Raw genomic sequence first — 122,005 nt, forward strand, 5'->3', positions numbered from 1 at the left:
TGCCCTTCAGCAAGGCGGTCCCCCAACTTGACCACGTCACTTTAACTTTTTCACTTTAAATTTGATCAAGTAGCATAATCTTCAACTGTCTTCAACAGCATTCAAAATAAATGTCTGCCTTTTAAATTATTTATAATAAATTATTTAAGATTATTATTATTATTTTAATAGCATTTTACAATATTTTCATCATGATACCTATTCTAAAATCTGAAGGTATATGTTAAAAATTGTCATCATTAACAGCAATAAAACTAAATACATTTCGCTGCTTTATCACACTGAAACAATTCCTATTGGTTGTTTTACTTTATTGCTTTGATCATGATTGGTTAATCTGGCTGTCGGAAACTGGACAATGAAACGGTTCGCGCCTTTCTATATTTGAAAATGTGACCGTTATTATCGTCTTTCTGTGAGTGAGGCGGCAGACTGTGAGCTGCTGCTCGTTGTAACTGCTCGGTTGGTACCGAATTATTTTATATTTGCCTGTTATTTTTTTATTTATTTTATTTTTTGAGCGAATTTGAGTCATGACATGTCAATGGAGAACAAAACTGTAATGTAAACGCAAGAAGGGTCAGATGTGTTCTGCGAGGTCCTGGTAAAATGAGGTAAGAAATTCGCTATCTTATTATCTTTTGAAAATAGTAAAGTATAACGTTACCAGAGTTTACAAATGGGTAAATGACATGTAATCTGCGGAAGATAAATACCTGTGTGTGTATTTTTGTATTGCTTTATCACAGATGCTCAAGTTAGATGCTCTGATGTTGATGAGTGTTGCTGGTAAGTTATGTTAATGTATGTCTTTTAGAGATTTTTCCACAATTTCCTGAAATGACTCCCATGCATTAGGTGCCTTTAAATATTATTGTATTTGGATTGTTCTTCTACAGATTTTTAACAATACATCCACGCACAAACACTGCAAGCTAAAGTTTGGGATTGTTTTCATCTGTTTTATACAGTATGTTTCCAAAATAAAACTATTGTACAATTTTGAGCCATTCCTGCCAGTCGAATCTATATTTTATTTATCATTTATTTGTGCAGATCGGCTTTTTTTCCCAAAGGAAACAAATCTCCTCGTATTATTTTCACCCTCTCGTCGCTCCATACTCCAGTCCAGCGGGTGGCGCTAAACACATACGTTTGTTTGACAAACACCATTAAACCTCAGAGCAAGAAGATTAGTTTCACCGCGCTCTCTGTTGTTTTGTCGCGATGCTGGTTTAATACAAACTGTTAGAAATGTTTCTGTAAATATAGAAATACAGTTTTTGAATCAGGTCAGTAAATACCTTTAATATTCTCCTCCTCACGTCGTGACTAAGTTTTGAAGCAAGCAGGAATATCTGGAGGAGTATCATCTGAACTGAGATCTGCTGCTGTGAAGATGGAGTTTGTTAAAGAAGAGAGTGAAGAGAAGACGAGTGAACCAGAAACCTGGAGAATAAAACACGAGGAACCAGAAACCCGGAGAATAAAACACGAGAAACCAGAAACCTGGAGAATAAAACACGAGGAACCAGAAACCTGGAGAATAAAACACGAGGAACCAGCACCCCGGAGAATAAAACACGAGGAACCAGCACCCCGGAGAATAAAACACGAGGAACCAGAAACACGGAGAATAAAACACGAGGAACAAGGAGGTTGGTGTTTATTCTTCGAACAGTCATTAAAGACAAACGTGGTACATTCACAGATCCTTTATGTAAAAATAAATACTAAATAATAAATAAAAGTAAATAATTTCTTAAATCCATGTTTCAAAGTTCTTATGTAAATGTGACTGAACTGACGATGAGGAAATTTAATTATCTTTAATTAGAATTTATTTTTTGCTTTTTGGAATCGTACTTGATGGTAAGGGTACATAAAACTGTTGAACTTGGACTGAATTTGTTTTTACGCTAGTATAAAACACATTTTAAGTCGCTATAGGACTGTAGTTATTTTAAATCATGTGAATGTCTCAGTAGAACATTACTTGCTTGTTTGTTACATTTCACTGTAAATCAGTAACAGTTTTGCAGCAGGCTTTGCAAATGTCAATGTAAGTATGTTTACTGTAAGATATATGTGACTCTGTATCACAAAACCAATCGTAAGTAGCACAGGTATATTTGTGACAATAACCAAAAAGTACATTGTATTGATCAAAATAATCAATTTGCCCTTATGTAAAAAAACAAAAAAAAACCACAAAAACCTTTAATTAGGACATTAAGTAAAGATCGTGTTCCATGAAGATATTTTGTAAATATCCTACCATAAAAATATCAAAACATAATTTTTGATTAGTAATATGCAGTGCTAAGAACTTAATTTTGACAACTTTAAAGGAGATTTTCTCAATATTTTGACTTTTTTGCACCCTTATATTCCAAAAATTTTCCAAATAGCAGTACCTCGGCCAAATATTGTTATATCCGAACAAGCTTATTTATTCAGCTTTCTGATTATGCAGCATAGACGTAAACTTGTTTGTTCTAATGTCTGATCCAGGCATGGCTCGTCTATACGGACAGGTAGCAGCATTCAAGCATTGTCTTATACAACTGTAAGTGCCCAGCGAAGTGGACTTGAAATTCCGTTATGATTCCAGTTCAAAGGGAACTTGTAGGTTACATTCAAAGGGCATTAAAGTGTGCAAGACTTGATCTTATATTATATTTATTAGTGATTGACCGATATTGATTTTTTTTTTTTTTATAACCGATACCAATTATTTGCATGTTTATGTGCCCGATAACCAATATACAAAACCGATATTTATTAACTGTTATAAAGTAAATAAATGACTGAGTGAAGAAAGAACATACTTCACTTTGGCTTTTCCTCTTTTCAGTGATCTTTTGTTTAAAAAATTGTTGAAAATTAGTCTCATGTTAAATGTAATCATTATATTATAACACTAAAAAAAAACATTTTATTTATTAAAAGCATCAACAGCAACAACACTAATATTAACAATAAGCAAAATAAATGTAGAATGTCTAATGTTTTCAAATGAAGAAAATAAAGGACAGGAGTCATATCAACTTTTTTGTACCGTTTTAGTAGGTTTATAAGCTGTTTAATAGCTACAGAGTCGATAATAATTCACTGGATAATGTTAATTCACTGAATATTATTCTCTGGAATATTGGAATATAACAAACAAAACATTGTATTTTATTGCATTTCTCAACTGGAATGTTATATCAAAATTATTAATAATGTTTTGTCCTTCTAGGTTATGAAATGCCTGCTGACAGCACGGTTTAACAGAACTATACTCAAACTGTGATCGCTCGCGGCGATAATAAATAATTAATTTCCATAGAATTGTATTTATTTAGATGTTTACTAGCAAAATAACGGTTATATAGTAAATGTTAATACAATTTAGGGTGTTTTAAAGTGGTGGCCGTGCTGGAGCATTTCCTGAGCATCAACATGAAAGCGGCTTCACGAGACAGAGCACAGACAACAGAGAGAGAATTAAATTCAGAGCTTTTTTCACACATTCGCTCATTCATGGCTTATTTAACTCAGCGGTTCTCAATTCCAGTCCTTGCGCCCCCTGCTCTTCACATTTTTTACGTTTCTCTTATCGCTTCAGACTTTTGTTCTATTCGAATGTAAGTGCCCTGCGAAGTGGATATCACAGGATATTCTGCCATGATTCCGAAGCGAACGTATATGTTCCATTCAAAGTGCATTGAAGTGAGCAAGACGTGAATTTAAATTGTATTTATTTACAGAGGTATATGATGTAAGATTTGTCCGTGTGTGAAGACATTGCGCAGCGCAAATCCGTGATTGAATGTTCCGAAGTGAGGTAAACTTCAACCGATTTCCCCTGCTCAGGGAGTAGAGATCATGTCAATGGGAACTCTGTTCATGCACGGAGCTCACTTCTAATGAGCTGATGATCTGAATCAGGTGTTAACAAAGAGAGATGTGCAAAATATGCAGAGCTGGGGGGCACGAGGTCTGGAATTGAGAACCGCTGATTTAACTCATGCAAGGTTACGTCTTTATTGGGAGAGGATATTGACGGATTATTTGCGTGACTTCGACTTCATGAGACTAACGATGAGCATAGACAACAGAGAGAGAATTTAATTCAGCGCTTTTATTTCCAACATGAGCTCATTCATGGCTGCATATTAATACAGGCAAAGTTAGGTCTTTATTGGGACAGGACTTGATGGATTATGTAACATGACTCCGTGAGTTAGTCTCTATTTCTTAGAGCCAAGCTGCATAAACTATATATCAGGCATTTATGTAATGCATCTAATTTGTGCATAACTGGGTGTTATGTTAAATAAAGTATTAGTAACTCCAGCAAATCAATTACCTGCATGCCGTTGTTGTTGTCTCGTCTCCCCTCAGACTCGCTGCAATGGCGATCCTGCGCGCAATTCTCAAAACACCTACAAGATGGCGGCGTTTATTGGTGAATCCGATATTACAAAACCGATATCCAATCACGATAAAATGCTGAAATATCGGGGAAAATATCGGTAAATCGATATATCGGTCATTCTATAGTATTTATTATGGGTGCTCCGATCAGGATTTTTGAGGGCGATCGCTGATCACAGAAAGCAGTATCTGCGGATCCAATCACTGATACCAATCTTTTTTTTTAAAGACTACTTTTTATCATGTAGAATTATTTATGGTTATGATCCAATCAAGATTTTTAGACATTTATTTAAGAACCTGAATTTCATTTTTGAAAATTATTTCCTCTCTTAGATGACTCTTGTGACAGGATTTTATTTATTTATTTATTTTTTCATTTAAGGGGTGGACGGGGCCATTTTTTTCAAAAATATATATTTATCTCACCTAAATGTTTGATCATGCACTGTGTTTTTGTTTTTACAATCATGTAATTGTTGCACAATAGCTTACACAGCGCAAGCCTGATTTTGTGAGCTGTATGTGAGGTTCACACATACTCTGTTTGCAGTGCATATGTAGTCCATTTGTGCTACAGAAGCAGCACAGACTGTGCTTCCACACAAGAGTCTGCACCTGATCCATGGCTACCACAAACACAAAATGTATCCATTATTTTGATTTTAAATTGGGGATGTCAAATTTCGATCAATTCCATGATCGATCATCGTTTAAATTAATGATCAATTAATCGATTAATTGTTAACCTCAGTGTTGCAAAATGCATCTATTGCAGCCACGCAGTCACCAGCATGACAGGATGTGCAAAAGCCACACACACACAAAACGCTTTCTCACTTAAATTAAAGGGGTTTTAGTTTGAATAAAATGCTAGTAGCAGGATTATAAAGTGAATAGATGTGATTATGATCATTTGATAAAATGAAGAGAGCGCACCATACGTTTGAGATCATTTTACTTTGTTGACTGTTTCCTATCCCGCACGGAGACCGCTGAACGTTCCTGTTTTAGTGGTTTATTGGTGCTCGTTGTATTTTAAAACACAACTGCAATGTTTTCAACTGACATTATGGCATTTAAAATAAAATTATCCTAAGCGTAACTGTGGCGCGTGTGGCTGTGCTGCGCAGTCAGTGAACAGCTTTCATCGGCACTGCTGCAGCAAAACGCACTGTTGCTCACATTAATTTGATCCTGCTGGAGTCTGTTCTGGAAAATGTCAGATTTGGAATTTTTGCGTTCCGGAAGGGCTCTTTAAAAAAATAATAATAATAATCCGGCATACAGTGCATTAGATCGTGACAGAGCATGAGTGCATACGAGGACAAGCTAGCGCGGCTTTGGCTAGATTTATTTTGAGGTTATTGTTCATGTCTCATTCGGCAAAAATCCAAATGTTTCCATATTCGCAATGTATTTAAATGTTAAACTATTATTTATAATGTAAACTAGGCTTGTACTTTACACGCATTCGCATATAGCCTAGACGGAAAAGATCATAACAGCAGAGTGAACCGGTATACTACGGTCTATTTAAACTGACTAGTGTAACCTTTTATATGTTTAGTTGACTATTTTATTTTGATAATGAACAGACTGAGATGTAAGTTTGAATTGCTGGAATACTTGTGCGCCAGGCTTGGCACGATCGAAACAGCTGAGACATAAAAAAACAAAAAAAAAAAAAAAAAAACATAATGCACGTTGTCATCCTTTTCTTTCCGTAAACTTATGGAGCGCCGCACCACCCTTCTGTTTTAAATCTGTTATTTTAATTAAGTCAGATATATTTAGCATATTTTTTTTTTTTTTTAAATATGAAAACAGTTTGTTATTTTTATGTTAGGCCTACTTATATAGGCTATACATTTTCCTTAAAGCATCCCATTTTGTCCCAAGGCTTGAGAACCTGTGCCCTAGTCAGGTCCATGCAGAAACCTGTGAATGATGCTCGTTGTGGCGTCACTGTTTAGTGACATCATTAAATGCTCCGGGAAAACGAACGTATGCTATTGTCAGTGTCGGTCACAGTGCCTATTAATTGCTGTTTTGAATCTAGCAATTATTTATTTACAAATTATAAGCTCGGATTATGACAAGTGTGGTATAAAAGCTTTGTTTATTAGTGGAATAATAGGTTAACTGGGAAATGTTGGATCGCGACCATGCCTATGGAGGCTGTTCCAGCCCACAGCCTTCATTTACGCGGCTTTGTTCTGGTTTGCCGGTTGGTTGCGAATTTTCACAAATTCAATAACATTTAGGCATTGTTCCTTTTCCTAAATATTCAGTCTAACCCTCTTATTTTGCAGGTTTATTTTATTATTTTTCACTTTTAATCACTGTTTTCGCATCTCTTACTGTGGTAAACACACACACACACACACACACACACAACATAATATATATATATATATGTGTGTGTGTGTGTGTGTGTGTGTGTGTTTGTAAAATGGCACAGTTTTATAAATATTGAAAGTACACTCTTAACATTAGCCAGTCAAGCATTATAATATAATTAATATTATTTAATGATGGAACTTTAGTCAGTCGAATTAAAACTTGATAACCATTTATGAATGCATATTACTAATTTTAACTTCACTTTAGGATTAGTGGTGGTGCTTTTTTTGGTCATTTAGTGTTTCTGTAAAAAAAAAAATCAGAAATACTGATAAGATAATGATACGAATTAATAAGAACAATATAAAACGCACAAAGGAGTGTGCGTTCGCACGAACTGATTCGCTGAAATCAAAACAGGGACCATAATAGGTGAGTGCCAGCCAATGAGATTGCCATTTGTGCATTAGTTCCGCCCACTACCGGAGAAAGCGGCAGTTCTTGAAAGCTGAAGAATTCGTTATTTTGACAACAAAATACAAAAGTAGAATTTCCATGTAGCACGTCAATTCTCTTGCTCTCCTTCTCTCTCTGCGTTTGTGTGAAACAAAGGGACAGCAAGTCATGCGCCTTCATACTAGAGTTAACAGTACGTCAAATACAGGTGCATTGCACATCTATTCAGATGAACTGAAAAATAGCACAGATTGCTTTACGGAGAGTAAAACTCTGAAGCGCTCAGTCAGAGTGTTCTGTGAGTGAAAATATATCTGTGCTAAACTTATACTTAAGGCTGATTTTTACTTCTGTATCGCACATACGCCATAGCCTTTACGCCGTAGGGTATGCGTCAGTTTTCATTTATACTTCTGTGTCTTTGTCCACGTCAACGTCCAGTACACATGCAAACTGGTAGTCTGCAGTGTCCATGGGCAAGTTGCTGGTGTAACCCGCAGTACCACGACAAAAGCAGAAGAAGAAGCGGTTCGTTGGCGAAGCATTATATGAGGATAGGAGGACAGTCACAAACTTGAGAAATAAGCTGGAACAACTCACCGAAAAAATGGACATTGAAGATAGGACGAGGAGAAATAATGTTTGACTGTTGGGGTTGCCAGAAGGGGCGGAGGCCTTCCTCAGAGCGAATTTTTCCAAGTGGATCTCCTCACTGAAAGGCCGTGACATCGAGATTGACCAGGCACATCGCATGTAAGATGGAAGGACTAACTCTGATCGGCCGCGTACAGGTCGGCGTGACAGGTCGGCAATCCTGAAAGGTGCTCGGCAGGTGAAATATTCGCAGGACAATGTCACGTTACTATTTTTTCCTGACTTTAGTCCAGCCACAACTACCAAGTGAAAGAGCTTTAATCAGTCTTGAAGATGACAGCACTCGGTCTCCAGCCCTTCCTCACATATCTGGTGGTAATTAAACTAAGGCACAAAGGCGAGCAGATGACACCATCCAAGGGCACTAGGTAATATCTTTTTTTTTTTTTTTTTTTTTTTTTTTTGGAATCCTGCCCTTGTCCTGTATGCTCGTCCACAGACTGGTAAATAATAATTATTTATTTTATTTATTTTTATTTCCTATTACTATTTTTTGGACTAATGGAGTGCAGGTTCAATCTCTAAGCTTTTGGCTCAGTGGGCCTTTTTGGGGGCATGTCTTGCGTTGAAGTGTACTGCTCACGCATCAACACGTGGTTCTTTTGTTTATGCAGACCTACACTCTCTGTAATGTGCGGTCTGCTTTGGCTTATTTGTACATAGTTGTTTGTCTTTACTTTTTCTTGTTTTTTTTTTTCTATGCCCTTCAACAGACATCAATACTCTTATTTATTTTCCTTTTCTTGTAAAAGGATTATGCATCAAGGTGGATTGGTATCTAGGATACATACTAACGTTTACATGTCATTGGCAGTGTGGCATTGATTGTATTTCTCTTCAGGTAGACATAATCTTGACATTGCGAGCACACAATGGAGGTTCTGAATATTTTATCATTGAATGTGAATGGCCTAAATTCTCACATTAAGCGTACCCGTATATTAAAATATTAGCACCGTAAATCGATCTCCTGAGCCCTGATACAAGAAACCCATTTAAAACGATGTGGCATGTTTTCAGATATTACAAACTGGCAGCTTTCTCTTGAGCTCGTAATAAAACTAAGGGGGTGCTTATCTTAGTCCATAGGAGGTTACATTTAACTATTGAACATACCGGGAATGATCATGAGGGTAGATTTGTTTTCATGCGCTGTAAAATACATAATGACAGGTTAGCATTCATCTCCATTTACTGTCTGAATGAGGCAGATTTTTTTCACAAATATTTCAAATATATTACTTGAGCAGATTGATTGTCCTTTAGTGATGGGTGATGATTTTAATGCAGTCTTAAATCCTGCACTGGATAAATTCAAAAGTTATTGAATAAATTTATCTCAGAAATGAATGTAATCTATCTTTGGATAATCCAGAATACTACATCTAAGGAGTTCACTTTTTCTTTTTTCTAATAGATTTAAGATTTTCTCTAGGATAGATTACATATTTCTCAGCCCATCTCTAATTTCATCTAACTCTTCCATCTCTATATTACCAATTTTATTGTCTGATCACTCTGCAGTGTTATGTAATGTTCACCTTTCCAACATTAAGACCAAGGCCCCTAGATAGCATCTTAACACATCATTACTAAACAATCAGACATTCATTAATTCGCTAAAAGATCATATAAAGGATTTTTTTTTAAATTAATGTATCTTGTGATGTAGACCCTCAAATATTGTGTGAAAAAAAAACTAAATGTCCAATACAAGGATTCTGTATATCTTTTTCTTCTGCCCTTGCCAAAGTGAAAACCCGCCAATTTTCACAATTAGAAAATAAGATCAAAGTATTACAAAACTTACAAAAATATATTTTTTTTCTGATCAACAGGCTATACGGCTGTCCTCCTTGAAAGAGGAATATGACTTACTTTCACAATCAGAGGCAAAGTTAATTTTACATAGGACGAGGCAAAAAATATTATTTCGAATTGGAGAGACCTAGCCAATTATTGGCCCTCAGGCTGAGGGAATGTGAGTCTAAGGCATACATCAGTGCAATAAAATCTTCGGATGACCAGGTAACCATATATCCTATGTTAATTAACAATGTATTTAATGGGTTTTACACAAATTTGTACAAAACCGCAACCGATTTTGTTGAGTCCATTTGTAAAGAGTACTTGGATAAATGCCTCAGATCACGCAGATGGATAAAGACTCTTTGGAGGCCCCGTTAAGTTTGGAGGAACTCCATGTAGCACTAAAACGCCTTCGGAAGGGCAAGTCACCAGGCTTAGATGGCCTTCCTCCTGAATTATATTTAGAAATATGGGATGTGTTAGGGACTCTCATGCTTGATTCATTTAATTTTGCAATCGAGCATGGTACATTTCATAGAGACCAAAAAACATCTTTGATATCATTGCTTCTTAAAAAGGGTAAAGATCCATTGGATTGCTCTAACTACAGACCAGTATCACTCATCCCATGCGATCTAAAAGTTTATGCTAAACCTCTTGCCTCTCGCATGGAGAAAGTAATTCATAGCTTAATCAAAGAGGACCAAACCGGTTTTATTAATGGGCGTCCCGCGTCCGATAATATGCGTCGACTGTTTCATGTACTCTATTTTGCAGACTCTCTTCCGAGTCCTTGTGCGTTTTTTTTTTTTTTTTTTTTTTTTTTTTTTTTTCGCTTGATGCAGAAAAAGCCTTTGACAGGCTTAAGTGGACCTATATTTGGGTAGTTGTGCAATGTTTTGGTTTCGGTGAACATTACATTTCTATGATTAAGACACTCTACCAATTACCTGAGGCATCAGTCTTAACTGGTAATATTATCTCACCTCTGTTCCCTTTTCAACGAAGAACAAGGCAGGGATGTCCACTTTCCCCTTTACTGTTGTTTATCCCTTGAACCACTAGAACAAGCAATCAGGAAATCGGACATTCCACAGATTAAGACTCATGACGATAATCATATTATTTCAAAGATGGAATAATCTTAAAGTCTCTGTCCTATGCAAAATCTTCACCGTCAAAATGAATGTCACCTCGGCTAATAAAAATGATTTGGCCCAAATTGGCCCAGGTTGTGGACAAATCTATTAGGATCTGGAAAAGGGTGGAATTCCTGATGGGAGGACCTTTTATGTAGAAATCTGCTATTTGTCCAGCCCTCCTGGTCTAAATTGGGCATTAACAAATGTGGTGACTTATATGATAACCAATAACTCTGCTCATTTCAAGAACTAAGTTTTGTTTACCATCATCATCATAATTTGTCTTTTTCCAGTTACGCTCTGCTCTCAAGGTCTATTGAGTTCCCTGGGCATCCCCCATTTCCTCTCATCCTATGTGGGATTGGATCGCACCATCCTCTAGTCCAGGGGTGGGCAACAGTTTTAGTCTGAGGGCCACAGTTACTTTGGCAAAGTAAACAGAGGGCCACACTTTGGACAATTGCAATTAAACATAGTTACATGATTAAATGGTACAAATTAATGCAATGCAAATATGTATAAGGCTACTCTACTTTGACAGCCTATTTCAAGGCCTGATACTTATTTTTGCTAGGCCTGTCTGACCTAGGCTACTCTAAGGTTACAATAACTGGATTTACTTTCAAGGATTCATTTCCTACACTACCCTGCATATTGTTCAACTGTCATTCATACCAGCTGTAGCTTTTCAAGATAGAAAACTATTAACAAAATTGAATTCAATTGAAATTACATTAACATACAGACTTCAGGCAATCTGGCTTGGAATTATCAAATTTAATTGAGGCTATATATCAGAGGGAGACCTTCATCACTGAATGAAAAACATTCAGTTTTCAGTTGTGATTATTATTTTTTTTTTTTGTAATTTCTTTCACATATTTTGTTAAAATCCTTTATAAAATAGAACACAATTTAAGTGCAGATCAACTTCATCACACGTATGTTTGCTTGAAAGATATAAAGGGCCTATATTAGAATATGGATCTCACAAAATTTAAATTTGATTTAGCTGTATCATTACTATCTACGGGACATGCATAAGAACAACATGGCAACATGAAACTGAACAATGTTGTAAAAATAACATCATCAATCAAGGGTAACTTAATGGAACTTTGGCTAGGCCTATGCAACTGAGATGAAGAGCTTTTTGCCGGTGTTCTGTAACTCAATGTGAACAATTGAGACGGTCGCCTTTCTTTACTAAGTCACCGAAATCTGGGGTTGTGTTCGACGTTGAGATGCGCAACACGGACGACAGGTGTTTGTCGGTTAGTCGTGATCTGTAGCGTGACTTGTTAAAGTTCATTACAGAGAAAGTCTGCTCGCATACATGCGTGGACCCGAATAAAACGAGCATCCTTTGCGCATGCCTCCTCATGTTAGGAAACTTGCCCTCGTTCAATGCACCGTAAAACCTGGTTTAAGACTCCAGCTTCGATATTTGACCACTGTTTATGATTAAACTGGTTTGCAGTGACATTAATTTCTTAATTTATGCTAGGAGTGCAAAATAATTAATCTGTAACGATCGTTATTTTGAATAGAAATCATTATACTCACACAACATTTATTCTCGTCTTCTCCGGTTTTATTTGTGTTCAAATACATAAAAAATACAGCATCCGCCAGGCCTATTAGTCCAATGATGCGCATATTTGGAGAAATAATGATTAGTTATCATGTTAGTAAAATATTCTCGTCATACAGAAAAACATTTTTATTCATTTTTCACTGAATTATGCGATCTGAAGAGCTCAAACAGCGAACGCAGCCAGATGTGTCTCCTCTTCCTGATTTGCGTCAGACCTGTCAATCATCTCACGTCACGTGGTTCATCATGCGTGATAACTAAGCTAAAGTGACATTTCTTCACTGAAACAAGAAGCTATTAAATGCACAATTTAAGTATTTGTACGATTATGTGTTTTGTGTGTGATTTTCGTGCGATTTGGGGTTTTCATATAAATAATGAATGTCCAAATTGCGAGTGCATCGAGCGCATCGCGGGGGCCGGATTGAAGCAATATGCGTGCCGGATCCGGCCCCCGGGCCGTATATTGCCCATGTATGCTCTAGTCGGCCATCTGTTTCTTTAATATATAGTAAACTTAATGATCATACTGCAAAACCTCTCTCTATTAAACATATATGGAATCGTGAATAAACAGATTTTGATTTATTGGTCGACTAGGAGAGGGTGTGGTGAAACTGATCTCAACTTCTAAAAACTTGGCTCATCGTCCTATCCATTTCAAAGTCATCCATAGAGCATACAGGTGCTGGTCATATAATTAGAATATCATCAAAAAAGTTGAATTATTTCACTAATTCCATTCAAAAAGTGAAACTTGTATATTATATTCATTCATTACACACAGAACGATATATTTCAAATGTTTATTTCTTTTAATTTTGATGATTATAACTGACAACTAAGGAAAATCCCAAATTCAGAATCTCAGAAAAATTTGAATATTGCTTAAGACCAATACAAAGAAAGGATTTTTATAAATCTTGGCCAACTGAAAAGTATGAACATGAAAAGTATGAGCATGTACAACACTCAATACTTAGTTGGGGCTTCTTTTGCCTGAATTACTGCAGCAATGCGGCGTGGCATGGAGTCGATCAGACTGTGGCACTGCTCAGGTGTTATGAGAGCCCAGGTTGCTCTGATAGTGGCCTTCAGCTCTTCTGCATTCTTGGGTCTGGCATATCGCATCTTCCTCTTCACAGTACCCCATAGATTTTCTATGGGGTTAAGGTCAGGCGAGTTTGCGGGCCAATTAAGAACAGGGATACCATGGTCCTTAAACCAGGTACTGGAAGCTTTGGCACTGTGTGCAGGTGCCAAGTCCTTTTGGAAAATGAAATCTGCATCTCCATAAAGTTGGTCAGCAGCAGGAAGCTGGTATACGGCTGCGTTGACCTTGGACCTCAGAAAACACAGTGGACCAACACCAGCAGATGACATGGCACCCCAAACCATCACTGACTGTGGAAACTTTACACTGGACCTCAAGCAACATGGATTATGTGCCTCTCCTCTCTTCCTCCAGACTCTGGGATCCTGATTTCCAAAGGAAATGCAAAATTTACTTTCATCAGAGAACATAACTTTGGACTACTCAGCAGCAGTCCAGTACTTTTTGAAGCAAGACGCTTCTGACGCTGTCTGTTGTTAAAGAGTGTTGACACAAGGAATGCGACAGCTGAAACCCATGTCTTGCATATATCTTTGTGTAGTGGTTCTTGAAGCACTGACTCCAGCTGCAGTCCACTCTTTGTGAATCTCACCAACATTTTTGAATGGGTTTTGTTTCACAATCCTCTCCAGGGTGCGGTTATCCCTATTGCTTGTACACTTTTTTTCTACCACATCTTTTGCTTCCCTTCGCCTCTCTATTAATTTGCTTGGACACAGAGCTCTGTGAACAGCCAGCCTCTTTTGCAATGACCTTTTGTGTCTTGCCCTCCTTGTACGGGGTGTCAATTGTCATCTTTTGGACAACTGTCAAGTCAGCAGTCTTCCCCATGATTGTGTAGCCTACAGAACTAGATGGAGAGACCATTTAAAGGCCTTTGCAGGTGTTTTGAGTTAATTAGCTGATTAGAGTGTGGCACCAGGTGTCTTCAATATTGAACCTTTTCACAATATTCTAGTTTTCTGAGATACTGAATTTGGGATTTTCCTTAGTTATAAACGTCAAAATTAAAAGAGATAAACATTTGAAATATATCAGTCTGTGCGTAATGAATGAATATAATATACAAGTTTCACTTTTTGAATGGAATTAGTGAAATCAACTTTTTGATGATATTCTAATTATATGACCAGCACCTGTACATAACTCCTTAAAAAAGGTTTCAAATGAAACCGCAATCGACCTATAACTGCCATATCTGTAACGCTGTATTATCTGTAACACTGTATCATCAGGAACTTTTCTCCACATGTTTTGGGAATGTCCAATTGTTGTCAACCTATGGACACATGAATTCAGTTTTATCCTTTACTACAACTTAATTACATGTCTAATCCATGTTTATGTCTTGATTCTAACTCTCATATAAGTTAATTAAAGAAGAGAATGTTTGCTGGTTTTACATCTGCAAAAACGACAATAATGCAAAACTGGTTTACTTCTCACATGTGTGCAAAAGATTTTGTATTCACATCCTCCTTAAAAAAGTTACTTGTGAATATACAACTGTTTCAATTAGTTGTTTCAGTCCTAGTTAAATTACAGAAAATGATCAAAGAACAAACCCTCTTTGCTGGAGCTGTCACTCTGTTGTTTTTTTACAAAATGATAATGACATCATCTACTGGCCTGGCAGCATAATGCAGTGTTTTGAGATATTTTCATGGATCTGTGTTAAAAAGCGACAGTTTTGACAGTTTTTGTCTGTACTCAAATATTTTATCCTTTTTATATTTTAAATGTTTCAATTAATTTTCATCTTTATAATGATTTCATTTTAGGACTTATGAAAATGAAAGAAGAAAGACGAGATCTGAAAGAGGTGGATGAGAAATATCCCGATCAGAAAGCTCTTGATGTCAATGAAGAAAAATCAACGAGTTGCAGCATTAAAAAAACAGTAGTCAAGAGGCCTTTCAGCTGCTCTCAGTGTGGAAACACTTTCACATGTAACAGAAATCTTAAGGATCACATGTTAGCTCATGCTGGAATAAAGCCTTTCAGCTGCTCTCAGTGTGGAAAGAATTATACGAAGAAATCAAACCTTAATAGGCACATGTTACTTCATACTGGGAAAAAGTCTTTCAGCTGCTCTCAATGTGAAAAGAGTTTTACACGGAAAGAAAACCTTAAGAATCATTTGGTAATGCACTCATCAGAGAAACTTTTCAGCTGCTCTCAGTGTGGAAACAGTTTCACGTGTAAAGCAAGCCTTGAGGATCACATGTTAATTCATGCTGGGTTAAAGCCTTTCTCCTGCTCTCAGTGTGGAAAGTGTTTTACAAAGAAATCAAGTCTCAATAGGCACATGTTAAGTCATACTAAGATAAAATCTTTCAGCTGCTCTCAGTGTGGAAAGAGTTTTACAATGGAAAACTACCTTAAGAAACATTTGGTAACACACTCATCAGAAAAACCTTTCAGCTGCTCTCAGTGTGGAAAAGCTTACAGGTGTAAAGCAAGCCTTGAGAAGCACATGTTAATTCATGCTGGGTTAAAGCCTTTCTCCTGCTCTCAGTGTGGAAAGGGTTTTACAAAGAAAACAAGCCTTAATGTGCATATGTTAATTCATGCTGGGATAAAGCCTTTCTCCTGCTCTCAGTGTGGAAAGGGTTTTACAAAGAATTCAAGACTTAATAGACATATGTTAAGTCATACTGGGATAAAGACTTTTAGCTGCTCTCAGTGTGGAAAGAGTCTTACAAATAAATCAAGCCTTAATAGGCACATGGTAGTTCATACTGGGAAAAAGCCTTTCCCCTGCTCTCAGTGTGGAAAGAGTTTTACCCAGAAATCAAGCCTTAAGGATCACATGTTAATTCATGCTGGGAAAAAGCCTTTCTCCTGCTCTCAGTGTGGAAACACTTTCAGACATAAAGCAAGCCTTGAGAAGCACATGTTATTTCATGCTGGGATAAAGCCTTTCTCCTGCTCTCAATGTGGAAGGAGTTTTACACAGAAATCAAGCCTTAAGGATCACATGTTAATTCATGCTGGGAAAAAGCCTTTCTCCTGCTCTCAGTGTGGAAAGACTTTTAGATGTAAATCACACCTTAAGCTTCACATGTTAACTCATACTGGGAAAAAGCCTTTCTCCTGCTCTCAGTGTGAAAAGACTTTTACGTGGAAAGGACAACTTAAGACTCATTTGGTAACTCACACTTCATAAAAGTCTAAGCATAAGAGTGTTACAAGCTCTGGGTGCATAAAGAAGATCTGTAAAGTTGCAAAGACTAATGTCTTAAATCCAAAGAGATATCCTTTATAAAAGTTAAGGGTCAACCACACCCTCTAAAACGTCTCGTTCTACACATCTCGATGTCACTGTGTGGGAAGAATTGCATAACACCGCCCAAATGTTCACACAAAGAAAGAAGGCATAACTTCTATTCTCTCTGTTGCTGCAGCTGCAATGTTTTGGAGTCGATGTGTTTCGTTGAAGTGAAACTTTGTTTGGCCTTCCGAAAGAGGACATGACTAGAAATCAGTGTTTAAGTTGTATTTCAACACTGTTCCAGAACAGTCCAACCCAAATATTCAGATGTATGCTGCGCATTTTATGGAGGATGAGGACTGTTTCCTGAACTAGTAGCCTGCAGTGCGTCTGTGGCACAACAGCTGTTTCTATAAAGTTGGGCAGTTCAAACTTTGCAAGACAGTCAGGCGCTTCTGACTCACAGCCTGTAGGTACGGTTTTTTATATTTAAATAATTTGCCACTGTCGATTCAAACGCGAGTTTGAGCAGAGTAGGCTTGTTGTTTTTCAGATCACAAATGCAGACATGGTTTGATGTTTACGAAGTGTGATATGCAACGCGTAAAAAGACAGTATAAGTCATTATAATTAGTAATTATATCCCGCTGGATGTAACACTTGCCTTGTTTGTAATGGGTTTTATTTGTTTGTCTTGTCTAGTGATGTCCGGATTGCGAACAAATCTTTCTATTTGACCGGATCTTCTTAGTGAACCGGTCAAACCAGTTCATCTAATCTATCTGAATCATTTGAAACGGTTTGCGTCTCCAGTACACACTAATCTGCAAATAACTTAAGTTATTTGGTTTATAAACATGCCTTTAGGGGGTCACACACTGGACGTGAAGTGCAGCGCCGTGCCGTGCCACATCTAGGACAACTCGAGGTACCGCACACCGGACGCGCACATTCTATACGCTGGAGCTCAATATCGAATCAAGTTCTGAGCAGCAAGATGAATGAGTTATAATTCATTTATTATTATTATTTTAAATATATTATTTTAATTGATAATAGCTGAGTTCTGAATGGTTATTAATGAAAATAATCTGTTATAATTTAGTCTAGATTATCATTAGCATTCTAGATTGCCATTCATCAATTGTTTTGTATTATTATTATAAGCAATTTCAACATTTCTAATGCTGTAGCTACTAATACTGATTTGTTTGCTCAATAAAAACAAAGAAGCTACATATTTTTATATTCTTATTTCTTTACGTTTCTAAGGACAGTCACTGAACATTTTACCTCAGATAGAAAATTAGACATTCTTACCTGAAAATCTGATGACAAACGCTATCTTCCTCCACGTTTATGACTTCCTCATGTTGTCTTTGAAGAATCTATGGTTGGTTGCATATAATTCTGGGTATTTTCCTACATCGTTAATTAGTTTTTCATCTTTTGTGGTCCGCTAATCTGATATTTAAATAACCTGAAGTGTATTGTGATGGTTGTGACCTGGTAAATCCAGTGGGAGGCTGCCAACAACAGGCAAATACTGTAATATTTTGCATATGTAAAAATGTCTCAAGAGAAAAATAAAAGATTAAAAGGACTACGTTTATTATACATTTAATTATATATGTTTACATTTGATTCAAGATGTACAACTAATGTTAGTATTTTGCAGCAGTGGTATCTTGGTATAAAGTATGAACAATGATTTGAAACAAATATGATGTTATTTAATATAAAATTATGCAGATGGCGCTCTGTGGCGCGGCAGAAATTTGAAGAGCGTCCTGAGTCGTAGCTTGGTGCCAAATGGCGCCGCCAGTGTGCATACACTCATAGAAAACAATGTGTTCAAATTTTAAAGACGCAGTGCGATGCTTCTCGTCTGGTGTGCGACCACCTTTACACTCCCTCTGACGCAAAATAAACCAATATCTCAAGTTATTCAGTTACTTCTAACAGTACATTGACTGAACTGAAACAATGGCGGACTGATGGCGGCTCACTAAGAGCGGGTCTGTGCTAAAACACCAGTGTCAATCAACAATCGTGGGAGAAGCCTGGATCTGTGGGATTTCACACAGCCAAGAATTTGTAAACGGCTTGATCTTAGAAAGGGGTTATGATTTATGGGGATTAAAAAAAAAAACAAAAAAACACATTTGGGTGGATTTTTATCATTATAGTGTGGTTGTCTACACACACTAGCAACACAAATTTCAGTTCAAACAATATGTAAAAGTGAATTTTGCATCCAGTGACCCCTTTAAACTTATTATTCATTGTATCAACAATGTAACAATGAAGCATATCAGAGCAAATCAGACAATTTAAGATTCAAACAGAACAGTGTTGAAACACAAAGAGCTGAATTCCACAAAGAGGCCCAAGACAACAGATGATCATAAATCAGATCCCATCACCAGCCTGAAGTAAGCCTAACCAACCAACTCTTTCAGCTTTGAACACCTTGTTGCATTAAAACAAAAGAACACTTATTGATAATTCAACTCGGGAAGGAGATTGTCAAATTTGGGACAAGTAACAAAGGTTAATGGTCAAAGAGACACAGCATGGCCATCACATGCAAATCCATGATGGAAAACGAGAAGACAAGAACATAGAAGAAGAAAGTTCAACACTCTTCAGCAATTAAAAACAAGAAGAAATGTTTATCTTGTGTAATTTTTGCTTATTAGTATGGTTGAATTGGATCATCGAAGATCAGTAGCAAATTGGTGAATAAAATTGGATTTAATACATGAAGGATATTTGTATTATTTAACATGTTTAATTATTGCAGCTTTGAGTCATATTCTGAGTTTAACTTTTTTTATTAATTTTGAGGAAAACTAAATCAGATTTTTTTTTGTGAGTGAGATTAATGCATGTTCACATTTATTCTAGAACTAAAGTAACATCTTACTCCCAATTTCTCTCAAAAAGGGGACTGGAGATCTTTCAATCCATAAATGGGGAAAAAAGTACCTGGCATTACTTATTTGAAAAAGTCAGATATTTTCTTGTAAATTAAAAAGTAATCTGATTTTGTAACTCACGTTACTTGTAATGCATTACCTACAACACTGCTAATCACTAATTGTTTATGTCGTTTTTCGGGAGGTGAAACATAGCAAACAACCAAAATAAGACAATGTCTAATTGGTTAAGACACCATTTGACATATGTCTAACAGATTTAGCCTTTTTGCCACAGATTTTTTTTTAATTTATTTTTTGGCTTCGTGCCTTTTTGCCACTGTTTTTTGTGTTCTTTAAAGAGCAGGTCATATGGGTTTCTGAAAAATATATTTTTTGGAGTTTATAATGTAGCTATCCTTAAATGAAAACAATCTGCAAAGTTGTAAATCAAAAAAGTGCATGATAAATAAAGACATAAAGACATTGTCTCTCAAAAGAGAGAGAGTCAGTTCTGAATCGCCTTAACAAACATCATATTTTCAAATCTTTTGCTTGTTACTGGTATACATCACTGGGTAACACATTTGCATAATCCCCACCTGCACGTGAAATATGAACAAAGTCTAACCTGGCCATAAACACTTCCACTAGTTGGACCTGTTTAAGAAGACGCTGTGTTCAAGGATACCACAAAAATAGACACTCACAGACGTTATATTAAAAGTAACGTTACCTCTTCCGTTCAATAAAAGAGGCTTAAGAGCTCCGTTTCTGAGGGGAAAATTGCGTCCGCGTGTTTTTCATAAGCTCTTTTATTTCTGCCTTTCATGAAACCTCAAAACACTCCTGGACATAAACAATGAATGATAAATTTACATTTTTAATCTTTACTTACCATAATGTCTTTCACTCGCTTCTTTCACACTGAGAAAATGGCGGCTTCTAGGATGTGAACGTGATGTGCGTGCTCTCTTTCACATCCGCGTTCCCAACCCAGCGCCGCTGGGTTATAATCAAGACAAAATTTTCAATCCAAACTTGGGTTAAAACAACCCAGCGTCCTACCCAGCAGTCTCAACCCAGCGTTTTTTTTGAGTGTAGCTATTGAATTGTTAGACTTCTGGCTGAGAATCAAACTGTTGCTGAAGCGAAGCTGCTAGTATAACTGTGCTGTTTGCCATCAGTGAGGAACCTCATGACATGAAACTTAATTATTAGAGCATTCCTGATCACTGAGAAAACCTGGGCTTTCCTCTGCAGCGTCTGCTCTCTGTAAACAGGAGGAGAGGAGAAAGACTGCATTCTGTTATTTTGGTCTTGGTTTGAGGAATTAAAGGTGGAGAGACATTGATAAATACACTCCACTCATCTCCAGTGCAGATTCTGGATTGATACTCATTACTCATGTCATGTGTTTGATTCCTGATCAGAAGAGCAGAATGTTGAACTGAAACCCTCTGAGCCGTTCAGTGAGGTTGAGATTCTCATGACTCTAATGGAGAACGCTTGAGAAACTGTATTTCACACAGTTCATCTACTGGGATCAAGAGGAAACAGATGAGATTCTGTTGTTCTGAATTAATTTCCTCAGCTATGTCTCAGATCATCTCTCCAGATCTTCAGAAGTAAAGCTTTATCCTTCATCATCAGGTCAGAGCGCCGCAGCAGAGCGTCCATCACGTGAGAGAGATGCTGCTCCACACTGGAGATCTTATGAGAAACTCAGCGTTCAGGAGAGAAACTGAAGGACGTTCTCCTGCAGAACAAGCTCACCTGCGCAGACACCATACTTCTACATCTGAATATATCACATTTAATATTTAAGTTGCATGTTTATAAATATATTTATTGTGACATTGTATTAATTTCTATAAAACTCATGAAAATCCTTCCAATTCAAATACTGTAAAATGTATTTTACATTTAAAAAGGAAAGGTTTACTAACTAAACAGGCTCCAGCACTGCACTGTAATTATTTTCAAGGACAAATGTGTCAACGTTGGATGAAAAGCATTAGGATGAACACAGCAAACTATATGTGCTATTGTGCACATACAGAGGAAACATTGAGCAAAACTGAGAAATAATCTGTTAAACTTTTTTTGTATTTAACATTTTCATTTCATTGACAATATTATTAAACATGGACCCCTTACTTTCATTAATAAGGCTTATTTCTGCTGTGGTATGCTCGTTTTATAAATTTAAGCTATTAATTTAAATTATAGACAAGCGCAAACTGGGTGCAATCTATGCAAATGTGTCTTTATGTATGGAGAAAAAAGAATGGGAGTAATAACTCTGTCGCTTCAGTTTATAGCGATCGTGTATATATTTGCATACATATTTGGTGCTTTTTGGAAGATCCCGCCTCGCGGCGATGATGTCATCACCAGCGCGCGCTCACTAGTCAGCGTCGAGTCTTCTGAGGAGAGGTGAGCAGTTCACAGTATTTCACATATTTACACAATTTTAAAAAAAACTTTACACAGCATGTTTATGCAACAGTATACGAAGTCGTTTCTGCCTTGTTTTAATCGTGCACGGCGCTGTTTCTGCGTTTGCTAACTTAAAGAAGCATGAGAGGAACACGTGTTTTTGTTTGTTCGTGTGAATGATTGTTTCGATGTCTGGAGTGATCATGTTGCTGTTACTGAATGTCTCGTGGTCTGTGAAAGGAATGAATGCTAACCTATAACAAGTTCACGTTATTTCTCTGTCGTTTATCTTTGGCAGATCAAACTTGTTATAGTCACTTTACATGGTTATAATTTCTTAGGTAAAATTATTTATTGTTGTTTTTGATGTTTTATATTGATTTACGCGGGAAATATTGATTATTTGATTGTATTTGAACAGATTTTTAATATATTATAAATCTCTTCATGTGGCTATGAAATGCATATATTGTGTGAATTGCCACATGAGATTGCAGTATTACTGAGTGAGCATTTTAAACTAATGTGCTCTTTGTATCGACACCATTTCTTTTAATATAGTAATATAATGATCTACAAAGAGGCAATACTCTTTATTTGTGTTTTTGTAAGTAGGCTTTTGCCTTTTCAAATATTTGAATTTAGAGGACATCTTCACCTACAGAAATGCTTAAAATATTTATTTATATATATTTTTTTAAGTAACTGACTATAACATTATTTATTTTTTGGCTTTATTCATTGTTGATTTTGGCGAATCTGCTTCTTTCACTTAGACATTCGTGTCCAGTGAAGCTCCTCCCACAACGATCACATTCAGTAATTCAGCAATAAATGCTAAAGTTAAGACAAGCGTCAAATCATCAGGAAGAGCTGAACTCTGTAAAGACTGAGTTTATTAAAGAGGACAGAGAGAAGATGAGAGATCCAGAACCCTGCAGAATCAAACACACTGAAGATACTCAAGAACTAACAGGTTGGTGGTTATTCTTCATTCTTCATTAATGAGGCTGAAGGTTATAAAGCTTTAGGCAGTTTTAATTCTGGATTTATTGTAATGGGAAAAAAAATCTTTAGAGCTGTTGAATAATCTTGCTGAAGCCTCAAACAATAAGGGACACTTCTATCTCGCAAGGGTCACTGGTTTTATATGCAGCAATATTAGGACTTTTGTCTATGATGCATTTGAGTTATTCTCAGAGGAGCTACAGAGCGCTCAACATGAGCCCAAAGTAATGTCAGAATCAGCACAATCAGTGATTGTTGTTAAATTGCGGGACATGTTAACATGATAAAGCACAACAATCCACACAAAAGATGCTTTTCCCCAGGCTGAGTTGTGTGTGTGTGGTCCAAAACAGACAAGCAAAGTACACTTTGGGCTTCGGGTGCGTCCAAACGATCAAATACACACAAAAATATGTCAAAAGTGCACGACAAGACTCACTTAAACACAGATTCTGTCTTAAGTGAACATGAACACCTGGGAGAAAATCTGATGTGTGTGAATACATGCAGACACCTTCTGAAGTTTGGGCCAGCAATGTTAATCAAACAACAACATCATTCACAGCTCATGGTTGTTTATTACTGCATAGAATTCATTAAAATATAAGTTTGATTTAATTTAGTAAAAGTTGATTTCAACATGCACATACATTTTTTGCCTTTGGTGTTTTTCAGTTGAGAAATAAACAATGCAGTTGCAGTTAATTTCCTTTTATATTTCATCATTGAGGATGTCTTTAAAAACGTCTAAATATATCGTCTCGTGTCTCGTCACACACCTGCAGAACAGTAATGTTAGTAGATCTCCATGAAAAAAAGAAAGCATTATTTTTTTCTGCATTTGTATCTTTGTTTTATTGTATTTGACGGTTTGATTTACTTTGTTTCTTTGTTTGTGTTCTTATTGTATCTTATGTATATAAAACACAAGTCGGGGAAGTTGTGGCCTAGTGGTTAGAGAGTTTGACTCCTAACCCTAAGGTTGTGGGTTCGAGTCTCGGGCCGGTAATACCGCGACTGAGGTGCCCTTGAGCAATGATGCCCACTGCTCAGGGTGTGTTTTTACTGCTGTGTGTGTGCACTTTGGATGGTTTAAATCCAGAGCACTAATTCTGAGTATGGGTCACCATACTTGGCTGCATGTCACTTCACGTCTAAAACACTAAAAATGTGTGCACACTGGTGCATTTACAAATTGATGTTTTATATTAATTTCATTTAATGAAATGTAGTTTACATTTTAGAATATAAACAAATGTTAAAAATAAAATAATCATTCAATAATTATAATAGAGTTAAAGTGTTCTATTAATTTATGTTTTGATTTTAGGTCATATCGTCCAGCCCTATTTTCACTGTTAATATTTATGTCCTTTCACAGTGTTTTTTTTTTAAACGAGTTACTAAAAAAATAACAATTTTTAATTTAATTTCAGAGTCAATTGAAGAAAATGAGCAGAATGAAAAATCAAGTGAAGTTGAGGAGAAAAATCCTGTCAAAACTGGAGAAAAACTCTTGAGCTGCTCTCAAACCAAAGACCCAAAGAAAGATCTAAAGAAAAAAAGAGACAAGGAATCTTTCACCTGCACTCAGTGTGGAAAGAGTTTGACAAGCAAATACAATCTTGAAGTTCACATGAGAATTCACACCGGAGAGAAACCACACACTTGTGATCAGTGCGGGAAGAGCTTCACAGAATCATCAAACCTTAAGCTACACATGAACATCCACACTGGAGGGAAACCACACACGTGTGATCAGTGCGGCAAAACATTTTTGAGAGCTTCATACCTGAAGAATCACCTGAGAGTTCATACAAAGGAGAAGCCACATTCATGTCATTCGTGTGGAAAGAGCTTTTCATTATTACAACATTTAAAAGTACATCAGAAAACACATACCGGTGTGAGAGAGTACATGTGCTTTGAGTGTGAAAAGACTTTTACTTCAGCATACAGTTTAAAACAGCACCAGAGGATTCACACTGGAGAGAAACCTTACAAGTGTTCACACTGTGACAAGAGATTCAGTTATTCATCAAATCTCAAATCACATGAGAGGATTCACTCTGGAGAAAAAACGTACACTTGTGATCAGTGCGGGAAGAGTTTCACACTTAAAGGATGCCTTACGAAACATATTAGAGTTCATACTAGAGAGCAACCGTTCACTTGTGATCATTGTTGGAAGAGTTTCACACAATCATCACACCTTAAGGCACACATGAACATCCACATTAGAGAGAAACTGTACTCATGTGATCAATGCGGCAAAACATTTTTGAGAGCTTCATACCTGAAGAATCACCTGAGAGTTCATACAAAGGAGAAGCCATATTCATGCCATTCGTGTGGAAAGAGCTTTTCACGTCTACAACATTTGAAAGAACATCAGAAAATACATACTGGTGTGAGAGAGTACATGTGCTTTGAGTGTGAAAAGACTTTTACTACAGCAAAGTGTTTAAAACTGCACGAGAGGATCCACACTGGAGAGAAACCTTACAAGTGTTCACACTGTGACAAGAGATTCAGTTATTCATCAAATCTCAAGTCACATGAGAGGATCCACACTGGAGAGAAACCGTATCACTGCACTGCATGTGGGAAGAGTTTCAGTCAATCAACTTCTTTACACAGACATACAAAAAACTATCACAATATGTAGATCATCATCAGATCAGCACTTTCAGATCTGATGCGGCGTCCTCAACAAATGTGACACAATAATGTATCGAGCAATAAAATATCATCTGGATAAATCTGTCCTAACCAGACATTACAAGTGACATGATGAAGAAACATTATCTAAAGTTTTCACAGTGCCTCGCCAAAGAACAATGTCACAGTTTTATTTTTTTATATCATTTTGCTTCATGATATAAATATCATTGTGTTTTCTTGTGAGTTTTATAAGTTATGAGTATACTGTTCAATTGTCTTATAATGCATGTATCTCTTGTACTGTGAGATTCAGATCAACTCAAAGGCTCTATTCAGACGGTAAATGTTTCTCCTGATACCCTGAGATTAAAATAACATGATAATAGATGATGGACTCGTGAAGCAGTGGAAGTTCATTCATAATTTCTGTGATGTGAAGCTCAAGTATGATCTGATGTTGATGTTATGATGATTTGTTTATATATTGCATTATATTTGTCCTGAACTTATAGACATGATCACAGATCCAGCAGAAACTGAATCAGTAGGACTGCTGGATCATTATTCAGAGCTGTCACACGTCTTTACCTGCAGTTCATTAATGCTGAGACAGACAATCTGACAGGACACCTGAAAAGACATGAGAGGATCCACACTGGAGAAAAACACGTGTGATCAGTGCGGGAAGAGTTTTACAATAAAAGGAAACCTTAATAGGCACATGAGAGTTCATACTGGAGAGAAATCATTTACTTGTGATCAATGTGGGAAGAGTTTCACACAATCATCAAACCTTATGGTACACATGGACACAAAGGTTTATTGTTATATCATTTTGCTTCATGATATCATTGTGCATTCTTATGAGTTTCATATTATGTTCAATTGTCTCTATAACCCATATGTATCGTAGTTTGTTTACACTTTCATGAAGAAAAGTAGATTTTTACAAACTGTTCTTGTTCAGGAAGCTGAAGAAGAGGCTGTAACTCTTTTAAGAGACACCTAGCTTTATTGTTAACTTGTTCTTCATTGTTGTTTAAAAAATTATTTCTCCACTTATGATGAATTTTAGAAATGCAGATGCAAGATATACTGTTATGTGGATTTGTAGTTGATTCTTCTGTAAGTATGGATGGCATCTGAACCCGGTATTAAACTAGCTCTGAGGCTAAAATATGAAAAACTGTAGTGTTGATTAGCTCTGATCTGGTGACCGGTTCTGCTTTCAGTACTGGAGAAAAATATGAGAAACCACTTACAGTTTTTTTTATTATTGCTACAGAAAAGTTATCAAGCTGATTGTACCTTTCCAACTGTTTGTATATGCGATAATATCAAGGTGTTTGTCTATAATGTGTTTTTATTATTTGCAATCCAAAAGTGAGATATGTCTTGAACTTTAGGGCTGTGTGATTAATCTAATGTTATTCTCAATTTCGAGTTTGGCTTTAAGGTAAAGCGATATATTGGAGAAAATCTGATGTGTGATTATGCTGGATCTACGCATTAGTTCTTAAAGTGACAGCAGCCTAATAAACCTGTAGCAATCCGTATCATTAATAATTAAAAAACAACAAAAGAAAAAGAGTAAGTCCAATCTTTGCTCTTGACTGAATACCTTAAGTAGATTTTAGAGTAGATCTGCTGAAGTCCAGAATGATCTCTTTTGTTTTGGATGTATTGTTATCAGAGCAGCACAGCTCTAGTTTCTGGACTTCATGTCTGTAGCTGAGTCATGCTCTCCTGAGATAAGTTCAGTCACTGTAACGTCTGCAGATCTGATGATGAATTAGTGTGAGTACAGTCACATGAGTACAGGAGTAGAGTAGAGGACTCAATACACGAGCCAGTGCTGAGCGTGGTGCTGGAGGAGAGCAGTTTGTGACTCTTAGTGAGGAAGACTTTATCCAGGAGTAGATGAAGGAGAGAGGCTGAGTTCATGAATGGTATTGAACACTCAGCTGTAATCTCTGAAGAGCGTTCTTACACAGGTCTCCTGGAGCTGGAGGAGGTTGAGGACAGTGTGAAGGACTGTGCTGATGCTGTCCTCTGTAGATCTGTTTGCTCTGTATGTAAACTGCTGCAGCTCAGGCTGGATTTGATTTACTGTGAGACCAATCTCTCAGAGAACTTCATGATTACTGCTGTTAGTGAAACCGATCTGAAATCATTCACAGTTATTGGTGGCTGCTTCTATAAGAACAGGGATGATGTTCACAGATTTTAAGCAGGATGTGATGATGATGGCTGATTTCAGTGAGAGGATGAAGATCTTTGTGAAGACCCTGGTGAACTGCTTGTACAAGGACCTCCATGTACACAAGAAAGACTTGTCATTCAGCCAGACATTTGGAAGAGTGAATACTGTACACATAATGAAAACATATTCATTTGATTTACGCTTTGATTTTTATACACTGTTATTTTTTAATTATAGATGTTTTTAATACAAAATGTTTCCTTTGTACAGAACTTTACACAGTGTTTTCATATTCAAATGAGATAAACAACATAATAATGCAGCAGAAATCATTTTTATACCTATATATTTTTTCTTGTGAATCCCAACACTCTTTACTGAAAACTGCCCAAATAAACAGGCATTATTAAACAATAATGCAATGAAATTATTTCATATCAATAATATTGTTATTAATATTAAAATAATTATTTATTAATATAATGTATTGTTTGTTTGTTAATATTAATAATACTACTCTTGCTAATATTAATAAAAACAACTAAATTATTCAATAATTTAATTCAGCCACTAAAATAGAGCTTAAAATGAATTATAAACATAAAATGAAAATTTAAAAGATTAAGATTAAATTAAAGTTTTAAAAGTTGTTTTGGTAACTACCCAAAATAAAATAAATTATTTTTATTTCAGTTTAAGTCATTATAATACATCAGATTATTTATAATTATACATATTAAAACTGATGCTAAATATATATTTGTACATTAATAAAAATGACAAAATTGAAAAGGTAAGTCTGATCAAATAAGTAGACTTCCATCTTAGAAACATTGCCAAGCTACGAAACATGTTACCTGTTCCTGATGCAGAAAAGCTAGTTCATGCGTTCATGACCTCTAGACTGGACTATTGTAATTCACTTCTAGGTTTTTGTCATGCATCATCAATAAACAAGCTACAGGTAGTCCAAAATGCAGCGGCTAGAGTCCTTACCAGGTCAAGAAAATATGATCATATTACCCCAATTTTTACAGTCTCTGCACTGGCTACCTATTAATTTCCGTATCAGTTACAAAATATTATTACTTACTTATAAGGCCCTTAATGGCTTAGCTCCTGCGTACCTAACTAGTCCTCTACCACGCTACAATCCATCACGCTCCCTAAGGTCATAAAACGCTGGACTTTTGATAGTACCTAGGATAGCAAAGTCCACTAAAGGAGGTACAGCTTTTTCGCATTTGGCTCCCAAACTCTGGAATAGCCTTCCTGATAATGTTCGGGGTTCAGACACACTTCCTCTGTTTAAATCTCTTCAAATAATGCATCTCATAATTTTGGACTGCAGTTATATCTGATCAAATGCGCATTATTATTCTTTAGCTTGGGTTAAACTAATTAATTTTACTTGGCTGGAACAGCAGCTACGCCAATTATGTCTCTATTTGTTTCTCTGTTTCTGCTGGATTTACATCCCGTGGTAACTAGGATTTACACAAGCTCCAGTCTGGATCCAGAACACCTGAGAAGAGATGATGCCAACCCCTCAGAGGACCTCAGATTATGTTAACCCAGAGACAACATACAGAACTACCACATTTTTCTCTAAGTTTGATTGCAAAATTGCTGTTAATAGTGTTAATCGTCTGTTTGTTTACGTCTTTTATTGATTTTTCTGAACATTTCTGCCATATACACATAAACTGACAGTCACCACTGATTAGCTACTACTAAATATTGTAGAAACTTAATTTTCTGTAAAGTTACTTTGCAATGATTTGTATCGTAAAAAGCGCTATACAAATAAACTTGAAATTGAAATTGAAACTTAAAGGGGTTGTAAAAAAGGCTATGGGTTTCTATTATTCTAACCTCTCTTAAATCTCTCCTTCTACATGTTGAGACCACAGACTGTAACGTCACCTGTAGATTTCTGAAGAGCGTTTTTGAAGCTCAAATAATGTATTATAATAATATGCTTAATAAGCTTATATACATATCTTCAATCTTGTGAGTGCTAGAGTTACATTTGTTGTTATTAGTACGAATTATGTTCCAGTTTGAATCAAGGTTCGCTGCATTTCTTTATATTTAAGGGGTAAACTGTTGTAAACCTAACTCTAGCTTAGACAGAGTGGTGCTACACAAGTGGCATGGCTCTAATAAGGTGTCAAGTTACAGTTGTATAAGATAAGAATTACAGCCTGCCTTGTATTGCTACCTATCTTTTGGCTAATAATGTTCATTTTTAACCATTAAGCTTAATCTATTGTGCTGTTATTGCCAGTTTGTTATAATTTATTTTCACTATTATCACATATATTATGTATATTCATGTTTATGTCACTGTTTTATTTTGTAGAAAACTCACAGCCACAACCACACAGTCTGTTGAGTGGTGACAATAAATGGGTTGTTCTTATAAAACAAGTGCATGTTTGTTTCATCTCTAATTGTCTTTGGTTGGTCAGTACCCTGAGCTGGTAAATAGTTCTATATGGTGAACAGCTACTAAAGCCAACCATTTTTTTTCAGGGGTCCTATTATGCTTTTTCACTTTTTCAACTTTAGTCACTCTGTAATGTTGCTGTTTTAGCATAAACAAGATTTGCAGAATTACAAAGCTCAAAGTTCACTTCAAAACTAGATATTTTATTTAACAGAAAATACTTTGCAAAAACTACAATGAACAACTTGTTTGGACTACAACTCATATTTTCTGGGATTTGTGATATCACAAATTTCGATAAATGGGACGAGACCTGGTTGAGCTGCACTAGAGAAAGCAGCGAGTGTTATATCACTATGTCGAAGACACGCTAGCTTTCCCAAGGCAGAAGAACTTAGAGTGGTTAGAATCATCTGGGTTTATATCATGCTCAAATTTATTTAATTTTGATGCAGTATTTACACTAAAGCTCGCAGGCAGCTATGGTAAGGGGCATGACATTTCCATCACAACACACACTGGCCGAGATAACCAATCACATCACACGCTGGCCCAGCTAACACATTACAACACTCACTGGCCCAGCTAACCAATCACATCACACACTGAGCCTGCTAACCAATCACAACACACACTGAGCCTGCTAACCAATCAGAGCACACACTGGCCCAGCTAACCAATCACATCACACACTGGCCCAGCTAACCCATCACAACACTCACTGGCCCAGCTAACCAATCACATCACACACTGAGCCTGCTAACCAATCACAACACACACTGGCCCAGCTAACCAATCAGAGCACACACTGGCCCAGCTAACCAATCACATCACACACTGGCCCATCTAACACATCACAACACTCACTGGCCCAGCTAACACGTCACAGCACACATTGGCCCAGCTAACCAGTCAGAGCACAGACTGGCCCATCTAACACATCACAACACTTACTGGCCAAGCTAACCAATCAGAGCACACACTGGCCCATCTAACACATCACAACACTCACTGGCCCAGCTAACCAATCAGAGCACAGACTGGCCCGACTAACACATCACAACACTCACTGGCTCAGCTAACACATCACAGCACACACTGGCCCAGCTAACCAATCAGAGCACACACTGGCCCATCTAACACATCACAACACTTGTTTGGACTACAACTCATATTTTCTGGGATTTGTGATATCACAAATTTCGATAAATGGGACGAGACCTGGTTGAGCTGCACTAGAGAAAGCAGCGAGTGTTATATCACTATGTCGAAGACGCTAGCTTTCCCAAGGCAGAAGAACTTAGAGTGGTTAGAATCATCTGGGTTTATATCATGCTCAAATTTATTTAATTTTGATGCAGTATTTACACTAAAGCTCGCAGGCAGCTATGGTAAGGGGCATGACATTTCCATCACAACACACACTGGCCGAGATAACCAATCACATGACACACTGGCCCAGCTAACCCATCACATCACACACTGGCCCAGCTAACCCATCACAACACTCACTGGCCCAGCTAACCAATCACATCACACACTGAGCCTGCTAACCAATCACATCACACACTGGCCCAGCTAACACATTACAACACTCACTGGCCCAGCTAACCAATCACATCACACACTGGCCCAGCTAACCAATCAGAGCACACACTGGCCCAGCTAACCAATCACATCACACACTGGCCCAGCTAACACATTACAACACTCACTGGCCCAGCTAACCCATCACAACACTCACTGGCCCAGCTAACCAATCACATCACACACTGAGCCTGCTAACCAATCACAACACACACTGGCCCAGCTAACCAATCAGAGCACACACTGGCCCAGCTAACCAATCACATCACACACTGGCCCATCTAACACATCACAACACTCACTGGCCCAGCTAACACATCACAGCACACACTGGCCCAGCTAACCAATCAGAGCACAGACTGGCCCAGATAACACATCACAACACTCACTGGCCCAGCTAACACATCACAGCACACACTGGCACAGATAAACAATCAGAGAAAAAAATGGCCCATCTAACACATCACAACACTCACTGGCCCAGCTAACCAATCAGAGCACACACTGGCCCATCTAACACATCACAACACTCACTGGCCCAGCTAACCAATCAGAGCACAGACTGGCCCGAATAACACATCACAACACTCACTGGCCCAGCTAACACATCACAGCACACACTGGCCCAGCTAACCAATCAGAGCACACACTGGCCCATCTAACACATCACAACACTCACTGGCCCAGCTAACACATCACAGCACACACTGGTCCAGCTAACCAATCACATCACACACTGGCCGAGATAACCAATCACAACACACACTGGCCCAGCTAACACATCACAGCACACACTGGCCCAGCTAACCAATCACAGCACACACTGGCCGAGATAACCAATCACAACACACACTGGCTCAGCTAAAACACACACTGGCCCAGCTAACCAATCAAAGCACACACTGGCCCAGTTAACCAATCACACAACACTTCATATTTCAGAAGACAGGCCTTCATTTGATACAGGATCTATTCCAGCCATTCATGCCAGACTGGTGAGAGAAGTTTTGTAATAATGTAAAATAAGTGAACAATAATGTTTTTCGAACAACCTAGTATGAGAGCCTGTTCTAGTACACCCCCAAAACAAAATCAAGACTTTGTAAAAGAGCATAATGGACCCCTTCAAAAGCACTGAATTCATGTGTGTTTCTAAAAGCAGGGCCGGATTTACCTCTTATCATCACATAGAGGCAAAACTCATTTTTGTTTATGGCAGGCTCAGTTTGTAAATGTAAGCCATTAATTTAAATTACAGACAAGTGCAAACTCTGTGCTTAATGCAAATGTAATTGGCTTCATTTAGAAAATTAGGTGATTATGTTCGCCCATCTATGCAAATGTCTGTGTATGGAAACAAAAGAATGAGGTGTCTGTCACGTCAGTTTATAGCGATATATATTAGCAAAGACACTGATAAATACACCACATCTTCATCTTTGAAAATATCTCCAGCTTTTGGTTTTATTTCTCATCAAACACAAAACAACTTATATCAGATGATAGCGGCAGGAAATATTCTTTATATTGTGTTTATTTAGATCCATTTATTTGTATTAAACACCAAGCTGACGGAAGGAAAGTATTTTAAAATAAGACACAATTAGACAAGTAGTAAATTTTAAGTAAATATTTATTTATCCATTCATTCAGCAATGGATGTAGTGCTGGATTCTGCTCGGACGCGCAGACAGTAATGCCCTACACCCTTCAAATAACTCACTTAAAGGGCTCTGCCCTTCAAAGGGAGTAGGGCATAGGGATCCTCACTTCCGTTCGGTGTTCGCCCCAAATGACGACGAACTGGCGACGGTCTCACAACGTTCTGTTTTAGCTGCGTCCTCTCGCCGCTACACTCCAGTCCAGCGGGTGGCGCTAAACACATACGTTTGTTTGACAAACACCATTAAACCTCAGAGGAAGAAGACTAGTTTAACCGCGCTCTCTGTTGTTTTGTCGTGATGCTGGTTTAATACAAACGGTTAGACATGTTTCTTAGAGAAAATACAGTTTTCGAATCAGGTCAATAAATACCCGTAATATTCTCGTCCTCACAGTCGTGACTAAGTGTTGAAGCACTTCTTCTGATCTTGAGGAGTATCATCTGAACTGAGATCTACTACTGTGAAGATGGAGTTTGTTAAAGAAGAGAGTGAAGAGAACACGAGTGAACCAGAAACCTGGAGAATAAAACACGAGGAACCAGAAACCTGGAGAATAAAACACGAGGAACCAGAAACCTGGAGAATAAAACACGAGGAACCAGAAACCTGCATATCTCACGAGGAACAAGGAGGTTGGTGTTTATTCTTCATTCATCTTTAATGAATATTAGTGGTACATCATGGATCCGGCGTTTTGGGAGCGTGAAACAGATATTTTTTTTTTAAACCGGGTCCCAAAGTGGATAAATTTGAAAATGTCGCCTTTGCATTTTTGTGTGGACAGTGAATTCGTATATTTTCTGAAACGGTGAGGTCATCAGCCCACGTCACGTCAACAAAAAACATGATCAAACACTAAACGATTGTCTTTTTATTAACTAACATTAACACTGATTAATAAATGTATTGTTGCACGTTCGTTTGTATACCACACGCAAGGTTTAAGTGCGTAGTCCAATTCTTCTTCTCCGTTTTTATTGTATCTCTGTGGCAGAATTATAGCGGCACATGCTGGTCTTGCATGTATACTACATCGTTTTGTGGTTTTGTGTGGACGCAGATATTTCTTGAGACAAGAAAAAAAAGATTGGGAAAGCTCTGGCTTTGTGTGAACGTAGCTGTGACGATAACCGCATTACCGCATAACTGCGGTAATTAGTTGCCAACCGCGGTGCTGAAGTCATCACCATCACCGCACTTTTTTTTTTTTGCTAGTGAAAATTATATGAATGCTTATCAAGAGCATGGTCACAGAAAACAACAGAGAACAAAACAGTGTTGAATGAAGTAGATTGGATTCCTGCACAGGTCTCAAATATAGGCCCTAGCCCAGGGGTCGGGAACCTATGGCTCGCGAGCTGCACCTGGCTCTTTGACAAAAATCATGTGGCTCACCAGATCTCTACCAACAAATGATCCATTACAAAAAATAATACATCACTAGAGATTGGCGATTAATTTGTCGCAGAGCCTACATAAGCTACAGATAATAGGTAATTTCGCTTTTTCCACGCAGCTTTCAGCGGGTGAGACTGTTAGTGTTAATAAAGGAATGTGAATGAATGAGACATTAAAGAAAGGGGAAATGCTTGATATTAAAAAGACAGACAGAATTAATTAAACTCAAAGCCGCGAAACAGAACTCAATCCGCTTATGCCAGTTCCTTGTTTATTACTTAATAGCCCTTTTATTAAGTTTGACTTTCACCACGGATCCATTTGCAGTCATCACAGTTCACATCAGGGGTGTAGCAACCGGGGTGGGGGGACACGTCCCCCGCACTTTTAGAAACAGGTGATTCTGAACCCTGCTATTTTTTTTTTTTTTTTTTTTTGGATCCAGCAAAGAATATTTCCGGCAGTGTTCTCTGATCTGTTACTTAGATTTGAGTGAACTAACATTCAGCCAGTCACAGAGCGAATCATCTCTTGGGCGCGTCTTTTGTTGCCTATGTGCTGCTCGCGAAGTAGAATTATCCTTTCACAATAAATCAAATTTGTTTTGCACCGAATATCTTAAAATACTTTAACAAATTTTATTCTTTTAATTCATTACTGCTACTTTATGTCCTAACTGGTCTGTAGTAAAGTTTTTGAACAGTAAGCTTGTTAATGTTGTTTTTAAAAGAAGTCTCTTCTGTTCTCCAAGCCTGCAATTATCTGATCCAAAGTACAGCAAAACAGTAAAATTTTGAAAAATTGTTACTAACCTATTTAAAATGACTGTTTTCTATTTGAATATATTTCAAAATGTAATTTGAGATTTCAAAGCTGAAATTTTAGCATCATTACTCCAGTCACACAATCCGTCAGAAATCATTCTGATTTGCTGCTCAAAAAACACTTATGATGATTTTGAAAACAGCTGAGTAGATTTTTTTCAAACAGGTGTGCTGATTAAGGTTAAAAATATAACAGCATTTATCTGAAATAGAAATCTTTTGTGAAATTATGTCTTTATCATCACTTTTGATCAATTTAAAGCATTCTTGCTAAATAAAAGTATTAATTTCTATAATTTCTTTTCCAAAAAAAAATAAAAGTTATACTGACTCTAAGCTTTTGAATGATATAGTGTATAAAGTTGCAAAAGCTTTTTATTTCACAAATGCTGATCTTTGGATCCTTCTATTCATCGAAGAATACTGAAAAATAAACGTACTCATCTGTTTTAAATATTGATAATCAGCAAATCAGCATATTAGAATGATTTCTGAAGGATGTGACACTGAAGACTGGAGTAATGATGCTGAAAATTCACCTTTGATCACAGGAATAAATTACAGTTTAAATTTATAGTTATTTTAAATGGTAAAAATATTTCACAATATTACTGCTGTTGCTGTACTTTGGATCAAATAAATGCAGGCTTGGTGAGCAGAAGACACTTCTTTAAAAACATTAAAAATCTTACTGTTCAAAAACTGTTGACTGGTAGGCTATATACTGTAGATTACAGAAATGTTATATTGTAATGTTTTACATATACACACACACACATATATATATATATGTCTCCTGTGTTGTTTATACTGTTTTGTCAGTTAGAAATGCTTACATTAAACCCTTCATAAATGTTTGTCATTTGGCAGTTATATTAATTTACTCAATTATTATAAACTGAAAAAGAGCAGACAGATTTTCCAATCCTATTACTAAATGAACAATACTATTGGTTAGTTCTAAACGAACAAATATTTATTAAAGAGACATCCTCAGTTTCTGTAAATCTATTTTGAAACAGTATACATTATCAAAAAGCCCTGTCAGTGTTCACAATATTAATTTGATTTGACATGACAGGTGTTCATAAGCAGCTCCATAGAGCCTATTACAATTTTGTTGTTTAAACATTCATTTTTGCTGTGCTATTTCTTTTAATTAAAACCTCTTGTTACGGTATTCCTCCAATGGGTTAGCCAGCAGATCCAAAAGTTTTTGTTCAACTTATCTCTGTTCTACATAAACCAAACTATTGCGTCACTCAGACCTTGAGGACCCACAAAGCCTTACAGCTCCTTTTGCTTTTAACCTGTAAGGATCCACCCGCCAGCCCAAAAAGCGGAATCCAGCGGCCTGGTCGAAGGTTTAATGCGTATTCGGTCTTTTATTTGCGCTTCTGAATTTATCAGGATTTAGTTTGAATTTTAGTCTAGCTCCATGTTTAATCTGACTCCAATTTCACGTGATCGTTAAATTTAGGCAATATTTCTATCAAAAGCTGATCACAGATATCGATTGTTTATTAATTTAGATATTTGAGTATTCTGAAAATCCCATACTTTCAATTATTCGTTCATTGCAGACCCGATATCGCTTTAGAAGTAACATTTCGGCCGATTGAATGCTCTTCCCGGACACAAACTCGTCAGTCTGATCTTAAACATTGGATGCAGGGTAAATATCTACCTTTAAGTCGGTCGCACCCTGCTTACTCGTACAAAAAGTATAGTTTTTATATATTTACGAAAACTGCAACTTATTTAAGACAGTGATAGTCAGAAATCGAAATGGACTCAATTGATGTGCCCCATGCTCCATCTATTAAACCTTTCGTATGAACAATCCTGAACACAGATTTGAGGTAATACCTTTGCTTTAATCTACTAGTAATAATGAATTAAGAATAATGCAGAATAAATCAAATATAACAATTTATTATCAGTCAGGTAAAATTGTATCATGCCAATTACATAATGAAAATAATTAGAAGCCAATTTAGAAAGGATAGTGTAATTGTAAATCACATTGTAGTTGTGTTGCAACTTTGCTCCTGCACAAAGACACTGTAGCCATATTGGGAACGGCCAAGTGATCCATGCAGGAGGCACACAAATTTAACAGTCACACATGTAACAGTTATCCTAATTTAAGACACATGGTCTAAAATGCATAGCAAAGCACTCAGGTGTTTTAGAGAATAAACTTAACTAGCCAATGTGTACATGTAGTAGCACAAACAACTATACAGTGTGCTCTGTAGGCACAATGTGTTTAACACAATTACATAATAGTATACCTGACTTCAGGAAGACACATAGTATGGAGCATATGAAATACACTCCACACTACGGGCTTTCTGGCAACAGAATCGCGCAGTAGTGTTTTGTCACTTCCCTTAAATACTCAGACCAGACAACAAATAATCTTCAAATCAGCTGTAAAAACATAAAAGACCTTTTGGTTTTTTTAGGTTCCCGTGATCACATCAGGGTCACACCTGGTTGGAGATAAACATTCTCACAGACCCCTAAAGGGGGACACACACCCTCCTCAGCAGAACACAATTCTACAAAAGTTTTCAATCTTTCTTATAATACAAGTGACTACTGTGAAATTGAGACCAATTTACCAATCGCACAGAGACCTTTAAAATGATACCAAACATGAAAAGTTTACAATCATGAATCCTGAAGATATAGTAAATGTTTTATGTGAGTGTAACAGTTTTTAGTTGCCTGGACCATGTGCCCTGGGGGGACGGAGGGGTGAAGTTACCAATGAGCAAATGGTCTTTCTTCCAGATCTTCCTGTCTGTTTGTTTGCCCAATTGTTTTGGTGCATCTGCATTTGCAATGCGAGAATTCCTGAAAGTCTGGCTTCACAAAGAATTCATTTCATAAGGAAATAATTTCACTCCTTACAAACCCATATTACATGAACTGTATTCACTCCTTGGTCTTCACACCAGCCTTTCTGTATGTGAGGGTGCTCTCTGGATAATTTGGTTAGTGATTTAGCCAATCTGTCACTGCTTCTCTGCCGTCAAGTCTAAAATATTTACCTTTACCATTCGAACAACAAAGTGTTAACTGGTTAAAATTTAGACCCTCAGTTGAATTTAGGCATGGATTTTAAACCCATTATGGACGGCAATCCTAAATTTCACAAATCCAAATCATATAAACACTCTTAAGCATAATAATCCAGAGAGTGATTCAAATCAGCATCATAAAGGCCAACATAAGTCATTATTACCAGTAGCAGACAGAGCTGGATAACCAATCCACTTACAGCTCGTCCCATGTTCAGTATTCTCTTTTCATTAGATTCACTCAGAATTATGGACTTCTGTAAAATTTCACTTAACACATCTGTAATGATAAAACACTCATTCCAGAGGTTACTGACACAATATACACAAAACAGAAACAGAATTGTCCCCCAAAATATATCATCCTCACGCACGCACATACTAAACACATAAACATTTAACAGCTCATATTCAAGGTTTGCTTTTTGTGTTAAATCGGAAGGATTTAACTTAACATTTTTGTACCTAGTCTCTTGTCTAGTCTCAAAGTTTGCCTGTTCATTAATAATATTTATTTTGAGAAAAATCAGCTGGGTTGTTTTGGTCTTAAAATCAGGGTTCGAAATGAGGGGGGTCTGGGGGGGTTTTGGGGGGTCCCCGACAAATAAATTTTAACATTAAATATGATTGTGAAAATTATAGGTTTTAGTGACGTTTTGTATTTGTAAGAGTAATTAATTTATTTCCTAGCGGGAGGCAGCAATCAGGGCAGCTATTAGCCGAGTGAGTTCCTATACAGCGTCACAGATTGTTGTTGTGGTGCCCCCGCAGACACGTACTAGATAAACGCGGCAAAACGAGACATCACAAAGAGTGAAATCCTGAATGAAAATCCTGGTATCTGCACCTACGGAGCCGGCCACGTCACCTGTTTGAGATAAAAAAAAAAATCAATCCGTGGCGAAGGTTTTGCAACCCGTCCCCTCAGTTTATAAACCGTGCTCACAAATTCTTTAACTGTTCTCTCGGTTTAACAACTCGTGCCCACGGATTAATAAACCGTACCCATGAATTTCCAATCCGTGCGCTCAGATTTTGTAAACCGTACCTTCGGTTTTTTAACCAGTTTTATTGAATATTATTATGTGGAATAGGCCTACAGCAAAGTGTCTTAAGTGATTCTCTATCAATTGTAGTACAAGGTGAAATACAATGATTTAATAAGAAAGATGTGCGTCAAAATCTTGTTTAATTTGTGATGATCTTAGAACTTGATTATTATTGTACAATAAACTTGGCATTGTGACTGACACTGGAGTAATTTGTTCCTATTTTGTAAGTCGTTTTGGATAAAAGTTTCTTATGTATAATCTGTATAATAATATATAATAATAATAATAATAATAATAATAATAATAATAATAATAATAGTTATTTTTATTATTATTATTTAGGCTAAATAAATGAGTGCACTTAAGACAGTATAAATGTTTGCCATAAAATAATTCATGAATGCTTTATTTTTAAATAACTTTAACAGTTTTGGAAATGTGTTTGTGTACTATTCATTCTTAACATGAAGACTTATTTAGGTGATTTTATATATAGGCTACTAGCTACTAGCTTTTTTACTAGAGTTAGATGCACGCTTCACTGTTAATTTTGTTATTAAATAATTAGGCCTATTATAACATTGCTTTTTACCATTGTTTTTTTTTCAGGGAATTTTCTATTATTTTTTTTGGATTTTTTTTTAGTTTATTTTATATATGGTTTGTTTTATTGTACTATTGGTGATTAATGTAAAATGAACGCTAAAAAGACTATTTTGTGAGTGCGGATCATGGTCTCATAGGATACTATGAAAAATAATGTTTAATAAACAGAAATGAATTTGCCGGTGGGGGCGGAGCCACAAATCCGTGAGTTACAAATCCGTGGGAACGGATTGCGAAAGCGTGCACAGAGATTATGAATTCGTGGGTACGGTTTATTAAACCGAGGGAACAGTTTAAGAATTCATGAGCACGGTTTATAAACTGAGGGGATGGATTGCAAAACCGTAACCACGGATTGATTTTTTTTTTTTTCTCCTACAGGTGAAGTCCCGCGGGCTCCGTAGTACGTGCATCAAATTCTCATCAAATACTGCTTAAAAAACTCCCTGTCAATACAGAACGCTGTAGCCTATTTTGCTGTCAATACTGCCAACGTTGTCTTTGCTGTATCAGAAGGCTATATATTTATGTTAAACATCCAAATGTAGACTGGTCTGTCTGTCGGCGCACAGAGCCACGCAGTCGCAGACAGCACGTGAAGTTCGTGAACACCGAATTCCCTTGTCTTTCTTATCTATTTGTGCTTAAACGAAAAAAATAAAAAAAAATAACGGTGTGCTCGATTAAAAAAAAGTCAAAGTTCCCGTCTCAACGAGTTTCCACGTAAACGCAGTCAGAGAAAGAAAACGGATGCGTGTCATTACCGGTATTAGATACATGCATTTGTCTTAAAGGGACAGCAACCCAATATACCTGCAGCTGTTTGGGTCACTTTGCTGTAACTCTGTTTCTCCAGAGTTAGAGGGTTACCTGTTAGATTATAGCCACTTCTCCAGACACCACTACAATACTGGGCCTAGCCCAAACCATGAAAAACATCCCAAGACCATTATCCCACCTTCAACATTGGTCAATATAATTTTGCCTACAGTACTGTAGGCAAAATTATATTGACCAATGTTGAAGGTGGGATAATGTGTAGCATGGTAGTCTTCAGAACCTCTAATAATTAAATTTTAGGGGACCCCCCAAGAGTCCTATGTCATTTCGAACCATGCTTAAAATCATTGCTTCGTTTGGGTTACTCTTGCTTATCAGGCTGATAAGAGAAGAAGAGCACCATCCCCGGCTCCACTCTCTTACTGTGCAAAATATCTTTTGACAGTTTCACCAAACTTTCTCAGTGTCTATGATTTGACTGAAACACTGTGCTTTACTATAAACAGCTTATCACTTAAAACACAGGCTCAGATAACAGCATTTTAGGTGACTTTGAATGAGAGAGAGAATTCTGAGGGATTCATGACTGGTAGTAATAGGGCTGTGCGATTAATCGAATCGCAATCGCGATTTGCGACGTTGCGATTTGCAAAACGCAAAAGCCTGGGATGTGGACGCGATATTACTCTCTTCTAGAGCATATGCATGACTGCCTGCCTTGAGTGACAGTCTTACTAACCAATAAATTGAGTGCACATCTGTTCTCCGCAATCAGCTCTGCTCTAGCCAACTGCGTAAACGCCCACCATTAAAAAAAAAAAACACAAAGCGGGAGAGAGACAGAGTGGGATTATGGTGTCTACAGGGTCAGATCGATAGTTAGACAAATTAAAACTAAAGAAAAACGTATGTAATGTAAGCTTCGAAATGACAGACAACGAACAAAAAAGGTAATTTGCAAGAGCTGCGTAACAATGCATATCAAGAGCTCCCTTATCGGTTCTGTTTTCAGTACTGGAGAATAAAAGATACATTCTTAGATGTTTTTGTTAGTATATGAAGGTTTTCTTTTTCGTTTTTTTTTTTAGTAATGTTAATTTGAAATAAGTTTATATTGCATGTTCGCTATTCACAATTCAGAAGACCGCACACACAGCCATGTCTGTGAATGCTTCTCATTCTCGCTCCTCTCTTCCCCACGTGACGCGAATCCCGAGTCACGCACGAGCTGTTCACACTCGCCGCACTCACGCAGCCTGTTTCGTAACGAACGGTTATAATCGCGCGCGGATCTACACCGAAAATCTCCACGAGCGCATCTGGCAGTCTGGATGAGGCTTGACGCACGTGTGCAACCTGCGTCAACTCGTGCCTGACTCCGCGTTTAAAAGGAATGTAAATTCAGTCTAACTGCTTGCTAATTTCACTTGAATGAAATGAAACATTCAGCACATTTTCCACTTGTTCTTAAAACCCCAAATACAATGTAACATATGCAATACTTTAAAAATTGACTAAAGAAATAGTTATTTATTTATAAAAAAAGAAACAATTTTTTCCAGTGAAATTCAGTAATTAAGTTAATTCTGTAAAAGTAGTTATACCATTATAATCTTGCCTGCTGAAAAAAAAATATATATATAGAACCCCTCCCAAAATTTCTGGGTTATAATGGGAATTGTATTGGTTTTAATGTACACTATAATGGTGTCTATTTGATGGATTCTGTTGGTGGGATGTAATATGGCATAATATTGGTGGGATGTAATATGTAATATTGGTTTAATGGAAACTGTAAGAATTTCTTTTTTTTTTTTTTTTTTTTTTTCTGTATTTTTTTGATACTCATACTGTGCTGCACATTAATGATAATACTGAGCTGGAGCTTGACTTTGCAAATTTAAAATCACAAATCAAATCGCAATCGCAATATCTGTCAAAAAAATCGCAATTAGATATTTTCCCCATATCGCACAGCCCTAGGTAGTAATGCGTTTTCATTCATTTTTAACATAATTTCATCATACTATCATTTTACTCTAGCCCAGCTTAAAACTTGTCAGAAATGACATGCACTTTTTATTTGTATTTTACTTTATTTTTGCAACTCAAATGTTTCTCAAAGTTCTTTGCAGTCCTTGTCATTACTTTTAAATCAACTTGTATGTATTCATTCACTTAATTCTGGCCATGGCTTTGGAATTTTAACAATGGTTTTAAATCTGTCAGGTGATATCTTACCCAGATATGTTACTTCGGGTCATGCTAGCTGTGGTTTCTTTAAATTAACTTTGAAACCCCCATTTATGTTACTTGTTTACAACATTATAATCTCATATGCAAACTATAATTTTTCACTGCAAATGGGAAATTCTCCACTCAGAACATGTCTGTTACTTTTACAGCTTAAACCAGAGTCATGGTGGGGCTAGCATGAGATTGCAGTCAAAGCAATCTTATCTTTTAAAGCAAAACATAAGCTTCTAAGTTTTTCCAAAATGCTACTGCCAATTTGTATGCCTACGGTCTTTTCACCAACCCAGAATTCTGTTCAATATGCCTTGTCAGGACCTTCAACAATTTTATAGGAACTAGAACAGATCTTATGATATCATTCTTTGTCATTTAAACCTTCTATGCGCATCACTCCGTTACTTCTGGGATTATTTTTAACAAATAGGCACATATATTTAGAAATTTTTATCTCTCTGGTTCTTTCTTTGTTTAAAGCCAATCAAGTTTTTGTTTTAACTTTCCAATCTGAAGCAAAGCCCAGACTGACCATTCTTTCAATGAATTCAGGGAATATTTTTAAAGTCAGAGCTTCAGAGCCGAGCTGATTTCTATCAGGGCTGAGCAAGTTACCTAATTTGTCAGTCATATTTCTATCATAAACCAAAAAGAGTTTGAGGCGGCGATCTTACCAACAGCACTTGACTTCTGCGTGATGAAACTGCAGAGTATATTCCAGAATTTCCATATACTGGTCCAATCCAATTAGGGTCATGAATACAAAATTTTAGCTCTTTCGGGATTGTTCCTGATGCATCCCAGATCAATCAGTCCTTTCCCTTAACCTATATATCTATCTGTATATGTGCATATAGATTATCACTATCTATTTTTAACTCTAATTTTGGGGTATTCTGTTCCCTAACCACTGACCTGACCGATTCACTAAAGAACGGGGTACCCCTGTCTGTAATGGGTGGTCGAGAGTTGGAAGAGCGATTTACGACTAGAACCCCCGTCTAGCGTCTTCAGTATTTTCCAATACCCTTATTATGGCTCTCCCGGCCATAAATGCACTTTGCCTTGGCTCTCAGTGCTTAACCAGCACTGCCTTTTACGGCTTAACGTGCCCTTTGGCTCTCGGTGCTTAACCAGCACTGCCCTTTATGGGTTCTCGTGCCTTTTAAGAATGCGTTTTTGTCCTCGGACTGTGCACACCTTTCAAATTCACGTCTCTCTCTTAGACCTATAGGTGTGCACTTGTACACCTGTAACTGTACACATCTCTAAATATAATCTCTTTCTAAGACCTACCGATGTGCACTTGTACACCTTTTACTCACAAGGTTACTTCGTTTACAGGTGTACCGTAACTACGACACCAGTTTACCTGCTCCACCCAGGAGCCGGTGTCTAACACCAGTATACCTACTTCCCCCTAGAAGCCCGGTGTTTAACTCACGTCTGAGTGAGTTTACCGTCCTTCCTTCTCTCGACCCCCTCCACTTACAGACAGTCCCTAACCAGCGATATTAAATATAAAATCTTTCCTACCTTGGTTTGTTGATTGATCAGGGATGTCACCAAAGAACAACTGTCCGCATTCTCCACCATTTAACTGTAGGGGAATATACAGTTAAAACCCAAGGACCAGATATGATGAATGAAGACCAGGAGTCAGAGATGCGTTCAATTAAAGAAAAATTTACTGAAGAACATGGTTTGCAGTTTCATCAGCAGAAGTCAGCTTCAGTACTCTCGAAGTTCGTAGGCCGCTCTGCGTACAATTCAAAATCAACAACAATTATACCCAGACAGAGGATACTAATTGTGTCAATGCATAAGTCGACAAAATTCTGGTTTGTTCCAAAACCTAGATAAACTTTCCACAGACATATATCTGATACACTGGACATTGGAAGTTGGACATTTGTCCTGGGACTGTCTGAGCTTCTCCCTGTACAGACAGATACTAACACACATATGCAGAAAACTTATCAGAACTTCAAGGCCGCCTAGCCCTAGCTAGAATTTTATCAGTATGGTTCGTTACACACACACTATGAAGTCATCATCTTAGAGAGTAGAAGTACAGCATAAAGCAGGATTCTTCAATATCTCATAAGCGCACATAAGGTTACATATTTAACTCTTGCCATAACTTGATTAATAGTCATTCAAGAAATAATGTAAACATATAATTAATATCAATATGAAGGATATGACAACTCTGCATTCACTCCTTCAATATACACTGAACAAAATTATAAACATAACACTTTTGTTTTTTGCCCCCATTTTTCATGAGCTGAACTCAAAGATCTAATACTTTTTCTGTGTACACAAAAGGCCTATTTCTCTCAAATATTGTTCACAAATCTCTCAAAATCTGTGTTAGTGAGCACTTCTCCTTTGCCGAGATAATCCATCCACCTCACAGGTGAGGCATATCAAGATGCTGATTAGACAGCATGATTATAGCAAATGTGTGCCTTAGGCTGGCCACAATAAAAGGCCACTCTAAAATTGCAGTTTTATCACACAGCACAATACCACAGATGTCACAAGTTTTGAGGGAGTGTGCAATTGGCATGCTGACTGCAGGAATGTCCACCAGAGCTGTTGCCCGTGAATTGAATGTTAATTTCTCTACCATAAGCCGTCTCCAAAGGCGTTTCAGAGAATTTGGCAGGACATCCAACTGGCCTCACGACCACAGACCATGTGTAACCACACCTGCCCAGGACCTCCACATCCAGCATCTTCACCGCCAAGATCATCTGAGACAGCCACCCAGACAGCTGCTACAACTATCGGTTTGCATAACCAACGAATTTCTGCACAAACTGTCAGAAACCGTCTCAGCGAAGCTCATCTGCATGCTTGTCATCCTCATCGGGGTCTCAACCTGACTGCAGTTCATCGTCGTAACCGACTTGAGTAAGCAAATGCTCACATTTGATGGCATCTGGCACTTTGGAGAGGTGTTCTCTTCACGCATGAATCCAGGTTTTCACTGTATATCTGATGGCAGACAGCATGTATGTCATCGTGTGGTTGAGTGGTTTGCTGATGTCAACATTGTGGATCAAGTGGCGGTGGGGTTATGGTATGGGCAGGTGTATGTTACGGACAACGAACACGGGTGCATTTTATTGATTGCATTTTGAATGCACAGAGATAACGTGACGAGATCCTGGGGCCCATTATTGTGCCATTAATCCACGACCTTCACCTCATGTTGCAGCATGATAATGCACAGCCCCATGTTGCAAGGATCTGAACACAATTTCTGGAAGCTGAAAAGCATGTTTGGGATGCCCTGGATCGGCGTATATGACAGTGTGTTCAAGTTCCTGCCAGTATCCAGCAACTTCACACTGCCCAGTGGACCAACATCCCACATCCCACAATCAACAACCTGATCAACTCTATGCGAAGGAGATGTGTTGCACTGCGTGAGGCAAATGGTGGTCACACCAGATGCTGACTGGTTTTCGGACTCCCTGGACCCCCCAATACAGTAAAACTGTGCATTTTAGAGTGGCCTTTTATTGTGGACAGCCTAAGGCACACCTGTGCAATAATTATGCTGTCTAATCAGCATCTTGATATGCCACACTTGTGAGGCGGATGGATTATCTCGACAAAGGAGAAGCGCTCACTAACACAGATAAAGACTGTGAACAATGTTTAAGAGAAATAGGCCTTTTGTGTACACTGGAAAAGTCTTAGATCGTTGAGTTCTGCTCATGAGAAATGGGGGCAAAAACAAAAGTGTTGCGTTTATAATTTTGTTGTATTTATATATTTTTTTGTGTATATGTATATGTGTATATATATGTATATATATGTATATATATATATATATGTATATATATGTATATATATGTATAAATTTTACTAGGGCTGTGACGGCGGTAAAGTGGTAAAAATCTGCCACCGTCACAGCCCTAGTAAAATTTTGATATTTCTTGTTTTATCCAGCTCAAAGACCCTGGGGTCAAATTGACCCAAAAGAACAACGATGCTACAAAATGATTACCGGGTTTCCCTATTAAATTAGTAAAAGTCATTAAATCTGAAGCAAAAAAAGTAAATTGTGTATTTACAGACATTCTCAGCTTTTAACAATATACCAAAAATAAATCATTTTTACTTTTATTTCAGAGTTCATTGAAGAAAAAGAGGAAAATGAAGAATCAAGTGAAGTTGAGGAGAAAAATCATGTCAAAACTGGTGGAAAACCTTTGAGTTGCTCTCAAACCAAACAGAAAGATTTAAAGAAAAAAAGAGTTATGAATTCCTTCACCTGCACTCAGTGTGGAAATGGATTCACACACAAAACAAGTTTTGAGCGTCACATGAGAATTCATACTGGAGAGAAATCGCACACTTGTGATCAAAGCGGGGAGAGTTTCAAACAATCAGCAAACCTTAATATACACATCAACATCCACACTGAAGAGAAGCAGCACGCATGTGATCAATGCGGTAAAATGTTTTTATGGGCTTCACTTCTGAAGAAACACTTGAAAGTTCATGCAAAGGAGAAGCCACATCCATGTCATTTGTGTGGTAAGAGTTTTTCGCATCTACAAAGTTTGAAAGTACATCAGAACATACATACTGGTGTGAGAGAGTACATGTGCTTTGAGTGTGAAAAAGCTTTTAGTTCAGCGTGCTGTTTAAAACTGCATGAGAGGATCCACACTGGAGAGAAGCCTTACAAGTGTTCACACTGTGACAAGAGATTCAGCCAGTCAGTACATCTAAAAACACATGAAATGATCCACACTGGAGAGAAACATTATAAGTGTTCACACTGTGACAAGAGATTCAGTCAGTCATCAAATCTGAAAACACATAAGAGGATCCACACTGGAGAGAAACCTTTTAGGTGTTTACACTGTGACAAGAGATTCAGTCAGTCAACAGATCTGAAAAAACATAAGAGAATTCACAATGGAGAGAAACCTTACAAGTGTTCACACTGTGACAAGAGATTCAGTGATTCATCAAGTCTGAAAAGACATGAGAGGATTCATACTGGAGAGAAACCTTATAAGTGTTCACACTGTGACAAGAGATTCAGTCATTCAGCAAGTCTGAAAAGACATGAGAGGATTCATACTGGAGGAAAACCTTGTAAGTGTTCACACTGTGACAAGAGATTCAGTCATTCAGCAAGTCTGAAAACACATGAGAAGATCCACACTGGAGAGAAACCTTACAAATGTTCACACTGTGACAGGAGATTCAATCATTCAGCAAATCTGAAAAGACATGACAGACTTCACAATGGAGAGAAACCTTATAAGTGTTCACACTGTGACAAGAGATTCATTCAGACAAGAGATCTGAAAACACATGAGAGGATCCACACTGGAGAGAAACCTTACAAGTGTTCACACTGTGACAAGAGATTCAGTGATTTATCAAATCTGAAAAAACATGAGAGGAATCACACAGGAGAGAAACCTTTTAGGTGTTCACACTGTGACAGGAGATTCAGTCATTCAACAGATCTGAATAAACATGAGAGGATTCACACTGGAGAAAAAGCGTATCACTGCAATGTACGTGGGAAGCATTTCATTAAGTCATCTGTTATGCACAGTCATATAAAAAACAATCACAGTAAGGCCCCATACACACGGAGACGCATTAAGCTGTATATGTAAATATTTTGTATGGTATATGTGTTTCATCCAGACGGATCTGGCATTTTGGGAGAGTGAAATCGCAATTTTTTTGGTTTTGGGTGCCTGAGTGGGTTGATTTTTTGATGACGGGTTCTTTGGTTTTTAATTTTTAAAGGAAATTCTTGTGTTTTTTTAGTGTGTGTAGTCAACCCACGTCTCGACCCTAGTCAGACTACGTCATGTAACACCAACAACAACAATGGAGGACTACATGTTTGTGTTCATGCTGCAGAAGCTACTGAGCCTATTAGCTGGACTAAACTTACTAGTAGAGCTGCACGATATTGGAAAAAACTCACATCGCGGTAATTTTTCTCGCTGATGTATATTGCCATATGAAAAAAAAAATCACCAGATGACTTAAAAAATAAAAAAAATCAATGATTAGGGTGATTTTGTAAGTGAATGAATCAGCTTAGAAAATAAGCAAATTACAAACATAGATAAATATAATAGAAAAAATATACAAATGAAATTAAAAATGCTTTATATCCTTCAGGTAAGTCCAATTGTTACTAACTGTTACAGTTTAGTCTAATACGTTACTGCTGCATTACATTGCTGACCGAATGCAGTGTTTTATAATCTAGAGATTGTAAAGAGGATGTAGCGCACTGTCGAGTCAAGTGCCAGTGCATTAGAGACCTGCTCCCGTGAGACTCGACGCAACAGAGAGCGGCGCGGGACAAGACTTGATAGGCGAGTGCATAGTCTCGTGTGTGTGCAGGATGCCGGAAAATAAAATGATTTACGGGACTCCCGCAAAGTAGAGATATCTAAACATAAAATATCTAAAACCAAATAAATTGTTATTCATTTATTGCACAAAAGCAAAATGAACTCATATAAAATATAAACGATTAACAGGTGCAAGCGTATGCAGAGCTTTTATTTAGGCTATAACAAGGATTGGTTTGTCGCATGACGAGAGTGATGCGAGATGCTGATCCAAATTCTGTTAATAAAAGTTTAATTTCTTCCTTTAATATAGGCTAAGCGAATTTGTCATTATTGTTGCTGTTTTCATTTAAAATAAAACATTGAACCACAAACTAAGCATTTGTTTTAAAAGGGGGAAATACTTTTTTATTTTGGTTACAATATCCATCTTATTCGTTTTTGTTAATAAAAGTTAGATGGTTAAATGCCTATGGGAATTTGTACCATTGTACTATTTTATGGCTTATGTGTTTTAATTAATAGGCTAATAATAAATCACAAACTAACGTTTTAAAGAAAGGGGAAATCTAAAGACGATTTATTTTTTGTGTTACAATGCGGATAAAACATTTTCCTTATTAAAAGTTCAAAGTTTAATATAAGAGAATTTGTCATCGTACTGTTTTAACCTGTTTTGTTATTAATAATAATAGGCTAATAATGAGACACAAACTAAGCATTCGTTTGAAGTAAGGGTAAAATGTAGATTCATTATGCATATTTTTATTGTGTGATAACAGATATCTGAGAGATTGCGATGAACTGAGATGTCTTTTAGAGATTTTAAATGCAGCACTCTCTGCTGCCGTTCTGCCAAACCATGCACACAGCAGCCACTTGCTTTAGTTAAAAATAACAGTGTTCTATGAATTAATGCTTTAATAACAAATATTTATCGGGAGCGTGGATTTCATAAATTTCATGGAGAAAAAAGTAATGTAACATTAATGATTAATTTTGAAATAAAGTAATCAGAACAGTAACGTGATTAGTTTTAAAAGGAGTAATCAGTCATTTGATTACATTTTCAGAGTAACTTGCCCAACACTGGAACCAATATACAATCCATTTACTTTCTCACCTGTTTACTGCTAGAGTCGGCACGTAGTTTGGCATCGGGCCAAAAAAAAAAAAAACCCTTTGCCACTAGGTGGCGGGCTACCGTGAAAGGATCATTTAAGAAATTTCTTGATGAAAATTGCTACTGGAATTGCTTATGACAGACTGTCTTTGTAACTGGTAGTGAGCTATTACTCTGTGTTAAATCCTGTAGGGGGACGCTCATTAAAAGCCATCAAAAGCCACATACAGAGTATTTGAGTGGAGTGGATCGTCAATAATTTCCACTCCGAGCTCCGAGAATTTAATAATCTCTCCGCTCCGGGTTCACCATTTTCCGCTCCTGCTCCGCTCCTCGCTCACTGATATCAGAAACACCACTCAATGTCTTAAATATTTTAGTATGTTTGAAATAGCACAGTTCTGTTCATAACATATATTGAAAAATAAAATAAGAGGAGAGTTTCAAAGTGGTTTATTGGAACACTAGTTTGCAAACTTTTTTCTACCATGTGACAAGCCAATAACATGGTTGTCAGCATTAAAAGTTATGATTGCTGCTTTTTGAGTTTCTGATTTTTTTTGTGATGATTTTGTTTGTGATTAAAAATCAGTTATTTTACCTACGGATCAATGCATTTCTTACAGATTTCTGCTCATTAAAAATCAGATACATATGCTGTATTACATTTGTTTGAATGCATTATTGAGAGACCGATTGCATGTGAATAAGTGTTGTAGTACTTGCTTAAATGTGCCATAGAATGGAAAACTGTATTTACCTTGGCATAGTTGAATAATAACAGTTCTGTAGATGGAAATGACATAACATGAGCCTCAAACACAATTGTTTCCTCCTTATGTAAATCTTGTGCATGCAAAAGACCACTGAAGAATAGGTGAATCAGAACTTAACACCGACTGTGACATTACAGTCAGGATAACTTATAGTTACACCCCAACATTTGCTTATACCCGCCAATGTTTTTTGCCAGCCGCCAGCTGAAGTTCTGCAGGTATTGTGAAGAAACAACCGAGGATAATCATGGAAATAAATGTTATGTTCCAGGCTGTGCAGGGGATGTAATGTGCAGGGATGGGTTGGTGTCTGTATTCAGAAAGGCACGGAAAACAAATAACGCATTAAAAGCAGTGGCGTAACTTTGCTTTAAAAGTGGTGGGGACACCGCGCAACTCGTTTTGCTAGTTTTGTATTTAATAACCCAATTTACTAGGGGATTTGGTTTAGAGTTGGAAAACGTAATTTTCGCTTTTCAAAAATACATCAATGTACCAGGGGCGGCGGCAGAAAATTTTGAACAGAGGTGCTGAGGTGGTGCTAGATCACTGACAGGGAGCTGGGCAATTCAGCGCTCATTCTTCCCTCCGGTCGAACTTTCTGAGTTGGTCGCAAGAGAAGGTTTTTTTTTTTTTTTGCTACAACATGCTATTTATCAATGCATGCTGATGAACTGACAAACTGTTGTGACAAAGTTCAGAGAGAAAGTACAAGCCGCAAATGGAGGGGGTGATTTTTGGACATTGCATTGCATTTTGCATCAGGGCGCATGTCGTTATGCTGCAAGTCGTTAAAAATGGATCACGTCATGGAGGTGGTTGTCCGAACTGTTAATTTCATCCGAACCAGAGGTCTCAATCATCATCAGTTTGACAGCCTTCTCAGTGACTGTAACATTACCCCTGGTCTGCCATACCACACTGAAGTAGGATGGTTAAGCAGAGGTGCTGTGCTGAAGCGCTTCTTTGATCTACGTGGGGAAATCTGACATTTCATGGAGGGAAAAGGTAAACCTGTTAAGGAATTACAGTGCCCACTATGGCCAGGGGCGTGTCTATTTAAGCTTTGCAAGCTTTCTAGTCTATGATCCATTTAAAATGTAGAACTTTGTTTTTCAGCCACACACACGTAGCAAAGTTTCGGGAATGACATCTGCATATTTATGTGGGATTCACTCTCGAAGTAGCAGTGATTGACACAATGATGACCAAAGCAATAGACGGGATGTGAAAATGGGCATTAAGACTAGAGCACCCTCACTCATTTTAGAAGCACCCTCAGTAATTATTTCTGGAACCTGGTTAATACGCTTTTATTGCAAAACTATGTACAAAAACAACAAAATACAAATGCACTTAATAAAACAATTGAATTAATGCATATTTATAAGTTAAGCACTTAACTAAAATAAGTAGGCTATTAATAAAATAACTAAAGAAGGCTGACTATAATCAGCTTGCTTCCATTTAATGAGATAAGCCTACTCCTCATCTGAATTAGAAAAAAGGTGCTTCTAGTCTTCAGTGATGCAAGAATGTTTGATCATACACGTAATCTCTGAGCAAAAGCAGAGCCAATTCATAGAAGAACAATGTATATTTAAAAGCACACATCCAGTTTTGTGTGAGTGAAGGAAATCCACTTGCGAGTGGAGATTCGTGCTCGCGCATTACATGGATCACGTAACATTATACGCTCTCGATCTCTGTCAAATAGCACGCTATAGAAACCGCCTAAAATTAAGTATAAAGAGGAGAAGAAAGCGGCCCTAGGCAGCTACACGTGCCAGGATCCGCCACCTTCCAGATGCAGTTAGAAATTTACTAAAAACAAGTCTATCGCAAGACATCTGGGGGGGGGGGGGGGCACCTGGGGTGGCCAGCCAGATTTAGGGGGGGGGGGGGGGCGGTGCCATCCCTGGCCACCACGTAGACACTCCTCTGACTATGGCTGCAGGACCTGATGGTCGATATTACAGAGCAATTGAATAATCTGAACAAAATGTTGCAAGGACGCAAAACAATTGTAACACAGTATTATGACAGCATACGTGCATTCAAGTTAAAGCTCACGTTATGGAAGACAGATGGCGGTGACCCTGCTCAATTTCCCTGTCTAAGAGATGTGTGCACAGCAAGCGTTAATCCTGACGTGAGACAGTACAAAGACAAGATTTCAGGGTTGCTGAGGGAGTTTGATAAACGATTTCAGGTCTTTAGCGAACTCGAAACAGAATTCGCAGTTTTTCGCTCACCATTCACAGTCAGAGCCTCTGATGTGCCCGCTGACATGCAATTTGAAATAACTGATTTGAAGTGTGATGTAGAATTGAAGGACAAATTTGCCTCTGTGGGCTTGGACACATTTTATTAGTATCTCCTGCCAGGCTATCCTAAATTAACAGCACTGGCTGCAAAAATGTTGTGCATGTTTGGGACTACCTACATTTGTGAGCAAGTTTTCTCAGTAATGAATATTAATAAAACGACGCTGCGCTCAGAGCTCACACATAAGCACTTAAATGAGATTCTAAAATTGGCTGCAACCCAGGACATGATGCCTGATATTGATGCACTTGTACAGGCTAAAATTTGCCAAGTTTCAGGGGCAAATCGATAAAGTAAATTTGTTTACTTAAAAAAAAAAAACTGTTTAAAAAAACAACAACACATACTTATGTATAAATTTGCAAATTTTACAAAGATTTTCTTTTTAAAACAGCTGCCACTTAAGATTTTAAGTGCGTGGAGTCAATTAATGTGTTCAGAATTGGAAAATGGATTTTAAATAATTTCTATATTTTGATGTTTGATTTATGTTAACATGCAGGACAGTGTTTTTAAGTTCCACAAAACTGTGACTAAATGTTTTCCGACACTGTATTTTGCTTAAATCTATGCATACACCTTTCTCCTTTTAAGACTAAAAATAAAGATGGATTCATTGTTATTATTAAGTAAAATGCACAACAACAATAAAACAGTAGGATTCAATGTCAAACTAGCTTACAAAACGTTTCTGAACAAAAACGAGGAATCAAATAAAAATGAAAAATAAAAGAGAGCCTCCATAGCATAATGTGAGGTAAACAGCAAAGATAAGCTTTTCAAAATGAAAACAAAGTAAAGTAAAGTAAAAAGTACTTTCATCTGAAAAGTAAAGTAAAACTAAATTTGCTGGCGGTGACAGTGCTTGTAAGGTTTTTTTTTTTCTTTTTTCCCCCCCACAAGAATACCAACATGTTCACCTTCTCTGGTGCGGTCTTCTACTTATAAGCGTGTAGACCATCAATATTCGCGTAATTTTTGTTGCGCGCACCTTCGTGCTCCTGCTCACTCAGCGATCACATGTGGTTTTGAATATTTATTAGTTACCATATCAACGTTATACAGAAAAAAAAAATGCGCCAAAATTCAAAAATCTTTTGAAGATATCACTTACAATTTATTTTACCATAGTAAAATTACAATTCTGGCTTAAGTACATTTTTTCATCTCAGTTTTCTTTATTCAGTTATAATGAGATAAATGTAATTTTATTTTAATCTCCAATCTGTTATTTATCAGTTCAGATCGCTTTTTAATGCTTTGATCAGAAGACAGTAACCACTTTTAAATTCCAGATGCGCAGATGGGGCACGTTGTAACACTGCTATGTGCTATTCTATGACATTAGCAATGTTATTTACACTATTTACTTTAATGAATTTTAATGAGAAACAACGAGAAACAGGTGAATAAAGACTGACAGTCAATGTTCTATGTTTAGAAATTATTATTTCAAGACATGTAAAGCATTTTTGCTCGTTTATGTGGGCCGTCCCAAGCATTGGTTGCAATGTGTTCATTGTCAAACTCTAAAATCAGATTTTTTTTTTTTTTTTTTTTTATTAACAAAATATTTTAGTTTATTATGTATATTTTTTTCATTCCATCAGATAACATATGGTTACGACTTACAGCTTAGGAAAATAAAAAAATCAGTATCTCAAAAATTAGAATATTCAGTTTGATTAATTTTGAGTATAAATACTGGGTACCTCTTGGGCTAGTTAAGAACATGCAGCTACAATTATGGGAAAGACTACTGACTTGACAGTAGTCCAGAAGATGATCATCGACACCCTCCACAAGAAGGTTAAGCCACATAAGGACATTGCTAAAAGGGCTGGCTGTTCACAGAGTGCTGTATCAAAATATATTCATAGAAAGTTGATGGGAAGGAAAAGGTGTGGTAGGAAATGGTGCTCAAGCAACAAGGATGACCACAGCCTTGGGAAGATTGTCAGGAAAAGCTGATTCAAGAACTTGGGAGAGCGTCACAAGGAGTGGACTGAAGCCAGAGTCAGCGCATCAAGAGTCACTACACTCAGACGTCTTCAGGAAATGGGCTACAGGTGTCACATTCCTAGTACCAAGCCACTCCTGAACCGGAAAAAAACATCAGAAGCATCTCACCTGGGGTAAGGAGAAAAAGAACTTAACTGTTGCTCAGTGGTCCACAGTCCTCTTTTCAGATGAAAGTAAATTCAGCATTTCATTTGGAAATCAAGGTCTGGAGTCTGGAGGAAGACAGGAAAGGCACAGAATCCAAAGTCCAGTGTGAAGTTTCTGAAGACAGTGATGATTCGGGGTGCCATGACGTCTGCTGGTGTTGGTTCATTGTTTTATCAAATCCAAAGTCAATGCAGCCATCTACCAGTAGATCTTGGAGCACTTTATGCTTCCATCTGCTGACAAGCTTTATGGAGATGCTGATTTCATTTTGCAGCAGGACTTTAGCACCTGCCACAGTGCCAAAACCACTTCCAAGTGGTTTGCTGACCATAATATTACTGTGCTTGATTGGCCAGCCAACTCACCTGACCTGAACCTCACAGAGAATCTATGGGGTATTGTGAAGAGGAAGATAAGTAACATCTGACAGACAATACAGAGGATCTGAAGGCCACTATCAAAGCAACCTGGGCTTCAATAACACCTCAAAAGTGCCACAGGTTGATCACCTTCATGCCACGCCGCATTGAAGCAGGAATTTGTGCAAAAGGAGCCCCAAGCAAGTATTGAGTGCATAATTAAACCTACTTTGGAGATCTTGAACATTTCTGTTTTGTAAATCCTTTTTGATTTATCTTTGAGAAAATATTTTAATTTTTTGAGATACTGAATTTTTAATTTTCCTAAGCTGTAAGTCATTACCATCAGAATCAAACAACTCTTGAAATATTTTAGTTTGTTGCCAATGAATCTAGAATATAAAAATGTTTGCTTTTTTAATTAAATTACAAAAAAATACATAAAATACTTTTCCATGATATTCTATTTTTTTTTTTTTTTAGATGTACCTGTACATGATTATCTTTCTTCAGAAAACAAAAAAACAAAAAAGCAAAATAAAAAATTTGAACCTGGGACCTCTAGTTGAGTTGACATGGAATGACCCAATAGGGTTTAAGCACTTCACGCTTGAACCCCTAATAATAATGATGATGATGATGATAATAATAATAATAATAATAATAATAATAATAATAAGTAATTTGATGCTGGTTGTTTTGATGTTGCAATGTTTTATTCACATCAAACAAAGACTGGATTAAGTAATGGTATTTCACCTTAACCTGTAAACCCATAACATGCTGCTTAACTGTTATGTTTGTTCCCAGGGTGTATATTATTTACATGGCATCAATTAGAAAACCACTAAACACTGTGACATTTCCTGAATCCCAGATCCATGTGTCCTTGTGGAGTACCATATAGACTTGATCCCCTTTCTCCAATAGCAGTGTTAAGCCATTGCCTCCGTTCTCTGGAGAATCTTTACTCTTGTGGTGACTTGTTAATGCTTCTTGCTTTCCATTTCTATACAAGCCTAATGATGTTCCATGAGTAGTTGCACAATGGTAGAAGAAACTGAAATAGTAAACTCCCCGTACCGGTGCTGTGAAAATCCCTGTTAAAGAGTGAGACAGTTCTCCATTAAACAGCTGTAGACATGAATTATACAAGTGCGTTGATATTATTTTCAGCAGCATGTATTAACAATACCTGTGTGCTGGTTGTAGGGGTCACCAACATTAATGAAGACATGCTTGTAAACCAGTGTTGAATCTGCTTTAACCGGTCCAAAGAAACCATTTAATCCTAATGAAGCTGAAAGCGCCACCTTTGGCCTGTCTAAAGAGAACATATGCCGTCTTAAAATGTTGAAATTTGGCTTAGTAGCAATGCAGACAAATGATATATAACAGTTTTTGAAATACTTTTTTAAAAAATATATATATTATTATTATATAAAACAAAAATTATTGGACTGCGTTTTAAAGGAAAATACTATTTCAGTCTTTTTACTTCAAAATTTCACATTTAATTCAATGTGATGCATGCCATTTCTTTGAAAAGGTTTTTAATGAGACATTGCAAGGAAATTTCATCAGTAATTATAAAATAAATCATACACCAATTGTTTTTCAGTGTATATGATATTATAGCACATCTTCAAAAACACTACAGTCTCACCTAGGTGTTCCCTTTTGATTTTCTCAATCTGATCTTCACTGTTAGCAAGTCTGATTTCCAGAGCTTTTAGTTGCTTCTCTGTGGCTCCAAGATCCTTCAGTAAATCTGTGCATATTTTCAAAGGACAAGTCGGCTGTTTGTTTTCATCTTTAGTACTTAATTCAGAGGTGACCAGTTCTGTAGCCATGGTCAAACCTGTGGCAGCCAAACTGAATATAAGACATTTGTATAGAAGCAGAAGAACTGCTATTGTTATCCTCATTCTTAATGCTTTAGCTAAGGCGTGTTAGAGATGTCTGTGCTGTATGTGAATGCTTTTATCTGTATGTTACAAATAGGATGCTTCTGTAATTCACATGTGATAAACAATTTAGCCAATGACAGAAAGAAGAAAAAGAAAAAAAAAAAAAAAACAGCATATGACTGTTTCTGAAAAAATACTGTTGGCTACCTTAATGTTTTACAAACTGATGCAATATTGACAGATTAAAGCAGTACATGTTTTCCTTGGCAGCTTTGATCTGCACAAAACACTGAACTTTGGACTAGACATAACAGTACAAGACTAGACATACATTCCATTATGTTTGAGACATTTTTTTTTTTTTTTGCTGGATTCTCCATACTTAACAGTTTTTGTAATCAAAACATTTGCAAGTAATACAAAGTATATAAAAAGTAATACAAAGAAATACAAAGTCATAAAACATTCTTAGGTTTTATTAGAGGGTTTTACATAGATTTTTGTCTCAACAACATCTGTACATAATACCGCCTTTTACTTTCAGAATTCACAGTATATATATGATATTCTAAAAACATTAAAAGTAAACTAGTTAGTCAATAGATAAATATAAGTGTACTTCTTTGAGGCATGACAAAAGATAATTAAAACGCAATGGTTTAAGGTGAAGCCTTTTAAAAGTGTATTTGTCCTTTGTCCTGCCATGTTTACGAATTTGGTGACAGGATCCTGACATGTGCTCACCTATTCATTTTGTGTTTTTGTTTTTTCTGGATCAAAGTTTCTGTTGTTATTCGATGTGTGCTTATCTTACACCTTTAACCCTATGATTATTCAGGTAGGATAAGTAAATTCAAATCTAGCCTTAACCATGAAGTACTCACCCACTCGTCATTACCAACATAGTTCAATAATTCTGTGTCTCCCGAAACCATCAATCAAACTAGGGATGCCGCGATATACCGGCATTGGCGATAACATTGATATGAAAATCATGAAATATCAAAATCATGTTAATTTAGGGTGTGTCGATATACCGGTATTGGCAATAACCACCATATTTAAAATATTGGACACTTACAGGACACTTATGATAACAGGTCACACGCAAATAGCCTACTCCAGCACCAGTACCTGGTTGAGCGCCCAGGTGCTTCTGTAAGAAGCACTAAAGATAAGCTGTGATCTAGACAGCCGTAATGGCCTTGCTAACAAGCCAACGATGAGCACCAAAAATAAACAAAAGAAAGTGATATTAGATCAGGTCTACTCATCTGCTGCCCCAGACTCACCTCCAACTGATTCGTCTTCAGGAGACCTACCAAAAATTCTCCCTCCAGCTCCTGACATTCCACTAAGCAGCCCCATGACAAATAGGAGAAAAGGTTGTGATTCTTTGTTTTATTTTTTGGAAGGTATTTTTTATGACTTTACTTTAAATGTTTATTAATGGGAGGGCTGACTCGATCGAGTGATTTTTAATTACTCAAACTCAATTGAGGATCTCAAAACATCCTTAAATCACCTGTATTGTACGTTGAGATTCTTGATATTGAAGATTGTAAGTTTTGATGAGAAGTTTGCACAGCAACTTGTCAATCTGGAAGAGCGACTCACTGATGCTGAACATTACAAAAGATGCTGGTGCCTACGCCTCTATGGTCTCTCTGAACAACCAAACGAAGACATAAAAGCGAAAGTTCTTGAAATCTGCAACATTGTTTCCCCAGAGTCTTGCCAGAAAGGATTTGATGTCATTGATATTGCTCACAGGCTCGCCAAACCACAGCCGGGCAGGATTCGTGCTGTCATTATTCTGTTCGCGTTGCGATCTGTGCGAGATGAAATATGGAGGAATGGCAAAAATAGCGAATTTCTGAAACAGCGCAACCTTCGCTAAGTGGAGGATTGGATCAAAGAAGAAAAGGACAAATGATCGCTACTGTGGCCACATGTGAAGAAAGCACGGGAAGACAACAAGAAAGCCTACTATATTGGATCCAAAAGCTTTTATTGAAGGCATAGCGATCAAGCTTAATGCGGAAGGCCAAAAGATAAACTGAACAATGCGGTTGAACTGATCTGCAGACCCCTTAGAGGCATGCCTACAAACAAATAACTTTATCTCTTTTTGTTCAAAATTGTTCACGTTTTGTTTCGGAAGAACCAGTGGGGTGATGAGTTCTGGTTAGCACATGGAACTAATCATTCAGCTGGTGTGATCACTTTGGAAGGCAGATTTAGAGGGAAAATTGTTTATAACCAATGTGATGTCAAAGGGCATTAGGTAATTTTAGTTACTGAAATTGGCAGCAATATGTTTATATTATGTAATATAAATGGATATAATTCTTGTGTTTTGAATCATAATCTGTTGGACACTATAGAGGAAAATGTAAATATTCTCTCAACTAAACTTCCAATGGTAAAGGTAATTATTGGTGGAGATTTGAATATGGTTCATGATAATGCTCTAGATAGACCACCTCAGAATTAGAACAAAATGTTTTGCAAACTAAAATTTCCCCTGCTATTCTCACTTATCACAGAGTTTTAACTTTAAACATTAAATCTGAAGATGTCCAATGTAATTGTAGAAATTCAGTGAAATTTGCAAAACGTATGAAAAATGCATTAAATAACTGATGAAACTCAATGTGGATTCAAGAAAGGTTGCCACATTTCCTCTAATATTCATTTAGTTATTGATTTAGTGCAGTATAGTAATTTATTAAATGGAGACCCTTTAATACTTTTTCTGGATTTTAGAAAAGTTTTTGATTCAGTAAGCCATAATTTTACATTTGATTCATTAAAATTCTTTGGTTTCGGACAAGATTTCATCAAAAGTCAGTCCCTTCAGGATTTTGCAGAACTTTTTTTTAGATTTTTGCTGCCTAAAATGACTGATGTTGCTGCGGCTTTCCTCAAAATTTGCAGTGATATTTGCAGCATTTCTTATTGTTTTGCAGTGAAAATATACCACAGACAACATTCTTCTAACACTGTTATGACTTTTCTGACTTCGAGAACCACTGTAGGTCTCCAGACTAACGTTTGAGGACACCAGCACTAGTGCCATTAAGTTCTACAGAAGGTGGCTCCAGCACCTGACAGTAAAGCACTCACCCTAATCACACATGTACATCTCGGAGACGTCTATTTAGTGTCTGCATTTACATATGCAAGATGTATTTTCAAGAGTGCTTGCTCATCTGCAGTACGTCTCTAAGATGTTTCCTGTCAGATGTCTAAAATAAACATTTATTAGAATGCATGTAAAACTGCTTCTGAGACATTTATCAGAGTAGACAGCAGATGATTCCCAGATCTTTAGCAGACGTCTTACAGATGTAATAAATATATTACATTGATAAAATGTACTTTTATTACTGTCATTCATAATGTCTAAATATAATTTAATGAATACAAAAATATATATTAGGGAGTGAAAATTGGCCTATAAGTACTACTCTAAAGCCATCTAGTGGACATTTAATACCTTTTTAATTTTTAAATAATTGTTTGCTTTTCTACATTATGAAACTTTTAGTTTTATACATGGGGGAAACCTATGAAGGATGAACAAATATCGTCACATTAAAAATAACTTTCAAATTTGGTAATACTTCAAGTTTTGAAGTGCTGGGAAAAGTTGTGTGAAGCATTTAAAAACACTCAAAAACATTAGACCGTTTCTGCCACAAGTTGTTCCTGTAGTTTTACTGTTAAAACCATGGCGAATGGTGGTGATTTGTGTTTATTGAACAATGTTTTTCCTGGTTTCCACATCAGTGGCATTTGTTCTGATATCAGCTTTTACAGAATTCTAAAACAACCAAACAAACAAAAACAGAAATGCTGAAGTACATAAGTCAACCCTGGTCTAACAGACCATTTCTATTCAAAATTTTGTACCTTTTGATGTAATTTTATAAATTTTACCTCCATAAACTTATGTATGAGGTACATTGATCTTCAAAATTTTAAAACATTATAGACACAAATCACATGTTTCTATAAGGAGAACCATTACAGTTTTTCTCAATTGCTTTGGCTCAATTTTTGAATTATTTTTCCCCCTCGTATCGAATTAATTTTTTTTTCCCCAAATAAGCTTCTTGTTCACATCAGATTGGAATTTCTTATTGATCTGAGCAAATTGCAAATGCTTTGGCACATGTGTGCAAACAGTAAGTCTGAACTAATTGCATATGGCTTGTTGATCAAAACTGATGAGTCGATTCTCACTTAAACGGTCAAACTCTACACAACTTCTCAATCCTTTTTCATCGTGTAAGCCATCACATTCAAAACGATCCATTCAGTAATGAAAAATTGGTATACACAACATCAGTGTCAGATATTTATGGAATATACATATAATAGAGCAAGAGGCGTAAATAGAAGAGTCAGAGTCTCTCATGAAATCAGAGCCACACTTGTGGATCATGTCATAAATCTTGGTTTTACAATGGAAGAGGCTGGTCGAAGAGTACAGCCTAATGTAAACAGGTCCACAGTGTCATCAATTGTGCAAACCTTTCGTAGGGAAAACAGGTAAATATGTATTTATCTTTTTTGTTTTACAGTATGTAAAGCATTTTTAAAAACAATAAACAATTATTTTATAAACAATATTGTATAGGTAAATGCAAGTCTACAGTATTTGTACATTCTATAGAAGCGCACAACAACCTCATGCTGGTGGCAAAGCCTTAGTATTTAACCATCAGCAAGAACAAGAGATTTGCAACAGTTCCATCAGGCTAAGAGAGATCCAAAGTGCAATCATAAATGACAATAATAATAATCAAATGATGATGAAGCAACTCTACAAGGTGCCGTTTGAGAGGAATAGTGAAAGAGTGAAGGAGCTGCGGTACCAGTATGTCCAGGTTAACTATTGGTGTGCACTTAATGAGTTTTACTGTACTTCTAAGATGTCTGTATTACTTGAAGTTTTAGAAACCCATAAGAAGAGAAAACATTTACTGAACTCTAGAATAAAAATTTACTTTATTTTGTTTCTGTGTTTCTTCATAGAGAATCATGGAGTTCGAAGGACATGAAACAACCCACATTCTTGATTTTGTGGACGAGGCCGGGTTCAATCTGTCCAAAGGCCGGAGATGTGGACACCGAGCCACAACTGACACACCAGACCAACGTGTGGCCAGTATTACAATGTGTGCTGCCATTTCAGGGAATGGTGTGAGCACACATATTCCACACACTGGGCCCTATAATACCCAACTTCTCCTAGCCTTCCTAAACACACTTTACAGAGACCTGATTCCAGAACAAGAAAGAGGTTTATTTAGACCACATTTGCCTAATTATGTTGTTGTCTGGGATAATGTCACCTTCCACCGCACCAGCATTGTAAGGGACTGGTTCAGTGGCGGACTGGGGAAGTAAATCAGGCCGGGAATTTGACTCCACCCCAGGCCACCTCTGTTGCTGCAGTCACCACCACCCAATTCATGTGTCCACCTGACTGCTAAACTCTTTGGCTCTTTCAGTTGTTTGAATTGGGTGATACTTAAAAAAATAAATCAAAATCCTTAGACTATGGACGGGCAAAATAATCAAATGGAGTATCAAGGCATTCACTGTCTCTATCATCTTTCCCTGAATCCCTCTCTCTCTCACTGTGCACATCGAGTTTCTCTGCAATATGAAATAAGCACTTTCAATAATCTATATTAATTATGCAGCCATCAATTGTATATGTCCCCATGATCACAGTCCTACTACTGATGATCTTATAAATCATAAAAGCACATATTGTTCTAAGAGTATAGCCAGCATGTTTAGTTTTGCTTATAGCTTAAACTTTACCTGAAGGTTCGTGCTCTGACTCAAAAGCTGAACTGTCTTGTTCAACAGCAGGAGCACTTGGAGCACTAGTGCTACTGTTGCTTTCTTCGTCACCTTCAAAATAAATAAATAAACATTGTAGACTAGGCTACATATTGTAGGCTAGAAATGGAAAATCTGGTCAAATTTAAATACTCTTTTGCCAGTGGAAAATAATAAGATCAACTCCAGGGGCGGACTGGCCATCGGGAGCACCGGGACATTTCCCGGTGGCCTGATGGTCATTCTGGCCTGCCGGCTGCCGCTGTGCAGTCGATCAGGCTGACGTGCAACTGCGAATTAATTGACGGACTTATGAATCTACGATTCAGGCGATCGCAGAGTGAAAATGACACCACCACATGACCCAACATCAGCGAAATACTGCCTAATTGGCTATATCCAGAGGTATGCTTCATCTTAGAAAACAGTGCAAAAAATGGAGCGTAAAAGCACAGGAGGAGCAGAGAGGAAACGTATAAAAAGGAGAAAAGCCCTGGCAACAAACCCACGCAGCAAGTTGATGCAAAATCCCAGCCATGTTCGCCAGTAAGGGAGCAGGTCGGGCAGAATTACATTTACATTATATTTACTAGGGGTGGGACGGTTCACTAAAAAAAAAATCGAACTGTTCAGTTCACCACACACGGTTCGGCACGCGCTGGGACCGCTGTTCAGCTTAAATCTGACAAAGCATCTGTAATATGGTTTAACGTTACTATAAATAACACGTAAAACAAACAGGGTTCAGTTAATATACGTTTCTGTTGATGGATGAACATTCTGGCTTCCCAGACATTACAACAACAGCGATGAGAAAAAAAAAAACGTGGACAACCCATTCACTCTTGTTTAATACGAATACGAACACTGGATCAGTGCATTCTTTTAAATTGACAGTCTTTATATTAATCGAACAGCAACTACAAAGAAATCACTCACTGCTCTTGAAAAGCTTTTGTAACTTTAATAAAGAATAATCTTTAATTTATAGTCCAAAATGCAATGATGCTATACCTGAAAGTCAGTTTATTTTATTTGTATCTGTACTCTATTGTATTTATTTGTGCTGTTGCTTGTAGTTAAAATATTTCTTAATAATATGATAAAATATATATTTTTTGAAAGTATAGTTTTTCCATAAACATAGCACATACAACGGTACCGAAACAGTGACTCTAAAAACGTGTAACAAACCGAACTGTGAAAAAGTTGAACTGTTCCACCCCTTATATTTACGTAATCATTCGGCAGACGGACGCTTTCATCCAAATCGACTTACAATAGATAAAAACTATTCTAAAAAAAATATTTTATATATATATATATATATATATATATATATATATATATATATAAAAAAAATATTTTATATATATATATATATATATATATATATATATATATATAATGATAGAAGTTTTAAAAGAGCATCTTAATGACAAACTAGCACACTGTTTTACATATGGGGGTACAATATTTTTTAGTGCCAAATTTGACCAGAAATTTTGATTTTCAATTTCTAGCCTACAATATGTAGCCTAGTCTACAATGTTTTATTTATTTTTAAGGTGTAGAAGGAAGCAACAGCGCTCCTGCTGTTGAACAAGAGGGAGTGGACAGTTCAGTTTTTGAGTCAGAGCAGGAACCTTCCGGTAAAGTTTAAGCTATAAGCAAAAGTAAACATGCTGGCTATACTCTTAGAACAATATGTGCTTTTATGATTTATAAGATCATCAGTAGGACTGTGATCATTGGGACATACAGTTGATGGCTGCATAATTAATATAGATTATTGAAAGTGTTTATTTCATATTGCAGAGAAACTAGATGTGCAGAGTGAGAGAGAGAGGGATTCAGGGAAAGATGATATAGATGGTGTATTCCTAGTGAGTTGAGGGTTTATTTATTTATCCATTCATATTATGTATTGTAGTCTACCTGTTACATTAACTAACAGGGTTAGCCTACAAGTTTAGCAGTCTGGTGGACACATGAATTGGGTGGTGGTGACTGCAGGAACAGAGGTGGCCTGGGGTGGAGTCAAATTCCCGGCCTGATTTACTGTCCCAGTCCGCCACTGGTCAACTCTATTCTAAAATATTTGTCTGATAACTATTTTAAACAGTTTTGTTATGGATTTTTATTTTTATATATTTATGCTAAAACATAACAAGAATACTGGATGATTTTAAGCAATAAAAATGGCATTTATACTCTGTATCTCATATTTCCTTGATGTCTTGTACCTGTTCATGTTTGCTTTAGCGCTGCTGTGCTGGCTTGATTAACATGGTAACTCTGGTGAAATAACGCTGCAAAAAAAAAATAAAAATAAAAAAATAAAATAAAAAACATTTTCACTCAAATTGATCAAAATGGATTTATTGTGCTTTGTATCCAAACTCTCTCTCTCTCTATATATATATATATTAGTGGTGGGCATAGATTATTTTTTTAATCTAGATTAATCTCACTGTAATCTTGGAATTAATCTTGATTCATCTAGATTAAAATGGCTCATTTGAATTCTGCTCCAGGCATTCAAATTATGTTCAATAAGACGTACTTGTTAGTACTGATAGAGCTGTGCTGCACTCAAACATAGTAGTTTTGACGACGACTCTTCCCCTGCGCTACATTGCTTGGCCTGGCATCTTCTGCATTAGCTAAGGGATGCTTTGCGTTTAGGTGGTACTTGAGACTGGAAGAACTCCTACAGTAAACTAATTCCGCATTGCACAAGTTGCAAACAACCTTACGCCTGTTTCACACATACTCCGTCTGCAGTGCGTATGCGTTTTTTTTTTACGCACTCATTTTAACGGATTCCAGCGTTCACACGGCTGCGGTCCGTCAGTGCGATCCAGGAGAGGTGCGTCTGCAGCAGTGTACCGAGTCTATTTTTGTTGTGCTGCATGCGCTGAATTAAAATGACAGCGCATTGTTCGCGGTAAAAATTAACATGGATTGACACGGAAATGCAGTAATTTCACAATAAATGAATACTAATTACAGCCTACAGTGTTATACACGCAACACGTGGGTTTTTGGCTAGGTTTAAAACAAGAAAAAGAGCACATTTAGATAAACGAGGCAACATGATATAGGCCTATGCACTTTTATGGAAGCAGAAAAACAAAGTTCATTAAGAACCGTGCGATTGCTTGTAATAAAGATTTAAATGCAAAAGGCACGAGAGTCGACTGTTTCTGTGCTTTAATTTTAAATATTTGCGATATCCCAATGTAGCACCCGTACAACCACTCTGTGAGTTACTTGCGTGAGAATGGGGGTGCTTGGGTTCGGTGTAGTTCAGGTGGATACCACTAAGGTGCACCTAATGAGTTATAAAACCTTTTGACAATAAAATATTTAGAAAGAATGAGACCCAGAGAGGTTTTTTAGTCTAGCAAAAATAGGGTAACGCCCTTGTTTAATTGAATAAAAGAATTTGGCAAATAGAATATAAAAGCTTTCCCCAAAATTCAATATTAACAAATATACGAAAATAAATAACCAAAAGATTCCCCAAACACTTAAATAATAACCACTTTACAATTTAGCTTGAAACCCCAGTAGTTTCAATCACACTTGTTACACCAGAATAAGTGGTTCAAAAGTCTTAGCTCTTTCCTAACAATCGAGAATATACAGAGAACTTTACAATAAACAAAATGTGCCAAGTGTCCTGAAACAAGTCTTAGCAAATGCAGTGGTGGGCCCACTCACACACACACACATTCACACATGTTCCAGTTTACTCACGGTAACATTTTGAACGAAGAAAAAAACGTTGCAGGCCTGTTTTGGTCTTGCAAAACATTGAGTGCGCTGAACGGACATTGAGTGCGCTGAACGAACACTTGCAAAAAATTGAGAGCGTGGAAAGACTTTGGTCCGGATGATAAGGTGCTGTGCGATTAAACTATAGTTCCGCCCAGCATACGCCCACCGTGGCAAACTATCTCGGCTACCTCCGTTCACGGCTTCCGCTCCTTCTCTCCCGCTCCGTCAGACGGGTCTCCGGCTTCGTTTCTCACTCAGTCTCGCGGCTCACAAACATCCCGAGTCCGTGGTCCTCTTCTCTGAGCTTCCCGCTCAGTTTAATCGGGTTTACTCGCACTTTCTAGCGTTCTTTTTTTCTTCTCAACGTGCCAGCGTTCCGCGCTCCACACGAGTCCAGCACGAAGAGAAAAAAACTTCCAGCACTTTCTCACGTCTCTCATCAGGTCACGTGTATATCTTTTTCATACCTGCAGCCAAACACTATTGACTATACAGCATGAATACCCAAATGACCAATAAAAATAGTAACATAAAAACAGTAAAAAATAAAATAATAAAAGGCTAACTGCATAAAACCTTTGGAAATGTTATTCAGCTAAATAATATAAACTTTAAACTTTAGTTTTTAATTACTGTCACGAAATAAAATGACCAAATATTTATTTCCTTTTAATTATGTAAAATGAACTGATATTTCCTTATTTAGAAGTCAGATGTCCCCTATTATTTATTTAAAGTAAATAAACGTTTACTTTTTTAATAGTCATATGACTCGTTTTTGAGAGTAAGAGAGATTAATCATAACCCACCCTGTTCCAATGACACTATATACCCAAGTTTACCACTGGGCTACATCCTCCCCCTTCTAGACAGTTTTGATGCCCTCATCAAAATAAACCTTAGAGGACTCTAATAGTCTTAAAGTCAAGGGTAGAGGCCAGATTAGAACAAGTGAAACACAACGCCATGGGGTGGCACCAGAGAGTTTGACACTGACTGCTTCTGGAGTCTCCGTAGAGTCCACTTCCCACCAACACTCCATGGCTTAGGACTGTCACAGGGTAATCACTGGGCTTGCCAAGTTCATCGTAGCTCAGCTTGACCACTGGACGAGTGACTCTTTTGCGATGCTCAACTTGTTCAATCCCAGCTTGAGTGTCCGGATAGGGGTTGACGGCTGCTCCCTCTTCTAGAACGTTGATTTCTGGATCAGCGTTGAGAGGCAGGTTTGGAAGATCACTGACCACTGGCTCTATCTCAGCCGGGTCTTGAGCTTGTCTTTCAGGCTCGGTGACGATTGGCTTGGATTGCTTTGTGGACAGTTCTGGACATGTCAGCAACTTATCCCAGTCTAACTCAACGTGGCTTTGCAGGTATACTTCGTCGTACTCTAATTCCGAGGACACGTCTTCATCGTGGTTGTTTGTCTGTACCAGTTCTTTTGTCTTTTGCTGAAATGCTCTAGTCACAAGTCTTTGTTGTGGCTCCACTTCCCTTTCGTCAACAGGGATTCTCACAAGATAACCAATGGGTAACAAGTGATTGTGATGAATAGTCTTTTCTGCTCCCATGCCTCTCTCTGGCTTGATCTTGTAGACAGGTAAGTTGGGTAGCTTCTCCATAACAATATATGGTGAGGATCGCCCCACTTGCATTTCAATTTTTGCTTGCCTGTGACCCCAAAGTTTCTCAGCAGCACCCTGTCACCTTTGTCAAGGACTTGTTCTTTGATGTGCCTGTCGTGTGCTTTTTTGTTTCTTTGGTGGTTCTTGTCTGATGATTCTGTTGCAAGACTGTAGGCTCTTTGGAGCTATTTCTTGAGCTTAACAACATACTGATGATAGGACTTTGTCTTTTGGTCATCCTCAGTCACGCCAAAGCAGATGTCTACCGGTAAGCGAGCTTCTCTGCCGAACATAAGCAGGTAAGGCGAGTAACCAGTTGCATCGTTTTGAGAACAGTTGTAGGCGTGGACCAACTGACTAATCTTTTGACTCCATTTTTGTTTTTGCTTTGGATCCAGTGTGCCAAGCATTGACAAGAGTGTACGGTTGAATCTTTCGGGTTGCGGATCTCCCTGAGGGTGGTAAGGCGTTGTTCTTGACTTACGAATACCCAACATCAGCAGAAGGTCTTGGATCAGTTTGCTTTCAAAATCGCGGCCTTGATCCGAATGTATGCGGGCAGGGAGTCCGTAGTGTACAAAGTAGCGCTCACACAGTATCTTAGCAATGGTGGCCGCCTTCTGGTCTTTGGCTGGAAAAGCTTGGGCGTATCGAGTAAAGTGGTCTGTCACTACAAGGATATTGGCGAAACCTTGGGAGTCGGGCTCAAGTGACAGAAAATCTATACAGACAAGGTCTAGAGGGCCTTGGCTGGTGATCTGTTTTAAGCGAGCAGCTCTCTGAGGAAGGGCTTTGCGAGTGATGCATCTGCCGCAATTCTTGATGTACTGCTCAACCTCAACTCCCATTTTTGGCCAGTAGAACCGATTTCTGATAAGTTCGATGGTCTTGTCCATGCCCAAGTGACTGGACTCATCATGCAGAGATTTCAGGACCATCGGGACATACTCTCTGGGCAGTACCAGCTGCTTTACCTCAGATCCATTTTTCTCAGCCTTTCTGTAGAGCAGATTGTTTTGGATGAACAGCTTGCTTGCTTCTTTGTGAAACAGGACAGAAGTTGGATTGTCGGGGCTGGTGAATGATAGACCACCACGAAGTGACTGTTTGACTGGAGCGATAGTGGAGTCAACATCTTGAGCGGTGACCAGGTCTTTGTGACTGAGCTGACTCAGAGAACCGAGATCCAACCGATCTGGGGAGGCGAAACACTCTGGTATACCATCAGGTGACACTCCGAGTGACTCAGCAATAGTTGTGGGCTCTGTCGGAGTTTCACGGCACTTGATCTGTTTACACAGAGCTTGAACACTTTCAGTCGGTATGGTTTGCCAGACTTCTTCTGTGGTTGGAAGAGGGTTGCGTGACAGGGCATCGGCATCGACGTTGCTGCTGCCAGGCCTGTACTGCAGTGTGAAATTGTAGGTGGCGAATGCTGAGAGCCAGCGGTGACCTGTCGCGTTGAGTTTGGCAGTCGTGAGGATATACGTTAGGGGGTTATTATCAGTTCTCACGGTAAACTGTGCGCCATACAAGTAGTCGTGGAACTTGTCCACCACTGCCCACTTAAGTGCCAAAAACTCGAGCTGGTGCACTGGATAGTTCTTTTCAGAGGCACTCAGCTTGCGGCTTGCGAAAGCAACAGGTCTCAAGCCATCAGGGTACTCTTGGTTGAGGACAGCGCCAAGCCCATGAAAAACTGGCATCAATGTGAAGTATGTAAGGCTTGGTGGGGTCGGAGAATGCCAGCACAGGTGCGCTTGTGAGGCAGTGGATGATCTTTTGGAACGCCTCTGAACATGACTGGTCCCACCGGTCACCGAAAGCCTCACTGACTTTGTAGTAGGTCTTGTCTGATGAAGAGGTAGACTTTCGCTTCTTTTGGGTCAGAGGATACCCTTTGCACAGCTCTGTAAGTGGTCGGACGATGATGGAGTAGTTTTTTATAAACCTGCGGTAGCAGCCGCAGAACCCCAGGAATGACTGCAGAGAAGGAAGGTCGGTTGGCTGCTTCCACCGCGTCACTGCTTCCACTTTGTCTGGGTCTGTGGCAATATCGTGCTCAGAGACGATGTGCCCGACATAGGTGACTTGTGAGCGACAGAACTGGCACTTGTTGAGGGACAACTTAAGTCCAGCTTCTTCGAGACGAGTGATGACTTTGAGGAGTCTTTGCTCATGCTCCCCCAGAGTCTTGCCGAAAACAATGAGGTCATCAAGATAGACTATGACTTCAACCATGTGTATGTCACCGACTGCCTTCTCCATGAGTCGTTGAAATGTTGCAGGGGCCCCTGTGATCCCCTGCGGCATCCGCTCAAATTGGAAGAATCCCAGAGGACAGATAAAAGCAGTTTTCTCTTTGTCCTCATCAGCCATTGGGATTTGATAGTAGCCACTGCGCAGATCCAGCACTGAAAACCACTTACTGCCGGACAAGCAATCGAGAGCGTCGTCAATACGTGGTACAGTGTACTGATCTGGGATAGTTCTCCGGTTCAGGGTGCGGTAGTCGATGCACATACGAAGTTGACCATTCTTTTTACGTGCCAGGACAATCGGTGAAACATATGGACTTCTCAATTCTTTTATGATCCCAGCCGCCAACAAACCTTGCAGGTGACGCCGAAGATCATCCAAATCAGCAGGGGCAATACGTCGAGATCTCTCTCTGAAGGGAGTGTTATCGTTCAAACGGATGTGATGTTCTACCCCTTTAGCCAAACCAACATCCCACTCTTCTATAGAGAACACATGGGAATGTTTGGCAAGCTTTTGACTCAGCCTTTCTTTCCACTCTTTGCTGATGGGTGACTCACTGAAGTCAAACAGAGAAGGATCCATAGCTGGAACGGATTCGGCTTTAGGGTTTGGTGCATCTGTCACAATGTCAGCGATGTGAAGGTGAGCGATCACGGTGCCCATTGGAATGGCAGTTTGCTTTAGAGACTCATTACGCAGGAGCACCAGGAAGTTGTTTGGATCTAACATCTTGGAAAACAACACAGTCGGCTGGACAAGTACACTTGGAGGAAGAGCAGGTGAGTGGACTCGTTCAATGATGAGTATGCTGTCTCCGATGTCTTGTTTCTCTTTAACTTTGCAGATAGCAACGTATTCAGTGCCAGGAGGGATGCTGAGAGGACCAGGCCCAGACCACTTTACTTCAGCCACAGGCATGTCTTTGTTGCCTTTTATGGACATCCCTACATAAACAGGTAAATGTTTTTTCTCTTGAACTTGAATTTTGACCGAGTTGACATTCTCCAGGTCTTCTTTCCTTTTAGGCTGGGACTTGAAAGGCTGAACCCCCCTGACGTTTGTGCCGATCAGGACAGGTATAGTCTCGGAGCATCGTGGATCAGGGCACACCAGGGCCAGAACAGGAACAGACTTGACTTTGTTGGACTTAGGTTTTTGTGGCAGCTCCAACTCAATCTGTATGTAACCTTTGTACGGGTAACTGCTCTCTGACTCACTTAGGCCCCATATGGCTAGACCGGTCACTGAGTTTAACTGGATGTGTGACAGTTGTTTGGCATACCAGCTGTCGAAGATGATGGTAACTTGAGATCCACTGTCCATCAGCGCGGTGCAGGGGTTGCCATTGATCCTGACCTGAGCAGTGGAGGGCGGTCCCACGAGTCCCTCGGGCAAACTGTTGGTCTGTACATTTACCGAGCTTCTCTTGACACTTGCATTTGTGGTCTTGGTTCTTGCTTCGTTATCAGATTTGCAGTTCTGCTTGGACTTTCTTTGAGCTTGCAGCAGTTTCTGAATAACTTTGGGATAGTTTTCGGGAGAGGCACACTTGTTGGCAAAATGCCCGTCTTCACCGCAACTATAGCAAAAAAAAAAACAATTGGGTCTCTGGCTGTAGAAGGTCTTGGCTGCCAGGATCGTGACTGGGTCTCTTGTGGGCAGGGCTCAGTAGCAGAACTATACTTAGGCTTGACTGACATGACAGATACTTGCTTTCGGAGTTTGACAACTTCTTTCTTTAAAGCTTGAACGTTCTTGTCTTCTGGGTTCTCTGCCGTCGGAGTGACCGAAAACAGTGTGCTCGTCGAAAGGTGACTTGACATGGCGGTGGGGGCAGAGAATTCACTTACTTGTGCTCGGAGTTGGTGTATTTCAGCTTTCAAATCTTTTAACTCTATGTCAGAGGTCACAGTAGCACTTTTGGCGTAGACGGCTTTGGGTGGATGGATCTGCGATGTGAAACTTCATGCTCCTCCTCCAGGCGTATCTCATTCAGCAGCTCGAGAAAAGTGGGAGGACTGTCTCTGCAGTCTCTTAATCAGAGATTTAGTATCATAATGTCAGACCTGATGGCCCCTTTAATGAGTTGGTCAAGACGTGCTTTGTCTGCCGCCGATGACTGGAGTCCACCCTTTTGGACAACTTTATTTAGGACTCTCTCAAGGCGTCTTAGGAACTCAGAGAGTTTCTCGTTGGGGTGTTGACACAACATTCTGAAGGCAAAGTAAAGTTCTTCACCGCTCTCGGGGTTGCCAAAAGTGGTCTCGAGAATGTCAATGTAGTCCATAGAGGATGCAGATGGGTTGTTGAAACGGACAGCTTGGAGGATTTCGAGTGCAGGACCCTTTACACTTTCCATTATTCTCATTTTCTTTTCTCTTTCAGGGCGATCATATTCTTCAATCATAAGTCTGGCTTGTTCAACCCAGTTTTCCAGCTGTTCTTCTCCTGGGGGTGTGGGCATGACCCCTGAGAAAGTGCGCAGTCTTCTGTAAAGATTGTTGTCACCATGTGTGTGCTTACTTGTCATTTGCAGGACATCACCAACTGCTCGAATGATAGCTTCAGGAGTGGATGCTTGAAGTGGGGAGAAAAAACTGGAATCTGGCAGTGGCACATTGTGACCATCACCGGCTGCCTGAGCTTGGGGTTCTTCCTCCTGCTCAGAAGGTCCAAAGATTCTCCAGGTCATAGCAAACCCCTCAGGAACAACATCAAGAGGAATGGCCTTTGTATTCACCTTCTCCCTGCACTCACATAGCACGGTTAAACTTTGAGACTGAGGGTCATACATTCTTCCTCTCACCTTGACTCTCCCGAGTGCTTTGACAGTCTGCAGCGTTTCTTCAATGAACCCAACTTCAGTTTCCGGAGGTACATCTTTAACCAGCAAGGCTTTCACCGGGTCTATGCCTTCTCCAACACACCAGTTCTTCAACTGAGCCATCCCCAGGGGTTGTGCGCGTACAGTGATCACTTGTCAGAACTAAATTTGGTAGGTTTTGGTTGTATTTTAACACAGATAAAGCTTAATCTGTGTTTTCTTGATTTAGGATGCTTAGTAAAACTCTAATCTGGCAGTTTTAGAGTTTTCACAATAAGTAATCTTTAATGTGATTTTTCATGTTTCTAAACTAGGCCTACTTTTTAAACAAACTATTTAAATCTCTGGGTCAAACTAAAGTTAGAGCTGCTAAAACTACTTATGAACTAAATGTATCCCAGCGGTGCCTCCATTTTATTTATGTAGCACCCGTACAACCACTCTGTGAGTTACTTGCGTGAGAATGGGGGTGCTTGGGTTCGGTGTAGTTCAGGTGGATACCACTAAGGTGCACCTAATGAGTTATAAAACCTTTTGACAATAAAATATTTAGAAAGAATGAGACCCAGAGAGGTTTTTTAGTCTAGCAAAAATAGGGTAACGCCCTTGTTTAATTGAATAAAAGAATTTGGCAAATAGAATATAAAAGCTTTCTCCAAAATTCAATATTAACGAATATACAAAAATAAATAACCAAAAGATTCCCCAAACACTTAAATAATAACCACTTTACAATTTAGCTTGAAACCCCAATAGTTTCAATCACACTTGTTACACCAGAATAAGTGGTTCAAAAGTCTTAGCTCTTTCCTAACAATCGAGAATACACAGAAACTTTACAATAAACAAAATGCGCCAAGTGTCCTGAAACAAGTCTTAGCAAATGCAGTGGTGGGCCCACTCACACACATTCACACATGTTCCAGTTTACTCACGGTAACATTTTGAACAAAGAAAAAAACGTTGCAGGCCTGTTTTGGTCTTGCAAAACATTGAGTGTGCTGAACGGACATTGAGTGCGCTGAACGAACACTTGCAAAAAATTGAGAGCGTGGAAAGACTTTGGTCCGGATGATAAGGTGCTGTGCGATTAAACGACAGTTCCGCCCAGCATACGCCCACCGTGGCTAACTATCTCGGCTACCTCCGTTCACGGCTTCCGCTCCTTCTCTCCCGCTCCGTCAGTCGGGTTTCTCACTCAGTCTCGCGGCTCACAAACATCCCGAGTCCGTGGTCCTCTTCTCTGAGCTTCCCGCTCAGTTTAATCGGCTTTACTCGCACTTTCTAGCGTTCTTTTTTCCTCTCAACGTGCCAGCGTTCCGCGCTCCACACGAGTCCAGCACGAAGAGAAAAAAACTTCTAGCACTTTCTCACGTCTCTCATCAGGTCACGTGTATATCTTTTTCATACCTGCAGCCAAACACTATTGACTATACAGCATGAATACCCAAATGACCAATAAAAATAGTAACATAAAAACAGTAAAAATAAAATAATAAAAGGCTAACTGCATAAAACCTTTGGAAATGTTATTCAGCTAAATAATATAAACTTTAAACTTCAGTTTTAATTACTGTCACGAAATAAAATGACCAAATATTTATTTCCTTTTAATTATGTAAAATGAACTGATATTTCCTTATTTAGAAGTCAGATGTCCCCTATTATTTATTTAAAGTAAATAAACGTTTACTTTTTTAATAGTCATATGACTCGTTTTTGAGAGTAAGAGAGATTAATCATAACCCACCCTGTTCCAATGACACTATATCCCCAAGATTACCACTGGGCTACACCAACAAGAAAAGTAGGCTAATTGTTGTTTAAATGTTTTGCCGCTTGCTTGAGCATCTTATTATACTAACCTAGAAGTCAAATGCATGAATAATGTGTTGTTTATATTTATTAAGTTTAAACTTACGTCTGTGATTATGAAAGATTTTTACTGTTCTGTGATAAGTCAATTTTTTTTTTTATTACATGGTTTGAAATATAGAATAATGAACAAATGTTGTGTTTGTGGACTAAACAGCCGCGGATCAGTAGCGGACTGCAAACGCGTCCTGTGTGAAAACACAATGAGTACATGCTGCTTCTGCACCACACACGTAACGCACACGGACTGCAGACGCACTGCAGACGGAGGATGTGTGAAACAGGCGTGAGTCTTGTCGAGGTTTTTTTTTGGGAAGCTTGGTAATTTCACACTAGGCATACACACAGGTTCGAAGACTCGTTCTCGCCTCCTACAGTGAAATTCGTCTAGGTATACATCCGCGCTAAACTATCACGGTGAAAGTCATCATAGCTTGCGTAGTATAGACCCAGCTCCCAACCCAACTTTGAGAATAGATTAACGGCGATATTTTTTTATCGCCCGATAAGAGTCTCACGTTAACGCAGCACGTTAACGCCGATAACGGCCCACCACTAGTATATATATATATATTTGTATATATATATATATATATGTATATATATATATATATATATGTATATATATATATATATATATATATATATATATATATATATACGAGCATCTATGTTTGTGGATCAACTTACTATGTTGTGTATTTTCAACAGTTGCAATATGAAAAATAACATTATATTGATTCAATTAAAAAAAAAAAAAAACCTTCATGGATTTATTGCATTTGGGGGAAAAAATTGCATTTTATAATAAATCTTTGAAAATCAAAATGTGGATTTGAATTTTTTTTATGTTATTATAACCTAAAGATGCTATGTGAAATTTTGAAACAGAAAATAGTGGTTTTCATCTTGCCACTTTCTTGGAAAAAAAAAACAAACATAACACATTTTCACTCAAATTGATCAAAATTTATTTATTGTGTTTTGTATCCAAACTCTGTCTCTCTCTCTCTCTCTCTCTCTCTCTCTCTATATATATATATATATATAATTGTATATTATAATTTATATATAATTTTTAATAGTCAATCAATACGAGAAAAAAAGGGTACCTACACTTTTACTATAGTAAAACCATGGTTAATTTTCGTAAGGGTATAATGTATAATGTATAATGTATGTTATGTAATGTATTTTGTTTCGTCCATGTCACATTGTGAAAAATAACAGTATCTGTCATTCAAACATTTGTAGGTTTTATCATATTGTATAATGTGTTTCTATCAGCAAACACTCAGAATTAAAGAGAGATGATCTGCTGATGATCTGAATGTCTTGTTGAATGAGTGTTGATGGTCTGAGACTCATCAGTATTAACAGAGCTGCTGAAAAGACTCTTTATTTCATGTCAATAGTTCCTGTTTTCACCTCATTTATTATGCTGATGTCTTCAGATCTCCTGAAAATTGCTCATTTCATTGGTGTAAACAGACTGAGGGTTATTTCTCACAAACATGCTTTTTTCTGACTTTATACTTTCAAATGTTTTCTGTTTCTGCTGTTATTTAAATGAAGAAACAGAATGATTTTAGAAATAAAGAAATTGTAAATTGCATCAGTTTACGATAGATATGGATGCTTAAATGTATCAATTATTATATGTGTCAAAGACAAAATGGGTTTATATAGCAATACTGAATGAATAAATAAACATCAGACATATTTAGAACAAAAATCATTTGATGACATTTAAATACTATATTTAAGGATCACGTGTAATGAAGCCCCAAAATATTAATCTTTGTTAGCAGAAGTTTTTAATCAATTAAGATGTAAAATATAGTCACTTTTGCATATTTTCATTAGTACAGGTCAGAATAACTATGTTGTTTCATTTTTACATAAACGTGTTATGCTGAATGATGATGAAATATTATTTCACCTATATTTTGACGTTTTCACAAAAAAAAAGAAAAAAAGAAAAGAAACAGACACTTGCATTTAATTTATTTTCTGTGTGTATAAAATCACTTTTTTAATTCCATTTGATGCAGAAACTAAAATTTGACATCTGGACCCAATAAGTTACAGATATATTAAAAAAAAATTGATATATTTTAATTTTGGCAGATCAGCTCCACCCACAGAAATTACATCATCATCCGTGAAGCTCCACCCACAGTAATCACATCATCAGTGAAGCTCCTCTCACAGCTATTAAGTAATTAATGTAGTTATTTCTAATTCAGTAATAAATGCAGGAATATCATCAAATCATCAGGAAGAGCTGAAATCTGTAAAGACTGAGTTTATTAAAGAGGACAGAGAGAAGATGAGAGATCCAGAACCCTGCAGAATCAAACACTCTGAAGATACTGAAGAACTAACAGGTTTGTGTCTATTTTTCATAACGCTGATGATTATAAAGTTTTGCTTGTTTTGGTTTGCTAAGAAAAAAAAACATATTGAGCTGTTGAATAATTTTACTGAAGCATCAAATAATTAGGGACACTTCTTATGAACTAAGTACTTTTTCCCCCTAACAAATTCTATATTAGATTGAGTCTCCACACCAGATAGTTAAAATTAGGTTTTGGGAGTCCCTAACAACATGCATGCTAGGTCAAAAAACTCTTTAATTATGTTATAATATGCATTTATTTTTACCTCATTTGTTCAATACTCTCAAACGATTTGCTCAACATATACATTTTTTTCAAATCCGTCTTTGCGTGGAGATAATCTGCGGGGATTGGTCTCATTTTTATTTCATCATGTCTGTACTGCCTGATTTAAGCAGCTTTTGTGAGTGCAGTGCAGGTTTGTGTACAGTTACAGAGGAAACAGTATTTTATCCTCCTAAGGTGGCATCTAGTGGCAAAGAGTGAATTTGTGTTTTCATTCAGATTTCATTTAGACATCAACATGAAACGGCTTGGGGTTCATTTTAAAAACGACTTGTTTCAATGATTCAGAGTTGACTCTTTCTTTTGAGAGACAATAACTTTATACATGGTGCACTTTCAGATTTAAAAAATTGAAGGATGTTTTCTTTCCAATGGAGTTGTTACACACTACTTTAAGATCCAGTATGGATGCCAGATCCTGTCAGAAGACATCCACTTTGTCTGGGGTCTGAACAAATCGTCTGCAGGGTTGTCAATACACAAACCCATAAAATATAAAGTCTTCTCTGGCACCAAAACTGTATCCGATCCTTCATGTTGTTTATCAAACATTAAATAGTTCTCCCTATAGAAACATGAGATTTGTGCCTATAATATTTTAAATACAAAAGATCAATGCATGCCATTCATGGAAAGTTTCAGGGATGTTTTAATTCATAAAATTGCATTAAAATTATTACAATTTTGTAATGCAATTGTCTACTTTCTGCTGGTATATCAGGGTTTATTGTTTAAGTCCTTTTACTTTTATGTTTTTGTTTGTTTTTACGATTTAATGAAAATTTACTGTTTATACTTTTGTTTCAGAGGTGATTGAAGATAATGAGGAGAAAGAAGAATTGAGTGAATTTGAGGAGAAAAATAATGTCAAAAGTGGGGAAAAAACTCAAACAGAGAGGTTTTAAGAAGAGAACAGCCAAGAAATCTTTCACCTGCACTCATGTGGGAAGGGTTTCACACAAAAATATCATCTTGATGTTCACATAAGAGTTCATACTGGAGAGAAACCATTTACCTGCATGCAGTGTGGGAAGAGTTTCACACAAAAATATCATCTTGATGTTCACATACGAGTTCATACTAGAGAGAAACCATTCACCTGTGATCAGTGCGGGAAGAGTTTCTCACACTCAACAACCCTTAAGGATCACATGAACATCCACACTGGAGAGAAGCAGCACACATGTGATAAATGTGACAAAACATTTTTGAGAGCTTCGGAGCTGAAGAAGCACATTAATGTTCATCTGAAGGAGAAACCACATTTATGTCATTTGTGTGGAAAGTATTTTACATTACTACAACATTTGAAAGAACATCAGAAAATACATACTGCTGTACATGTGCTTTCAGTGTGCTTTCAGTGTGAAAAGACTTTTATTTCAGCAAGCCATTTAAAACTGCATGAGAGGATCCACACTGGAGAGAAACCATATCACTGCACTGAATGTGGGAAGTCTTTCAATCAATCATCTTCTCTACACTCTCACACAAAAAACATTCACAATAAGTAGATCATCTTCAGATCTGATGAGCGTTCTGACCAAAATGACACTCCAATCAACCAATAAAATATCTTCCAGATAAATCTGTCATTACTTATGAATTAATAATAATTCGAAGATGGTGCCGAGCATGTTGTTGTTGCGAGCTCCGAGTAAACTTAGCAGTATTTCGTTTGTTTTACTTGTTTTTTTGTTGTTCTACGTGTTGGATGTTGTTTGTATAACTGTCTACGACAGACACACGCTTCTAAACATTGGTTCCAACATCGCAGAACGCAAACCGGACTTTGAGTTCTTGAACGCTGGCGCTTTGTTTACAGACACCGCATCAGAGCCCTTTGTCTGGGCTGCGCGGGCGCGACCGAGGAAACGCCGCCGGAAAAGAGGGAAGAGAGTCCCCTCCGACCTCCTCTCCCATCCATTCTGCTGGCTAACGTTCAGTCACTGGACAACAAACTTTGCGAACTGCGGGCACGTATCTCATACCAATGAGAAACAAGGGACTGCTGCATTATTTGCCTCACAGAAACCTGGATGTCTGCAGTGGTTCCAGACTCAGCCATTGAGCTTACGGGGTTCTCTGTGCACCGCTCGGACAGAACGAAAGAGCTCACAGGGAAAAGCAGAGGTGGGGGCGTTTGTTTCTTTATCAACAACTCTTGGTGTGATGAAAGGAACCTACACTCTATTAAATCCTTCTGCTACCCTGATCTGGAATTTCATATGCTTCTGTGTCGACCATTCTGGCTACCGAGGGAATTCACAGCGGTCATAATCACCGATGTTTTCATTCCCCCTCAAGCCAACACAGACCAGGCACTCAAGGAACTGTATGGGAATATAAGTGAGCAGGAAACCGCGTACCCAGATGCAGCGTTTATTGTTATGGGGGACTTTAACAAAGCCAACTTCAGAACAATAGCTCCGAAATATTTTCAACACATCACCATCAACACGCGTGGTGATCGTGCACTGGACCAATGCTACTCTCCTTTCCGGGACGCCTACAAATCTCTCTCACGCCCACCTTTCGGCAAATCGGATCACTCTTCCATTCTGCTGCTGCCTGCTTATAGGCAGAAACTGAAACGGGAAGCACCCGCCCTCAGGACAATTCAATGCTGGTCGGACCAATCAGACGCTATACTACAGGACTGTTTTGATCACGTGGACTGGGACATGTTCCGGGCAGCGTCTGATGACGACATAGAGGCGTACTCAGGAACTGTAACGTGTTTCATCAGGAAGTGTGTAAAAGATGTAGTGCCGACAAAAACAATCCACATCTACCCCAACTAAAAACCGTGGATTAATAGCGATGTTCGAGCAGCCTTGTCAGCACAGAGATCCGCTTTTAAATCCGGGAACGCTGATGATCGCAAACAAGCCAGTTTCAATCTCAGGAAATCAATCAAAGCCGCAAAAAGACAATACAAAAACAAAGTTGAAGAACAATTTAAAACCAACGATGCAAGAGGCATGTGGCAGGGAATCAATAACATCACAGACTTTAAAAGGAAAATAAACCAACTACTGTGAACATTGCCGCCTCTCTACCGGACGAGCTTAATAACTTTTATGCTCGTTCCGAGGCTCACAACACCGCCCACACAGAGAGCGCTCCCGCAGCTGCTGCAGAAGATGTGAGTGCACTCTCCATCTCTGTCGCGGATGTAACCCGATCCTTCCGACGAGTGAATATCCGCAAGGCTGCGGGTCCTGATGGCATCCCAGGCCGTGTGCTCCGAGCATGCGCATTCCAACTAGCCAGTGTTTTTACAGACATTTTCAACCTCTCCCTCTGTCTGTCTGTGGTTCCCTCGTGCTTCAAAAAGTCCACCATTGTGCCCATAACAAAGAAAAATAAAATCACATGCTTGAATGACTGGAGGCCTGTTGCTCTCACACCCATCTTCAGTAAGTGTTTTGAGAGACTCTACAGACGATGCTATTGCTTTCACCCTGCACACTGCTCTCTCCCACCTGGAAAATAAGAACATCTATGTGAGAATGCTGTTTGTGGACTACAGCTCAGCATTTAACACCATAGTTCCTGCCACATTTGTTGCGAAGCTCCAGACTCTGGGACTAAACAGATCTCTGTGCAGCTGGATCCTGGACTTCCTAACAGGCAGAAGCCAGGTGGTCAGAATGGGCAACAACACTTCATCCCCGCTGACCCTCAACACTGGTGCTCCTCAGGGCTGTGTCCTCAGCCCGCTCCTGTACAGCCACACACAGCTCCAACGTCATCATCAAATTCGCTGATGACACAACGGTGATAGGCCTGATCACCGACAATGATGAGACGGCCTACAGAGAGGAGGTGAGCACCCTGACTAAATGGTGTCAGGAGAACCACCTCTCACTCAACATCGACAAGACCAAGGAGCTGGTGGTGGATTTCAGGAGACAGAGCAGAGAACACACACCAATCCCCATCGACAAGACACCTGTGGAGCGGGTAAGCAGCTTCAAGTTCCTCGGTGTAAACATCAGTGAAGATCTCACCTGGTCTACACACACTGATGCAGTGCTGAAGAAGGCACATCAACGCTGCTTCTTCCTGAGACGACTGAGGAAGTTTGGAATGAGCCCCAGCATCCTCAGATCGTTCTACACCTGCACTATAGAGAGCATACTGACGGGCTGCATCGCTGCCTGGTTTGGAAGCAGCACCGCTGGCAACCGTAAAGCTCTAAAAAGGGGCTGTGCGAACTGCCAGCCACATTGTTGGAGGTGAGTTTCTCTCCCTCCAGGACATCTACACCAGGCGGTGTATAAGGAAATCCCGGAGGATCATCAGTGACTCCAGCCATCCTTCCCACAGACTGCTCTCTCTGCTGCCCTCAGGAAGACGTCTCCGTAGCATCCGATCCCGCACTAGCCGACTGAGGGATAGCTTTTTCCCTCAGGCTATCAGACTTATGAACAGTCTGAACTAATACACCCTACAGCATACTCCACAATATGGTATGCCACACACTGCACTTTAACTTTAACAGTTTAAACACCGAACTATTAATACAATAATCTACCTGCTACCACTGGATTCCATCCGATGCACATCCATAACATTTCTGTATCCAGCCCACGTACACTCTGTTGCACCTTAGCATATTTTCATGCGTATATATGTTTACATAATGTAGAATGTGTACATTATGTGTATAGTATGTAGTTTATAATGTGTAGTGCTAACTGTATGTATGTACATATTGCGTAAAATGTGTAGTGCTAACTGTAAGTGTCTAATAGTACACTGTGTGTACTGACTATATGTATGTGCATATTGCATATTTTCACCTGTTGAAGTCTGTATGGTTATATGTAAATTGTTTCTGCAATTTCTGGTGCACGCTCCCAAGAATTTCACTCACCAAGGCACATGTGCTGTGGTGATGTGACAATAAAAGTGACTTGACTGTTCACTGTTTAAACTTTAGATAATGTTTCTTTGTCAATCTTCACCTTCATCTTCAAAACCAGCAGATTCAACTCTGAGATTCAGATCAACTCAAAGTTCCTCCCCAAAGAACAATGTCAAAATGTTATATTCTTGTATATTATTTTGCTTCATGATATACTTGATATCATTTTTTTTTTAATGAGTGTGAAAGGGTGTCTTATATTAGGCTAAGTTAGTATATTCATAACAAAACCATTATTGTCTCTTTAGATACATTTTCTAGATTTAAAAAATATATATATTTTTAGTGTTGTGTAAGAGGATGTGTTATTTTGCTATGTCCCATGCACTGCTCATTAAATTTAAATATAGTAGAATATAGTCAAATCATAAAATAAAAAAATTTAAAAAAGTAATGTAAAACATAAGACACTGAGTTCAAAAGCTCAAGATTTGACAATAAAGGAATCTGGTCACATCACTAAGTACACATTACACTGAATATCCACGGCATTCACATGATGATGCATCTTCAACAGCAACACATTCCTATTGAAGCCAAATAAATTAAATAAAAAAATAGTTCAAATGCACAAACAATTCTCCTCATGTGACCTTACTCTTTGGTGGCCACGCTGATATACCACAAAGATCGAAACGGATTCAAAAAGTAGTTAAGTGATGTGGCTTAGGAAATTGATGACATTAAAGTTACGTTGGACTACCTCAAAACACAGCTCACGGAGGTGAAGGAGCAACAGATCCATATTTTGGATTTGGTGAAGGAGGTCCAGTCTCTTCGCATCCAGAATGTGGAGATGGACACGAAAATAGTGCAGCTGGTTGCAGATCTCGAACAATATTCAAGGATGAATGACATCATAATAACCGGGCTCACGGTGAAACCCTGATCATATGCTAGAGCGGTAGATGCAAACAGCAGGGATCCAGCAGCATGAGATTGACACCAGCTCGACAGAGCAACAAGTGGCGAGCTTTCTACAATCAAAAGGAATTGATTTGGATTGTAATAATGTTGAGGCTTGCCATGTGTTGCCGAGGAGGAAAGTCGGCGATAAATCTACTGTCGTCATGAGATTCACAAACAGAAAACACAAGATTTTGAAGGAAGGAAAAAAGCTCAAAGGAACAAATGTTTATATCAATGAGCACCTCACAAAGTACAATGCAGACATCACAAAGAAAGCCAGGTACTTTAGAAAAATGAAGAAAATACAACATACATGGGTTCCCAACTGTAAAGTGTTTATAAAATTAAATGGAAGCCCAGAAGATGCGAAGGTATTGGTGGTGAGGGGTAAGGAACAATTGACTGAGTATGAGTAATCAAGGTTGTCAGGCTACTGGAATACGAGGTAAGACGACGGACACAAATACTCAAATAAGACATTCATCTGAAGCAGAAGATATAACCAGTCGGGAGTTGCAAAAATTTTAATATACTGATTATATAAGTTTCGATTCGGAACATGATATTGATCCAGACAAGAACTTTTTTACTTGTGCAAACAAAAACTGTGGCTACTATACAAATGAAAGGCACAATCAAATCAATAAAGATGGTAGACTCTCCATCATACATATAAATAGTAGAAGTCTCTATGCAAACTTTGAAAACATTAAGAACTATTTGCATAGTTTGGCACAACCATTCAGTATAATTGCTTTATCTGAAACATGGATGCATAAGGGAAAAAAAGAAAAATTTGAGTTGGATGGATATGATTTTGTACACAAGGACTGAAAATATGAAGCAGGAGGAGGTGTTGCATTATTTGTGGACACTAATTTGAGACATAGTGTTGTGGAGGATATGAGTTTCATTGTTGAAAATATATTTGAATGTTTAACAGTTGAGTTTCATAGAGAACATAGGAATAACGTGATTCTAAGTTGTATTTATAGAAAACCAGGCTCATGTGTTGAAAAATTTAGTGAGTATATGAAGGAAATGTATACCAAAAAAGCTAGTAAAACAATCATTGTTTGTGGTGACTTCAACATAGACATGCTCAATCCAAATAACCATAAATTGACAGAAGAATTTCATTAACACAATCTACAGTTTGAATTTGTACCCTCAAATCACTAGACCGACGAGGATAACGACCCATAGTGCCACATTAATTGATAAAATTCTAACAAATGAAATCTTTAGTGATGCAATAAGTGGAATATCAATAAGTGATATCAGTGATCATTTGCCTGTATTTACAGTGTTTGAGAGCGATTGTAAGCCTCATCAGGAACAATTAAGCAAATTCAAAAGATTAAGATCAGAAGAATCCTTGAATGTTTTTAAGAACGATTTATTGGTACAAAATTGGGACAGTGTATATGATAAGAGCAATGTACATGATGCCTATGATAAGTTTATGAAAACATAAAAAATGTATATGATAAAAATTGCCCACTGAAGAAAATATGTACAAGTTCAAAGAAAAAAGGACATCCCTGGATTACAAGGGGATAGAAAATGCACTTAAAAAGAAGAATTTGCTTTATAAGAAGTTTTTTAAACAAAGAACTAAATAGGCGGAAAATAAGTTGAAAAAATAAAAATAAATTGACTAATATTTTGAGGAAAACTAAAAAAGATTATTACAATAAATTAATAGAAAATAAGAAATCTGATGTGAGGGAAATGTGGAAAATATTGAATAAAGTAATAAAAAAATCTTCTGGTCAGTTAATTTATCCTAAATATTTTAATATGGGAGACAAAGACACTTATAATATGACAGAGGTGGCAAATACTTTCAATGCATTTATTGTTAATATTGGGAAAAAGCTGGCAGAGAATATTCCTGACCCCAGAAATGACCGTTATGGTTATTGTTTCATTGAAAGAAATGTAAATTCAATGTTCCTTTCTCCGGTAGAGGAAAGTGAGATAATTCAAAGAATGGTAAGAAGTGGTAAGAAGTGTTACTGAGGCCATTTCAAAACCTCTTAACTATATTTACAATTCATCATTTCAATCTGGCACATTTCCTAATCACATGAAAACAGCAAAGGTCATTCCACTCTATAAATCAGGAGATAAACATCAATTTACAAACTTTAGACCGGTTTCTCTGCTTCCACAATTTTCAAAAATTCTAGAAAAACTTTTTATCACTCGTCTTGACAACTTTTTGGGAAAAAATAATATAATAAATGAATGCCAGCATGGATTTAGAGCAAAAAGGGCAACATCACTTGCATTATTAGACTTTATGGAAGAAATAAGTTCAGTAGATAATAAAATGCATACTATAGGAATATTTATTGATCTACAGAAGGCGTTTGATACCATCAATCATGAAATTTTGTTAGGAAAATTAGAGCGATATGGGATCCGAGGAAAGGTATTAGACTGGATAAAAAGTTATTTGACTCAGCGAAAGCAGTTTGTGAAACTGGGGGATTATTTTTCTGATTGTCTGGAAATTTCTTGTGGAGTCCCACAGGGAGCGGTGTTAGGCCCAAAACTGTTTCTTATTTACATGAATGATTTATGTCAAGTGTCAGAAGCACTTAAATTGGTGTTGTTCACTGATGACACTAATATTTGTTGTTCAGGCAGTGATCTTCAGTTGCTAGTGCAGGAGATGAATAAGGAATTAGAGAAGATTAAACTATGGTTTGATACAAACAAATTATCACTAAATTAAAAAAATTGATGATGTTTGGTAATGGTCGAAATAATTTGCAAATTGAAACAAAGCTGGATGGAGTGAACATTGAAAAGGTTAATGAAATAACATTTTTAGGAGTCATAACTGACAATAAAGTGAATTGGAAACCTCACATTAGTCATGTTAGGAGTAAGGTGTCAAGGAGTATAGCAGGAAAAGATTTAAAGAAATGATTTTTGAATGTCATAATGAAGAAGGGAAATGAGTTGGTTAAGCTAGAAATTTTGTTGCTAACATATTGTATAAATGTATGAAGATATATGTGCTTGTGTTTTGGAAAAAAGTGGATATTACTAAAGGAAGTAAACTGATGTATAAAGAAGTTTGAAAGAGGGGGTGGGAATTAACAAATGTTAAACTTCATCCCACTCCTTTTCAAGCAGAGGTGAATTTTAGTTGTTCGATTATCAATTTTCTTTCGATTATTGTCTTATGTTGTACATATTGTACACTTTTTATTGTATGCATGAAATAAAAAAATAAAAAAATAAAAAATATTCTGTCAACACTCATTCACACCAGGAAAAATAACTATAACATTTATAAAATTTTATAGTCATTGCAGTTTTTGACTTCCGTTGCAAACACCTGAATTGTCTTGACTTCAGGATCACCAACAAATTTTAATTGCCACAACAATCGACGCTGACTGAATGAGGGAAGTAGTCCGTGTTGCCAGGTCCCAGGAAAATTTCCAGCCCAAAGCTTACTAGTGATGTCCGATTTGTGTTCGGTATATTTATAATTCTGTGGAACAGGAAGTCATGGCTGGACAATTTCATGCTCCTAGTCACTCCTAAAATGAATATACATTAGAGATTGGTTACTCATAAGAATATCTAGGGGTGCCAATAATTGTGGCCAACATACATTTGAGAAAAACATTTAACTCATTACAATATTTCCCTTCCACTTTCAATTGTTTTTACTTTTAATGAAAGATTAGAAGTTTGTGAATTTTTTTTTTTTTAGATCAAAAAGATAAACGATATAGATGTATTTTCACAGCCGCTTTTGCTCATATATACCACAGGTGCCAATATTACTGGAGAGCACTGTAAATTAAATATCAGTCTAAACATTGGTTTAGACTGATAATATACCAAATATGCTATATGAATTATTAAAAATATATTCTGTGCATGTACACAGAATATCATTTTAGTATTTTCTATAGCATATTCGGTATTTTTTATCACCGCCTTCATAATGTATTAATAAACTGTATACCGAATTCAGACTTTTTATAAAACTGTCTTAGTCCATTAATTGAGTGTTTTCTTTCTATGGGGGATACGCTTAGTGCAATTTACAGGGTTACTTTCAAATTCTGGGATATTCTGCTTGTCTGTGCTTTATTAATAAGGTGTGCACTGAATTTAGTTATCCAGTGTTTTACATTAAGTGTTTTAGAATGTCCCAAAACCATCTTGATAAGCATGCACTGATTATTCTGTCCAAGTTCACAATAAATCTCTATGAACCACTCCATTGTGAACAGCTGTATGAACCATTACAATCTGTAAAGTAAACAGGAAGTGTTTGTCTGAACTCAACTGTTTTTTTTTGTTGTTTTTTTAAACTAAACAAATAAAAAACCTTGAGCTCAACTGGTTTTGAAAAATTCCCTCGCAAAACTTTTGTGTTCTGTCACAAAGTTTCTTGAGGGAATGCAAGCCTTTTGCGAGACAACGCAAAAAAATCTGGAAAATATTTTTTCCTCCCACCCCAGATTTTTTCACTCACTCATTTTTTCATCTATCTATCTATCTATCTATCTATCTATCTATCTATCTATCTATCTATCTATCTATCTATCTATCTATCTATCTATCTATCTATCTATCATCATTTTTGGGTTTGGTGTAAAAACAAATATTTTAAGAGTGTCCTTCAAACTGAAACACAAATCAATTTAAGAAGTTCATTCATTCATTAACTCAAATACCTGGCAAACTGTTCCTCACTGTGGATTCCCGGAGGTTTAGAGGATAATGTAATAGCGTCTGGCTGCAGACCAACACTTGCCCTCTCAAACACCTGTGCTTCCGCAAGTGACAGCACTTGCAATGTGCTGTCATTTATTTAATTTTTATTTACTTTTCTTTTTAATGCAAATACATTTATTTAAATCATTTTTAAATGGAATCTCTCAATATTTTATGCAAGTAGCCAGGTAGTGAAGACAAGAAAAAAAGAAACAATGTCACCTGCAATGACACAAATCATGCATGCTGCCAATGAAGACAAGATGCTGTGGTGAAAAGACTGAAGGTGTTCCTTAGCAAACGCTATCGCAGCGTCAGTGAACCTATGAAAGGACACATGAACCACATCAGCATCTTGTCCTCAACACACAAGACTTGTGATTTTGTGTCTGTTTTTCTTACCTTCACCACCTCACTACGGTTGTGAAATGTGGAGAGTTTCATTTATTATTTTTTTTATAAAAAGTAAAATAATTAAAAAGTTATAATAATAAAAGCTATCTTGCTGTATCTGGCCAGTTGTTTGTTGAGAGTATTTTATTCTAATATTGTATTCATCACTATTTCCTCTCAGTGTTGTGATTTCTTCCTCCCTGCAAAATAATTCATCTCAAAAGCATTTACTGATTTCATGATTGCAGAATGTTACAGATCAATGTAAATCACCAGATTGTCAAATCAAGCCACCTTTATTTCTAGAATGCTTTATACAATACAGATTGTGTCAGCAGCTTTACAGAATTAAACTGGAAAAGCTTGTGCTGATAATGCAAGAGGAAACTAGTCCCCAGTGATGTCTATATCGTCCAGCTCAGTTCAGCTCAAATAGTGTCTACAATCCTGCCAGAAATTAAGTGACCCAAACTAAAGACAAAGACAACAGGCAAGGAACCAACTTCCATCTGTGGCAGAATGGAGAGAGAGTGAAAAACACTTGTGAGAGAGCGGGTTCAGTCAGGGGTCAGTTCTCCTCTGGACAGAATGTGGATTGTGTGAAGCTGAAAAACCCACCAGATCTTCTTACACAGATGATCTGAAGAAGAATCACAGCAGGAGCAGCAAACACTGCAAACTCAACAATAATCACAATCACTGCAGGACAGATGTGCTGACAGATGATAGACAATCAAGAGGGTAAAAAAAAATACAGATTCAGTCTGTTAAACTGGAAATGAAATAAAAGATAAAAAACAACAAACAATATAAAGACGTGTGTGGTTCTTCAGAAGTCAGTAGGACTGTTGTGATCCTGTCTGTTAGTTCAGTTCAAACATAATAAACATACAGTATAAACCAAACATCATCATCATTAGATCATACTTGAGCTTCACATCACAGAAATGATGAATGAACTTCCACTGCTTCATGAGTTCATCATTGATTATCATGTTCTTTTAATCTCAAGGTGTCAGGAGAAACATTTACCGTCTGAATAGAGCCTTTGAGTTGATCCGAATCTCATTATAAGACAATTGAACAGAATATGAAACTCATAAAAAAACACTGATATCATTTATATCATGAAACAAAATGATATACAAGAATAAAACTTTCTGACTTGGTTCTTTGTGGAGGAAGTCCACCTTTGAGTTGATCTGAATCACAGTTGAATCTGCTGGTTTTGAAGATGAACTTTATTCACTGTGAATACTTCAGATAAACGTTTCTATGTCATGTCACTTGTAATGAGAGATTTATCCAGATGATATTTCACTGCACGATGCATTATTGTGTCACATTTGGTGAAGACACAGCATCAGATCAGAAAGAGCTGGATCTGAAGATGATCTACTTACTGTGAATGTTTTTTATATGACTGTGTAGAGAAACTGAATGATTGAAACTCTTCCCACATTCAGTGCAGTGATACGGTTTCTCTCCAGTGTGAATCCTCTTGTGTGTCTTCAGGTTTCCTGACTGACTGAATCTCTTGTCACAGTATAAACACTTGTACGGTTTCTCTCCCGTATGAACTCTCACATGTGCCGTAAAGTGTTGTTTTAGTGCAAAACTCTTCCCGCATTGATCACATGTGTGCAGTTTCTCTCCTGTGTGGACTGCCTTGTGTCTGATCACGTATTTTGACCGACTGAATCTCTTGTCACAGACTGTACACTTGTATGGTTTCTCTCCAGTGTGGATGTTCATGTGATCCTTAAGGTTTGCTGATTGTGTGAAACTCTTCCCGCACTGATCACAAGTGAATGGTTTCTCTCCAGAGTGAACTCTCATGTGAGCTTTAATTTTATGTTTGAATGTGAAACTCTTTCCACACTGAGGACAGGTGAAAGATTTCTTGGCTCCTCGGTGCATTAAATCTTTCTGTTTGGTTTGAGAGCAACTCAAATGTTGTTCTCCAGTTTTGACATGATTATTCTCATCAATTTCACTCAATTCTTCATTCTCTTCATTTTCTTCAATCAACTCTAAAATAAAGGTAAAATGGTTGATTTTCAGTAACTCTCAGTAACCCTGATGTACCATGATTTAAAAAAATAATAATATTGTAGACAATTGCTATACAAAATTTTGGACATTATTGTTTTAATCATACACCTCTGTAATGTTTCATGAAGCAAGTACATTGATCTTCAAATTATGATTTTAAAAACATTATAGACACAAATCCCATGTTTCTTTAGGGAAAAATATTAAATATGTTTGATCAGCTACACTATTATCTAACAGAAATTTTGTTGATGCATGAAGAATAAACACAAACCTGTTAGTTCTTGAGTATCTTCAGAGTGTTTGATTCTGCAGGGTTCTGGATCTCTCATCTTCTCTCTGTCCTCTTTAATAAACTCAGTCTTTACAGATTTCAGCTCTTCCTGATGATTTGATGCTCATCTTCACTTGTGAACTGATGGAAATATTCCAGCATTTATTGTTGAACTGCTGAATGTGTGATTGTTGTGAGAGGAGCTTCACTGAACATGAATTTCTGCGTGGAAGAAGCAGATTTGCCAAAATCAATACATCAGTTAACTTAGTCATTTTTAAGCAATCTACACATTTAAGCTTTTATGTAAGCCTTCTATCCACAAGAGCTCAAACTCACTTTTTTAAGCCCAACTAACGAAAATGAAATATTAAAAATTGTGAGATATTGCAAAGGAAAAAAAATCGGTAGATAAAAATGGGTTTGATATGTGTATAGTTAAGGAAATAATGTATAATATTGTTCAGCCTTTTACCTTCATTTGTAACCAGTCATTCAAAACCGGTATCTTTCCAAATGAAATGAAAATAGCCAAAGTTCTCCCGTTACATAAAGATGGTTACAAGCATTTGTTTTCTAATTATAGACCCATTTCTTTGCTTTCTCAATTCTCCAAAATATTAGAAAAGTTATTTGTTAAAAGGCTGGATAATTATATAGAATTAAATAATATTTTAAGGGAACAAAAATTTGGTTTTAGAGCACATAGGTCCACAACAATGGCAGTTATTAATTTAGTTGAAAATATTACACAAGCAATAAATAAAAAAAACAGTACACAGTTGGAATTTTTTTAGATTTACAGAAAGCCTTTGACACAATAGATCACAATATCATATTACATAAATGCAAAAGTATGGTCTTAGGGGGATAGCACATTCTTGGGTTGAAAATTACTTAACAGATAGGCTTCAGTATGTACACATAAATGGTGTAGATTCTAAATTGCAGAGAATAAGTTGTGGAGTTCCGCAAGGCTCGGTGTTGGGACCGAAGTTATTTTTGCTCTATATTAATGACATTTGTATGGTGTCTGTTGTACTCAATTATGTTTTGTTTGCTGACAACACCAATGTTTATTGCTCAGGTCAAAATCTGGAAGAGTTGGTAATGGTAGTAGAGAGAGAACTGTACAAACTAAAGAGCTGGTTCGACTCAAATTATCTTTGAATTTATCTAAAAAAAAATCATGGTATTTAATAATAAATTGATAGAAAATGATATTAAAATTAAAAATTATATTATATGATATTAAAATATTAAAATTAAAACAATAATATATTAGAAAGAGTTAATTACATTAAGTTTTTAGGAGTGATTATAGATCATAAAATGGCATGGATATACCATATACAAAATGTTCCAAAAGAAAATATCAAAAACAATTGCAATTTTATATAAATTGCAATATATTTTGAACAAAAGTGCATTATATATATTGTACAGTTCTCTCATCACTCCATATTTAACATATGGAACAGAAATCTGGGGGAATGCATATAAATCTAGAACTACTCCAGTTTTTCTATTACAAAAAAGGTCATCAGAATAATTACACATTCTCCATATAATACCCCAATGAATCCTTTGTTTACCCAGTTGAAAACATTAAAATTCTATGACTTGGTAGATTTGTATACTGCTAAACTTGTGTATAAGGCAAGACAATATACCCTCCCTCAGTCCTTGCAAGCTATGTTCAGCTTGAGAGACAGTAATTACGACCTTAGAGGGACATATATTTTTAATACGCCATATTGTAGAACCAATTTGAGAAAAAACTGTCCATCAAATAAAGGTGTTCATCTTTGGAATAGCTTTCCTGATGAGTTAAAAAAGGCTAGTTCATTAACACAGTTTAAAATACTTTATAAAGGATTGGTAATGAAAAGATATACTGAATAGTGATGATAATGTTAATAGCAATAATAATATTGCTTCTAGTTCTTCTAGATCTACATTGAGAATATCATGTATTGTCATATTAATGTCACTTAGTGCTGTTTGTGTGGAGTTAAGGGTAGGCATAATAAGCTTTAGCTTTTTGTGTTTTTTTTTGTATTTTTTATTTAGTTATTTTATTTTGTATGGTTATGTAGGTACATGCATATGTACAAGTTTCATGCTTTCCTGTGCAAAATGATACAAATGGAATTTTGCTTGTTGTCCAAAAAAGACAAATAAATAAGAAAAAAAAAAGGTAAGTGAAGGAGATGTCTTCCAAATTCTATCTTTTGAAGAGATCAGAGCCTTACAAAAACACAGTTCTGACTCTTTGTAAATCATAATATTACTATATTAAAATTAACAGCATTGACACAAAAAGCACATCAGTTTAAAATGCCATTCAATAACATTGCACTCACCATATTCACACATTCAGTGCATTTCTGTTGTCTGTCTTTCTATTGTCAACATTTCTATTGATGTTTTAGCAGACAGTGTGTAGAAATTGAAACAGTAATCCTACTGTAGCCTAAAACAAAACTGAATTTTAATGTTTCCCGTGTTTATAGGCTATTATAAATCTCTTCCTATGTATAGATTTAAAATGTCCCACATGACACAATATGAAATATCAAGCAGTATCTATACTTAATTTTAACCATGTCAAGCGTGGCAAGTTTTAGGTTCAATATTCATAGGATATTCTTTCCCCTACCCTTGTACCCACAGAGTTGACAGTCTTAACAAAATCAATACCACAATTAGTTTTAACAATATGCAGTTATTTTATGAAGACATGAAACATTCAATCAAAACCGCATTATCTGCATATTTATACCCTAAGAATGTTTTGATTAGATGTAGTTTACGTTTTTAAAACTGTTACTGGAATTTGTAGACGGTCCCTTCAGATACAGCTATGATACAGCTATGATACAACTTTGATACAGACATGATACAGCTATGATACAGCTTTGATACAGATATGATACAGCTGTGATACAGCTATGATACAGCTATGATACAGCTATGATACAGATATGATACAGCTATGATACAGATATGATACAGATGTGATACAGCTGTGATACAGCTATGATACAGATATGATACAGCTATGATACAGATATGATACAGATGTGATACAGCTGTGATACAGATATGATACAGATGTGATACAGCTATGATAAAGATGTGATACAGCTATGATACAGATATGATACAGCTATGATACAGATGTGATACAGATGTGATACAGCTGTGATACAGATATGATACAGATGTGATACAGCTATGATAAAGATGTGATACAGCTATGAAACAGCTATGATACAGCTATGATACAGACGTGATACAGACGTGATACAGCTATGATACAGCTATGATTCAGATATGATTCAGATATGATTCAGATATGATTCAGATATGATACAGCCGGCGGGGAAAGCTGCAGTAATAATTCTGATATCGTTTCATAATCAATTTCCCTTACGAGACATTCAGTAACAGCAGCATCCCTCCAAACAACAATCAGTCAGACGAACAAACAAAAACACAAAATCTCTCAGGTGTTACCTCACGTGCCTGTTGTCACATAAGTGTTTATGTCAGCAAACACACAAACAGAGCTGTACTCGATGAAACCAAGGCAGAAACGACCTCATATATTGTTGCATGAATAACTGTGTAAAATCATGTTTGAAATGCCGTGAATTGCTCACCTCTCCTCATTATAGTCTCAACGCTGCGTCGAAAGTTTTGATGACTCGCGGAGGGACGGATCGAGTCCCGGGAGTGAATTTCGAGAGTGGACGGCGATTCTTCTTCTTCTTCTTCTTTGACGTTTAATGGCGGATGGCAAACCAGCTTTGGTGCATATTCCGCCACCTACTGGGATGGAGTGTGAGGCGTTGATATCAGAGGAGAAACAGACCCTACTTTTCTATATTTTCTTATATAACTTTGTTGCTTTTAAAAAAAAATAATAATAATAAATACCCAGAGCTTCATATACTTTGATAGAACTGTTAAGTATAATCGGCAAAGTTAAAGATTTTATACCAACTGAAATTACATCGTTTTTTGATTGAAACATGCTCTACAGTTTCTGGAAGTCCACATTTATTGCACTGACTGTGGTGTTGTTGCTAAGGTGTTCTAGGTTGGCGAAAGGTTGATGATGTCACGAGAGAGGCGACAAGGAATCGCCAGTGAGTTATGTATGTTTAACGAGTCTTCATTTAAAAGACGCGACACTGACCAGAACCATATTTCCCTATCATTTGAAGTGATTTGTTGAGGGCAGAATGACCAACTCTCAGAGGAGAAGTTACTGTATCTTCCTTTCTGTTGCCATAACTAATTCTAACTAAACCAACTTATTTTTGTATTTTATGCATGTGGCGACCTTTATTCCCTTTATCCCACCTCTCCTGCCACATATTTTTAATAGCTGTTTTAATTAAGCTTTTCATTTCAGATTTACCCAAAGGTATTTCTAAATCAATAACATTATCTTTAAGGGCCTGTTTGGCTATCTTGTATTTCTTTGCGGCCCAGCGAAACATACCAATTTGAAAAACTAACGGAATGCATAGTCGATATAAAAAAACTGAATGACGAGTAATTTCTTACTGCTAAATTCAGAAAAAACAGAGGTGTACCTAAAAACTCTGCATGTAATAACCTAGAACGCTGTCTAATACTTGATGGCTGCTCTGTCAATTCTTCGTCATCAGTTAGGAACCTGGGTGTGCTATTTGATAGCAATCTTTCCTTAGAAAGCCACGTTTCTAGCATTTGTAAAACTGCATTTTTCCATCTCAAATATATATCTAAATTATGGCCTGTGCTCTCAATGTCAAATGCAGAAATGTTAATCCATGCGTTTATGACCTGAAGGTTAGATTATTGTAATGCTTTATTGGGTGGTTGTTCTGCATGCTTAATAAACAAACTCCAGTTAGTCCAAAATGCAACAGCTAGAGTTCTTACTAGAACCAGGAAGTATGATCATGTTAGCCCGGTTCTGTCAACACTGCACTGGCTCCCTATCAAACATCACCTCAGTATTAGCACCTCAGTATTTGAACGAGCTCTTGTTACATTATAGTCCTTCACGTCCGCTCCATTCTCAAAACTAAGGCAATTTGATAATACCTAGAATATCAAAATCAACTGCGGGCGGCAGATTCTTTTCCTATTTAGCGCCCAAACTCTGGAATAACCTACCTAACATTGTTCGGGAGGCAGACACACTCTTGCAGTTTAAATCTAGATTAAAGACCAATCTCTTTAACCTGGCTTACACATAACATATTAATACACTTCTAATATACAAATCCGTTAAAGGATTTTTAGGCTGCATTAATTAGGTAAACCGGAACCGGGAACACTTCCCATAACACCTGATGTACTTGCTACACCGTTAGAAGAATGGCATCTACGCTCATATTAGTCTGTTTCTCTCTTATTCCGAGGTCACCGTAGCCACCAGATCCAATCTGTTTCCAAGTCAGAGGGTCACTGCAGTCACCCAGATCCAGTATGTATCCAGCCCAGATGGTGGATCAGCACCTAGAAAGGACCTCTACAGCCCTAAAAGACAGCGGAGACCAGGACAACTAGAGCCCCAGAGACAGATCCCCTGTAAAGACCTTGTCTCAGACGACCAGCGGGACAAGACCATAGGAAACAGATGATTCTTCTGCACAATCTGACTTTGCTGCAGCCTGGATTTGAACTGCTGGTTTCCTCTAGTCAGGGGAGAACTGGCCCCCCGACTGAGCCTGGTTCCTTGCCACTGTCGCCTCTGGCTTGCTTAGTTGGGGACACTTCATTTCCAGCGATATCGTTGACTTGATTGCAAATTATTGTAAACATACTATTTAAACTGAACTGAGCTGGATGCCTTTAACTGGAAAATTAGTGTTTACTGTTTACTGCATTATTGGCACACTATTTTCCTATTTAATGTTGTTCAGTTACTTTGGCACAACCTGTATTGTTAAAAGCGCTATATAAATAAAGGTGACTTGACTTCACTCGTTCCGCTCTGCTGTCCATGAGTGTTGGGCTTATTTACATCAGAGTGCACAAACACACAAAAAAAAAATAACCGTGTATTTTATAATTTTATATTTTTACAATTCACAAAGACAATAGCAGTTTCTCAATATGCATTCTTGTCTGTTCTTGTGGACTTGTGAAACGCCATTGCCCAAAAGCCAGCGTAATTTTCTAAATATTACTGTTTTTGTATTTCTAACCCGAGAAAGACCCTTTAAATGTCTAATGCACATTCCTTAAAAATATAAATAAATAAAAAATAAAAGAGCAAGATGGCGGCGCGTACACATCGCGAGGCTCAGCGTCTCTCCAGTTTTTGCAATTTTGCAGTATTTTTCCTGCTCATCTTGGGTCTGTTCGTACTGAACAGCTTTGCTTTAACATGATACACCCGACGGGAGCTTTTGGATATCGGTGAGGACTTTTCCAACAGTTTTATCACCAATCTTCGACTCATCCCTGAGATAGCCAGAACACCCGAGGCTACGCACTCTACCCGGCCGGGCGGAAGTGCTCGCAGGCGGCGTCAAGATCGTAAACAAAGGCGGGGGAAGCGCGGAGGTCTAAGAGCTAAGCTAAAGCTAACACCGCTCCGGCTCTCTTTACCGAGCATTTTCCTCGCTTATGTGCGGTCACTGGTGAACAAAATGGATGAGTTACGACTTCGCATCACCCACAGTAAGAGACTTTTGGACTGCAATGTCATGGTTTTCACAGAAACATGGCTACACAGCGACGTACCCGATAATGCTATTGAGCTAGCTGGACGCTACACGCTCTGGGCAGATAGAACAGCAGATGACTCCGGCAAGACCAGAGGTGGTGGATTGTGCATTTATGTAAACAAAGCTTGGTGTACGAACACTGTCATTGTTGGGAGACACTGCTCAGCTAACCTAGAGTTTCTCATGGTTAAATGTAGACCTTTTTATCGGCCGCGCGGGAGTTCACTTCCACCATAATAACTGCAGTCTATATTCCACCGGATGCTAATGCCAAGCTTGCTTTAAACGAACTTCATGCAGCCATTAGTAAACAACAGACTGCTCTCCCGGAGGGCTGCTTTTATTGTCGCGGGTGATTTTAATCACTGCAAATTAAAGACAGTGCCCTCAAATTTCATCAGCATGTTTCCTGCCACACGAGAGGAGACAAAACTTTGGGCCATGTTTACACAAACATTGATGGAGCTTTCATTGTGACCCCCCTCCCCCACCTCGGACAGTCTGATCACCTTTCTTTGTTTCTCACCCCCAAGTATTCACCCCTCATCAACCGTGTGAAGCCATCAGTGAGAACCATCAAAGTGTGGCCAACTGGAGCAGACTCTTTACTTCAGGACAGGTTTCAACACACTGACTGGAGTATGTTTGCTTCTCAGGCTGCCTGTGGCTCTCACACGGACATCGACATCTATACCTCCTCTGTACTGAATCACATCAACACCACCATTGACAGTGTAACAAGAGAAATACAGATAACAACATACCCTAATCAGAAGCCATGGATGAACAAGGATGTGCAAATTCTGCTGAAAGCCCACAACACTGCCTTCAGGTCAGATGACGCTCAGGCCTACAGTAAATCCAGGGCTAACCTGAAAAGGGGCATCAAAAAGGCCAAGTACTGCTACAAGCTGAAGGTAGAGGAACACTTTTCCAACTCTGACCCCCGACGCATGTGGCAGAGCATCCAGATCATCAGTGACTACAAGTCAAGTAATTCCACTCCAACGGTCACGGACGTCTCCTTCCTTAACGAGCTAAATGACTTTTATGCTCGCTTCAACAGCGACAGCAAGGAGACGGCCACCAAAACCACACACTCAGCAGATCACCAACCTCTCAAACTCACCTCCACAGATGTCCACACTGCATTGAGCCGGATCAACGCACGCAAGGCTGCCGGCCCGGACGGCATTCCTGGACGTGTGCTTAGAGGATGTGCAGAGCAGCTTGCAGGGGTCTTCACAGACATTTTCAAACTGTCCCTCACCCAAGCAACTGTGCCAACATGTTTTAAGTCCACATCCATTGTGCCAGTACCGAAACACTCCTCCCCGATGTGCCTGAATGACTATCGCCCTGTAGCACTCACACCCATCATTATGAAGTGCTTTGAGCGATTGGTCCTAGCACACCTCAAAGACTGCCTCCCACCCACACTGGTCCCACATCAATTTGCCTACTGCAGAAATAGGAGCACAGAGGATGCAGTATGCACAGTGCTGCACTCTGCACTCACACACTTGGACAATAACAACACATATGTTCGGATGTTGTTTGTTGACTTCAGTTCAGCATTTAACACCGTCATTCCCTCCAAGCTGACCACAAAACTTGGAGACCTGGACATTAATACTTCCCTATGCAACTTGATCATGGACTTTCTGACCAACAGACCTCAGCATGTTCGGTCAGGCCACACCCACTCCACCACCATCACACTTAACACCGGAGTACCACAGGGCTGTGTGCTGAGCCCATTCCTCTACTCCCTCTACACCCACGACTGCAAGCCTGTGCATGGATCCAACTCCATTATTAAGTTTGCAGATGACACCACGGTGATTGGCCTCATCAGTGACAACAATGAGACTGCCTACAGGGAAGAGGTACAGCACCTGGCCACATGGTGCGCTGACAATAACCTGCTCCTTAACACCAGCAAGACAAAGGAGCTCATTGTGGACTTCAGCAAGAAGAAAGGAAGCACGCACGACCCCATCCACATTAACGGGATGGTTGTTGATCGTGTCTCCAGCTTCAAGTTCCTGGGAACCACCATCTCTGAGGACCTGTCCTGGACCACAAACACCTCCAGCCTGGTCAAGAAGGCTCACCAACGCCTCTTCTTCCTCAGGACACTGAAGAAGAACCAACTGTCTTCAGCCATAGTGGTGAACTTTTACCGGTTTGCGATCGAGAGCATCCTGACCAGTTGTATTACAGTCTGGTATGGGAACTGCTCGGTGGCTGACCGCAAAGCACTGCAGAGGGTGGTGAAAACTGCCCAACGCATCACAGGAACACCACTTCCTGCAATTGAGGACATCCAGAGGAAACGCTGTCTATGTCGAGCTCGCAGCATTCTTAAGGACTCCTCTCACCCTGACCATGGACTGTTTAACCTCCTGCCCTCCGGGAGGCGCTTCAGGAGCCTCCGGACAAGGACCAGCAGATCCAGGAACAGCTTTTTCCCTACAGCTGTCTCCTTGCTGAACTCTGCCCCCTGACACCCCCCACACCATACACACAGACTCCTCCCCTACTTTATCACTACATCTGACCGATTTATTTAGTATTATTTATTTACAACAACAAAACAGTAAAATTGCTATTACTTGCACTACTGTCTGTTCATCCAGATACACTGAATAACCCATTTGCACACTGAAATATTTCTATGCACTTTACTTTCCATTGTAATAGTGTAAATTATGTTCATGTTCATAGTTCTGCCTATAGTGTACATACACTTTCACATATTCCATCTGTATAGTATGTTCATAGTACACCTATCTGTATATCATGCTGATAGTATTTAAAATTTAAAATCTGTAAATTATGTCCATAATACTTATCTGTATAGTTATTGTACATATTGTAGACCTTGTATATTCTGTACTTACTGCTTATTGCACTTCTGGTTAGATGCTAACTGCATTTCGTTGCCTTGTACCTTACATGTGCAGTGACAATAAAGTTGAATCTAATCTAATCTAATCTTACTCTCATCAACAGCTGCAAACAATTTGCTCTTACCTCTGAGATCCGGATCTGTGACGAAAAGACGTGGAATCCTCCCCGGCCCTAGCAACTGCTCAGATGAGTTCAGGCTGCTTGAGGCTCGTAGGAATGTTCAATTCAGAATAATATATTATTCATAAATAAATTACTCAGAGACTCTTCTTTTAATAAAGTTTTCCGCATCACCATTTGTCATGGCTTCGCTTTATTAATAGACAATAACGCATAAGTAATAAAAATGAAAATAACAGCGAATAAGTCTTCACCATCGAAGTGAGGCCACACACACACAGACTTTCTCTACCTTTTATAGCCTTGCATATCATTTGCATTTATACCCTGCATTCTCCCTTATTTGGTAATCACATGTATTCATACACAGACAGAGTACATGACCTTTATCACATCTAATACAGAGTGTCAAAAGTTAAAATGGAAGAATTGCAGGGGTGGTCAGCAACACACGTAAATGCTAGCATAAAAATATCTATAACACCTCTTATGCATAGTTACAAGTATGCTCTATTCAACCACAGAAATTACACCTGCATGCATAGCAAAATTAACACAGCTTGGTTGCGGTTTCATCTCCCAAGTGTATTGGAAAATGCAACCGCATCCTTTCTGCCCTTTAAACAAACAAAGCATAACTTAACCACAAAGATTAATACATTTAAAAATTAAAAACAAAAAGAAAGGAAGGTGTGATCACATCTCTTATCTGAAACTTCTACATTTTTAAAACTGGAGCTTTAAGTTTTAAAGATTCTAAACCATTTGTTAATGCTTGCAGCTCGAGATGAATCTTATTATACTCAGCCATCTCTCTTATCAATTTCATTATTTTCTTATTCAATGTTTCCTGCTTCTGCATCAGACTTTTCACAGTTCTCAGCTTGAAATTCATGTCCTACTGGTATTCCAGGGTTCTTCTTTGTTCAGCAACGCTTCTCCATTTTTGCTTGTTTTTTGACTTTTCGGCTTTCTTCTACTTGCAGTCCTTTAATGATGACATCACCAAAGTCAACATTCCTATTTGCTTTACAGCCTCTGTTCCCTAAAGTAATTGGTCCGGTGGGGGATTGGTCAGAAAACCTTACACCTATGATCCCCCTCAAATATTTCACCCTCTCTTGAGGTTTCTGGACAATTTCTCATATTTCTCCAATCTATCTGAATTCTATCCACTCTACTTATTAAATACATTGTGCCAATTCTTTCACTTGTATTATAATTTTCAACATATACATGATAATTATTTCTTCTTTGCCTCAAAAAGGTTACTTCACAGAATTTTGTCATTTCCCAGATAGGAAATGGATCTTGTTTTCTAGGGATATCATGGTAAAGACAAACATTCTCCTCGTCCTTTTCCACCCATGCATGCAGCACTTTGAGGTCTAGCCATATCCTTTCTACGCTTTCCGATTGACCCCAGATCAACTCGTGAATCCGCTCTAAGGACATCCAGACTAGTCCTCCGTCTCGTCCGATCAAGGCTGCAATGGCCTGAAAAAAATCCACGGGCCATTAATGAATGCTAAACCATGAATCCTTACAATAACCATTTCTGTCTTTGATCCGTTACCAGTACAAAATTCTTGTTATATTTGTCCCATAAATTCAAATACTTGGAATACTATCAGTACTGTCAACCGAAGACACAGGGTTTCATCCACCAAGGTAATACATACAGTAGGTACCATTATGATCTTTCTCTAATTCTAGTTCTTTAAATCCATTTCTTTTTAAGTTCTCCTTAACATATTTAACATCTCTGGAGCTCACACTATGAACTTGGCTCCAGATAGGTTGGTTAACTGCATTTTTTACTTTGTAATTTGGCCTATTGTTGTATTTCTATCCCAAGAGAAATCCACTAAATATCTAATACACATTCCCTACTCTTATTGAGAGTCATAATTAATTTGTTCTTACCACTGAGGTCTGGATCTGTGATGAGAAGATGTGGAATCCTCCCCGGCACCCGCGACTGCTCAGCTGAGTTCGGTCTACTTGAAGCCCGTAGGATTATTCAGTTTATAATAATTTATTATTCATAAAAGAATTACTCAGAGACTTTATTGTTTAATAAAATTTTCCGCATCACCATTTGTCATGGTTTCATTTTATTAATGGACAATAACTCATAAGTAATCAAAAATGAAAAAATAAAAGTGAGTAAGTCTTCACCATCGAAGTGCGGCCCCGCACTCAGATTTTTCTCTCCCTTTTATAGCTTTGCATACCCTTTGTATACCTTCCCTACATTCTCCCTTATTTGGTAATCATGTGTATTCATACACAAGCATAGTACCTGACCTTTATCACATCTAATACAGAGTGTCAAAAGTTCAAAGGGAAGAATGGTAGTGGTGGTCAGCAACACGTTAGTACAAAAATATCTATAACACCTTTTTCTGCATAGGTACAAGTGTGCTCGGTTCAACCACAGAAGTCACACCTTCATGCATTGCAAAATCAACACTGCTCGGTTGCGGTTTCATCTCCCAAGCACGTTGGAAAATGCAACCGCATCCTTTTACACTCTTTAAACAAAGCATACATCAACTCTTAAACCACTAAGATTAATACCTTCAAAGGTTAGAAAAATAAAAGAGAAATAAAAAATAAAAACAAAAAAAAAAATATTTGAAACATGATCATGTTTCCCCCAAAAGAAACTCTTACATCTTAAACATTGGAGCTTTGAGCTTCAAAGACTCTAAACCATTTGTCAGTGCTTGCAGTTCGAGATGAATCTTATTATACTCAGCCATCTCTCTTACCAACTTCCTGATTTTTTTATTCAAAGTCTCCTGCTTGCGCACCAACTTTGTCACCTCTTTCAGCTTGAAATTCATGTCCTGCTGGTATTCCAGATTTCTTCATTGCTCGGCGAAGCTTCTCCACTTTTGCTTGCTTTTTGGCTTTTCGGCTTTCTTACACTTGCAGTCCTTTAATGCTGAGATCACCAAGGTCAACATTCACATTTGCTTTACAGTCTCTGTTCCCTAAGGTAATGGGTCCAGCAGGAGATTGGTCAAAATACTCCACTCCTATATTACCTCCAAATATGACACTATTCATACATCCTGAGCAATAACGATCACAATTTACTAATTCAAAATATAATTTTCTTGTTGAACTTCCACATCCATAACAAGTCTGTTTATGCTTATGGTCCATCCCTCTACATTCCTCTGTAGTACTTTCCATCTGAAATTTTGGCAGAGAGTCATTTGAGTAAGTTTACATTTGCTAATCTCACACAGCATTCTTTACATTCTTTTATCCTGCTTTTCATTTTATCCCATCTACTCATTAAAATCATAATCCCTAAAATTATAATCTCTTAATTTTTTTAATAAGCATCCTAATATAAAAGATGTTAAAGTCATTATTCCTATTACAATCCATAGATTTGCTTCTTTGTCATGTCTGATCAGTAAAACTCCCATAAGATACACTGCGTTACATACAATCATTGCGATTTCACACCACAAAATAAATTGATTCTTTTCAATAATTTTTGAAGTCACATCAAAACATAATTTACATATGCTAGTGATTCCTAGCGATATTATTCCTGGAAACCCTACTATGTTACTCCATCCTTCGGAAATTGCAATCATATAAGATATCAAGATTATCTTGCTAATACTTCCTTTTACCAATATTCTGGCAATTTGTAAGATACTAAAAATACAGTGCCACCAGAGATTTTTATTGATTCCTTGCACAGCCCCCCAAATCCCGTAAATCAATAATTGACTGACCTCAACCACGATGGTACTGGAAAATCTGCTAGCGGTTTCTCCAGCTACAGTGTTGGATACACTTTTTCTTTTTGAATAGTTCTCCCGTTGGTTGTGTAAGGAGTGAAATTATTTCTTTATGGAATAAATTCTTTGTGAAGCCAGACTTTCAGAAACTCTCGCATTGCAAATGCAGATGCACCAAAACAATGGGCTTTGATCTCTTTGTGAAGCTAAACAAACAGATAGGAAGATCTGGAAGAAAGACCATTTGCTCTTTGGTACCTTCACCCCTCCTTCCCCCCAGAGCACATGGTCCAGGCAACTAAAAGTTGTTACGCTCACATAAAACATTTACTATATCTTCAGGATTCAGGAATGATGTGAACTTTTCATGTTTGGTATCATTTTAAAGGTCTTTGTGCGATTGGTAAAATTGGTCTCAATTTCACAGTAGTCACTTGTATTATAAGAGAGATTGAAAACTTTTGTAGAATTGTGTTCTGCTGTGAAGGGGGTGTGTCAGGTGTTAGGGGTCTTTGAGAATGTTTATCTCTAGCCAGGTGTGACCCTGATGTGATCACGGGAACCAAGAGTCAAAAGGACTTTTATGTTTTTACAACTGATTTGAAGATTTCTTTGTTATCTGGTCTGAGTATTTAAGGGAAGTGACAAAAACACTACTGCACGATTCTGTTGCCAGAAAGCCCGTAGTGTGGAGTGTATTTCATATGCTCCATATGTATCTTCCTGAAGTCAGGTATACTATTATGTAATTGTGTTAAACACATTGTGCCTACAGAGCACACTGTATAGTTGTTTGTGCTACTACATGTACACATTGGCTAGTTAAGTTTATTCTCTAAAACACCTGAGTGCTTTGCTATGCATTTTTGACCATGTGTCTTAAATTAGGATAACTGTTACATGTGTGACTATGTTAAATTTGTGTGCCTCCTGCATGGATCACTTGGCCGTTCCCAATATGGCTACAGTGTCTTTGTGCAGGAGCAAAGTTGCAACACAACTACAATATGATTTACAATTACACTATCCTTTCTAAATTGGCTTCTAATTATTTTCATTATGTAATTGGCATGATACAATTTTACCTGACTGATAATAAATTGTTATATTTGATTTATTCTGCATTATTCTTAATTCAGTATTACTAGTAGATTAAAGTGAAGGTATTACCTCAAATCTGTGTTCAGGATTGTTCATACGAAAGGTTTAATAGATGGAGCATGGGGCACATCAATTGAGTCCATTTTGATTTCTGACTATCACTGTCTTAAATAAGTTGCAGTTTTCGTAAATATATAAAAACTATACTTTTTGTACAAGTAAGCAGGGCGCGACCGACTTAAAGGTAGATATTTACCCTGCATCCAATGTTTAAGATCAGACTGACGAGTTTGTGTCCGGGAAGAGCATTCAATCGGCCGAAATGTTACTTCTAAAGCAATACCGGGTCTGCAGTGAACGAATAATTGAAAGTATGGGATTTTCAGAATACTCAAATATCTAAATTAATAAACAATCGATAACTGTGATCAGCTTTTGATAGAAATATTGGCCAAATTTAATGATCACATAAAATTGGAGTCAGATTAAACATGGAGCTAGACTAAAATTCAAACTAAATCCTGATAAATTCAGAAGCGCAAATAAAAGACCGAATACGCATTAAACCTTCGACCAGGCCGCTGGATTCCGCTTTTTGGGCCGGCGGGTGGATCCTTACAGTTGCCATTCTTTTATCTCTATCAAATCTCGATCTCTGATGGACTTGGAGACTGTAACAACTTGTTTTCAACAATATACAAAAAGTATATCAAAAATCCCCAGTAGTTTAGGTTATCCTTGGTGAGTAAGCTTGTCTGTTCATATCCCCCATTTTTCTACTCTATTCTACGTCTGCACTCTCCTCCTACTTCCTCTCATGACTCACTCTCTTCCAACATCGTTTCCCTTTTTAGCAGCTGCCTCTAATAGCAAATGCTTCCTGTCGTTGCTTTTTTTTCTCTCCTCTTAAATCGTTTATACCTCTTAGTTTGGAAATCTAATAAACTCTCTAAGACAGCTAATTTATCATCTCTGTTTGGTTTACCAGAGCACATTCTTTGACCTTCTACATTACAAAAACATTTTACTCCGGTGAACATCATCATTAATCCTATTATAATCAACCCTCCGTGGAGGATATACCATCCTGCGTTAACCAGAAAATCAGTCCATCCTATCCACGTCTTTTGTAACAAAGTCAAAGACTGCGGCCTTTTTAACTCCTTCGTAACCAGCTCGGATAAATTCACCTCTTTCTTCGTACCATTTCGGGCCTCCTTTAATCTGATCACCTAGTATTTCTACACTACTATTACAAATACTGGCCTTCATCCAATTTAATCCCAAATAATAGTTATTAATCCTTTATGTTAAACCAGTTTTTTTTCCAGTTTTTCCATTCTATTGTGAGGGATAAATCATCATAGCTATCGCGTCTAGATTTACTAATGGCCTATTTTTCCCTCCTTTTGGTACTCCGGTATTTATGCTTATTGTAACGGTAACAAAGGGTGAGGAAGCAAGTGCAAGAGTGAAACAAATAGGTTTATTAAAGTCCGGTATACAAATAAATCCAGGGGGAACAACAGATGGTCGCGGTGATGACTGACGGTGATCCCGGAAGTGGCGGTGAGGTGAGGCAGCAGGAGAGCGTGACACAGGCCTGAGATGAGCAGTCCGTGGTGGTGAGTAGTGGCATCCGGTGGTGAAGAGTGGACGGGGTTCCAGGGTCAGACGAACAGCGATGACGAGAAACCAGGCAGACGAACAGCGATGACGAGAAACCAGGCAGACGAACAGCGATGACGAGAAACCAGGCAAATGAACGGGAGACTTCATACAACGCTCTGACAAACACAAGACGAAAGACAGGGCAATAAATAGGGATCGGGTAATGAGTAACAGCTGGTGCCAATGAACAATCAACGGAGACGCCCACATGAAACAATCAGTGCTGACGAGCGACACACACAAACTCCACCCACATAGTGCACACCCGAGACCAAGGTTTACTAACCGTGACACTTATAAAAGCAGGTCCATAAAACATATTACAATTTTGATACTTATCTACTAATCTAATGACCCCTCCTGCCCCGTAACTTATCTCATACCTATTAGCTAACTTACTCCTCTTTAAAGTCCAGGGCAGGGGGGCTGTACTTTAATTGCAGTAAAGCAGAACTGTAGCCACTTGATTAATAGTCAAAGGATCAAAATCTTTAGAGCAGCTACTGATAATTTTTCCACACTCCGCACCTTTCAAACCATAAACTGCGTCATAAAAGAAAACTAAATTATTCCTATATACTCCCTTCTCATCTTTCTTCCTTCTTATATTCAATCTTTTCAAATATAATTTCCTTTTTACACTTAAAATTTCACTCGTCAGGTTTCCAGTAAAAGGGTCGGTACCGTTTAGGAAATCACTACAATCCATATTTTCTCTATCTTTGTCACAAAAACTAGCATACGAAAAATCATTATAATCAGTCTTCGTGTATTTATACTTTTGTCCGTGGTTTCCACGACTAATTTCTTTCCTAACACATTTATCCATTTGTTTCACTCTATTCTCTTAATAGTCTTTTATTTCACTTTCGGTTTTAACCATGTCGTTTAGTTTCATTTTCACTAAATACACTTCTGTTTTTCACTTATGTTCATCTAAGTCCCAGCAACCAATTTTAAAATTATATTTGACTCTGGGTATGGTCATTACTCTCTTCCATATCCACGGTATTATATTATTTAATTCCAAATCAATTTTTGTAGTGGACCTAGACTCTAACTCTGCATAACCTGTCTTTCGTGACCCTACATGTCTGTCCCTAACAGTTGTTAATAGACAGGGTGACCATATGCGCCGTTCATACGGGACACGTCCCGGCCAGATTTTAATATTGCCTAAAACGTCCAAAGCAGTTTTGACCAATAACATGCAGGTATTATACATAATCGACCAATCGTGGGGCTGCGCGTGAGAAGGCGAGATCTACATGGAACAATCAAAGCGATGCAATATGCGCACGTGTTCGTTCGTTCGTTCGTTTGATAGAATCGTCACTGCTCAAAAAAAAAAAAAAAAAAAAAAGATAAAAAAGACAGCAAAGTAGGTGCGAGAGCGATCCGAAAGCATAAGGAGCCGTCTGCTCTGCTCTCTAGCTCTCATGAATGTCGCACAACGATCGACCGGCAAACAGCCAAAACCTGGATATTTTAGGCAATATTAAAATCCTGGCCGGGACGTGTCCCGTATGAACGGCGCATATGGTCACCCTATTAATAGAGCAAATTCACCCTCCGGATTCAAAATTTGACTAATTCTTATCCACTCTTCTACATTCTTTATTTTCTCTGCATATTTTAATTTATCGATTTTACTTTCTCTTTTGCTACTTTCTATTTTACTTTCTCTTTTGCTTTTAACTTTTCCTTCATATTTACACTGTCCAATCTTCCATGGATCAAAATGTTTGCGTGATCTAAATATCCAACATCCTCCCAGCTCTTAGCTGGAACTGGTCCTGTAAGTTCGTCCTATAAAATAATGAACGGTTTTATTTCCTTCACGCTCTTAAATGTAACTATTTTCCTCAAATATTTCGGTTTCCCTTTTGTGCCATTGTCTCATTTTTACTGTGCTTTTAAGCTTAACCTTGGGTGTAAGGACCATATAATAACTTGTCTTGTCAGTACTAATATTATCTAACCATTTCCAAAAATACTAACGTATTATTTTCTATTTCCTTTCTCTTTTTCCTCGAGGTTCCCCATACGGATAATTCAAATCCTGTTATAGTTTGCCTTTGGACTTCCACTTCCGCTAAAATAATACTTCCCGATAATATTTCCCACTTACACTTATTAAGATTAGCAAAAACACAATTACTCCTAATAAAAACCATAAAATGATACTTATCCATCTGCAGCACTGTCGTTGTTTCTTCAACTTTCTGATGGTCTTCCGAGCTTCGCCCAACTCTTCTGGAAGACTTTCTAATGACGGCGAGCATCTCATTTTTCTGTAAACAGAGATTAGTTTTGTAGCGGTCTTCTCCTCAGGATTCCCTTCTTTATCACCTTTACGTCCGGTTGATCATGATGCACTTCAACTTCAATACCCCCCAGCCAATCGAAGTCGGGATGAGCACATAGCAACACATTTGTCCGAAAATGCATCACGATCATGAAAGTCTCTCCAGAGACTTCCATTTCTGGGTTTCACTTTCAGTGAGAGACAGATCCTTCTCTTGATCTTTCCTCTTAATCTTGCGAACTAACTCCTCCCTCTCTTGGATAGCTCTGTCTCTCATCTCCTTTCCATCACTCAGAAATATGGGTATTCTTGAAAAGCCCTTTTCTCATGTTCCCTCATCCCTAAATATGGATGTCTACAGAACCTGGACATTATTCCATCCTGAATAATCCCAGCAGTTTAAGCACTCTTAAACCTTCCCACATCGATCGAGAGGACATCAATGTTTTATTTTTTGCTTTACACACCATACACGTCCACAACATTTCACCGTCCCAATTGCAGCTGCTCACTTCTCCGAAATTCCCGAACACTTTGAATGAGTCTATCTGCAATTTAGCGTGAATTGGACGGCACTCACCACAAATTATCACCCCCGATATCTCAGTATGGGTCTGTCTATACATCATTCACTCAGAGCCCATGCCCTTCCTTTCTTCGCATGAGGGCATGTTTGGCACAGCGGATAATCGACTGCATATGACACAATGTTACGGCCAAACGAAACCTTTAACGGCTTTGTTGCTCCTCGGCTGAAAGCTGAGGAAGCGTTCTATCTCTGCTTTCAGCCATAAGTATGCTCTCGCTCCTGTCTATTGTGCTCCATCCGAATTAACCCCCTGCAATTTATTACTTTATTTATGGTTTCCATTCCCTATTTTGTTAATTAAATCCTGATTACTCTGTATTCCGTTATTTTCTAACCATATTTGAACCTGTCACTGCTTTAACCTTATCAATTGTACCCAGACCTTCAAAAAGCCTCTTTTGCCTCCTGGTTATTATTACTTCATCTCATACGTCAAATTGCAAGTTTCTTTTTATTTTATTTTCTTCGGGCTCCGCTCAGTTGCAGCTGTTAAGATCCAACTTATTTTCCGGAAATATTGTGAGCTCCGTCCAGAGCGGATTTCACAGCCCATATCATTATTTCTTTGCTGTGGTTATCTATCTCGAGCAAAAAAAAAATAAATAAAAAAATCTTAGTCATGGCACTGCAAAGTCAATACTAATCTGCTGCGATCGATAATCCTTGGGCAGCTCACTGTCCTTGAACCCTTTTGATGTCATAAATTCCCTGCAGACTCTACAGTCCTTCCTTGTTTCCCTGTATCAGGTACGCCAGTTAGGAATATTTAAATTCCTTAACCTAAGCTCTATCTGAACCATATTTACACTCGGATGATTCAGTTCATCATGCATTTTTTGAAATAACTCTGTTATTTCCTGTAGCTTCACTCGGCAAATCAGTTTATCGACCTCTCTATTCCCTTCTGCTGCTTCACCTGTTTGTTTCGTGTGTGACAGTTGGTGATAAAAATGCGCATTTACTTCTTGAAGACGTTTATCGATTTTCTCCCACTGCTCTTTGTGTGCCATTGGCTGATTATCGCCCAAATCCATTCCCTTCTGGCTCCATCTCTGGCTATTTACTTGTGCCTGATTAACAACAAGGTTTTTCTTTATCCTGGCAAGCTCTCATGTCATGGAAAAGATTATTATCGGCTGTTCTTTCACTATTGCTTTTAACTGTAACAACCGTTTCGTCACGGAAGCTAGAATGCGCTCGGCCCCATTTTCGCTGAACTTCTTCTTAGCCGGCTCCTGCTGGTGACTAAGAAAAGCTATGGGACCCTTTCCTCCATAGTTAGCAAGGGTTAACATAGCTTCGTCATCTTGTTTAGCGACATGCACTGATAGCGGGACATGATCATCCCGTCTTTCTAACTCTATGCTTTGTAAAGCCATTTGGATTAACTTTAACCTAGCTTTCTCCATGTTTTCGGTCCACTGCCATTTTCCCTCTCTAGTTTCTTGATACAGCACTTTCACTTCTCTAGAGTATTTAGGAATTAATTATCTGATGTAATTTAATGTGCCCAACAATGATTGCAGCTGCTTTCGGTTTTTAGGCAGATCTGATTTTTCCATCTGCTCAAACTTCACTCTCGTGCTCATTTTAAGGGCTTTCGTGTTTTTCCCTAGTTTGGACCCTAAGAAATCTACTTTGTGTTTCCGATTTCCATTTTCTTCAAGCTCCGCTTGAGACCGGCTGACACTATCCTGCCTAGGGTCTGGTCTAGCAGCTTCAGATGCTCGTCCTCTCTAGATGTAGCTATCAGGATATCATCAATATATACAGTAACGGGTAATCCTGCCAATATCTTGAGCACTGAACTTTGAAATACGTTTCCCGCATTCCGATTGCCTTGTGGGAGAAATCGATAGACAAATTGATCACCATCGAATGTGAAAGCAGTTTTCCCGCAACTTTCCTCTGCTAGGGGGATACTCCAGTACCCGTTCGCTAAGTCAATCTTAGACAGCCAGTTCTTGTCTCTGCCTATGTCTCCACAAGTCTCACTTAAGTTAAACAAATACCTCATATCTGGAACTGGAACTTTATTTAATGCCTTATAATTAGTTACTAACCTCCAACTTCCGTCTGGTTTAGAGACGGCTTGGATCGGAGCGTTGGTCGGCGCAGATTCGTCCTTTCGTAATTTTCTAATAACTCCCTGCTCTGTCGGTTCTTTAATAGTCTCGCGGCTGTCATTCTCTGGATCGGAAAAGATGCCTTTTATTTAACAGTCTTTGGGTTGTCATCTGCACTAGTCATTTTTTGGCACTGACATCTGTATAAATGGTCTAAAAGAATGATAAAGAAATATAATTACAACCATATTCTGATAATCATTTACACACTAACGGTATTATCCAAACACATGCAAATAAACACTGATTAGACACTCAAGTCTGCATCCTTAACATTATTAACAGCCTTATCAATGCAAATAAACATGACATAGTTGTGCAATAATGCGATATTAATGTAAACACACGTCTGACGCAGTATAATAATACAGCCGATGCTAATACTGATTAGCGCATTTCTCTCGCGGCAAATTACGGCCGCTAAGGCGCTCAAAACTCGCCGATGGTAACAGCAGAACAATCGCGGGACATCAATAAGATACATTAGATAGACATACATATGCAGATGTACTTACATCAAGGCATAAACGCATTATACAGAACATAAAACAATCGTGCAGAGATGAGCGTTCACCAAACCGTCTTTTGTGTGTCACACAGTAAATCAGTCCGTGTAGATAACAATTCTGGTTCCTAGGACAGGCTTTCGTACACAGCCGCCCCCAATTATCTGACTGGATAATTGTAAACATCAAGAAAGTCTGTCTACAGTGTCTAAAGCTCTTCCTCAAAGTGAGGAAGTGGAATCAACCTAACAACTGGGCGAGTGTAGGATTTCCCATGAACTCTGACCCGAGCGGTGCAAATTTTTCCATCAGGTCCAGCCAACGTCTCAGTCACTGTACCTACAGGCCAGAGGGCACGAGGAAGTTGGGGATCAACAATGAGAACCACTTGACCCACAGTCAGCTCTCGGCCATCCTTTCTCCACTTATGCCGATCCTGCAAACTTGGGAGGTAATCTCGGATGAAGGCAGTCCAGAAATGATCCGCCAACACCTGGCTGTGTCTCCATCTGCGTCTTCCGAGCAGGTTGGTAGAGTCGAATAAGACTTGAGGTAGGGAGGCATCGCGACGGCCCATAAGGAGTAGGTTCGGAGTCACTGGGTCTATGTCTGCGACATCAGAAGATACGTAGCCAAGAGGCTTGGCATTTAGAATGCCCTCGACTTCCACTAACAAGGTCTGCAGCACTGGCTCTGGCACCGTTTGCTCTCGCAGAATGACACGTAGTGCAGTCTTTACAGACTTGACTTCATGCTCCCAGGTTCCTCCGAAATGAGGAGCATTTGGTGGAATGTAGCGGAATCTGATCTTCTGTGGAGCAAGCAGCTCTTGAAGCTTAGGGGCCATGACATCGAAGGTCTCACGTAGTTCTCGATCTCCTCCTACAAAGTTGGTACCGTTGTCGCAGAGCAATTCCATGGGCTTACCTCGTCGTGCTATAAATCGACGCAGAGAGAGCAGGAATGCATCAGTGTCAAGGTGTTCCAACAGATCAAGGTGAACGCATCGGGTTGTCATGCATTTATAGAGGATGCCCCATCTTTTTTCGTGGCGACGACCAACTTTGATTGAAAAGGGGCCGAAACAATCTACCCCAGTAGAATAGAATGGCGGTTGAAGTTGCAGCCTGCAGGATGGAAGATCGGCCATTTGGGGGACTTCAGGCTTAGCTCGCCAGAACTGACAATCTTGACATTTGCGCTGATGCTTACGGATGGCTTCTCTGCCCCGAAGTATCCAAAACTGACGACGCAATTCTGCTAGCACCCTTTCAGAACCAGGATGCAGAAGTCTGCAGTCTGTCTCTTTGATTAACAGCTTAGTTGTAGAATGACCAGGATCCAACACAATCGGGTGAATGGCATCCAGGTCAAGGTCATTTGCTCGACGTAATCGACCCCCTACTCTGATGAGACCTGTGTCCTTATCATACTCTGGTGCAAGGGATGCCAAACGGCTGTTAGCTGGAATCGGCTGTCCAGTCTTCAGAGCTTGGACTTCTAGTGGGAATGAGTCCTGTTGAGCTTGAGCCAGGATGAGTTTCTCTGCTTCTACATAATCGTCAGCTTGCAGGGAAGAGTCACTGTCTGTGGCAGCCGCCCCGTGTAGGGACCTGACAGTGGCCTGAACGAGCTCTAGCCATGTGTGGAATTGATTGGGGTCCAGAAGTGAATGACTGGAGACTGTGACAGTGCCGATGAATGCAGTTTTCCTCAACTCACTGACCTCTGGTTCTACCGTAATGACGGGTGTAGATGGCCACTGGTCAGAAGGTAGAAGGAGAAAGTCTGGTCCTGAACTCCACTGGTGGGGACTTGCTAGCTGGGTCAGTGTTAGCCCTCTTGTGATGTGGTCAGCAGGGTTGTGAGCTGAATCAATATACCGCCATTCAGCCTTGTCTGTGAGGGTCTGGATTTCTGCTACACGTGTCCCTACAAATACCTTGTAGCGACAGGACTCAGATGTCAGCCAGTTCAGCACGGTTGTTGAGTCGGACCAGAGGATGACTGTTTGAATGTTTAGAGACAACTCAGTTTGGATCACTTTGGCTAACTGAGCACCGGTCAGGGCCAGTGCTGCACTCAGTTCCAAACGAGGCATGGAGAGGCATTTTCTGGGAGCCACTCTGGATCTGGCCAAAATAAAGGTGATATGGACGTGGCCTTGATCATCAGTAGTGCGCAAATAGGCCACTGAGCCGTATGCTCTTTCTGATGCATCGCAAAAGATGTGGAGTTCTCGGATGGCACTAGGGTAATCAGCACAGGCTGGTGCATAAGGTCGAGGGAATTGCAGCTGTAGGAGGTTAGGAATCTCTCTTATCCATGTTAGCCACTTCTCTCTTAACTGTAGAGGTGTTATCGGATCGTCCCAGCCCAAATTCTGCTTCCAGAGGTTTTGGATGAGAACCTTGGCCCGGGTGGTAAATGGGATGATATACCCCAGCGGGACATACTGGCTGGCCAAGGTTTTGTACACGTTTCTCATGGTAGGCTCTAGGGGTTCAGTTGAGCGCAAATTATAGCCCAGGGTGTCACTGAGACAATCCCACCGTAGGCCTAGAGTGGGTTCTTGTAGGTCTGTAGGCTTTGGTCAACCACAGTTCACTGTTAGCAGACCGGGCTTCTGTTGGAAGATGTTCAATGACAGAGGGTACATTGTAGGCCCATTGTCTTATATCAAATCCTCCCTCAGACAACTGTTGACGAAGTCCATCGACTACCTTCTTAGCTTCATCAGAGTTCGAAGTGCTGTGCAGGCAGTTATCAACATAGAAGGAATTCTCAACTATGTCAACCAGACTGACCTGGTCATCCTGGTGTTCTTGGGCATTGCGCTGGAGGGCGTAGATGGCACAACATGGGCTGCATGTAGTTCCGAACGGAAGCACCTGCCATTCATATATCTCAGGTTCCTGGTCTCTGCACATGTTCCTCCAAATGAACCGCAACACTGGTTTGTCTTTGGGTAGCAAGCGAACCTGGTGGAACATACCCTTTATGTCCCCACTCACAGCCACACTGTGTTGTCGGAACCTCAGGAGCACACCTAACAATGATGGTCCCAGCATCGGACCAGGAAGTAGCTGACTGTTCAAGGACTGCCCTTGATGTTGAAAGAAACAGTTAAAGACGATCCTGTCCTTGCCATTGTGGTGTACGATATGGTGCGGAATGTACCAGGACTCTGAAGTATTGTGTGCTTCTTCTGTGGTTATCCTGGCTACATATCCAGCAGATTCCAATTTATGGATTTCAGTGCAGTAGGATTTGGCTAGTTCAGGATCTCGTGCCAGTCTGCGCTCTGTACTTCGAAGACTGGGAAGAACAGCATCCTTGTCGGCATGGAGTATGGTCGTGGGCTGGCATCGGAGCAAAGGTGTGGCATAACGCTGAACGCCATCTATGTTCACTCTAGTGGTGTCGTTCTGGAGCATGGCGAGAGCATCTTTGTCTTGCTTGGACCTGGTGACCATTCTCTCATTGTATGGGAGGGTGTCGACCAACCAGAGTCGTTCAACATGCTGAATCAGTTCATCATGTGGCGGAGCGGTGGTGATATGAAGGCACTGCTGATAACACCGTGAGGGCTGCTTGGGGCTCATGGGACCTTGAAGAGACCATCCCAGCTGTGTTCTGATGGCTATTGGACCCCCGTCTGGACCTCGGCATACAGGCTGTATTGGCATAAGGAGGTGTGGCATGTCAGAACCAATGAGAAGTAGTGGTTTGACTCTGTCAACAGGGGGAAGAGGAAGAGCTCTCAGATGACGATAAGCTCGTTGAAGCGCAGCCACTGGGTAGTTATGTTCTGCCAGGCTCAAACCGGTTGCAGTAAAGGCATTGGGAAGAATAGTGAACCTCTGCATAGGTTTGGTGACTGATGAGACCTCAAAGGAAACAGACGACCCATCAAGTTCTGTGTGAGATTGTCGAACAGTCTGTAAATGCATTAACTCTGGGGTACAGGTAAGCTTGAGCTGCTGCACGACTGGGGAAAGCACGAGTGTTCTCTCTGACCCATCATCGAGGACGGCATGTGCCTCCATTGTGTGGTGTCCATTATGGATGAGGACCTTGACGACCTTCAGCATGACTCTGGGTGTACGGTTTGGTCTGTCCAAGTAAACCCGGGTGGATGGAAGGCTGACGGTGAGGACAGCACTGGTGGTGTCTTTGATAGAATCGTGAAGAACTGTGAGATGTAGCTCTTTACAGATTTTACATGGACATTTGAGGTTGCAAGACTCTACAGCATGGAAGCGTCCGCATCTCCAGCAGCGTTTACTCTCTTTAATCCAAGCTACAATCTGGGAGGTAGTCAACTTCTTGAAAGCCTCACAAGAGTTGAGATAGTGTTCCCTGTTGTCACAATGCGGACAGTATGGCTTGGGCTTGAAGCTCAATTTAGGTGCTGTCAGCTCAGGAGTCTTGGTTGTACTCTCCCGTGTCAGGAGAAATGGCCTTGGCTGCTCCCTGGGATGAGGTGCTCCTCTAGCTCTACCAGGGGCCTTTGGAGTCTCACTCTGGAACATAGCCGCGGCTCTGCTGGATATCCGTTTTGCTTGGGACTTTATCTGGGGCCAGTCTGCAAAATCAGGAAGTGTGTAGGTCTTGTCTGTGCCCGTTTGGAGAATACCCCGATTCAAACAGTATTCAACAAAACTGTCACGATAGGCTGGTGGCAGTTTACTCAAGAGATGGTCCACATGTGAGCCACTCAAAAGCTCATAACCATTCTGGCCCTCAAGAGTTCTTAGCATACCCACTAAGGATTGTACTGACAATGCAAATGAATCAAAGGCATTAGCATCACCCAACTTAAGAGGCGGGGTGCTTAGGATGGCACCCAACTCGGACTGAACGAGCTGTCTTGGCTGTCCATACTTGTCTTGAAGTGCCTGCAGAGCAGCAGTGTAAGGCTGGGGGTGGTACATGAAGGATTTAGCTAGCTGATGAGCACCGGAAAGTTTCAAATGGCTTAGTAGAACATGGTATTTATACTGTTCACTGATATGATTATGATTACTCAACAAATTGTCCAATGCTAACTTAAACAATGCAAAGTCACTCTCAGCACCAGTTTCAAAAACTGGTAATGTGGGTCGTGGAATGCCATAGGCTGATGCAAACAGGAGCTCTGGACTCGGGTGAGGTGAGTAGACAGCTGGGGGGAAAGGCACAGATGAATCTGCTTGAAACGTAACCAGGAGCCTGAAGTGTCATCGCCGATGCTTGGGGGCTGGAGACAGGGAGCTGCGATGGCACTGGGAGTGTTTTCACTGGCATTGTTGCTGGCTGTTGTAGCCCGTAGCCAAGGGTAGGTAGTGTGGCAGTAACAGGTTGCTGGGGCACAGCCTGGTATGCAGCCGATGTCGGGATGGTGTACACTGTTGGAGGCTGAGGTGCCACATTCGATGTTAATGATACAGAGTGTACTGGAACGGCAGTATGGCAGATTGTGCGATGTCAGGGACTGGCGGTGAGAGATGCTTGTGGCCCTGGGGTGGAGTGCGGCAGGCAAGGGCGTACCCGCAGAGTAAGTAACAGGTGGGGCCCACTGTGGCGGGTCTAGTGATGATGCAGGGAAACTGCAGAGACAATCAGGATCAGGCAGTTCAGTAGGACATGGCAGCAGCGATGATGTTACACATGGTGACTGGAAGGGGGGGCTGCTGAGGCTTGAAGAAGTGGAGCTGATGTGAACAAGCTGGTTGAGCTGCATTGCAAGCTGTTGCGTGTTTGGAGAACCAGAGTCTGGGGGAACTGGAGTGGTCGTACCAGAGTCCATAGAGAGCATGGGGGATACAAGCTTAGCTACTTCAAGTTCAGTCTCTGCTTGTTGAAGCTTACGCTGTCGTTCTAGGTGTTTCGACAAGGCCACATTTGCGGCAAGCGCCTCCTCTTGCATACACTGGGCTTCTTTCGCTTGTGCCTGCAGTCTTTGGTGTTCCAGATCAATCAGTGAGTCCTCTTCTACTTGCTGCCGTAGACTGTCATACTGTCTCTGTTTAATCTTCTCCTCCAACATAGCAGTCTGGACGCTAGAGAGCTCTGGTGGGACATAGACGCCGGCTGAAGTAATGGAACGCCTACTTGTCCTGGAGTGAGAGCTGACACCACTGTGTGACGTTTTCCTCGAGCTGCTTCGGGGCTGACTAGGACAATGAGAGGAATCTTTTGGAGGAGGGTCACTTGAAGGTTGGTAGCCAACATCATAATCATCCAGATGTGTAGGCAGATTAGTCTTGCGTCGAGGTTTGGAGGTTGTCTCAGATGCGTCACTTTGTGCTTTGTCCATATTGGTTTAATCTTGCTCTCAATCCGGCTCGAAGGACCACCTTTGTAACGGAGGCATGTTACAACTCTATATTATGCTGGCTGAGGCTTCCCAAATATGGACAGGATTCCGGTAGGAGAATCAGGGTTGGAGAAGAGATTCTTCACAAAGATGCCTTTTATTTAACAGTCTTTGGGTTGTCATCTGCACTAGTCATTTTTTGGCACTGACATCTGTATAAATGGTCTAAAAGAATGATAAAGAAATATGAAATTACACCATATTCTGATAATCAATTACACACTAACGTTATGAAATCAAACATATGCAATAAACACTGATTAGACACTCAAGTATGCATCCTTAACATTATTAACAGCCTAATCAATGCAAATAAACATGACATAGTTGTGCAATAATGCGATATTAATGTAAACACACGTTTCTGACGCAGTATAATAATACAGCCGATGCTAATACTGATTAGCGCATTTCTCTCGCGGCAAATTACGGGACGCTAAGGCGCATCAAAACTCGCCGATGGTAAACAGCAGAAACAATCGCGGGACGGGATCAATAAGATTTACATTAGATAGACATACATATGCAGTGTACTTACATCAAGGGGCAGTAAACGCATTATACAGAACATAAAACAATCGTGCAGAGATGAGCGTTTCACCAAACCGTCCCACTTTTGTGTGTCACACAGTAATCAGTTCCGTGTAAAACAATTCTGGTTCTAGGACAGGCTTCGGTACACAGAGTGTACTTTTACCGCAGTCATTTTGCTTTGTGCATAACTATTAAAATATTTTCTCAGGATTATTTCCAGTTCCCCTTCTCGATCAACTATGCTAGTGTGTTCATTTTAAGTTGCCTCTGGACCCGAGGAA

The 122,005-nt window shown here is 38.6% G+C and overlaps 6 protein-coding genes and 1 long non-coding RNA gene across 8 annotated transcripts; 4 read left to right on the top strand and 3 right to left on the bottom strand.

Annotated features, from left to right (window-relative positions):
• Positions 1-1,606: 1,606 nt before the first annotated feature.
• On the top strand, positions 1,607-17,096 carry LOC122136718 (gastrula zinc finger protein XlCGF26.1-like). Its single transcript, XM_042721218.1, has 2 exons — positions 1,607-1,658; positions 15,325-17,096. Exon 2 carries the CDS (start codon positions 15,330-15,332, stop codon positions 16,710-16,712), a length of 1,383 nt encoding a protein of 460 aa, XP_042577152.1. The 5' UTR covers positions 1,607-1,658; positions 15,325-15,329; the 3' UTR covers positions 16,713-17,096.
• Positions 17,097-21,030: 3,934 nt separating this feature from the next.
• Positions 21,031-28,389, top strand: LOC109098713 (zinc finger protein 501-like). Its single transcript, XM_042721219.1, has 3 exons — positions 21,031-22,117; positions 22,897-23,096; positions 24,565-28,389. The coding sequence occupies exons 2-3, from the start codon at positions 22,955-22,957 to the stop codon at positions 25,794-25,796; spliced, it is 1,374 nt and encodes a 457-aa protein (XP_042577153.1). The 5' UTR covers positions 21,031-22,117; positions 22,897-22,954; the 3' UTR covers positions 25,797-28,389.
• Positions 28,390-33,666: 5,277 nt separating this feature from the next.
• On the top strand, positions 33,667-64,458 carry LOC109074666 (zinc finger protein 883-like). 2 transcript variants are annotated; one of them, XM_042721194.1, is made up of 3 exons: positions 33,667-34,330; positions 47,853-48,260; positions 63,777-64,458. In XM_042721194.1, exons 1-3 carry the CDS (start codon positions 34,165-34,167, stop codon positions 63,800-63,802), a joined length of 600 nt encoding a protein of 199 aa, XP_042577128.1. In that variant the 5' UTR covers positions 33,667-34,164; the 3' UTR covers positions 63,803-64,458. The 2 variants fall into 2 exon arrangements, with proteins under 2 accessions (XP_042577128.1, XP_042577127.1); XM_042721193.1 differs by lacking the exon at positions 63,777-64,458 and having other exon boundaries at positions 33,671-34,330; positions 47,853-49,452.
• Positions 57,515-58,806, bottom strand: LOC109074665 (protein HP-25 homolog 2-like). The gene is made up of 3 exons (XM_019090687.2): positions 58,487-58,806; positions 58,016-58,144; positions 57,515-57,920 (listed from the first exon to the last, which is right to left on the bottom strand). The coding sequence occupies exons 1-3, from the start codon at positions 58,746-58,748 to the stop codon at positions 57,643-57,645; spliced, it is 669 nt and encodes a 222-aa protein (XP_018946232.2). The 5' UTR covers positions 58,749-58,806; the 3' UTR covers positions 57,515-57,642.
• Positions 64,459-79,741: 15,283 nt separating the features above from the next.
• On the top strand, positions 79,742-81,544 carry LOC122136702 (gastrula zinc finger protein XlCGF8.2DB-like). Its single transcript, XM_042721128.1, has 3 exons — positions 79,742-79,787; positions 80,462-80,497; positions 80,564-81,544. The coding sequence occupies exons 1-3, from the start codon at positions 79,742-79,744 to the stop codon at positions 81,166-81,168; spliced, it is 687 nt and encodes a 228-aa protein (XP_042577062.1). The 3' UTR covers positions 81,169-81,544.
• A 9,386-nt stretch (positions 81,545-90,930) lies between these two features.
• LOC109070854 (gastrula zinc finger protein XlCGF49.1-like) lies at positions 90,931-96,799 on the bottom strand. Its single transcript, XM_042721276.1, has 3 exons — positions 96,648-96,799; positions 92,980-93,201; positions 90,931-92,683 (listed from the first exon to the last, which is right to left on the bottom strand). Exons 2-3 carry the CDS (start codon positions 93,035-93,037, stop codon positions 92,046-92,048), a joined length of 696 nt encoding a protein of 231 aa, XP_042577210.1. The 5' UTR covers positions 93,038-93,201; positions 96,648-96,799; the 3' UTR covers positions 90,931-92,045.
• An 8,034-nt stretch (positions 96,800-104,833) lies between these two features.
• Positions 104,834-106,693, bottom strand: LOC122136755. The gene is made up of 2 exons (XR_006154344.1): positions 106,523-106,693; positions 104,834-105,962 (listed from the first exon to the last, which is right to left on the bottom strand). It is a non-coding gene; the product is annotated as an uncharacterized LOC122136755 (long non-coding RNA).
• Positions 106,694-122,005: the final 15,312 nt, after the last annotated feature.

Source organism: Cyprinus carpio, chromosome B3 (assembly GCF_018340385.1).
Source record: "Cyprinus carpio isolate SPL01 chromosome B3, ASM1834038v1, whole genome shotgun sequence".
NCBI lineage: Eukaryota > Metazoa > Chordata > Actinopteri > Cypriniformes > Cyprinidae > Cyprinus > Cyprinus carpio.

What these genes read in the sequence shown, in the direction of transcription:
- LOC122136718 (XM_042721218.1), top strand. Translation starts at nt 15,330, where the DNA reads ATGAAAATGAAAGAAGAAAGACGAGATCTGAAAGAGGTGGATGAGAAA.
- LOC109098713 (XM_042721219.1), top strand. Translation starts at nt 22,955, where the DNA reads ATGCTAAAGTTAAGACAAGCGTCAAATCATCAGGAAGAGCTGAACTCT. An exon ending in AGATACTCAAGAACTAACAG is followed by an intron (nt 23,097 to 24,564) that starts GTTGGTGGTTAT and finishes ATTTAATTTCAG; the next exon opens with AGTCAATTGAAGAAAATGAG.
- LOC109074666 (XM_042721193.1), top strand. Translation starts at nt 34,165, where the DNA reads ATGGAGTTTGTTAAAGAAGAGAGTGAAGAGAACACGAGTGAACCAGAA. An exon ending in ATCTCACGAGGAACAAGGAG is followed by an intron (nt 34,331 to 47,852) that starts GTTGGTGTTTAT and finishes CTTTTATTTCAG; the next exon opens with AGTTCATTGAAGAAAAAGAG.
- LOC109074665 (XM_019090687.2), bottom strand. Translation starts at nt 58,748, where the DNA reads ATGAGGATAACAATAGCAGTTCTTCTGCTTCTATACAAATGTCTTATA. An exon ending in AATCAAAAGGGAACACCTAG is followed by an intron (nt 58,145 to 58,486) that starts GTGAGACTGTAG and finishes TGTTCTCTTTAG; the next exon opens with ACAGGCCAAAGGTGGCGCTT. An exon ending in CCCCTACAACCAGCACACAG is followed by an intron (nt 57,921 to 58,015) that starts GTATTGTTAATA and finishes ACTCTTTAACAG; the next exon opens with GGATTTTCACAGCACCGGTA.
- LOC122136702 (XM_042721128.1), top strand. Translation starts at nt 79,742, where the DNA reads ATGTCTGTACTGCCTGATTTAAGCAGCTTTTGTGAGTGCAGTGCAG. An exon ending in CTTTTGTGAGTGCAGTGCAG is followed by an intron (nt 79,788 to 80,461) that starts GTTTGTGTACAG and finishes CTTTTGTTTCAG; the next exon opens with AGGTGATTGAAGATAATGAG. An exon ending in TGAGGAGAAAGAAGAATTGA is followed by an intron (nt 80,498 to 80,563) that starts GTGAATTTGAGG and finishes GGTTTTAAGAAG; the next exon opens with AGAACAGCCAAGAAATCTTT.
- LOC109070854 (XM_042721276.1), bottom strand. Translation starts at nt 93,037, where the DNA reads ATGAGAGATCCAGAACCCTGCAGAATCAAACACTCTGAAGATACTCAA. An exon ending in AGATACTCAAGAACTAACAG is followed by an intron (nt 92,684 to 92,979) that starts GTTTGTGTTTAT and finishes CCTTTATTTTAG; the next exon opens with AGTTGATTGAAGAAAATGAA.